Source organism: Dysidea avara, chromosome 9 (genome assembly GCF_963678975.1).
Source record: "Dysidea avara chromosome 9, odDysAvar1.4, whole genome shotgun sequence".
Taxonomy (NCBI): Eukaryota; Metazoa; Porifera; class Demospongiae; order Dictyoceratida; family Dysideidae; genus Dysidea; species Dysidea avara.
Window position 1 is genome coordinate 32,219,711 of NC_089280.1, and position 144,179 is coordinate 32,363,889.

The 144,179-nt window shown below is 37.8% G+C and overlaps 6 protein-coding genes across 8 annotated transcripts in view; all 6 read left to right on the forward strand.

The window, feature by feature from the left end:
- Positions 1-15,925: 15,925 nt before the first annotated feature.
- Positions 15,926-73,336, forward strand: LOC136267072 (contactin-3-like). 3 transcript variants are annotated; one of them, XM_066062121.1, is made up of 16 exons: positions 15,926-16,060; positions 35,966-36,316; positions 48,967-49,218; positions 49,267-49,533; positions 49,581-49,835; positions 51,362-51,640; positions 64,983-65,264; positions 65,315-65,566; positions 65,611-65,910; positions 65,957-66,066; positions 66,177-66,372; positions 66,421-66,547; positions 72,127-72,406; positions 72,464-72,500; positions 72,821-72,995; positions 73,049-73,336. In XM_066062121.1, exons 1-16 carry the CDS (start codon positions 16,018-16,020, stop codon positions 73,224-73,226), a joined length of 3,384 nt encoding a protein of 1,127 aa, XP_065918193.1. In that variant the 5' UTR covers positions 15,926-16,017; the 3' UTR covers positions 73,227-73,336. The 3 variants fall into 3 exon arrangements, 2 of the variants coding, with proteins under 2 accessions (XP_065918193.1, XP_065918194.1); XM_066062122.1 differs by lacking the exon at positions 15,926-16,060 and adding an exon at positions 26,344-26,797; XR_010706495.1 differs by lacking the exons at positions 72,464-72,500; positions 72,821-72,995; positions 73,049-73,336 and adding an exon at positions 71,930-72,028 and having other exon boundaries at positions 72,127-72,264.
- Positions 73,337-84,504: 11,168 nt separating this feature from the next.
- Positions 84,505-85,929, forward strand: LOC136267674 (uncharacterized). The gene has a single exon (XM_066062821.1). It carries the CDS (start codon positions 84,505-84,507, stop codon positions 85,927-85,929), a length of 1,425 nt encoding a protein of 474 aa, XP_065918893.1.
- A 14,841-nt stretch (positions 85,930-100,770) lies between these two features.
- LOC136267675 (roundabout homolog 2-like) lies at positions 100,771-107,042 on the forward strand. The gene is made up of 5 exons (XM_066062823.1): positions 100,771-100,774; positions 100,825-100,836; positions 101,198-101,476; positions 106,430-106,678; positions 106,768-107,042. Exons 1-5 carry the CDS (start codon positions 100,771-100,773, stop codon positions 107,040-107,042), a joined length of 819 nt encoding a protein of 272 aa, XP_065918895.1.
- Positions 107,043-111,709: 4,667 nt separating this feature from the next.
- Positions 111,710-112,432, forward strand: LOC136267676 (protogenin B-like). Its single transcript, XM_066062824.1, has 3 exons — positions 111,710-112,001; positions 112,063-112,172; positions 112,217-112,432. The coding sequence occupies exons 1-3, from the start codon at positions 111,788-111,790 to the stop codon at positions 112,430-112,432; spliced, it is 540 nt and encodes a 179-aa protein (XP_065918896.1). The 5' UTR covers positions 111,710-111,787.
- A 33-nt stretch (positions 112,433-112,465) lies between these two features.
- Positions 112,466-116,969, forward strand: LOC136267677 (uncharacterized). The gene is made up of 4 exons (XM_066062825.1): positions 112,466-112,588; positions 114,227-114,506; positions 115,182-115,218; positions 116,791-116,969. Exons 2-4 carry the CDS (start codon positions 114,381-114,383, stop codon positions 116,967-116,969), a joined length of 342 nt encoding a protein of 113 aa, XP_065918897.1. The 5' UTR covers positions 112,466-112,588; positions 114,227-114,380.
- Positions 116,970-136,222: 19,253 nt separating this feature from the next.
- The window catches only part of LOC136267074 (receptor-type tyrosine-protein phosphatase S-like), a 336,067-nt gene continuing 328,110 nt past the window's right edge, over positions 136,223-144,179 (forward strand). The window contains exons 1-2 of the mRNA XM_066062127.1: positions 136,223-136,265; positions 138,755-139,003. Coding sequence (XP_065918199.1) covers positions 136,238-136,265; positions 138,755-139,003 — 277 coding nt within the window. The 5' untranslated portion in view covers positions 136,223-136,237. The remainder of the gene's footprint in view (positions 136,266-138,754; positions 139,004-144,179) is intronic.

Here is a 144,179-nt window from a genome sequence, read left to right on the forward strand (position 1 = left end):
AAAACCTTGGTTTAAAATGCTATCTAAAATGGTGGAAACTTATCTGCTGGCTACTTTAACGGTGGATGCTCTGGAAAGTAAGGAATTGGTATAAAACATGGTACACGCAGCTTCAAACATTGGCAAGCTACAACACACTAAATACCTTAAATTAGCATTTCTCGATACTTTTAAATAGGCAATGAGACCTCTTTTCCCAGACTGGGTCACATATGATGAACAAGTTTTTTAATGACTATATATTATGATATATTTGTGGGTGTACTTTTCTATTGATCCCATGGTGGAATTTCCATGGTCATGGTTCAGTCATGATCAATTGATTAAAACTACTCGTAAAGTGATTTGTGATTAATTGTTCATTAGTAAACTCATTGCTAATTTTGTAACATTTATTTGTTTGCAGGACCTCCTACCATCAATTTTATTAGTAATCCTCAACTAACAGTTGAGGGAAACAAGACAAGTCTAACTTGTAATGCTACTAATGATGAGGATGCTGTAGATTCTCTACAAATACTCTGGTACAAAACTAAGGATAATGTCACAATAACTGGACAACAAAATGAGGCAGAGAAGAGTAAAATTACCAACATTATAACTGTACTACAGTCAACAATATCATTTGATCCCATAAGCCACAATGATGATGGAGAGTACACATGCAGATCATTTAATCATCCTCAGTCCTACGATGAGTCAAAGACTAAACTTTCTGTTGAATGTAAGGAAAGACCTATCAGCACTATATGTGTACAGTTTTGTGGCTGTATATCTATGTGGTTAAGCATAGGTGGGCTAGAGCCCCTGTACTTTAATTTTAAAAGGAGCTTTAGAAATTAATTTTTTAAATTTTCCTGTGGTTGAGGGGAGGGGTGGGGCATACTCCCAGACACCCCTAGATGGAACATGATGTTACTATCAGTCTTAACCATGCCCCTGTGTTTAGGAATTTCCAGCACTATATGAAAGACATGATAGCATGAAAGAGTAAATTATACAGAGGCAAGTTCAATCCTTAGCACAAAGTATGTGGTGCTTTCTAAACACAGTACAAGCAAACTGTGTATAGGTAGTGGAAATAGGCACAGGGGGTTGAAAGGTTCCAGGTTTGATGCCAAGCTGATGTCATTGTTATTGTTTCTTGAGTAAGAAACTTGCTTCAGTCTATGATGGGAACCTGGTAGCACTGGTGCCAGCTGGGAATGCAGCCACCCAGCTCAATCGGTACCTGGTGATTACGAGGGAAGCAAATTCCCAACTGTCCTTGTCTCATGTAGTAGTGTTGGGATCATTGTGGATCTACAGCCTTTAGGGTTCCACGACCTCTCTCCATGGTATAGTGATGTGTTCTGATTGTTTAAGGAGGCATGGACCATTGCTATAAGCCCAGCTTAGCTGCTGCTACCTGATACTATGATATACTGTCCAAATAGTTTGTGTGGCCAAATATGCTCCTTCAAGGAAAGTGTTGATACAGAAAATTAATGCTTTAGTATGGTTTCCTGGCATGAAGAAGAAAACAACCATTTAACTGAGGAATGCCAAAATGTAGAAGACAGACATTCGTTGAAACTACAAAAGGAACATCCTACCCATGAGTTGTTGTTGTGGCATAAAATGGTGGCAGTGGACTGTTTCTTTTGCCTCTGGCAAACCAAAATAATTTTGATGATAAAAATTCTGATTTTAGCACTGTAGTTGATGTTGAGTGGATAAGATATTTCATAAAGGTGATTGTGTCACATCTGACATTTCTATGATGGCTTTAGATGCAGCATTTAGCCATGCCTGTCACTTTAGAGGGATACTCTACTAAGTAGTACTATCATACTGTTTGATAAGTGCCATCATACCTGTACCAAAACAATTAAAGAAAGTGTTGTTGTGACAAATCTTAAGTAACCACTCCATTAATATTAGTGTTGTTAAATATTCTTCCTTTGCATACACAGTTGCTCCGATAGTGACCATTGATCCTCCACAGTCATCACTCACTGTGTTTGTTAATGACAGTTTGAGATTGTTTTGTACAGCTAAAGGTGTACCTGTTCCTGATGTACACTGGTATGAGGGCAATACTCCCATCATTCAGCCATTACCACAACTCTACCTGGTTCCTACCAAATCTCCACACACTACCAACTATACTTGTGTGTCAACAAACAATGCTGGGGGGGAAAGACATCAAACAAGTGCCAGCATCATTGTGACAGTTAAAGGTTTTATACAAACCATTCACATTAATAGATTCAAATAATGTTTTAACTGTATCTGTATCTGTGATGTTATTTGTCTCTCTAAGAATTCCAATTTAATGTGAATGATATGTCACTAGGTATATGTTGTGTGGAGGGTGTTTTTTGAATTTGACACAGCTATAGGTGATGATAGAAATGTAGTTTATCATCTTACCAAATTCATATTGTAATCATATGTTTTTGCACATTCTACGTAGGATGTGACCTTTTTATACATGTATTTGCAGCCATAGGTGTTTGAATGTGTATTTGTGCATAGATTGTAATTTAAAATATATAACAGATAGACATGAATTATATGAGTCACTCCATGTTTTAGAGAAAGAAAAAACATGTCCATCTCTTAGCAGTCCAGAGAATGGAAGAGTATTCCAACTGCCTGATGGAAAGACTGCCATCTTTACATGTACATCTGGTTATACTATTGTTGGAAAAGAAGTCCTTTACTGTGCTGATGGAAAATGGAGTCCACATGTACCAAAATGCATTTCTACTGAAGCATTTATAGACAAGAAATAATTACTTTTCAACTGTTATAAAAGATTAACTGTACTCGTGAGGCATTTTTCTTACATAGTTTATAGTTTGGTTATTTTTTATGAACTTGGCTAATTTCAATTGATGCTGTGTAAGAAAGTGTAGATTGTACATACACAACTATGCATTCAAGAATATGGTCTCTTGCACATCTCTGTAGTCAGTTTGGTTTTTAAAAAGGCTTCAATGATAGCAAAGTAACTGGTGACTGATGTTACTGATATCTGCATGGTGTTGTCAAGAATGACTTTTTATGCAAATGACTTCAAGTATGTAGCAAAGAATTTTAAATTGCATCTTTATCAAATTAGCTACCACTGACTTGTATTTTACATTTTGTTAGCTGCATTCCAAATTATTAATAAGGCAAAAGATGTAGCTATAAAGATGAGATGTAGCTATACTGCATGTAGCAATTATGTTGATTATTCCATATTACACATTTGACAAATTCCCAAACAGCTATACAAATATCTCCTGTATGATGGCTGTATATGGTGCACGTGTGTGTGTGTGTGTTGGTACTAATTAAATTGATTTACAGTTTTACTTGTAGCAGATTGCAACAGCACTAGCACAAAACAAATCACCTAAAACCTGTGTTTAGCCTATCACATACACATTACATCCAAGAATAGTAGGTGAACAGATTGAGCTGGTTGTTTGCAACAGTCAAGTATCTTAGAATTTTGCAGATAACCGTGTATAGCTACCTCAAATTTCAGTAGTGTTGTGATTTGTGAATGTGAATAGTAATTTACACAGTATATAGTTACTTTATGCACCTATCCATGTTAAGCCCCACTACCCCCCCTCCGGGATTACTAGGGGATTAGTAGAGGGTTTTGACCTGATTTGATTTGAAACTCTACTGGGGCATTTGACTGCTCGAAGTTTTAGTTGTTTGTTTTAACTTGCTAGCTAAAAGAATTGACCTGTTTCCTAAACTGCCTTACAGCCATACTACATGGAGATTTGACCACTAGTCATTCCCCCATGGGTGGAGAATTTGATTTTTCAAAAAAATCAAATCCCCACCATTTCCCCCACTATTCCCGGGAGGGGGTAGTGGGGGATAATATTGATAGGTGCATTAATTAAAACATAGAACTATATAATAGACATAATTGGGGAATTTTCCTATGTAATTAGAAGCTATATATGAGGTTATGATTTTCACCACTCACAAATACAAATGTGACTGTTCTATTAGAGTTGATGACTGAATCAGACTGTAGTCAGAGTACACTGCATCTTGATTATTTGCTACAAGGATTTACCAATAAAAATGGGGTGATAAGCATGGCCCCTCCTACCTCTCCTGAATTTTCACCACCTATATGAATAAAAGTTTTATTTTTAACCTGAATGTGAAATTTGTAGTTGAAACTGAGAGTAATCACGCTCTTCAGCCGTCATAAGTGTGGTTAAAATAGTTTTCAAAAGTTCAATGTAAGTTACAAATTAGATCATCACTAAATGAATATACATGTATACAAAAGGTATAGAATTTCACATGGCATACAATGGTAGGGTAATTATTGACTTTTGTCAAATAAGATAGAGTTACACAAAGGCAAAGCCTGCAAATGTGCCTAGATCTAGGTACAGAGTTTACATACATGGATTTTTGATGGGCACATTTGACTCAGTATCACACGATGGCCTGCTCAAGACAACTCCATTTACATAACAGGTAAAATTTTGGAAGTGGTTAGTGGTTCTGAGAATAATTTGCAACACTTTCAGTGTGTTCGATTCAGTGAACACTTTGCTCTGGGGAATGCATATATAGAGTATAGGACTCATGCAAGCTGTTTGTCATCTTTACAAACAATCTCCTGCAATGTACATATCCAATCTGCTACACTTGTCATCATTGATCTTTGCAAATGACACTTAATGTAATTGGATTTAAAGAAGACACTGAAAAACTTCAAGGCAATGTCAACAACACCTCTAGATGGAGCCAGTGTTAAGATTCACTATTCAACGAAGGCATTCAATTCTGGACTAAACCAACTTCTACTTTAGTACCTCAACATACATTGTCAATGGAAAACCTATCAAGCAGCTCTTACAGCACAATAACTTTGGCAGTATTATCTCATGAACTAGTACAAAGCAATATTCTAAAACACATCAAACTCTAGGGCTGATTAGATGGACACCAAATTCCTCAATTATGGAGACCTCAACAAATCAAGACATAATTATATAGGGATGTGTTCAGCACAGAGCCACAACAATTACACCTCCCCATAACTCAAGGGATTTTGATTGATTGATTTATATATGTGACCGAATTTTGGAAAATCACCCATATGGGCGAAAATGACACAGTAAATATTTAGTTCCTAAAAGCAGCATTGAATATTGAATTTCTACCCATTTATGGGTGCAATAAATCACCACTACTTTAAATTACAAGAAAATGTTAGAAATATTTTGGAAAGTGTTTTCTGTTATTAACAGCACCATGTTAGGTTCAAAAATTCTAATTGTTTCAGGTGCGACCATAAGGGTGATTTTCCAAAATTTGGTCACATATTATTATATTAATTGATTGATCATTTACTACCCCTGTATATTTACAAAATTAATAATAACCTACAGTTTCTTGTTAAATCCTTAAACTTCCCAATAGACGTTAAGAATATAATGCTAGATCAAGAGTTTGTCTACAACTATTTCATGCACCCTAGATCAACAATTGTTACCCAATACCAGTTTTTGAATAGAATTGTAAGACTTTGGAAGCATCTATTAAATAGGAACTTGTTGTAGTGCACAACTCCTGGTTCATCAATAACTGAACACTAATAGTCATTTATTTAAGCCATCTGAATGCAAGTGGCAAGGTTAAAAAACTATGCATGTTTTGTTTTGTATAGCTATATGCCGTCAACCAGAGGATTTAAATTTATGATTTGTTATGATCGGTGCGACAAGTGGAATCTTAGTGACTGAGTGTGTGAATGTAACTTTGGTTACTGCACAATGGATACACTGTGAAAAACGTGGGATATAAGATGGTATTTCCAGAGGCTTACTGAATACAAATAAGCCTTACACGAGATTGTTACTATACTACAGGTTATACCAAGCTTTTTGTATTCAATAAGCCACTGGAAATACCATCTTATATCCCTCATTTTTCACAGTGATAAATGCGTTTGCATGTCTAGTATGTCCAGCTTGTACATCTTCAGACTGCTGTGCTATCCTCATGAGCTACTACAACCAATTCCTTGATGTATGCTTCATTCTCTCCTACAGACCCATGTGTTGAATTTCCATGGGGAGAGAATGATGCAATTGTTTTCAAGTCTACAGCTATTAGTGATGCTTATGAGAAGGTCACTCATTGGAAACCTAATAGTTAGTTTTAACTGGTACTCTCCTGGATGGGTTGTACCATCTAACTTCATTTTGCTATACTGTTCATTGATGGAAACATAAAGCTACAGTCAATAGAACATTCTTCTCCATTAGTTACACCTCTTCACTAAGCCATGCAGCTTAGTGCATGGAGAGCTGACTGAATTGATTAATATGATGACATTTTACTCAATATTCTGTAATTACCCAAGTATGTATACAGCAACGCATTACATGCAGAGCATCTATCTTTATTCCTGTTAACTCATTAACTCATTCACTGTGCCAGAAGTCACAATCAAAGATTCTGTCACATAATAAAATGCTCAAACAACTGTGCCAACACTTTTTAAGAACAATTCAAGAACTTATCCAACAACCATCACTATCCATCTTTAAACAGCAGTTAAATCATTAGTTTTCTCAGCAAATTAACATCATAGCCTAAGTGCTAATGTTAGCTATAACTCTATTAATCATGTAATATATATAGCTTAGTTAAGAATGTGCATTTATCTTCTAACTATGGCTGCACAATTTTTAGAAAAATAAAAGGGAGAGAGAGACGTCTTATTTTGTTAAGACAATTATAACATAGGTACAGGGGTCTAGACTCAGGGGTACCATGCACTGGGTGGAGAGTACAGAAGCTCTGGCAAGACTTACACTATTAAATTACAATACAAAAATAATAATTATAGCATTCAGAAAAGTTCAGTTTAGGCAAACCGATAGATCCCAGTTTGGGGAGGCTCTAGAATTAAAAATCCTGTATGAGCAGGAGACAGCAATGTGAGCAGTCTGCTCAACAGGGATCGTATAGTCTTCTTTGTCACTTCACAAGCATTAGCCACTTGGGAAATTGTGTCTGTCCTAAACAACCAATCTTGATGGAAATGAGATTAACAGATAAGCCAGAGAGCTGAAGGCCATATTGTAAATAGCCAAACTGATTTTCCATCCGAGCTTTAGCAGCCAAAACATGTTGCTGGGTACTGGTGGGGAAACAAACAGATGGAATTATTGGAAACTAACACCAAGTCAGGTCTACTAAGGGGTGGAGGAAATATTGCTTGGAATGGTGCTAGGAGGGCAGACACTAGAAAGATATCCTGGAAGGTCAGCATAGAGTTTTAAAATGTCAGGTAAGTGCTGTTGGAGTCTGTGAATGAGAAACAGGACATCATGTCAAGTTACGGTTTGTTGTGGGCTGGGGAGCTTGACAAAGGGCACATTTAGGGCTAGTAATGATTTTCCACCTAGCCAGGTTCATAGGAGTTGGTAGAGTATCACAACCAGCATGTAGCAAGAAGGACAGCTGCTTCTCAGTGAGGCCATAGCTATACATCTATTTCTTCCATAAGGACAAACTTACTGCTACCATCTCTGATTAAATTATTTATAACACGATCAATCCATTATCCATGATGTCACCAATGCTCTAGGCAACCAGCATTTACAAAATTAATTTGAATTTCATTGTATGGGCGCATAACTACTTACTGGATGTTAGAATAGCTAGTCTATATAAGGAAGTGAATCATACAGTATGATAGTACTGTAAAGTAGGGACCACAAAGGTTTGGGTGTAGCACATGAAAAAGTTAAACATCATGCCCCAAGTATTATGAACTCTTGGTTGAACATAGGTGACAACAACACTTAATGGATATATAGCCATAGCATATCAATAAAACGTACTGAAACAAATGCACGATATTATTTTGTGTACTTCCTTGTTAACATTTTTGTAGCTATAATAAAATCATTATGGCTGGTGAACCCACATAAAAAGAAAGAAATGGTGCTGTGTGCCCAACAATCTGTTATCATCTAAAAAGTGAAGTATCCATTACGCTTCATTGTCAGGTATGTTCAACCAAGAGTTCATAATATTTTGGTGATGTTTAACTTTTTTCATATGCAATATAGAGTAGGGGCCTGTGGTCCCTATTCTAGTTGAAATTTCCAATTTTTTGTGTACTTGTTCACAAAAAAGCAATTATGAAATGAATAAATACCCATCTTAGCCATACCATCTAGCTATATGCTACACTATACCTAGTTGGGTGTTGTACGCCTGGATTTTATGACCATGAGTGCATCCTGTTATGTTGTTCGCTGCATCCTGTTATGTTGTTCGCTGCATCCTTATATGCCATAGTCTAAGTTTTATTATTGTGATTAGTCCAAATAAGGGAGTCGATAACAATGTTCACGTGTACATGTGGGAGTAATAATTTTAATAATAATAATTATAAGGTAACCACATTGCAGGGGCATTTATACAAATATAAGTAAAATTAGGAATTTTAAACTAGAGTAGGGACAACATAGTATCATGATAAAAAGTACTGAAACAAGCTGGACTGGAGTAGTATGTAATGTCCAATTGCTGTAAAACAATAAGAAGTGAATATCCCTACTGTGCTGTGAAGATTGAAATGCACAGTAGAGATTTACAGCAATTGGACATTACTCCAGTCCAGCTTGTTTCAGTACTTTTTATCATGGTACTACGTTGTTCCTACTCTAGTTTAAAATTCCTAATTTTTCTTATACTTGTTTGTGAACTTTTTCTGCAAGTTCATGACCAGTAAACACACTGTATAATAGTGAAAATTATTTTAATTGGATTTTGTAAGCAGGTGCACTCATCCATAATATAGAACTAAATTTTTATCCATTATATTTTTGGGCTGAGCAATGTTGATGCTAATTATTGACCAGATTTGATGTCATTAATTTCCTTCAATTCGTTTGAAGCTATGAATCATTAAAGTTGGTAAATTGGATGTGTACATGGGAAGACCCCTTTTCACAAAACCGGTCACTATTATAGTTAATGACAGCACTATATATGGGTATATGCAAGTAGACAGCAAATCTTTGCCAATTAGCTAAACGTATAACACACCACATAATTATTATTGCTAAACTGTATTCACTTAGAAGTTCATCAAGTTATCTTAATAACTTTGTTTACATGGCAATAGTAGCACTTAGCTATAGCTATATGTGATGGTTTGCTTGACACATCTTGTGAAGAAACTCAAAGAAAGTCATGAAGGAAAGCATGCTACCAGTCTGCAGCTGAATAATGATGAAGTGAACAAGAGAAGCAGCTAGTGCAGGGGTGGATCTGCTGGGCTCAAAGAGTTAGAACCCTCATTTGGCAGATGCTTGACTGAGTCTAACTGCTGACAAATTTTTCTTCTCAATATAACTAAAATCATTTTATAATTATCAGTCCAAGAAACACTTATTACATTTACCTCTACTTTGTTTACAGCAATAATACTTCAAAATTCACTTGAAATTGCTATCTTTCTGTGATAAGCGCCTCTAAAAATAATTAGTATTAGTATTAGTGTTACAGGTGAAGAAGGCTCAATGAGCCTGAGAAGCCTGATCTGTACAAAAATGAATAAACAAATTTTCAATTACATGGCAAAAAAACTTATATGTATACAACTTTATCGTCTTTATCTTCTAATGCAACTGTTAAAGGCTTCAGTTGCATTTCTAAAGGCCCAAACGATAAGATTTAACAGTGAAACATTGCCGGGAGTCTACCATTATGAGTAGAGCTTCCCCTTTAGAAGTCTGGACCCTGGCACACCTGCCGCATCTAGTGAACAGTGCCTTGGTATGGTCACAACGTCACAACAAATGTTCAGAAACACAAGTAGTTCAGTTAACTTTGCTAAAAACAAGACACTTGTCTCTGATGATATTGGACAGCTCACTCAGCACTGCAATGTCTATAACACATGTCCACGGGTGTACACATTACTATGTTGCCACTCCCATGGATGGAAGCCCTACTATCAATGAAGAACCTTCACTGGTACAGAAGGATAAAAGGCAACACAATAGCGTACACATTGTATACTTAACAATATGTTAAAGGTTTCTTCTTAAGTGAATTTGTCGTGAAAAAAGTAGAACCGTCAAATATATATATATTTTTTAATCTGTAGCAACTTAACAAAAACATTTTCAGGTTGATCTGAAGGTATTTTTGGGCTTGGCTTTACTCAACCAATACTGTCATGTTGTTGTGAGGAAAAATTGAGGCAGGTTTTTGGGCGATATTATATCACGGACCACGCCCACACCTTCATTGTCCCTACTATACAGTACTATCATAAAGCAATTAATATATATATATATATCTAATCAAAAACAGCCAAGCTGTAAAAAAAGGTGCGGCCCCCAAAAAGGCCATGGTGAAAAAAGATGTGAAATCCAAGGTGGCGGCCAAGAAATGGCTGTGATGGTAGGTTAATGGTTACATTTTAATAACAACAATTCAGGTGAATTTTGTGCCGCTTGGTCTTGGCACCAAATTCACCTGAATTGTTGTTATTAAAATGTAACCATTAACCTACCATCACAGCCATTTCTTGGCCGCCACCTTGGATTTCACATCTTTTTCCACCATGGCCTTTTTGGGGGCCGCACCTTTTTTTACAGCTTGGCTGTTTTTGATTAGATATCACTTCTTTTTGTATTTGTATACTGCAAAGCCGGCCTATGGCTGGCTTTGGGGCTTTTTAACTCATGTGTTTTTTTCTTTACTACAGGAAGAAGAAAAGAACTTAAAGAAGAATTTTGTACTTCAATTATTTTTGATTTTATTAGTAATTATACAAATTATATACATATATTTATTACATGCCCATTATGCCCCACAGGATATTTTTTTGCAGCTGATCTCTCTACTGGGTGACTTGAAATGTAGCTGAACTATATACAGGAAGATTTCTTTGTAGCTGAACTCTCTACAAGGTAACCTCTTCTAGCTGGTCTCTCTACAGGGTATTTTGTTTCTAGCTGAACTCTCTACAGGTGATTTGTTTGCAGCTAAACTCTCTACATGGTGGTGTCTTTGTAGCCGAACTCTCTACATGATGGTTTCTTTGTAGCTGAACTCTCTATAAGGTGACTTCGTCTAGCTGAACTCTCTACAGGGTTATTTTTTTGTAGCTGAACTCTCTGCAGGGTGATTTGTTTGCAGCTGAACTGTCTACATGATGGTTTCTTTGTAGCTGAACTCTCTACAAGGTGACTTTGTCCAGCTGATCTCTCTACGAGGTGATTTGTTTCTAGCTGAACTCTCTACAGGTGATTTGTTTGCAGCTAAACTCTCTACATGGTGGTTTCTTTGTAGCTGAACTCCCTACATGATGGTTTCTTTGTAGCTGAACTCTCTACAAGGTAACTTCTTCTCTACAGGGTGATTTGTTGTAGTTGAATTCTCTACAAGGTGGTTTGTATGAGGCTGAACTCTCTACATGGCGGTTTCATTGTAGCTGAATTCTCTACAGAGTGATTTGTTTGCAGCTGAACTCTCTACATGATGGTTTCTTTGTAACTGAACACTCTACAAGGTGACTTCTTCTAGCTGATCTTTCTACAGGGTGAATTGTTGTAGCTGAACTATCTACAAGGTAACTTCTTCTCTATACAGGGTGATTTGTTTGTAGTTGAATTCTGTACAGGTGGTTTCTTTGTAGCTGAACTCTGTACATGATGGTTTCTTTGTAGCTGAACTCTTTACAAGGCGACTTCTTCTAGCTGAACTCTCTACGGGGTAATTTCTTTGTAGCTGAACTCTCTATATGATGGTTTCTTTGTAACTGATCTCTCTACAAGGTAACTTCTTCTAGCTGATCTTTCTACTGGGTGATTTGTTTGCAGCTGAACTCTCTACATGATGGTTTCTTTGTTGCTGATAGGGACCCGCCGATTATGCTGGCATAATTATGAGCATAATAGGTGTCTGAAAGCATTGAGCATAATGCTAGCATAATAGGTAGAATATTTGTGTAATAGTATGAATTCTTGCTTATCAAAATAGCTATCACAGAAAGATCGATATACTCTAATAGAACAGTCAGTAACTCTAATAGAACAATCACATAGCTGACTGTTCTATTAGAGTATATCGATCTTTTCTGTGATATGCATTTTGACAAGTAAGTTTGTGCTTCAGCCACTTATTATTTATCCATAGATTGGAAATTATTAGCAGAGCATGAGAAATGAGACATAAATAATTGGGCATAATTTGAGCATAATGGGTAAGTATTGAGCATAAATTTAAGCATAATAGGTAAATTTTTGAGCAGTGCAGCATAGCATAATAGGTAAAATTATGAGCATAATCGGCGGGTCCCTAGTTGCTGAACTCTCTACAAGGTGAATTCTTCTACCTGATCTCTCTACAGGGTAATTTGTTTGTAACTGAACTCTGTACAAGTGCGTTTTTGTGGGTGATCTCACTGCAGGTTGATTTGTTTGTAGCTGAACTCACTAAAGGGTGATTTTGCTTGTAGCTGAACTCCTTGCATTGTATCTAATTTCTAGCTGATCTCTCTACAGAGTGATTTATTTGTAGCTGATCTCTCTACAAGTTGATTTGTGTGTAGCTGATCTCTCTGCAGGTTGATTAATTTGCAGCCGATCTCTCTACAAGGTAATTTGTTTGTAGCTGAACTGTCTATAAAGTGATTTATTTGTAGCTGATCTCTCTGCAGGTTGATTTGTTTTAGCTGAACTCTCTACAGGGTGATTTACTTGTAGCTGAACTCCTTACATTGTGTGTAGTTTCTAGCTGATCTCTCTAGAGGGTGATTTGTTTGTAGCTGATCTCTCTACAAGTTGATTTGTGTGTAACTGATCTTTCTACAGGTTGATTTGTTTGTAGCCGATCTCTCTACAGGGTAATTTGTTTGTAGCTGAACTCTGTACAAGGTGCTTTTTGTAGGTGATCTCACTGCAGGTTGATTTGTTTGTAGCTGAACTCACTAAAGGGTGTTTTGCTTGTAGCTGAACTCCTTACATTGTGTCTAGTTTCTAGCTGATCTCTCTACAGGGTGATTTTGTTTGTAGCTGAACTCTCTATAAGGTGATTTGTTTGCAGTTGAACTCTCTACATGGTGGTTTCTTTGTTGCTGAACTCTCTACAGGGTGTTTTGCTTGTAGCTGAACTCTCTACAGGGTGTTTTGCTTGTAGCTGAACTCTCTACAGGGTGATTTGTTTCTATCTTATCTCTCGACAGGTTGATTTGTGTGTAACTGATCTCTCTACAAGCTGATTTGTTTGTAGCTGAATTCTCTGCAAAGTGTTTTGTTTGTAGCTGACCTCTCTTCAGGGTGATTTGTTTCTAGCTGATCTCTCTACAGGGTGATTGTTTTGTAGCTGACCTCTCTTCAGGGTGATTTGTTTCTAGCTGATCTCTCTACAGGGTGATTTTTTGTAGCTGACCTCTCTTCAGGGTGATTTGTTTCTAGCTGATTGCTCTGTAGGTTGATTTGCTTGTAGATGAACTCTCTACAGGGTAACTTGCTTGTAGCTGAACTCCTTACTTTGTGTCTAGTTTGTAGCTGATCTCTCTACAGGGTGATTTGTTTGTAGCTGAACTCCTTACATTGTGTGTAGTTTCTAGCTGATCTCTCTACAGGGTGATTTGTTTGTAGCTGATCTCTATACAAGTTGATTTGTGTGTAGCTGATCTCTCTGCAGGGTGATTTGTTTGTAGCTGATCTCTCTACAAGGTTGATTTGTTTGTAGCTGAACTCTCTGCAAAGTGTTTTGTTTGTAGTTGATTTCTCTACAAGGTGATTTTTTGTAGCTGACCTCTCTTCAGGGTGATTTGTTTCTAGCTGATATCTCTACAGGGTGATTTTTTGTAGCTGACCTCTCTTCAGGGTAATTTGTTTCTAGCTGATCGCTCTACAGGTTGGTTTGTTTGTAGCTGAACTCTCTACAGGGTGATTTGCTTGTAGCTGAACTCCTTAAATTGTGTGTAGTTTCTAGCTGATCTCTCTACAGGGTGATTTGTTTGTAGCTGATCTCTCTACAAGTTGAATTGTGTGTAGCTGATCACTCTGCAGGTTGATTTGTTTGTAGCGGATCTCTTTACAAGGTAATTTGTTTGTAGCTGAACTATCTATAAGGTGATTTGTTTGTAGCTGATCTCTCTGCAGGTTGATTTGTTTTAGCTGATCTCTCTACAAGTTGATTTGTGTGTAGCTGATCTCTCTGCATGTTGATTTGTTTGTAGCCGATCTCTCTACATGTAATCTGTTTGTAGCTAAACTCTCTATAAGGTGATTTGTCTGTAGCTGATCTCTCTGCAGGTTGATTTGTTTTAGCTGAACTCTCTACAGGGTGATTGCTTGTAGCTGAACTCCTTACATTGTGTCTAGTTTCTAGCTGATGTCTCTACAGGGTGATTTTTTGTAGCTGAACTCTCTACAGGGTGATTTGTTTCTAGCTTATCTCTCTACAGGTAGATTTGTGTTGATTTGTTCATTGCTGATCGCTCTAAAGGTTGATTTGTTGCAGCTGAACACCCTGCAAAGTGTTTTGTTTGTAGCTGATCACTCTAAAAGGTACTTTGTTTGTAGCTGTACTCTCTCCACAGTGACTTGTGTGTAGCTGAATTCTGTGTAACTGAATTCTCTAGAGAGTGACTTAATTGTAGCTGAATTCTCTACACTGTGCATGACTTGTTTATAGCTGAACTTTCTTCAGTGTGACTTGTAATGTTCTGAATCTCTATAGTGATATATTTGCTTAACTCTCCACATCGTGACTGTCTTCTTGCTGAACTGTCTATAAGATTAACTGTTTGCAGCTGAACTCCCTACAGAATAACTTGTGATGTAATAAAATTCTATAATGGAATAAATAAATTATCAGAATGCTCTATTAGGGTGACTGTTCTATTAGAGTATCTCGATCTCGCATTTGCTACACGGAGTTGGCTTTCGAATCACAACTCAGTGGTTTGTAATCCGATTCTTCTGTACTACTGCAAGGACTTTCAATGAAGATTATTCCAGCTATACACCGATTTTCAGCTCATTGCTCTAAGCGGTTTGCCTAGTAGGCGTGAAAACTAATACTTTTATATTTATAAAAAATCGATCGCGTAATTGTGACACAGATTGGGGTATGTGTCATATCTCCATGGTCTTTATCTCGATTCCTTTCAAACCACCAAAAGGCACTCCTACGATGGTTACTCCATCTACATAGCAATTTTCAACTCATTCCATGAAGCGGTTTACCCTGTAGGCGTGACAACAAATCGATCTTGTTTTACGCGAATAATCGGTCATAACTCCTGAACCATTCATCGGATTTGTACCAAATTTGATGCTAGAATTCGCCTTTGGACTCCCTTTCTGTGTGCCAAATTTCAAGGCGATCAGAGTACGCGTTTGCGAGTTACAGCAATTTTTGCAAGTGTGCGAAAAGACGAAGAAGAAGAAGAAAAAAAAAAACGAAGAAAAAAAAAACTAAACTTTGGCAGCTCGTATCTCGGAAATGGCTGGAGCGATTTCCTTCAAATTTGGAATGTAGACTCCCTTGGCTGGCGGAAAACTGTGTAGCAAATTTGGTTCCAATCAGATAAGTGATCACCGAGATACAAAGGTGTGAAAATGACATTTTCGTTCTTCCTGTCAATATACTCACGGTGTGGCGCGCCGGCTTCTTGGGCCGCACGACACACTACCGTGTGTCTTGATTATAGCTATGTTGTAAGTTTGTTGTGTATATGGTCTAAGCCAAGTAGGTACTTATTTTGTACTGTTTATTGTGCTCTCAGGCCATATAGCTGAAAAGCAGCTGATGCTATTTTCCCTGATTAAATAACATTGCTTTATATAAACACCCTTGCAACGTGGTTACCTTATATAGTAAACTTGTTGCTCCCAGCATATAAGTTGCACGTGAGCATTGTTATTGACTCCCTTATTTGGGCTAATCGCTGTGTAGCTAGTTTAATCTCGCTTCTAGCCGCGAACGAGAAGAGATATGGCAGGGACTTGCTTGCAGTGCTGCATACTTGTGTTAGCTGGTGAGTGACGTGTTGTGTGTTGATTAGGCACATATGTTGTTGATGAAGTATGCCAGTTGCGGGTGAACCGGTTTTGGCTCGGGTTTTGGTGAACCGCTACTGGCTAGGTAGGAGTTACGTAGAGTCCTGTGCTTAGTTGTAAGTGGTGCATTCATGAGTAACTGATTTTTGTACTGGATTGCCGTCGTATTTTGACATTTTCTAATGCCTTTGATGCCGGCCTCCAACGGCTTCATGCATTCATCCGCAAGGCTGCAACTGGCTGTAGCTACGTCTGGGACTTTTATGAGGTTCAGCTATTCACTGTACTGGACTCGGCGACTCGGATTGTTTATCGTTTGAATAGTACTGTGCCGACAAGTTGGTTATGAACATAATACCACTTTATTGATATAAATTCTCTGCTTCCCTTTCACCGCCCGCATCTGGGTAGCGACTGTCTGCTCTATTATTTTCCGGTTATTCTTGCATACTGTACAGGAATCTTTTAGTAGTGTCAGCTCACGTGTCACTGTGCTATCAAGTCAGTATAAAATTCATTTTTTTATTTTGTTGATTAGCAAAACCCATCAAGGGTACAACACTAATGTACAAAAATCATGTATAGTGGTTAACTAACAATGAGATAAATAACCTTTAAAGGAATCTAAATCACAATTAAGAAGTCCTCAATGTTTAAGTTGTTCCGGTCGGCAAAAATGAATAAAGATATCAGTTTGTTCTGGCAAACAGTTGCATGAGCTGATTATGGTAGCTGTTAAGGGAGATGGCACTGGCAAATACTGGGTAGGAATGTATCTTGTTTACAAACTTAAATAACAGAACTAAACGTGAGTGTCTTCTATGATTCCCAAGGGATTGCCATTTCAATCTTATTAGCATGTCAGTTATATTGTCTCTATGGTTCCTCCTCCAAGGTTTGTTTAATACAAGCCGTGCAGCACGATGTTGTATCGTTTCTACCTTGTGGATTGATGTTTGCTGGTAAGGGTCCCATATAGCAGAACAATACTCAATGGATGGTAAAACAATTTATTTGTAAGCACGCACTTTTAGGTGAGGTGGACAATGATGGAGGTTTCTACGTAGGAATCCTAGTAGATGATTTGCTTTGTTGCAAATTGAGTTAATGTGGGGGATCCATGATAACTTACTATCTAAGAGCACTCCCAGGTAGTGATGCTTCTCGACAACTTGTAAAAGTGGTTTTGTACATTGTATGTAAAATTACTAGTAGTGTGTAGAGTAAATACCCGTAGTATGCAGCACTTATTGATATCAAACCTCATCTGCCAGATATCAGCCCATATTGATAACTTTTCAAGGTCATCTTGAAATATCTTGTGATCTTCTGGTGGGCTGTAAACTAGACAATCATCAGCAAAGAGTCTAAGTTGGCTGTGGATATTAGTTGTTATGTCATTTGTGTAGATGAGAAATAAAACTAGACCGAGCACTGATCCTTGTGGTACTCCTGATGTTACATTACAAGGAGAAGAGCATATACCATCAACAACAACTTTCTGTGTACAGTTAGTTAGAAAAGATTGGAGCCACTGCAGCAAGTTTCCTCTTATACCATAGTAATCTAATTTATGGGTTTACCTGGTATGAGCAACTTTATCAAATGCCTTTTCAAAGTCTAAAATGGCTACATCAACTTGAAGTTTATTATCCACTGCTCTTGCTAAATCATCTACAATGAGGAAGAGTTGTGCTTCACATGATTGATTGGATCTGAATCCATACTGTACATCAGCTAGTATCTAATTTGACTCAAGGTGTTTCATTATCTGACTGACTAGGACATGCTCTAGAGTTTTACATACAAGTGATGTGAGAGATGCTGGGTGGTAGTTTCCGGGATCTGTCTTGTCCCCCTTTTTATACACTGGAGTGACATTTGCTTGTTTCCAAGAGATTGGTACTATACCGCTTCTTAATGTAGGGAAGGGGAGTCTGACGCTTCACGTTGATGTGATGTACAGGAGCAGGAGGAGTTGACGGACTACTAACACTACACCAGCACGTGTTGACTCTTCTATTATTCACGTGACCCAAAACTCAACCCCACAAGCGAAAAACACAAACAATTATACAATACATGCCTAGGCCTAATACAATGCTAATAATAATAGTATTATATGGGTTGTAGTTAGTCAATCATCGACATCCTCCGGGGCCACGGTTAACTGATTAGTCCAACTCTTAATTCGTACGCGAGCCCTTGCAACAGCATCTCTGGTTGGTCTCTGGTGAACAGGCTCAGAACTAACATCGTGATCATTGTCCTTATCAGTCTCTCTGTTGTCATCACATGTTGTAGGCTCACATGGGGAACTCAACTCAAGAGGGTACAACTTGGCAATTGGTCGGCTTGTTCTCCCTGTGCTTGTCCTTATTTTGGCTGCTCGAGCATATCCATCAAGGCCTTCCATCAATTCTTCGATCACAGCCAAACGCCATTGTAGTCTGGGTATATCATCATGCACCAGAACGACGTCCCCCACTTTCACTGATTGTTTAGAAGTACCTGTAGCCTTGTATGCCTCTCGGAGGGAAGTTAAATATTCTCTCTGCCATCTCCTCTGAAAATGATTCAACAATAGTGTTTGTCTGTTGACCTTGTCACGCAGTGATGTACTGGATAAAAAGGTAGGGTCATGTTGTTCCTCTTCTACGGCTGGGTAAGGTAACATAGTCATGCGTCGTCCATAGAGCAGGTGCGATGGTGTCAATGGCTCAGGGTCAGTCACATCTGCTGATAGATAGGTCAGGGGGCGATCATTTAGTACTGCTTCAACTTCAACTATTAAGGTTTGTAGTACCTCCAATGTAATAAATGACTTTCCCAAGACTTTCCTCAATACCGTCTTCGTAATACCAATCAACCTTTCCCAAAACCCCCCGTACCAAGGGGCACGTTTGGGGATAAACTTCCATCTCACGCCCTTGGCATTCAGGGATTCTCCTAGCTTATCTGAGGTAAAAATCTGTTCCAACTCCTTACTCGCAGACACATATGTAGACGCATTATCGGATATCATCACTTGGGGCAGTGACTTACGTGACACAAATCGGCGGAATGCTCTCAGAAAGGTTTCAACACTCAGATCACAAACTACTTCTAAATGGACTGCCCTAGACAGACCGCACATAAATAAACAGATATATACCTTCTCTTCAGTTCCATTGTTCTTCACGTGCAGGGCTCCGGTGAAATCTACACCCGTAACATCAAACGGCTTACCCTCCTTAACTCTATCAAGTGGCAATGGCGGTGGTTCTGGTACCATGTAGGGTTTTCCTGATACCTTACGGCAGGAGACACACTTTCTGATTAGTTGCCTTACTAACTGTCGAGCCGAGGGGATCCAGTATCCTTGTCTTATAGACGTAACTGTTCCAGTTACACCTGCATGAAGTTGCTCCTTATGAACAGCCAACACTATCAGCTTTGTCAAGGGATGATGTTTAGGTAGTAGGATAGGAAACTTGGTGTCAGAATCTACATGCGCGTTATGGATCCTCCCGCCACAACGTAAATAATCAGAGCTGTCCATGAACAAACGTAGTTGTCTCACGAGAGGTAATCTCTTTCCACGTTTAGCCCTAATGTTCAAAATTTCCTTGTGGAAGGTGGTGTGCTGACAACTGTGGATCCAGAGAGTAAGTGCCTTGTTAGTTTCATCCACGGACAGTGGACCAATATGTCGCTTGGTGGGATTCCTAGCATTATGGACAAATCTGTAAACATGAGCTGACACTCTTAATACTTTCATCAGTGAACTATACTTTGTAAGTTCAATAAGGTTGTGAATACCTGAGGTTACTGTGTTAGGTAGGTCAGTAGCACTGGTATTTGTCTCCATGACATCGTCATCCACTTGTAGGTGTAGGATCTCACTATGATTCCAAGCAGGCCAACGAGTTTCATCTGTGAGCCACGGTGGGCCTTGTTGCCACAAACACGATGAGTTTAGCTGAGCAGCACTCAATCCCCTTGTTAGTAAATCTGCCGGGTTGTCATTGGTTGGGCAGTAGAGCCAAGGAATATCTGGGAATGTCTTATTAATCTCTTGAACTCGGTTTGAAATGAACTGTTTTAAGCGTTTCTTACTGTACAACCAATGAAGCACAATTTGGCTGTCACTCCACAGCTTAACTGCGTATTTCTGAAGTAGGTGAGGAAGAGATGAAACAACGAATTGAGCCAGTCTTGATGCGACAACAGCAGCCATCAATTCAAGTCGCGGAAGTGTGTGTGGCTTGAGCGGTACCACACGTGATCTGGCCAATACAAAGCAGGTGTGCTCACCAGTTCTAAGAAATGCAATGGCACCATAGGCCTTCATACTGGCATCTGCAAACACATGTAATTCTACTGGCTGGGAGTATGTTGGTCCAAAGTAAAATCTAGGTATTGTAATCTTACTGGTATCTTGTAGATCCTCAGCTATCTTCCACCATCTGTTTGTGTGTTCTGGGAACAATGGGTCATCCCAAGCGATACCTGATCTCCATAGATCCTGCATTAAAATCTTTGCTTGAATTGTGACCGGTGACAAAATTCCTAAAGGATCATATACCTTTGATGAAAGTTGGAGTACTAAACGTTTAGTGACAGGTAGTGGTACTTCTGTGTTGGATAGAAACTGTTTAGGGGTGAAGCTAATGGTGTCAGGAGCTGTGTTCCACAACAATCCTAATAGGTTTACAGTAACATCACAATCAGCTGTTCCCTCAGCCACTGTAACAGCTTGCAGTTGTGAGCTGTTAGATGCCCATGATCTCAAATTGAATTGGGCTTGTGTCATTATGAATCGGGCTTCTCTGTAATACTTAATAGCTTCTGCTTCGGTACTACATCCACTAATGACGTTATCCACGTAGAGATTCTGCTTCATGTCCTGAGCTACTGGGCTATCCCAAGAATTCAGATGATGATGTAGTGTGGCCATAAGCATAAATGGGGAGCTGGTAGAGCCAAACAAGACAGTTTTAAATCGATAAATTTCAAGGTCACTTTCTGGATCAGATGGTGATGATAACCAGAAGAATCTGGTGTTGTCACGGTCGGACTCATCCAGCCTAACATGTAAAAAGGCCTTCTCTAAATCTGTAGAAATTCCAATGGCATGGGAACGGAAGCGTAGGAGGATAGAGCACATGTCTGTTGTGAAGGATGGACCAGTTAGCAAGCAATCATTAAGACTGGGGTGTCTAGCCTGACGGTAGCTACAATTGTACACGATTCTGATCGGTGTTGTCGAGGAAGCTTTACTAACCGGGTGATGTGGTATATAGTGGACATCCTTGGTAAGGTCTGGTGCAGTTACCTTCTCGATGAAACCTCTTTGTTCTTGTTCCATAATAATTTTCCCATATAGGTGCAGCAGTTCAGGAGTGTGGCTGAGTTTGCGAGCTAAAGAGCGGGTCTTGTTTTTGCAAACTGCATAGTTTGAAGGGAGGGGTGGATATTCTTGTTTCCAAGGAAACTTCACACGGTATGCACCATCCTCTTCTCGCCTGATGCAAGATTGTTGGTATCTCTCCAGAAATTCGTTCTCTACTTCTGCTGTCTCAGGCTGTGTGACATTAGCAGATTCCATCATCCAAAAGGTCGGAGCATTGTTACAGTCAGTAGCTGGTGTGGAAACATGAAACATACTGGCGTTAGTAGTAGGAGCTGGTGGAACAACAAGTGGTCCAGACAGAAGGTAACCTAGTTTGGACTGCATTGCAGTAGGTCCATTACCTCGCACAATGTGGTCACCCACGAACTGCCAGTAATAATCAGCACCAATCAATAATGAGATGTAAAAGTTACTGGATGTTGACACTGGGTTGGCTAGCTGAAGTCCCTGTAAGTGTTCTATGTTTATCAAGTGAGTATGATACCTGTTCTGTAGGGGTGCCGCAATGACTGGGACCAGTAGAACTGATATTGGAATAGATTCACCTGTCAGTGTCTCAACGTTGACTGTAGCATTGTCCAACTGTTTGGTCAGGGTTGGTTCTCCTCCAAAGGTAGAGATATTGATGTGTTCAGTTTGTTGAGGAGATATCATTAGCTTCTTGGCTAGTTGGTTAGACATGAAGGATCTCTGGGCCCCTTCATCGAACAGAATGTGTGCTTCCACTCGGATGCCATTCACACTAACTTGAGCAACTGCAGTTTTCAATAAGCACATAGAATTTGTACGTGTGGCGGGCTCTGGGGGAATAATGGCAGCATTCATTGCAGTGGATGATGGTGTAGTGGTTTCTGTTGTCTGAGATTGTACTGTTGACTGAGGTTGTACTGTTGTTTGGGGTTGAACAGAAGTGTGAGGTTGCACTCTCTCTGTTGTGATAGATGCCTGTGTAGTGACTGGAGTGGTATTAGACTCAGATGGCTTGGTAAATGCACCGCATAAGCTAGTATGGTGCTTCTGTCTGCACAATTTGCATCTCCACTTTGAAGGACACTGTGAAGCCCTATGGTGCCCCAAACAATTAAAGCAGTGTTTCCCCTTCTTAACTAATTCAAAGCGTTTTTGGGGATCCTTAACAACATCACAGCGACCACAAAAATGTGGACCCTTACAAAATACACAGGTGTTCTTACTAGTACCTGAATTAGCAGGTTGGGATTGACGTCCACTTGCACCGGTATGTAGAGTGGTAGTCATTGTAGACTGGTAGGGTTCCATTGTCTTGCACTTGTTGGACAATGATCCACATTCTAAAATAGTGATTTCCTTCCAAATGGCATCTCTTAACTCTGCGATGGTCCATGTCCCAACGCCGTGTTCTCGAACAAGGTTCTTATGTACATCACTTGGTAGCTTTCCCAGAATGATAGGCACTAGCATTGATTCATACGAGTCTTCTGTTTTGCCAAGTGCAGTCAATCCTCTTATGTGGGCTTCTATTGTGTCGTAGAACAACTGCAGACTGGACAAGGACGAGGTGGGACAGTTGGTTTGTGACAGAGCTTGCATGTGTGCCTGTTCGATCTTATGAGACTGACCATATCTCTGTGTAAGAAGGGCTATGGCATGGTCATAGTTAGCATCAGTGAGTTGTAGTCCAGCTATGGCCCTCAGTGCATCACCCTGCAACTGCGCTCTCAAGTAGTTGAACTTCTGCACTTTGCTTAGGGAAGGAGAGTTGTGTACGGCTGCATCAAACGAGTCTTTGAAGACTTGCCACATCAAGGTATCCCCCGAAAAGTGGGGTAAGCTTAACTTAGGTAACCGGCTTACCGGTTCTCTGGTTACTGGTGGTGGCAACGTGGGTACAAACTCTGGAGCTGTTACACTGAGAGTGCGTGCAGGTTCTCTAGTTTTCTCAAGGCGGTGTTTAATCAGACTCATATACTCAATGATGGTGTCCTGTATTTCTTCTGCTTCAAGAATCTCAGTTTCTAATTCCTCTGATGTCTGTATTGATGAGGCGATCTGCCCGTTCAGCTGTTGTAATGTATCCTTCTTCTGGGTTAACTGTTCTAAATTGCTGGTGAGTTTGGCGACTTGAGTGTCCGTCAATGGGGTTTCCGTCTCTAGATTCTCGTCTACTTTCTTAAATATACGAGTAACATGTGCGCGATACGCCGCACGTGATCCCTTTGCACGTTGAGTCTCCTCCATCTCCGTGAATGTTTTCTACAAGGAAAACGACACAAAACAAATGAACACTGTAGGTGAAGCGCTTGCCTTCCGGGGTACCGTTTAAGAAATGCTACGGTACCAAGCGTTTTCGCGAGGGGTTACAAGGTCCGGAAGTAGCTCGTTTGACGAAACGACTCCAGCGTCACAGCACCATGTAGGGAAGGGGAGTCTGACGCTTCACGTTGATGTGATGTACAGGAGCAGGAGGAGTTGACGGACTACTAACACTACACCAGCACGTGTTGACTCTTCTATTATTCACGTGACCCAAAACTCAACCCCACAAGCGAAAAACACAAACAATTATACAATACATGCCTAGGCCTAATACAATGCTAATAATAATAGTATTATATGGGTTGTAGTTAGTCAATCATCGACACTTAATGATTGTTGGAATAGATGAGTTAATTAATTGGCCCCTATGTTAATAAAGAAAAGTGTTCCGTTAAACGCGAAAGCCAATATATTGGCTTTTGTTACACGCATGCGTTCAAACGCACGTATCTTGTAAAACAAAATATCCTATGAATATACGGTTTGGACCACACTACTCTGTGGTTAATGGGTAATACCCTAAGCTTTATCCGAACATTGTAGCACGATCGAGCATGAAGTAAGGCCAATATGCGTTTGAAAGAATTTTCAGCCATTTTTAAGATGATAATTATTACGATACTACCTGTCATAAAGGAGAGACGAAATAAAGAAGGTTAGTAAAAGTTATATGATGTCGTAGATCTATCCTTCATGAGTAGTTTAACACAAACCGCGAAGGAATAGGTTGTTCCTACTTGGGTTACAGGAGCCCAAATTTATATGGTAAAATAGAGCTGAGCGATAGTTGCGATCTATCGATTATCGTGATAGTGAGTAACAATCGTGATAATGATAGTATGCAATCATACTATCGCGATATATCAAAACATTTCTCACAAACATGAATAACAGCAGCAAACATGATAGTGTTGAAGTTGAGGAAACTATGAAAGTCCAGTTGAGCATACACAACAAAGATTACAACTGTAATACATAACAAATTACCAATATAGCGTTAGAAAACCAGATACGTGGTGTGTAATTGGATTATTTGTGTGTCATTTATGTGAAGTTGAGTGTCTTTGGTAACTAGTAGTACTATCGTGATACTATCGCTATCGTGATATAAAAGTTACTATCAAATCGTGATAGTGATAGTTGCACTATCGCTCAGCTCTATGGTAAAATGCGTATTTTTTGTAAAATAACTTTCGTTTTTAAGAAACAAAGCCAAAATATTGGCTTTAGGGGCCAAAGGGTTAATAAAGGGGCTGTTTCAAAGGCAGAAAGCAACATGTATGTTATCAGGACTGGGAGATTTATTCACGTTGGATTTTAAAAGAAGATTCCTCACTCCACTGAGTGTAATATCAATATCTGGGATGGATGGGTATGGTGAGGTACCAGTATCTGGAATACTACTTGTGTCCTCAGTGGTAAAAACTGATTCAAACTGTTTGCTTAAAATCTCAGCCTTTTCTGTGGAATCAGTGACCATATCATTTGCCTGATTCTTTAATGTCCCAATTCCCACATTGTCCTGGCATTTACCTTTAACTTAGACAATGGTATGCAGCGTTTCGTTTGATGTGTGGAGGTCTCTTATTTGCGAAGAAACCTGGTATCAGGTGTCTCACTGGTAAGACACCCGACAGTTGTTTACAACCACAATGTGGCCCACAGTAATGCAATTAGCCTTTTGTGGACAATTAGTATTTCGCACATCAGTAAACACCAAGCGATTGCGAGCAGATTATTACAAAGAAATTACACTCAGGCACGCTGTTATCGTGGGTAGCTCAGTGGATTTATAGACCATCGTGGTACAAGCCATTAATTCAGTTTGTGGCCTTCGCCATATTAAAGCACGCTCTGTAGACCAAGACAGCCATGTTGGCACTGGCTATTCTCATTTGCTGCCATTCACACGCATCTATAATGCCTCAAACATACTTTTTATCGACTTTACAAACCTTCAGTTATTCGCGCTTCATGGCTTGCGCGACCTCACATCTTTTGCTCGCTGAAATACCCTAGGTGTTTACAATGGGAACTCTCTATACTAACTCACTGCTTCTATGCCATTGTCTAAAACACTTAGACACTCACAATAGGCGTCTTCGAGTATTTAAAAACCTGAGGTGACGTCAATAATTACCGAGGCGCAGCCGAGGTAATTATTGACGTCACCGATGGTTTTTAAATCCTCGAAGACACCTATTGCGAGTGTCTAACTATTACATAATGCCAAAATTGCTAAGATTGTTACTGTTATTTTGTGGGTTTATTAAGTTAGATAAATACCTTTTATGTTGTTGGTGCATGATACTTTTAGACTGGTGTTGTAGTCTTTTATATTCATCCCAATCTTGTATACGCTGGTATTTCTTAGCACGATTGTATGTTTGCTGCTTTTCCTGAGCAATTGTTTTTAAGTAGTGTTCATCCAAGGTAAATGAGATTTAGTACTGAGAAATTTTTTAGGGATGTGTTCTTCTATAAGTCGTATATATATACTGTTCGTGAAAGAATGTCCAGTTATCCTCCACACTTCTTTCATTGGTAGAGTTTAAATCAAACTATCTTTCACTAATACTGCACATTCTGTCTCGTATGATGTCCCAGTTTGCTTTATGGTATAAGAAGATTTCTCTAGGAGATTTCTTTGCTAGTGTGATTTGAGTAGTCTAGTTTCTAATAGAATCATGGTCACTAATACCAGGAGCAGTTTGACACAAGGTAAAAAGATATGGATGATAGTAGGATGGGAGTTTTTGATATCACTGATAGTAACTTTCGATTGATCTAAGATTGTACCAAGAGAGTTTGGTGGACAGTAGACTGATCCCAGTATGACACTTTGTTTGTGATCCTTGTGGATGTGAACCCAAGTTTGCTCAATCATTTCAGATACATGAATTAAAGAGTATGGAATGTCATTTCTAACCAGTATGAAAACACCGCCACCATGCCTGTTTCTATCATGATGGTAGGTAGTATATTGTGATGGAAAATTTTCTGAGGATATTACTGTTTCATCAAGGTGAGATTCAGTGCAAATAAGTAAGTCTAAGTTATGTACATGAAGTAATGCTTCGAGCTCAGTATGCTTATTGACAATGCTATGACAATTAACAATTGCCAGTTTCATTGATTTCTTAGTTTGAGGCACCCTGGGTGGATGAGGTATGTGGTTTTTGTGTGCTCTATTGTGTGGAGAAATCTTGTTAATGCAAGGGGGATGACAATTTTCAAAATTATAGTCAGTACATTGTAATGTTGCAGCTATACGTGGATCGTCAGGAGTGCTGAGAGGTGGCTTTAGGGGAATTGGAACAAGGTACCGTATAGTAAAAAACTTTGACGGTAAAAAAGTTTGGCGAATGCCCGCAGTTTGAAAATTGACGGAAAAAACATTGACGATTGGGTGGCTTTTGTGAAATTACGTAATGGCGTACGACAAGGCACGTGGACTCTCGTAAACTGGTTTGGTCAAACCGGAACCACATGCTAGTGAAAGCGTGTAGTTTGCTGTAGTCTCCTGCGATGCCAAGATCGTCGTTTCGTTTTTCAGTGGACTCTAGCAGCAGAGGTTATCATGAGTACCAAAGTATATGGCCGAATCCAACCGCATACGATGAACTTTTATGCGAACGAGAACCTGGAAATAGTCACGATGCACATGCCGTTGCCATCAAGAAATATATTTCTGGAGTACTTTCGACTGTGGGACATGTTCCTAGGAAGATTTCTAAAGTGAGCTCAATCTTTATAAGGCGTGGTGGCACGATTCAGTGTAGGGTAAATGGGCACCGACGTTATTCAGCTGACCTTGAGCAAGGAGGATTAGAAATTCCTTGTATTTTAACCTACATTATAGATGACCAAAAGGAATGGGCAAAGACACAGGAAACCATCAATGTAAAGTTGGGCATAAAAACTGCAGATTGTGTGGATGATTTAGTTAATTTGGACTTTCTTGCTAATGCCAGTGCTGAGTCAACTGCACTGCCAGTTGCTATGGAATCTATAGATGGGTCTGTATCAATGGTGGATTTAACTGCTCAATGCAGCACTCAAGATCAGGTTGATCAGTCACCACCAAAAAAGAAGCCAAAAAACTTTTGTGAAGAAGACATAATAATGGGCCAAGAACTCTCTGATCTTGAGATCAATCTTTCACAGGAGTTGCTAAAAGCTCAATATCCAAAAGTGAGTGGACTTCAGTCTACACTTTTTCAAGAAAGAAATCAGCTTTTTCCAAATGGTTTTCTCACTAACTGCATCCAAATTGTTCACTGTCAAGCAAGGCATCACTGGGTTACAGCTTCGACTATAAACTGCAAGTTAGGTGAAGTGAAGGTTTTTGATACGTTGTTCAATCACTGTGATCAAGAAACAACTGGAATAATTCACAAACTCTTTGCTACAGCAAATTTTCCAAAGCTCACCATAACAATGTGACGTTGTCAAAAGCAGAAAGGAGGGATGGATTGTGGGCTGTTCTCTATTGCTAATGCTACAGCCTTGGCTTTTGGATTACACCCAAGCAAGCAAAAGTATAAACAGTCGGCAATGAGAATGCACCTAGCCCGCTGTTTTGCTGCAAAACAAATGACTCCATTTTCAGGGCATGCAATTAAATAATGTGGATATATACCCCACTACTTCTCATGCTTTGCTATAAGTGTATGTTATGATTCATTAAATAATTTATTGCATTAATAAAATTATCATTAAAATCAAATACTGGTTGAGTTAAAGTAGAATTCCAGCTTCCCTGAAGCCATTTATAATGATGTCAGGTTTGCTTTTAATGTAGTCATAGCAAGATTTCATCCACCCAGCTCCCAATGGCTTGACTGTGCTAAGTTTTAAATCAACAGGTTCGTGTTTCGACTCTCCTTGCAACTGTGTACATACTTTCTTGGCATACCAGGTCTGAAACTCGTTTCGTAAGTGAGATTTCACTGATTTGTTCACACTCAAATCTAGTGGTTGCAACCTATCGGTGCAGTTTGCTGGAACCAATACAACATTAATGTTATTTTGATCGAGGAGAATGAGGATTGCATGAGTACACTGGGCTTTGAAATTATCAAAGGTAAGCAATGCTGGATAATCACTAGCAAGCTTTAATTCTTCCCTCTTCTTATGGATGTATGGTAGAATAATGTAGGTAATGTACTCTTTCATCGTGTCCTCATTTGACCAATGATTAGCAGAAAATGTTATGTGCCAATCCGACGGAAAGTCATAATGTGGAAGGCAACGTGTTGTTTTCCCTTGATAAACTAATTGAGGTAGCAAAAACTCTCCACTCATGGAACCTGCAAAAACAGCAGTTAGCTGTCTTTTGTCGTCTTTGCCTACCAATTCAACCCGTTTTGCCCCTTCTTCAGCCATCGTCCAATCTGAAACTGGAACATAATGTATTCCAGTTTGATCAAAATTAATTATAAGCTCCTTAGGAATTTTATCCATTGATACCACTACCTCCATGTCTAAAACGTAGTCTCTCTTGATTTCTTCAAAGTCCTCAACAGAGATTTTAGCTTTTGTTGTAGCCTTCCTCCTCACAAACCCCATTCGCCGTAACAGATACTTTGCCCATCCTTCTGTCAAAGCGATTTGTTGTAATAAGTTGGCATCTTTGTGCATGAGTATACCCTCAGCATTAGCTATAACAACAGCAGTGTTGATAACAAGGCCCTTAGCTCTTAGAACCCCAACATACTCCCTGACCTGTTTATCGAGTTCTTCACCCAGCTTGAGTGGTCGTCCAGTCTTTTTCAGACAGAGTTCTCGTGATTCTTCCTGTTCAGAATCGTCATTCACAGTGCCAACAGATTTATTATTTGCCAAGTCTGCCTTATATTTATTCTTCCACCTCCTAACAGTAGGTTCTTTCAAAGACGCAAATTGATCAGGGTATTTGCTGGCAAAATATCTCATCGAAGCGGTTGTTCCAAACTGTGCCGCTCGCTTTGCGATAGCAAATCTTTGGGCATCACTCACTTTTATGTAGTTACCCCTGCTGGAATCAGCATCACTGGAGGATTTCGTTGACGGCGGAGGTTGTAGCTTAGACGATACCCTTTCATTGGCCGCTTCGATTGTTCCCGGTGGAACTTTGCTGCTTAACGGTCCATGTGGAGCAGGTAGAGCAATATCTTCTGTCTTCTCTTTTGGTAGCGGTTTGAAATATTGAAGGATAGACTTCATCACAATCCGTCAACGTGGCCACTCGATTGTGATCATGTGATAACTGAAAAGAAAAAAAAATGGCGGTAAAAAACTTTGGCGAATCGAACCTTATTCGCCAAATTCGCCAAAGTTTTTTACCGTCAAAGTTTTTTACTATACGGTAATAAGGTAACAATGCTGCCATTTCAGATTACCAAATTCGTTTCACCACTCTGTCTTCTGCATTTCATTTCCTCCACTAATTTATGGTGTTTCTGGCATTCAAACTTTGTTCTATCAGTATACCTTACTGTATTGTTCCTGTTTGTGAAGCATTCCAGTCCTTGATAGAATTTCAATTTGTCAGATTCATCACTAAGGCAAACAAGTAAGGGTCTCGGCTTGTCTTCTACTCTTTTGCTAAGGCAAGCTGTTTTTTGTCAAAGTAATATTCAATTTAAACACAGTTGAACATGACTCTTGAAATCTCAAATTATCTGTTTGATGATCGGATGGTTCTTTAAAGTTATACGCAATCAGATTTTTGCACCTTCGCTCCCTGTCAGCAAGATCATCCAGAATATTCAACGTAGCATTACTTGAGATAGGTGGTGAAGAAGATGGACGTATGCCATTTTGGGTAGGTGTGTCATTCATTGACTGTGAAGTGTTATTTATTTCCATCTGGAGGTTGCTATTTGATGAGAGAAGATAGTCAACTTTGGAGACTAATTCATTGATAGCAACTTGAAGAGATTCTTTCATAGCATGAATTGTGTCCTTGATAGGTGTGGTTTCAATTTGTTTGGGCTCTGCTTCAGTTGCTTCGATGAAATAAGCATTTATTAACTGCTTTATCCTGCTGTTACAATGATTTAGTTCACAGTAATAAGAGATATTGCTCAAACTAGAATATACAAGGTTTAAGTTATCGTACATATCTTTACTCACCCCTTCACATTTGGCATGTACCCAGATATTACACAAATCGCATTGTATTGCCTCACTTTCTGGACTCAGATCTTGCTTACATTTCACACAAGTTCCACCAGGAAACTTCTGTAGTTGTTCAGTTCTCTTATCAGGCGAAACGCTGTAAACTCTTGGACGTTTTATCCCACCTGGTCCGTTACTCATGCTAGTTTCAGACATTTCGAAGTTCGAAATAATGCCTGATGGAAGCAGTGACTCACTCTTCTAGAACAAAAATGAACACCAAGAACAACAGAGACACACAATAATAATGTAAGACCTTTTCTGGTACCGTTAGAAGAGATTTTACCGTGGTACAACAGTCGTTTAATTTGAGATAGTGGAGCAGTCCGTTGACAAGTGTTGATAGAGTATGCTAGGTGATGAACCAGTTTTGGCAAACTTAAGTTATCTAGTTAACTAACTAAATCCTGTGTAGCTAATAGTGGTGGTTCATGAGTAGCTGATTTTGACCAGATCACTGTCTTGTTTTGGCATTTTAAGTGCACTTGATGCCTTTCGACAGTGACAGTGTAGTGTATTCTGCTTCATGCATCAGCAAGGCTGTAACGACCTATATACATGTTGTTTAAATTTAGTTGTGACTGGCCATTCCAATACGGTGTTGCTATTCACCACCAAACATGAGTCATTGAGGATTGAGCTCATCATAATTATTTTCAAGCAATTGTTAAAGTTGTAAGGAGGGGCTTGAAGCTTCTATTTAGCTGGATGTTATCTAGTACTCAAACAAATATTTTACACAGTAATAATAAATGTATGCAGTAATTATTGGTAACATTGCATATATCTAGCTGCAAAGTTTACATGGGCCCGCTTCTTCGGATTGAGATCATGAAGAATACTTTTGAGCTGCTTTAGCACCTATGACAAGTGGCACTAGATCTTCCTCATTGCTTAGTAGTACATTAGAATGTTCACTTAGTTTATCCTGCAAGTTTGAAAATAATTCATCGTAGATGTTTGCATGAAAACAATGAATTTTAGTGCACATTGAACATTTTTTGTTGGCAATGTGTCAACATTAACATCTTTGGCTTTTTAAAGCTTGGAATAATTATGTTTGTAGTGATGCTTGGTAGTTGAATGATTTATTAGCCAATTGGGATGGGAATCTAGCCTCCTTCTCTTCCTCATCCCTGAAAATATCTATATCTCTGCCAGATGACCAATAGTCTTGGATTATTTTCGAACTTGCAGATTGAACAATTGACTGTATTGCCATGCTGCGAGGGAGATGTAGCTCTCCTTGTCATGTGTGCCAGAGCTGACTAAATAAATAGTGCAGCTAATTTGGTGAGTACAACTATTCTCAGTAACATCCTACTAGACTAGTGAGAATCCTTTGCAAGTAGCCACATGTTGAGGTTGAATGGATACTTAGTCTATCATGCAGATTCAAAGCTGTTTGCTATCTGGTTGGTGCATGATAATGAAGTATTTTCATTGCCATTTCGGGATGCTGACAATTGCTGCCACCAAAACTGCTGCAGCTTTGTGCCATCCAGTTGGGTATAATTATTTACAGTATTAGTGGTTATTAATTTTATACCAGCAAAGTAGCTTCAATTGCACAGGTAGTGGGCTACATACACTGTTTCATGTGAGAAGTTGATTCATCGTCACCAGCCAGAAAACATATATACAGTCTTGTAAAGTAGACTGAGTGAACATCCAGTTGCATACTGTGAGGAAGATTTATCATGGGTGCCAGAGCAAATGAAAAGTATTTTCGAATTCTGCACCAACAAAAGTTATCCAGTGCCAGCTATCCAGTTGGATATTTGCTCATTTCTATGCTTGCATACAGAGCACAATCACCCTAGATAGAAAGTTTGCAAGAGAATGTCCAACTAATGTGAGAAAGTTTGCAAGAATCTGCACTTACAAATCCAACTTTTGTTGCAAAATCATGCAATATCCAAAAAATGATGTGTTGATACTCAATCTAAAACTTTGTGGGTCCTACTTTGCAGTTCAAATATTACCACACAAGTTGACTATCTTGCATTGGTAAGGAATTTATTTAGTGAGAGTTGATCTTTAACTGAGAACTGTACTACTGGACTGGATTACTTGACTGGACTCAGAGTACCAAGATTATTTTTCATTTGAAATGTAGTATGGGCCACAAGCCATTGTATTCCCTGTGCACCAGATTGCTAGTTGCTGGTATGTGTCAAAAAGGCTTGGGTCCAACATGCTGGTTGTGTATATATGCAGCTATGTTTTCTCTTTTCCCAGTTCCTTCTTCTATACAAGATACAAATTGACTCACATTTATAAGGCTTTCTTATAAACCATTTTTATTGTAGTTACTTGAAGGGTGTGGCTCATCACTGAAACTGTTTAACAGGGGGGTTGCCTACATGCTGTAACAGGTATTTAATGACTGAGAAACATTGTAGCATGACTTGTAAGCTAGGGTGTCCATTTAAGTTGATAGAGCGTGTGTCTTCTAATATTAAAAAACTTCCTTGAGGTATAAGAAAACATGACAGGCACTCTGTAAAACAGTTGACAAAATACTTCTGTATTTAATTTGTAGTTTTGAGTAGTTTGCTCTGGTTGTGTTTCTTTGCAATACATAGCAATGTAACCAATGAATTATGAAATAATTAGTGAATTACGAACTGAATACATTCAATTTTCCAATCCTGGCTTTATCTGTTATGAATCACAAGAAGTAGTTCATTCCATATTGCGTCCTTGTAACTGCTTATAGTGCAAGTGTGTCCAGCACATCAATTATTCCATAATATAGACCAGGTTATGGTCTTCTATGACGTAACACTTTAATCATCTGTGTACAGCAGGCACAATTCTAGGTAGTTATTTTTTAAGGACATGTCAATTTCACTGGAAAATTTTTGGCATAATGGGTGGGTAAAAGCAATGAGCAAAATGCTGGCACAATGGATGCAATTTTTGTGAAGTGGACATAAAAATTGCACAAAAGATTGAGATACTCTAATAGAACAGTCAGACGTGATAAAATATCAACAATGCATAGCTAATTGTTACTGGAAGAACAAGTGATAATCGAGATACCCTAATAAAACAGTCACACATGTTAAGCAATATTAGCTAGCTTCTTGCTATACATGTTAAGAACAAGTGCAGATTGAGATACTCCAATAGAACAGTCACCGTAAGGTGAATCTGTAGCTTTGCACTTGGAAATGTTTAATTAACAAAGATTAATGCTGAGCAAAATTTATAATTCTTGAGCAAAATATGGAACATAATAGGTGAAAAATAAAAGAACTAGTGGAAAGAAAAATAGGTAGAAAAAAAGCAAAATAGACCCGTCCCTACTATTTTTCTTAGCTCAACGATTTTCTCTTTTGCTAGTGGTATTCACCTTGTACAGGCTCTGTATTCTGTGAGCTCAGTGGAAGCTCCTTTTGAAAATTCCTGCATGTGCCTCTTATAGTGCACCAGGAAAATGCAGACCGAAACTCTAAGGATGAATGTTTGCAATGTCCATCATAAGTAAATAGAACTTAGAGATCTGTATATGTGGCCCGATTTTGGAAAATCAGTTCTAATGTCACATTTGACAACTCAAATATTTATGACCGAAATTAATTATTCCAAGCTATTAATCAGCTTTACAATGTTTACAATTGTTAATCAGTAACTTGAATTACTAAAAATTCTGAGAAATAATTTAACAGGTGCCAAACTGTCTTAATAGTAACGGTGAATTGTAAACTTCTAATTATTTATGCGTGACATTAAGACTGATTTTCCAAAATCAGGTCACATATTACATATCCTTTAATAAGATTTTGTGTTAGTTAAGATGTTGGCAGATCAGAATTTTCTTGATGTATTTCCAATATTTAATCAGATACTGAACATACATGGCTTTTAAATATTGCAATTTTTTTTGCTCAAAATTCTTACTAGAAGTAAGATCTCCTTCATAATTTTGCTGAGTTGTGGATCCTAAAATACAGTGTTTACAGTCGTATACAGAAAGCTAAAAGAAAATAATCCCCACCAGACTGCATGGCTTCATTGGTAATGTTTGTCATGCTCTTCAAATAATCTAATGCGATGTGCATATTGTGCTTGGAGTAAGCACATGTAATGTATAATTTTAATCATTTGGTATGCAGTACAATATCAATACAATGAGAAAATAATAATTATCTTTTAGATTGGATAATAAAAAATAGCATCTGTATTTGTTTACTGAGTGTCCACCTATAGCCAAATGCCCTTTCCAGTAGTAAAACTCAAATGAGATGGTTTATCAAGGTATTTAAAATCAAGCAGAAAAGTCAATTTTATATTCACAGGTTTTTGCAATTGAATTCGGCGACTTTGCAATTGTTGTTTACAATTGAGTTTGTCGCTTTTGCAAATTGAATTAGTCCATTTGCAATTGAATTCGTCACTTTTGCAAAAGAATTCATCGCTTTTGCAGTTAAATTCGTCTGAAACAAGAATGGCAGCTGGGGAAAACACAAAAACATGGTGTAGCACCTGCTACAAGAACTTATTCAAGTACAACAGTAGTAAACAACTCTTTATATAAGGCAATAATTCTTCCTCTACAGCCTATCCAACAACATTCCAAACTCTTCTACAACATTTGCTATGGGTGTGGTTACTCGCGAGCAAGCTAATTAACTTGTCAGACAACTATCAACTTCGCGTACTACCAGCTCCAATTACCTTCTAGTGTCTCAAGTGTAACTCTCCATAGCATAAATAATTCATCTCTTAATGAATGGTTGGTTTCTTGGAACCGTTTTGTTTATGATGAATTGTAATGCAAATGTGATGAATTCTATTGCAAAACCAATAAATTCAACTGCAAAACCGACTAATTCAATTGCAAAACCAACGAATTCAATTGCAAATGAGATGAATTCTATTGCTAAACCGACTAATTCAATTGCAAACGGGACGAATTCAATCACAAAGGCGACGAATTCAATTGCAAAAACCTGTATGTCCCCTTTTTCAAACTTGTATGGTATGTCTTTAACTTTTTACTTGTGTTTCAATGTTTTAGCTTTTAATGTGGTGGTCAATGCAGAGTGTAGTGATCTTGTCGAGTTTGTGGTGAACAACAAGACATTTAATAATGCTACTACACTGTATAAACCAAACAATACTGGTGGTGTTGTACACTGTTTAAGATGTGATAGAGACTTCGAATTTGAAGTACTATGGTTTACCTCTGATGGACCTTCTGAGCCTCGCATATCATCCTGTGATGATGATGACATGCCTGTACCTTGTACTAAGACTGTTGGTGCTCCTCACGATATAGATCGAGACCTTGTGTTTTCAACATTTGTAACTGGAACATACAAATGTGGTGGTACTCAAAATCAGGAGACCATAATTATCATAGCAATTGGTTAGTTACATATTCATGTGTGCATTATGTATGTATGCTTGCAAATAGTTAATGCAACTGCATTCATTTTTTTGTTGTTGTGATGTTGTGATGTTACATTACATTTTGATGCTGCAGTCCATGAAAGGTTTGACTTTGAATTTTTCAAGATGCTTTTTATCCTGTGTATCCCAAGAATAAAAATCAGTGAGTTTAATTACCATACTGTATATTAGGGATGACGAAGAATCAGTGAATTTAAATATCACCCTAATACCAACCTTAATTTCCCTTCATGACAGCTTGGCAGCATCAGTTGACCAAAAATGTCTTCAGACTAACCTCAAATCCTTCCAAAAGGCTTTATGGAATTTTTTATAAAATTCTATATAATGGATTTTTATGCTGACTGAGTAACTAACTAACTAGCTGATGCTTTCAGCCAAGCATAACTCGACATTGGATTAGGCTACGTGCTTGATGTCTTCACTGTTCAACATCATTTCATCCAAAGATGTGTCTTTTTGCAAACTGCAGTATGTACAATACATGCATTATGGACTTGCTGTTGTCCTCCTTTGCGTTCCAGTTATTTTTGCTGACAACACAAGGTGTTGATTTGTAATTGTAATAGCACTATGTGGCTTCCCTATGGCTGTGTTGGCTTTTATGCTTATAACCAAGAGTTCATAATATTTGTACTCTTGTTATAACTGACCTGTATTTTCTGTAGCTACAGAATTGATTTCAGTGATGCTTATCGTACTACTCTTCATTTGTAATGCTGTGTAATGGGTGGAGCACAACTGAAAACAAAGCGTAATGGCCACCTCCCTTTCCATAACGTAATTGATTGTTGGAGCAAGTATTCCGACCTAAAATTGCTGAAGTTCACTGAGTATACACTGAAGTTTAGGGATTTAATGTCCACTAGTATATCTGCAGGTATAGGCGATCTTCCTTGTTTCACTACTTTTTAGCTATTCCCTTGTTTCATTTCTTTTTCTTTCTTTGAACCCTAATCCAACTTAAAATTCCTAATTGTTTCCTTCTACTTGTAATGATTTTATACATATCATAATTGTTTCAGAGACACTATAGTCCATATATTTTAGATGTACGATAGTATGCGCAAGCTTGTAAAATATGCTCAAGTTCTCCCTGTCTTACTGAAAAACAATTAAGTCAACTGCTGTACAGGGGAAGATTCTGTGCTTGGGTGCTGAAGCAAAATACTTTGTGCAAACTAACAAGCTAGTAGAATCCAATCCAGAACAGCCAAGCTGTAAAATGTGAAATCCAAGGTGGCAGCCAAGAAATGGTTGTGATAGTAGGTTAATGGTAAAAATTTTAATAACAACAATTCAGGTGAATTTGGTGTTGGTACAGCTTGGCTGTTTTGGATTAAATATCACTTCTTTTTGTATTTGTACTCCCCAAAGCCAGCCAATGGCTGGCTTTGGGACTTTTTAAACCTATCTTTTTTCTTTACCACAGGAAGAAGAAAGAGACAAGCAGATTTGATTTTATCAGTAAATATACAAATTATATAATACATATCAAGACACACGGTAGTGTGTCGTGCGGCCCAAGAAGCCGGCACGCCACACCGTGAGTATATTGACAGGAAGAATGAAAACGTCATTTTCACACCTTTGTATCTCGGTGATCACTTATCTGATTGGAACCAAATTTGCTACACAGTTGCCCGCCAGCCAAGGGAGTCTACATTCCAAATTTGAAGGAAATCGCTCCAGCCATTTCCGAGATACGAGCTGCCAAAGTTTCGTTTTTTTTTCTTCGTTTTTTTTTCTTCTTCTTCGTCTTTTCGCACACTTGCAAAAATTGCTATAACACGCAAACGCGTACTCCGATCGCCTTGAAAATTGGCACACAGAAAGGGAGTCCAAAGGCGAATCCTAGCATCACATTTGGTACAAATCCGATAAATGGTTCAGGAGTTATGACCGATTATTCGCGTAAAACAAGATCGATTTGTTGTCACGCCTACAGGGTAAACCGCTTCATGGAATGAGTTGAAAATTGCTATGTAGATGGAGTAACCATCGTAGGAGTGCCTTTTGGTGGTTTGAAAGGAATCGAGATAAAGACCACGGAGATATGACACAAAACCCAACCTGTGTCACAATTACGCGATCGATTTTTATGAATAAAAAAGGATTAGTTTTCACGCCTACTAGGCAAACCGCTTAGAGCAATGAGCTGAAAATCGGTGTATAGCTGGAATAATCTTCATAGAAAGTCCTTGCAGTAGTACAGAAGAATTGGAGTACAAACCACTGAGTTATGATTCGAAAGCCAACTTCGTGTAGCAAATGCGAGATCGAGATACTCTAATAGAACAGTCACCCTAATAGAGCATTCGGCTAATTTATTTACTCCATTATAGAATTTTATTACATCACAAGTTATTCTGTAGGGAGTTCAGCTGCAAACAGTTAATCTTATAGACAGTTCAGCAAGAAGACAGTCACCATATGGAGAGTTAAGCAAATATACCACTATAGAGATTCAGAACATTACAAGTCACACTGAAGAAAGTTCAGCTATAAACAAGTCATGCACAGTGTAGAGAATTCAGCTACAATTAAGTCACTCTCTAGAGAATTCAGTTACACAGAATTCAGCTACACACAAGTCACTGTGGAGAGAGTTCAGCTACAAACAAATTACCCTTTAGAGTGATCAGCTACAAACAAAACACTTTGCAGGGTGTTCAACTGCAACAAATCAATTACTTTTAGAGCGATCAGCAATGAACAAATCAACACAAATCTACCTGTAGAGAGATCAGCTAGAAACAAACCAGCCTGAAGAGAGTTCAGCTACAAAAAAATCACCCTGTAGAGACATCAGCTAGAAACTAGACACAATGTAAGGAGTTCAGCTACAAGCAATCACCCTGTAGAGAGTTCAGCTAAAACAAATCAACCTGCAGAGAGATCAGTTACAAACAAATCACCTTATAGAGAGTTTAGCTACAAACAGATTACCTGTAGAGAGATCGGCTACAAACAAATCAACCTGCAGAGAGATCAGCTATATACACACAAATCAACTTGTAGAGAGATCAGCTACAAACAAATCACCCTGTAGAGAGATCAGCTAGAAACTACACACAATGTAAGGAGTTCAGCTACAAACAAATCACCCTGTAGAGAGATCAGCTACAAACTAGACACAAAGTAAGGAGTTCAGCTACAAGCAAATTACCCTGTAGAGAGTTCATCTACAAAAAAATCAACCTGTAGAGCAATCAGCTAGAAACAAATCACCCTGAAGAGAGGTCAGCTACAAAAAATCACCCTGTAGAGAGATCAGCTAGAAACAAATCACCCTGAAGAGAGGTCAGCTACACAAAAATCACCCTGTAGAGAGATCAGCTACAAACAAATTGCCCTGTAGAGAGATCGACTACAAACAAATCAACCTGCAGAGAGATCAGCTACACACAAATCAACTTGTAGAGAGTTCAGCTACAAACAAATTACCCTGTAGAGAGATCGGCTACAAACAAATCAGCCTGTAGAGAGTTCAGCTAAAACAAATCAACCTGCAGAGAGATCAACTACAAACAAATCACCTTATAGAGAGTTCAGCTACAAACAAATTACCCTGTAGAGAGATCGGCTACAAACAAATCAACCTGCAGAGAGATCAGCTACACACAAATCAACTTGTGGAGAGATCAATTACAAACAAATCACCCTGTAGAGAGATCAGCTAGAAACTACACACAATGTAAGGAGTTCAGCTACAAATAAATCACTCTGTAGAGAGATCAGCTAGAAACTGGACACAATGTAAGGAGTTCAGCTACAAGCAAATCACCCTTTAGTGAGTTCAGCTACAAACAAATCAACCTGCAGTGAGATCACCTACAAAAAAGCACCTTGTACAGAGTTCAGCTACAAACAAATTACCCTGTAGAGAGATCGGCTGCAAACAAATCAACCAGTAGAAAGATCAGCTACACACAAATCAACTTGTAGAGAGATCAGCTACAAACAAATCACCCTGTAGAGAGATCAGTTAGAAACTAGTCACAATGTAAGGAGTTCAGCTACAAGTAAATCACCCTGTAGAGAGTTCAGCTAAAACAAATCAACCTGCAGAGAGATCAGCTACAAATAAATCACTTTATAGACAGTTCAGCTACAAACAAATTACCTTGTAGAGAGATCAGCTGCAAATTAATCAACCTGCAGAGAGATCAGCTACACACAAATCAACTTGTAGAGAGATCAACTACAAACAAATCACCCTGTAGAGAGATCAGCTAGAAACTAGATACAATGCAAGGAGTTCAGCTACAAGCAAAATCACCCTTTAGTGAGTTCAGCTACAAGCAAATTAACCTGCAGTGAGATCACCCACAAAAACGCACTTGTACAGAGTTCAGTTACAAACAAATCACCCTGTAGAGAGATCAGGTAGAAGAATTCACCTTGTAGAGAGTTCATGTACAAAGAAACCATCATATAGAGAGTTCAGCTACAAAGAAATTACCCCGTAGAGAGTTCAGCTAGAAGAAGTCACCTTGTAAAGAGTTTAGCTACAAAGAAACCACCTGTACAGAATTCAACTACAAACAAATCACCCTGTATAGAGAAGAAGTTACCTTGTAGTTCAGCTACAACAATTCACCCTGTAGAAAGATCATGCTAGAAGAAGTCACCTTGTAGAGTGTTCAGTTACAAAGAAACCACCATGTAGAGAGTTCAGCTGCTAACAAATCACTCTGTAGAGAGTTCAGCTACAAAGAAATCGCTATGTAGAGAGTTCAGCCTCATACAAACCACCTAGTATAGAATTCAACTACAACAAATCATCCTGTAGAGAAGAAGTTACCTTGTAGAGAGTTCAGCTACAAAGAAACCACCATGTAGAGAGTTTAGCTGCAAACAATTCACCTGTAGAGAGTTCAGCTAGAAACAAATCACCCCGTAGAGAGATCAACTGGATGAAGTCACCTTGTAGAGAGTTCAGCTACAAAAAAAGCATCCTGTAGAGAGTTCAGCTAGACGAAGTCACCTTATAGAGAGTTCAGCTACAAAGAAACCATCATGTAGAGAGTTTGGCTATAAAGACACCACCATGTAGAGAGTTTAGCTGCAAACACATCACCTGTTACAGAGAGTTCAGCTACAAAGAAACCATCCTGTATATAGTTCAGCTACATTTCAAGTCACCCAGTAGAGAGATCAGCTGCCAAAATAATCCTGTGGGGAATAATGAGCATGTAATAAATATATGTATATAATTTGTATAATTACTAATAAAATCAAAAATAATTGAAGTACTAAAATTCTTCTTTAAGTTCTTTTCTTCTTCCTGTGGTAAAGAAAAAAACACATGGGTTAAAAAAGCCCCAAAGCCAGCCATAGGCCGGCTTTGCAGTATACAAATACAAAAAGAAGTGATATCTAATCAAAAACAGCCAAGCTGTAAAAAAAAAGGTGCGGCCCCCATAAAGGCCATGGTGAAAAAAGATGTGAAATCCAAGGTGGCGGCCAAGAAATGGCTGTGATGGTAGGTTAATGGTTACATTTTAATAACGGCAATTCAGGTGAATTTTGTGCCGCTTGGTCTTGGCACCAAATTCACGTGAATTGTTGTTATTAAAATGTAACCATTAACCTACCATCACAGCCATTTCTTGGCCGCCACCTTGGATTTCACATCTTTTTTCACCATGGCCTTTATGGGGGCCGCACCTTTTTTTTACAGCTTGGCTGTTTTTGATTAGATATTTATTACATGCCAATTATTCCCTAGAGGATAACTTGTTTGCAGCTGATCTCTTTACTGGGTGACTTGAAATGTAGCCAAGCTGTCGACAGGATGATTTGCTTGTAGTTGAACTGTCTACGTTCTTTCTACAAGGTGTCTTGTTTCTAGCAAAACTCTCTACAGTTTATAGTTGAACTGTCTACAGGGTGATTTTTTTGTAGATGATCTCTCTATAGGGTAACTTGTCTGTAGCTGAACTCTCTATAGGGTGGATCTCAATAGTGGAAGTGCTAGGCACATTGGCATTGATAGCTTACAAATTCAATGGCGGATCCAGGATGGGGCATTTGGGGCAAATCCCCCCCCTTCCCCACCTTGTGGAGGAGCCAGCCATACTTCTGATTAAAATAGCTAGTAAATTTTATCAGGCCAAGATCAGTTTAAACCTCATGAAAATATGCACATTTTACTAGCATTTATTACAAATTCACCTGAAACTAAAGTGAACTGAAGTCAAACTAGCTGTAAAATAGTCACCCAGCACCTTCGTGCGTACTAAGCGCCTCTAAAAATAATTATCGTGTTGTTGTTATTTAAGACATCCAGAGCATTTTAAACAGCTTTTAAGACTTCACAACCATCTGAAAAGGCCAAAATGGCAAAAATCAACGGTGAGACACCACTAAGAGGTGATTATTTACTGCTTCAAAAAAGCAGCACTGAACTAGAGAATCTTGCTCTCCCCATGCATGCAACTACCTACAACTTACCCTGCTTGTGCCCCTCCCCTTGCCAGCTCCTGGATCCGCCCCTGAAATTGATTCACTTGCCAGTGCTACACTTTTACTTATTGCTTAGGTGTCATTCTGCTCACTTGATGGGGTAATTGCAAGGCTAGGAAACTTCGCAGCAGCATAAATGCATGACAATTAGTAAGGCCAATACATAGAGCGGTTGCACAAATAATTACTTTAGACACGCTTAGAAAAACATGTGGCAAGAATCCATTGCCACAATGCATGAAAATTGTGTATTCGATTCTACTGCCACAACGCAAGTATGGATAGCTTAGATACTACAGTGTTACATTCACCTATTATAAGGTATTAATATACTAGAAGGACGAGAGCATAGCTGGTCTGGTTTCTGAAATTACAATAAAATTCCACTTTTTACTAGCACGCTCACGAAGCCAGATGCCTATTCACGTTTACCAATGTGTTAAAAGAGTTTTTCTGACACAATTATGAAGAAAGAAAGCAGTTTAGCCTTGCCATTTCAACTTACGGGTGAACCTGTTTCGAAAATGAATGAGCAAATAAACACTATTTTCGCCATGTAGCCACAAAGCAGACCGCTATGCTCTCACTACTCTAGTATGTTAGTATCTGATAACAGACGATTATCAACACCGACTGGCGTAGTTTGGCTGTTAGTCACTCTACAATAACAGGAAAATGAAACATGCAATTTTCCCAGCAGCTGGCTGTACAAATGCCACACGTTTTGCCACACGTTTCAGTTAAATGTCGCACCTGTGACGTCACATGCAACTGCTCTATATAGGAAGGGAAAGCTACAAATGTGCTGAACAGCTGACTTACATATGCAGTTACCCAACATACAACTTAGTGAATCATGTGATGCATCCAATGGGAGTCCACGGTCAATTCCTACACTTCTGCGTGCACAGTTGAAGCTCATACGTATATGTGAGGAATTGGTTTAAATATTTTGAGAGCAGTTAGTTGGGGTGTTGTTTCCAAAGATAATTGATTGTTGTGATGATGTATGAGACTAGAGCAACATGTTTCATGTATAAATAGGATAGTAACAGCGACTTTATATGAGTATTCTAATTGGAGAGCAGCAACTAGCTGGTACTTTGGTCAATTGATCACTACTTAATATGCAATACATTGAAGGGTGTCTGTCAACATTTCATTTATCAGATGATCTCCAAGTACCAGTATACTGTAATTGATTCCATGGATAAATCATGTGACCTATTGATACTATGATTTGCTGATCACTTGACTACAATGGATTCAGGAGTCATGGATGAAGTAAACGGTGATGCACTATGTAGAGTATGTAACCATAGTAAATAGCTAGTGTAATTTAGCTTGCACTCAATAGCTAACTAACACATTTCTATACATCTCTATATATAGTAGGAGCATATGAAAATGGACTCCAAATTGCATATGGAATTAAGCTGTTAGTAGGCTCTGCTGTTGCTGCTGGGAGTTTAAAAGTACTTGACCCTGAAAAGTGATAAGCATTCGAATACCAGGCTGTTGTTGATTGTGCAAGTGCCCCCTGAAATTATGAACAGCTTCCTCCACCACTGGTTTACTGTCTGTACACATGATGCTTGTATTATACTGCATACCGCCTAGTGTGACTCACTCGGGTTCACCCCAATAGTCCATACATGGGAAAAGAGTAGTACATAATTATGTGTGACATGGCATAAAAATTGTTTGCACTAACTCTGAACATACAGTTTATTTTCATCCTACAGTGATATTTGTTCACAGTTTGGCTGTTTTGGATAGGTATCACTTCTTTGGTAGGTACAAGCTATAAAGCAACTTTAATTTGGTGTTTGCTTTTTCCTGCCTACATTTTCTGTTAAATACAACATCTTTTACTTAACGTCTTATTATATTACAGACGAATTTACCCTGTAGGTGTAAAGCAATTTGCTTTCTCTGTGAATATTTATCCAATTTTTGCACTAACATTACCGTTAATATTAAAATTTCAATGAAAGATTGTATATTTGCAATTTATAACAGCTTTGGTAAAGTGCACAATATGTGCAGTAAAACTCATTTTTTCATGTAGGGTTCATATCTGCAGTCTCATCCCTGGTGGGTTTCTTATAACCAGTTGCTTTTACTTAGTAATGCCTTATTGTTGAAGTTAAGTGTTTATCCACACAAAGAAAAAATACAAAAAAATCAAAGTAAAATTTGAATGCCCATATCTCACAAATGGCTGTTGTGAATTTAATCAAATTTGCTGTGTGGCCTACCCTACCTGGCAGGCAGCTATAATGCAAAAATGGTGTGCTTTGAAGAAGTTGCCATGGAGCTATGCAAGTGTGAAAAAGCTGTTTTCTTTCTTCCTGTCAATATACTCAGATTTTATTGGCCGCACGACACACTACCATGTGTCTTGATTTGTATATCCACAAGCTACGAGCTGCAACCCTGCAGCTCATAGCTTGTGTCAAGTGGTAACAAAGTGTGTATAGTGTGTGATTTTACTTTTATGAATAGACAATAGTGAGCCACAAATACCATCCAGACTGTTTCAAGGTAATATTATACCATGTGCACAAAATTAGTAATCTACAGTCTGAAAGCTGTTTACTGGCAATAGTGTGAAGAGTGGTCCATACCTATAGCTACATGAAATATTATTTTAAATTAATAAATTTTATCAAGGTAGTCGATTAGACTCCACTCTTAGTCCCACTACTGGGTAAATAACTATTACAGGTTTTTGCAATTGAATTCGGCGACTTTGCAATTGAATTCGGCGACTTTGCAATTGAATTCGTCCCGTTTGCAATTGAGTTCGTCGCTTTTGCAATTGAATTCGTCCCATTTGCAATTGAATTCGTCGCTTTTGCAATTGAATTCGTCCCGTTTGCAATTGAGTTCGTCGCTTTTGCAATTGAATTCATCGCTTTTGCAATTAAATTCGTCCATAACAAGAATGGCAGCTGGAGGAAACACGAAAACATGATGTAGCAGCTGCTACAAGAACTTGTTCAAGTACAACAGTAGTAAACAACTCTTTATAAGGCAATAATTCTTCCTCTACAGCCTATCCAGCAACATTCCAAACTCTACTATGCCATTCGCGATGGGTGTGGTCACTCGCGAGCAAGTTAATTAACTTGTCAGACAGCTATCAACTTCGCGTACTACCAGCTCCAATTACTTTCTAGTGTCTCAAGTGTAATTCTCCAAGGCATAAATAGTTCATCTCTTAATGAACGGGTTGGTTTCTTGGAGCCGTTTTGTTTATGACAAATTGTAATGCAAACGCGACAAATTCTATTGCAAAACCAACTAATTCAACTGCAAAACCAACTAATTCAATTGCAAACGGGACGAATTCAATTGCAAACGTGACGAATTCAATTGCAAAACCGACGAATTCAATTGCAAACGGGACGAATTCAATTGCAAACGTGACGAATTCAATTGCAATACCGACGAATTCAATTGCAAACGGGACGAATTCAATCGCAAAGGCGACGAATTCAATTGCAAAAACCTGTAAAGCACTCATAATCTGAAAATTTTACAAGGAAAATAGGCATGCTAAAGGATAGTAATATTGAATTTGTTAAGACAAGTGTACATTTCTTGTGACTGTCCATGCATAAATTCTTGTATTATGTGTATCTATACCAAAACAACCAAGCAAGAAAATAGGGTGAAGGCCCTCACAAAAAAGCCAAGATGAAATTTAGGTGGCAGCCAGAAAATGGTTGCTAATTCCAATCATATACAAATGATTGGCATTAATTCGTTGCAGCCTCTTGGTTGCCACCATTAAATTCACAACTCTGGACATTTTTGGTGGAGAGGGCTCCCCCTTTCATCACATGACTGCAAATGTGACCAGGCCTTCAAAATTAGGGCATATACGAACATAAAATTTGCCTACATTTTCAAACTTTTATAACTCATAATGTTTTATTCAATCAAGACACACAGTAGTATGTCATGTGGCCAAGAAGCCAGCACACAACACACGTGAGTATATTGACAGGAAGAAAGAAAACGCAGTTTTCGCACCTCCGTAGCTCTGTACTGCCTTTATGAAACAAAAGATTTTTGCTGTGGACACGCCCACCAAATTTAGTACTCCACATACCAAATTTGAGCGAAATCGCTTCAAGCATTCCTGGGATATGTGACTTCAAAAATTGGCTTAGTTTCTTCATTGTTTTTTTCTTCGTAATTTTCCTCCTCTTTTCGCATACTTACAAAACTGCCATAAAATGCGAACACCATATCCGATTGCCTTGAAATTTGGTATACAGAAGGGGGTATAAAGGTGCATCTTGGTACCAAGTTTGGTTGAAATACGATAAACAGTGAAGGAGTTATTAGTGATTATTCATGAAAAATAATAGCAATATGTTGTCACGCCTACAGGGTAAACCGCTTATGGGAAAAAGCTGAAAATCGGTGGATGAATAGGTTAACTATTGAACCTCAAACCTTTTGTAGTTTGAAAGAAATCAAGTTAAAAACCACAAAGATACAATGAAAAATCCAACAGTGTGTAACAATTATGCAATCGAGATTAGGTAATAAAAAACGACTACTTTCCATGCCTACCGGAAAACCGCTTGGAGTAATGCTTTGAAAATCGCTGTACAGATGGAGTAATCATCTTAGAAATTAAGGCTCTTCAATGGTGGTGAAGAATCAGGCTTAAAGCAACAGAATTATAACACGAAATCCAACTTGGCGTAGCAAATGTGAGATCGAGATACTCTAATAGAGTAGTCATCCTAATAGTGCAGTCACCGTGAAGAGAATTCAAGAGATCAACTAAAAACAAATTACCCTGTAGAGAGATCAGCTAAATACAAGTTACCCTATAGAGATCAGCTACAAACAATCACCCAGTAGAAATATGTGCTGGAAACAAATCACCATGTATGTAAGAAGTCACCTTATTACTTATGTGAGTCATTCAATTTATTCAGTGTTGAACATACAAATATTTAATCAGACAAAAAGCTATACACACTATTACTTCTTTTGTTCCACAATTCCTGTAGTAAAGAAAAAAAAACAATCTAAAAGGAAGCACCAAAGCCAGTTTATGGCCAGCTTTGTAGCTTGCAATACATAAAGTGATATCTAAACCAAAACAGCCAAGTTGTAAAAAAAAGAGTGCGGCCCCCCAAAAGGCCAGGGTGAAAAAGGATGTGAAATCAAAGGTGGCGGCTAAAAAATAGCTGTGATGGTGAGGTTAATGGCAAAATTTTTAATGACAACAGTTCAGGTGAATTTAGTGCCGAATCCTAGTGAACTTGGAGGAGGCAACACAGAATTGTCATTATCAAAATTTTTGTTATTAACCTCACCATCACAGCCATTTCTTGGCTGCCACCTTGTTGATTTCACATTTTTTTTCACCCTGGCCTTTTTGACAGCCGCACTCTTTTTTTACAACTTGACTGTTTTGGTTTAGATTATTATATAGGCATGAAGTTTTTGTCACATACTAAAACTTTAGTTCACTTTATAGTGCAAGTTAAAAATGGAAATATCCTCTCCTAGTACTGAAATATGACATATAATTTGATAGAGTGTAATTTGTGCACACATGCCAGAACTGGTCACAAATTGTTTAAGTCATGGAATGCTATTGTGCGTCTGTTACACATGGTAGGAGTTTTGTTATAATTTCATACACTATTATATGCTGATGTCTTTTAAACCACAAAAGGTTTGTGCAACAATGGTTACTCCATGTACAGTATATTCCTTCAAGTGGTAGCATTGACCACAAAAAATACTTGTTCTTGTATGAAAATTGGAGTGCAAATACACTGTATTATGGTCTTACTTCCCTCCAAGAGTGAAGTATACAAATTAACTAAAGCACTTGTGAGTTATCATTCCAAAGTGTGCAAAAAAAGAAGCTGAAAATAAGATGAACTTTGAGAGAGAATCTATCTTAGTGATGGTTGGCTTAAATTTTGAATAGTAGGTTCTGTATTTTACGGCAAGTATGTAATTTCCAATTTTCCATTCAGGTACTGGATGCATGAAATTAACTTTTCTGGTTCCTGTATAATACACACTAAATGACATTGAATATTAGTGATGTGTTACTCATCACTGATTATTTTATATTAAATATAGGTCCTCCAGAGATCACAGATCACCCAACAGGTGGTGATGTACCAATGGGAAGAAGCATCACTCTCATGTGTAGAGCTAGTGGTCTAGGAACACTAGTATATTCCTGGGAGAGAAGAGCTAGCCGTAGGTGGACTACTATTAGTAGTGATAACACAACAGAATTTTCTGTAACACAAAATGGAAGATACAGATGTAACGTGAGCAATGAGGCTGGATCAGTTGTGTCTAATAGTACTACTGTGAATGTGTATGGTGAGTATTGTCCTAACAGGTAAGACATGATGACACAAGTGTCCACAGGTCCTCCCACCATCATAACTCACCCCACCAGTCAGTTGACAACTGTTAGTATGAGTGTTACTCTGAACTGTGAGGGAACTGGTAGAGGATCAATTACATATCAATGGCAGACTAGGAATATTAATGGAGGACAATGGAGTGATATTAGTAATAGTAGTAACAGGAGAGTTGTTGTGAGGAACTTACAAGAGTCACAACAGTACAGGTGTGTAGTATCCAATGAAGCTGGTGGGACAAGATCAGATGTTGCTACTGTTACTGTATTGAGTAAGCAAGTGGCTCTTTCCATTGTACTGATACATTAATCCTTACAGAAATCACCACTCACCCATCAAGTACTAATGTTATAGCATTACAAGATGCCATGTTAACTTGTTCAGCATCTGTTGATGATGTGACATACTCATGGCATCGTGATGGTGGTAGTGTTCCCTCCAGATCAACAGGACAGAACCGTAACACACTCACTATTACTAGAGCTACTCCATCTGATGAGGGAATGTACTATTGTATGTCTAACAAGGAGGGAATTAGTGTGGAGTCTAATAGAGCTAGAGTGATAGTAGATGGTAAGATTGATAAATGTACAGCTATGTCGTAAAATAGTTTTACTTTTGAAATAACACAGTTGTGATAATAAGCGCAAGTTGATGTTGTGCTATTTCTTAATAACCACATCCCAATCTTAAGTATACTGTATAGCAATAATTGAAGAGGTCAATGGAAAAAGGGGACAAGTGTCATTTTAGATTTTCCATTTTCTAAAATTGCTTATTTTAGCCACATGGATACTGCTGTCACTAAGTAAACAACAGAATTTAAAAGTTCATGGCTGCCGCAGTCTCAAATTAATTTTTAGAAAATACTGTATCACAATAATTCAATTATGCCTCAAAATTCTGTATAATGCCCACTATGTGGCCACCTGAATTTTTAAATGGCTCTTTTGTCGCTGGCCCCTTCCATTAATTTTATTTATTTAGTATTTGTCAATTAAGTTATTTACTAGTTGTGCATATAATTGTGTATTATTGTGTATGAATATGTCTACTGAGTTCACATTAAATAATAATTGTAGAGTACAAATATTCAAACGAAATCACTCTGCTTCTCGGCTGTTTCATTTCAACTTTCTCTATCATGTTTTTCTTATATGAATTCTTCAGCCAATAGTTTTGGCCACAGTGTTATTGTAATTCCCACTGTTTAAAGTCTTCCTGCTACAATACAATTAATGTGATTTGCAAGTACTTTTCCACTTAAAACACTCATAAGCCTATAGAAAGCTTATGCAACTTGTCAGAAATGGATCATATCCATTTACCATAGAGTCTGGTTGTTATAGGCACATACATATGCCTAATAAAGTTTGCAAAAAATATTATGATTAACATATACAGTAGTTGTTAAGCTCATTCACCTAATAAATCAACCTTGTCATGATTATTATGGATTCACTCTCTTGAATTACAGTCAATGCATGTGCCATATTTTGAGTCCAGTTTTTGTGCACTAAATCCTTTGTGTGGAGCATGCTATAGAAGACCGCTTCACATGATAAGTATAGACTATAGTACAAACATGTAGCTCTTTTGGCTTTGAACTTCATGAAATTTTCCCTAAACACTATTAGCAGCATTTCTTCTCTTTGTATAGCTTTATCTCATGTTGGAGTTTCGTGTTCATCCACATATACTTATCAACCATAATTAAGTATGATCTTAATACATGCATGCGATTTACAATCAGACTCTATGGTAAGTAAACGCAACTTTTGGGATGTTTTAACACATTGTGTCTGCAACTTAAATTCTCATGTCTCATTTAGACTCTAAATTTGTTGGTGCAAACAGACATGCAGACAGATAAACAGAAGGCTTTCCCAAACTGCTTTTAAGAAACTAGGTACACACTTACACCCAGCTGTTGTAAAAAGGTATTGCGTTTTACAACTTAAATTGTATTCTCTTTTAAAATAATTATACTGTAACTACTGTATGTTTCTAGCACTCAATTAAACATTTTTTTTAAATTTACTGATTAAGTATATACAACCTACGTGTGCATATTATCTTTGGTTCTGCTATGTATACAGACCAGCTGTCCATCAGTGTTACACCAACTAATCCAGTGATTGGTGAGAGGGGAACTGCTCAGTTCACTGCTACAGCAAGTGGTGTAAATATGAGAAATTTTATGTATCAATGGAGGAAGAGAGGTAGTAGCAGTCTTCCTAATAAGGTGTCTGGTGTTAATGGAACAGTGTTAACAATTCCTAATCTTGTTGTATCTGATGAAGGAGTGTATTATTGTACTGTGACTGATGAGTGGGGTAGGAGTATGGAGTCCAACAGTATCACTCTGACTGTTTCAGGTATATGAATTTCGTTAAATCTCACTTGTACTATTTCATAAAGAAATAAAAATAAACAAAAGTTTGAGTAATATAAATCTAATCCAAAACAGCCAAGCTGTAAAAATTTTAATAATGACAATTCAGGTAAATTTTGTGAAGCAGCACAAAAATTCACCTGAATTGTCGTTATTAAATTTTTTACCATTAACCTACCATCACAGCCATTTCTTGGCCGCCACCTTGGATTTCACATCTTTTTTCACCATAGCCTTTCTGAGGGCCGCACACTTTTTTTACAGCTTGGCTGTTTTGGAATAGATTTCATTTCTTTTTGTATTTGTATACCCCAAAGCCGGCCCATAGGCCAGCTTTGGGACTTTTTTAACCTATGTTTTTTTTCTTTACTACATGAAGAAGAAAAGATGAAGTAGATGTACTTTAAATATTTTATCAGTAAATGTACAAATTATATATATAATACATATGTGACCGGATTTGCGAAAAGGGGCCTTCCACACACATCCAATTTGCCAACTTTGACAATTGATAACTTCAGATTGGAAAGAGCTATTACCTTGAAATTTGGGCAGTGGTGATTTCTTTGCAGCTGAACTCTCTACAAGGTAATTTCTTCTAGTTGATCTCTCTACAGGGTGATTTGTTCGTAGCTGAATTCTGTACAGGTGATTTGCTTGCAGCTGAGCTCTTTACAAAATGGTTTCTTTGTAGCTGAACTCTCTACAAAGTAACTTCTTCTAACTGATCTTTCTACAGGGTGATTTGTTTGTAGCTGAACTACCTACAAGGTAATTTCTTCTAGCTGATCTCTCTACAGGGTGATTTGTTTGTAGCTGAATTCTGTACAGATGATTTGTTTGCAGCTGAGCTCTAAACAGATTGGTTTCTTTGTAGCTGAACTCTCTACAAGGTAACTTTTCTAGCTGATGTCTCTACAAAGTGACTAGTTTGTAGCTGAACTCTCTACACGGTGGTTTCTTTGTAACTGAACTTTCTACAAGGTGACTTCTTCTAGCTGATCTTTCTACAGGGTGATTTGTTTGTAGCTGAACTCTCTACAAGGTAACTTCTTCTAGCTGATCTCTACAGGGAGATTTGTTTGTAGCTGAACTCTCTACAGGTGATTTGTTTGCAGCTGAACTCTTTAAATAATGGTTTCTTTGTAGCTGAACTCTCTCAAGGTAACTTCTTCTAGCTGATGTCTCTACAGGGTCACTAGTTTGTAGCTGAATTCTCTACATGGTGGTTTCTTTGTAACTGAACTGTCTACAAGGTGACCTCTTCTAGCTGATCTTTCTACAGGGTGATTTGTTTGAAGCTGGACTCTCTACAAGGCAACTTCTTCTAGCTGATCTCTCTACAGGGAGATTTGTTTGTAGCTGAACTTTCTACATGATGGTTTCTTTGTAGCTGAACTCTCTGCAAGGTAACCTCTTCTATTGATCTCTCCACAGGGCGATTTGTTTGTAGCTGAACTCTCTACCTGGTGGTTTCTTTGTAGCTGAACTCTACAAGGTGATTTTTTCTAGCTGAACTATCTCTTTCCATAGTTGCATGAACTCCCTACAAGGTAACTTCTTCTAGCTGATCTCTCTACAGGGTGGCTTGTGTGTAGCTGATCTCTATACAGGTTTCTTATTTCTAGCTGATCTCTTGAATTCTCTTCAGGGTGACTGCTCTATTAGGATGACTGCTCTATTAGAGTATCTTGATCTCGCACTTGCTGCACCAAGTTGGATTTCGTGGCTTTAAGTCTGATTCTTCTACACCATTGATGAGCCTTTCTAAGATGATTACTCCATCTGTATAACGATTTTCAAAGCATTACCCCAAGCGGTTTATCTGGTAGGCGTGGCAAGCAGTTACTTTTTTATTAGCTAATCTCGATTGCGTAATTGTTACACACTGTTGGTTTTTTCATTGTATCTTCCTGTTTTTTAACTCTATTTCTTTCAAACCACAAAAGGTTTGAGGTTCAATAGTCAACCTATTCACCCACCGATTTTCAGCTTCTTCCCATATGCGGTTTACCCTGTAGGCGTGACAACATATTGGTGTTATTTGTCGTGAATAATCGCTGATAACTCTTTGCCTTTTTATCATATTCCAGCCAAAGTTGGTACCGAGATGCGCCTTTATATCCCCCTTCTGTGTGCCAAATTTCAAGGCAATCGGATATGGCGTTCGAGTTTTATAGCAGTTTTTGTAAGTGTGCGACAAGAAAAAGAAAAATAAGAAGAAAAAAAAACGAAGAAACTGAGCCAATTTTTGAAGTCGCATATCTCGGGAACGCGAGAAGCGATTTTGCTCAAATTTTGAATGTGGAGTACTGAAGTTGGAGGGAGTGTCCACAGCACAAATCATCTTTTTTCATCAAGGAAGCACAGAGCTATGGAGGTGTGAAAATTGCGTTTTCTTTCTTCCTGTCAATATACTCACGGATGTTACGCGCCGGCTTCTTGGGCCGCACAACAGACTACCGTGTGTGTTGATAATTTTATGCAATATAGTTTAGGCTCCTGCAAAAGTTTTAGTTCTTAAATATTTAATGCATAATTAGAGATGTACTGATAATCAGATTGGTGATCGGATCGGTTGCTGATATGGCAATTTCTACTATATCGGTAATCGGCACAAATGCTCTGAGAATCGATATAGCTGCCGATAGTTTGCATGGCAAATATGAGTACTATTATTAGCAGCAATGAAAAGCCTTTTCGCTCTAGAAATGGGTTTACATTTTTGCAAGACCTGTGTTGATATACTCTAATAGAACAGTCACCAACTCTAATACAATCCTAGAGCTGTTCAACAGGTCCAAGTGTAACAAACATTTACAACAAGCAGCTGCAGCAAAAGTAGTGAACAAAATCGAAGTGATAAACATTCATACAACTGATAGCGAGCTCGAGTGTGGAAGTAATCCAAGAATTGATAATAGAGGTGGGCTTGATGATGGAGGTGGGGTTGTGTGTAGTTACAGCTATGGCCAAGAAAGTGGTGATTGTGATGTAGGGATAGTGAGTAAGGGAGCAAAATTTTTATTATGTAATTAAGGCAGTCTTGGTATTGTTGCGTTGTGTATCAGCTGGTAACAGGCTTAAATTGTTGGAAGAATAATAGCATGCTGACTGGACAGGTACAAGGTACAAGAAAACACACATAACAGTACAAGATAACATAGAAACAGCACACTTAGCAACTGGCACACCTGTAGGCTCATGTATAGCTTTGCTTACTAATGGCAATACTTTGAATTCCTGAACCAAAAATCAGCACTGTCAAACAAGTTGTTAACATTTTGTATAAACAAACTACTAGTTTGGCTTCTTGTCTAGGTCCTGACGGAGCCATTTGTAAGAAATAATATTTATAGTGCTTGTGATATGAATTTAAAATTTAATTAAATTTTTGTGACCACAGTGTCTTGTATTAGGCCATTTTGTTGCCATATTTCAGCAGCTACTGTACAGCTCACAGGTAACGTCGCGAGTATAGACATGCGAGTAATGCTCGTTTCTTCTCGCGAGATCATTCTTTTGCAATGTGCTGTACAATACCTGTGGAACATCGCATGAATATACACTATCCGTGCGAGAAACTCGCCACACATGAGAATACTCGCCACTGAGTTTAGTAACTTCATACAACACTTAAATCACGTAAACATTTGTGATCGGTCCCATATGTTCGTTCAAGCCTAGCTAGCTAATTTTACAGTAGAATGCAATGAACGCACGCTGGGCCCGTAGAACGCAATGGGTGGAATATTTACGAAATTGAATTTAAAAATTCTGTAAATTCTAAAGCGCTTTTTTCTCAATGAAGGAAAGTGATAACACCACAAACCTTGGTAGCATCGTGATCCCAAACGCAAGAGGAGTTCCAAACTCTTTGTTTTGTGTCAGTACTCCCAAGGAGATGGAAGATATCAGCATTATTCTACCTTGCGTTGGAGAAGTGGTTCACTATCGCTTTTTCTTACACTCATTCGCTTTCGCCGGTCCCCCTGGTCGTAGGAAAGGCCTGGAAGACAAAACTTACCCAGCAATGGATTTGCTTGTTCATGGAGAATTTGATGGTGCAAGTTGCATCTTGGTAGAGGACTGCATCCGTATGTTATGATCATTTTATTAAGCGCTTGTAGTTTATCATCACTGTACAAATCGATTTTTGCTGTTGCCACTTTGTAGCGCTGTAACTTAGAAATTTCTTTGCTTCTAGAGTTGAAACTTCGGTTGACCATTCCTTTGGCTATCTAGATAAAGAATATGTGAATTTGAAAAATGCACTTACTGGGGTTTTGTGGCATTACTTGGCGACCAATCCATCTAGGTCTACGGTAGCTACTGCTAGCTACAGTACTGACTGTACATAGTCCGTGACAGGTCAAGTCAGTAGCTAAGTGACCAAGTATTCGGTAGCTACAACACAGGCATTGCAATAGGAGACCTCACAGCTGGCGGAACTGAGCCAGGGCCGCCTCCCAACACCATAGACGAGACCTGTAGTATCTCGTCTTGCGTGACACTCTCGAGTAAAGTTTGCTATCATGGAGCATTACTGTAGCATTGCTGCATCCACACGGGTCACTCAAGCGCACCTCACGCGTGTCGTGCATGTACATGCGATGTTACCCGTGAGCTGTACTGTATACACTTTATTCACAAATCCTCTTGTCAGTCTCTCACAAGTGATGTTCTTCAAACCTTAGAATTGTTAGTAAGTTCTCATGGTTCTTCATTGGTCTGAATTTTTGGTTCATAGGTTTCACTAATTAGCTTGGGGATAACTCACATTTCCATGACAACATTTGTGTTCCATGTCAATTAATGATAAGTTAAGAATGCATAAATATTCGGTAACATTGGATTAAGAAAAATCAATACCCCAAATCATGAAAAATGATTTATAGTGTACATGTGGGTTTGTGTATCCTGTAACCTTAAGTAAAGGAGAAAGCTTCTGTGATGAAAGAGGTAGGCCTAGCTATTACTAGTATAGCTAACTAGATGTATAACTGCTACACTGTGACAGCCTCATCTTCAGTTCTAAATATGCTAGGTTACAGTATGTATTTGTATATAATGTGCACTGTTTTTTTAGTTACCATGGTAAACTACATTTATTAGAACAGCAGCTATAAATACATCAGTCATTGGCACTTACACACTAGACAAACACACTCACACACATTTCATTAAAGTCCATTCACATTATAGTCATTCACGTATTGTAATTCTAGAAGTATAGAAGCCGTGAGAGTGATTCAAATAACAGTTGTTGTCCTGATGAAGCTTGTAGCTCTAAGTCTCATGATAACTCTGCTACAACCGCTAATCTTCAACGTGCATTTCAGTGTTGCAAAGATCATGAATTCCCTTTTCAGCCTCGAGCTACGCATACACGTATTAAGAAGAGACAAGGCAAACAGAACAGGCTATTTAATACTATAGATTGTACAGTGATCATAAATGGCTCTCTTTTAGTACTTCCCTAGAAAAGGTTTTATGTTTCATTGTCGCAAAACTGCTTGTGATGGTTTTTTGCCCTCAGGTTTTAGAACTGATAGTATGCTATGATGATAGACTTCGACAACTGGAAGAAAACAAAAGATAAATTCTAAACTCACAAAAAATTCCAAACTCACCATGATGCCTTGTTTACACACCAAGTACATAAACAGCCTCCTGTCACTGCACAGTTGTCCGCTGACAACAAAAGTGCCACAGATACTGAGCTTTCATCATTAAAGTATCTTATGCGACAAGGCCTTGTAGTCAGGGAACACAAGGAAGAGGGAGGAAATCTTCGCCAGCTCCTGAAGTGGTGAAGTGAGATGTTCCAAGATTGTCTAATTGGTTAAGAGATGGCCAATATACCTCACATAAAATAACTGATGAGTTGATAGGTGGTATTGAACAATTTGCATTGTCATTACGCTGGGTTGATTCAGAATACACAGTGTATGAGGACATTATTGAGTTAATTGATGTGGACCAAACTGATGCAGCAGCCATGTTGGATGCACCATCATATGCTTGGCCATGGCAATTAACCAGGGAAAAAACCAATCTCCCATAGGACTCTCTCAATGCTGAAACCAAAGTGGCTGGTCACTTAAATGGAGTAGCAGCACTTCAGCACCAAAGGCACACTATATGCACTGCTTAACACATTCCTTGAATCTTTGCTTACAAGATGCCACATCTTCATGCCAAATAATTAAGGAGTCTTTGCTTTTAGTAACTGAACTTTCTACACTAGTACATGCATCATCAAAATGTTTAGCTCTTTATAAGAACATACAACACCAGTCAGCTTCTCAGGCATCAAATAAAAAAACCGTTGTGTCCTACCAGGTGGGCTATTCATACTGGAGTCATAAATTCAGTTTTACAAATTATGGCACCCTTTGTGAAACTCTGGATGAAGTAGGTGCAGATACACATGGTGAGCCAGCAGCAAAAGCACTAGAATTACAAGCATTGATTACTAAGTTTAGGGTTTTTTCGGATTGAAGTTTCTGAGATAGTGTTTAGTGCCACAGAGCAACTTTCAGTTACTTTACAAAGCCATGTTATCAATGCAGAACAGGCTATTTCAGCTGTCAATGCTGCAACTCAGTATTTTCATAGGTTAAGATCTGATTCATCTTATGAAGTCTGTTGTTGAAGCTTCTATAGTATAGAGGCACAATGCAAACACTGTGCACATTTTCATAAAAACATGAAACTTTCCACATAAGTAGTACTCCCCATGACATAATTTTTTTGATATAGTGCCATCGCAGATTTGACCTTTGGTGACTTTTATGGCCATTTTTTCCCAGAAAGTTTATCATTTCTGTTTTTATCTCCCTGAGGCATAAATTAACTTGCTAAAACATGATACTAATATAAAGATCTTTTTGAATGAAACAACTTAGTTTTTATTTGAAGTTAATACATGTAGATGATTTTATTCCAAAGTCATGATCATTTATATTATCCTTGAATTTTGAGATATTTTACCTCCCCATGGGTAATTTACACCCCAAGGGCCGGTAAACTCAGATAATTTCGGAGATAATAAAAGCAATCATATCTTCAAAACAGAATTACCTGTTAACTTCAAATAATAACCAAGTTGTTTTGTTCAACAAGACCTTTACTTTGGTGCCATGTTTTAGCATGCAAATTAATGCCTCAGGTAGATGAAGACAGAATGATCAAATTTCTGGGCAAAAATAGCACTATACTACACCAGATGAATACTTCAGGCAACAGTACTTTGAGGTTTTAGATACAATGGTTGGTGAACTTGTTTTCTCAAGCATGGTTCTCTTTTCTCCAAGAAGCTAAAAAGGCAATAATTGATTCTTGTAATGAGGTGTATGTTGATTGTCAGAAGCCTTTCAGAAAGGATGTGAAAGTGATGTGGATTTATACTTGCTACACAATTGCTACTGTTGCCAGGTGTAGTAAAGACAGCCAATCAGTGTACAGTAAAGAAGGTTACTTCAATAGCCACTGTCTGTGATGTTTCAACTCATGTACGTTAAACTAAAGTACTGCTATCAAATGTCCATCAACTGCTGCAGATTTACTTGACTGTGCCTATGACATCTGCTACCATTTTCTACACTTCGAAGAGTGAATCATGAACTTTGCAAAATGACACAATATCTACAGGATTCTGCCTGAATTGCAAAGCTGTCAACTGATGATCTAATAGCAATTGAAGCCAAGTATCACGTCAACCTGTAAGTGTGTATGTACTTCTGGACAACTCTGTGAAAATGAGCATGCCTTTCAACATATAAAAGTCGTCACCAGGGCCACCCATGGGGGGGGAGCTGGGGCATTTTGTCCCAGGCCCCAGCCTGAAAGGGGCCCCATCAAGGGCCCCTTGAATACCTGTTTAAAAATTCGATATACTCTAATAGAGCAGTCAGATCTTGATACTCTAATAGAGCAGTCACAGTATTCTTCAGAGGAGCAGTGTAACAAGCTTATAAATAAGGAGATATAGTTGGTGAGGGGCAGTTATTGTCAATGTTAGCATGTAATGACATTTTTTCTTCTTTTTTTGTCTTTGATTTACAACTAGGCTGAAGTTGTGATTCAGAATGGAACCCTCCTTGTCCTTGGGGCCCCACTTTAACTCTTTGCCCTGGGTCTCTTAATTTCTCTTGACGGCCCTGGTCGTCACAGAACACTACTAAGTTTTCAGCATAAGGGAAGAGGAGGAGGAGAGCCATGATCCTCCTTCCATGCTGAAAAATAGGTTTTGAAAAATCTTGGGGAAAAGTTGCAGTATGGATTGGCATTGTTAATATTTTTCATTTTCATGTTTTTAGCATAAATTTTAGTCTATTTTTCAAACTTTCAAATTGAAAAAAAATTCTGTAGCTTCTGGAGGTTGCACACACAGACCCCCCTAAAATTCTACTTTATATTACAGCCATACAACAATAGTCATAACTTAGCCCCCCTGTAGGTCATATATAAAGGCAGGTTTGCAGCAGTCTAATGACCGCGAAGAAGAAAACCAGCTATATATTGGCTAGATCATTTTAGGGCTCAAACGAATAGTGGTTTTTACTATTCGAATATTCTTTATTCACTACTACCGAATTTTCGAATATTCTTTTTCAGCATTGATATGGATAAGATATCAATAATCCTGTGGTTGTACAAGATGTCTCTTTAATACAATTCAGAATCAACATGATTCAATCACTTATGTCATAATTATGTAGGATCAAGAATTTCCATGTACTCTACCACTGATGTTATATATTTCCTTTGAGATGAATATTTGAATACCAGAAATGGTATTCGAATATTCAAATATTCTCCGAATATTCGAATAATAGAATATTTGTTTGAGCCCTAGATCATTTGCTGAGCTTGTGCGTTAATAACGTAGAGAATGATGAATACATTTTAAAACTATTGCCTATATCAAACATGGTTGCAAATGTTTGGTATTGGTAAAAGCATCAAAAGAACTCGATTTAAGAAGCAGCTACTTAATCATTTCTCTGGCATGTGTCAAGAGCAGTCTGATGGAAAAAAATTGTTTGATTGTTTTTAATGAAGGGTTGAAGAATGTTCTAAAAGAATTGATGGATTTTGAAGCTGGAAATGCAGCTACTAAGTTAATACAGCCTTTCTTTATGCTGTAGAGCATCCATTCCAGGTGCTAAAACTCGGTTCCTTTGCAAAGGAAATGCTGGAAATATACATGTGTATACTACATATATGATAATATTACACCATTAAGCTCTGTGAATGAACTAAGAAAAGAGCTGTTTTGCAAAAGAGCCAAGACAATGGAGGCCATTCCTCCAATTCAGGTAAAAATATTGTTTACCTCTCTTTCTTTTGTATCTTTCAAAATTGTGTTCTTCTACAACACACAAACAGAGCATTATACCAGGCAAGCATATGGACCACATGTATGCAATTCAGCGGAACAGTACAATCCCCAGAATGATTGGGTGGAAAATAGATGACATTTCCTGGGTACCAGTATGGACACTACTTCCAGAAATAGCAAACGCTAGCCGAGATTTGTATAGATGCAAGGTAGAGCCTTTGTACTCTAGGAAGTACAAATGCAGGCCTGCTTTGCACAGCTCTTTGCCAATGTAGTAGGAAGTGCATGAACTCATGCACTATCCAGCGCTCACAAGAGCTCATGCACATCAAGTAACTAGCAAGTTATCATTGTGTATTATTGTTTTCAATTTAGTGGCTTTGATTTTTGCTATGTTTTGTCCTTTGTGTTCCTACATACATCTTTCAGGAAGAATTACAAGTGTGTTACTAAAACTATTTACCAGAGAGCATGGATACTTTTACTACAAACAATAAATAATGACACTGCTTTTATGCTAGGGAAAATATTATTGAACAATGCTTGTATGATAAATATAGTGGGATTTATCTTTTTGGTTGAAATGTTTTAGGCTGAAGAACCAAGGGGTGCCAAGTGATTCTAGAGTGACACCCCTTCTGAAATCAATTATTACATTAAAGTGAATCAGTGTGCCAAATTTGGTGCTTTGGACCAGCATGTCACAATCAAAACTGTTGCAGACCAGACTAACTCTACTATAACATCCTTGCATGATTGTACAAGAATGAATAACACAACTCACAACAGTGACAAACAATAGGTGTGTCATTTTCGCCAATCTTTACTTTGAGGACAGAGTCTGGAATAGATATTCCAAGGAGTTTTCCCTATGAGTGTAAATCGATTGTGGTACAAATAATAGCAGATAATAAATAGAAATGAGATCATGTGATGCCAAAAACCACGTAGTGAGCGTTGGACAAAGGATTGGCATTAATTCTTCTAGTAGTGGGGTGGACAGTTCCGAGGACAGTTTGCATTTGGATTTAAGCTATGTATTTTATGTGTGGTCAAAACTCATATCAGAGAATAGAGACGAGGCAGCCTATGGAAGTATTTGAGACATTAGCATTGATCTAGTCACACAGATACTGCTTAGTGATAGTTCAAAAAGTATGGAGTATTTAATCAGTCAGCAATTTTTTGTTTTTGTTTTTTGTTTGCAGGGTAGCAACTTTAGTCAGTGTAGTCATCACATGATAGAAAACTATAAGTGCCTCCTGGTTTAATCCAAGTTTTTTCCTCATCAGGTATAAAGATGTATGTAGATGTATTCATGTATGGAATAAGATTGGAAGATCAATAGCAATAGCATTCTCATCGAGTGTTATAATTTATCTTGTATACAGCAGTGTAGGTAAAGTCTGTAGTTTTACATAGTGATGCATAACACACTTTAAAATGCTATACCGTTGTCAATAATGTTATGAAGATGGGCATGTGTATGTGTGTTGCATAGTTGTATGGTTTGCCAGCCCAGTACCCAGGTATGGCAAAAAAAGTCTGGCTACATCCCCAAACCCCTGCTCTGAGAGATGTGCTTTGTCAGTTAGCTTCCCCTTACTGGAACATCTTACTCCGCCACTGATAGTATTACCAAAACGTTTGTGACTAGGTAAGAAGAAATGTGGGTCATAATAAATCCCATAGCCAGCCTAAAGCTGGCTATGGAGCCATATATATATATATATATATTACAAAAAGAAATGAAATCCACACAAAACAGCCAAGTTGTAAAATAAGGGTGTGGCCTTTATTAGCCCGGGTAAAAAAGTTGTGAATTCAAAGGTGACAAGCTACTGCAATGATGTTATTGCTAATAAATGTTAATAATTCATGCAGACTGTGATATTCATGCTTACTCATTGTAACAATAAAACATGTGTAAATTATGTAATGTACAATAAACTACAGTAGAAGGAGTGGGCTGAACAGTAACTTAGCATCATAATTAAACTATGATTTATTTTTTAATATATACTATCATTTAGATATCAGTAAAGCAATATTATCAGCTGTAACTGACTGTTGCATTACAGTGTATTTACTGTATGTAAGTTTAGACCTTTAAGTTGATGTTGGTAGGGCTGCAGCAATTCATTGTTTGAGTGTTATAAATTGCAATTTGGTCACGTGCATGCACATGTGTGCATTTATTGGAATTACATGTGTGATAAGTGGCACAGAGTAAATGGTTATTCAGGTGGGTGTGTGACAGATTCCCTACTGAGAGGGTTGGCTTGGGGGGAAAGGCTCACTAATGACTCGCCTTTATTTGGCACTAGAAAATAGGGACAGCTCATCCCTGAGCCATTAGGTTGGATGCGGTAGTGTGGTGCTTAGGTTAGCAGTGTTATACCAATAGGAAGATAGAAAGGACTTTGAGAATATCACAAGTGCTGTGACTCTGGGAGCTGGTGCACTTCAACCATCATCCTAGGACAGAAGCTGTATCCAAGGACCATTAGTCCTAAAGTCTGTAAGTATTATATACAAGGTGGACTCTAAAACTAAAACTCTGTGGAATGCAGAGACCCAATATATTGGTACTATGTATTGTGCTAATGATCAACACAACAGTTGCTTTTCTGTCCTAGGTTACAGATAAAGTACATATTAATGATGGTGGTAGCCTTCTCCCCCCAAGTCCCTAGTGGGATATTAATTTTAGAATTTATTAAGTAATTGCCAACCACATGATAATTGATATACTATGATACTGAATTTGCAACACCACCCAGACCTAGGAATGAGTCTTAGTTATTCGAGGCCCAGGTGTCTGTGATCCTGATTGTTCTATTGAATCAAATGATTCAAGAGAGATCCCTAGATTTGTATCATTGTTATATTTTCTGCATCAATTCTGGGGGCGTAGGAAGCGCGGGTGCTTGGGCACCCATAAATATTTCTAACCAGAAGTAAAATCACTCATCCATTATGTTAGTGATTCCATCTGCCTTGATCTGGCTTCAAACATAGTCCATAGGCTTAAACAAAGGTGTGGTACAAGTGGATTAAAATTATAGATTACAAGTCCGATCGAGATACTCTAATAGAGCAGTCAGTCAAGAGTAGCATTACTATAAGCAGAAATTTAACTGTTTATCAGTTAACATCTATATTCGAAACAGAGTTGCTGATTCCATCCTTCAGTACCATATTTAATATGACTAGAAATTCTTTGAGATAAAAACAAGTTGATCTTTAACAATATTAGTAGTAGGGCACCCATAAGTTAAATATCTTCCAACACCCCTGAATTCTACCTCTCCTTCAGAGGTATGCAGTTCTGTTATCTGAACACCACAAATGGTCCTAGGGACTCACTGTAATAATATTCCAACTGAAGTATATGCTTAAAGAAAAAGTCTGTATTTGATTACCAATGTTGGGAGTAATGCGTTACTTATGTAACGCGTTACGTAATATTATTACTTTTGTGGTAACAAAGTAATATAACGAAATACACTATGAAAGCAGGTAATATAACGCAAGATACTTTACTTACAAACATAACGCGTTACCTAAGTAATATAATTACTGTAACGAGTCTAATATGATGTAATATTATTACTAAAAGTAACAAAGTTACTAATCTCGTTAGTAATCCTCTGAGTAACGCCTAACCACGACGAAGTAACGAGGCCTACTGAATGAAGCTTATTCACTAGCTTCTTACTTATAACCAAGATTTGCACATTGTCCAACAACGCAATCATGTCACATGATAAGGTGGTAGTTTCACATGTGACAGCTTAAGGCTGTGGACACAAAGTAATATAATATTAAATATTATTACAGTTACTTTATTTTATGGGTAATATGTAACTGTAACTAGATAGTTCTGTTGCAAGTAATATGTAACTAGTTACTTTTACAAAGTAACTTGCCCAACACTGTTGATTACCTTAAATTGTAATTCACTATACTACAGCTGGTTTACCATTGTTTTGGAGGTATCCACAAAATCAGTTTGTTAACAACAATGACAAAGTGACATTTGATTGTTTTGTTAATGGAAGTGATTCACTAACTATCACATGGGAAAAGGACAGAAGATCATACACTTCAGGTGTTACACAAGTTACACACAGTAATGGAGTGAGTAGTAGTTTAACACTGAACAGAGCTAGAGTAGCTGATAGTGGCAAGTATCGGTGTAGAGCTACTAATGCTGATGGGAATAGTGTTACATCTAATGAAGCAGAATTATTAAGTAAACTGCATTACTCTTAGGCATAGAATATTATTGCTCTTTGCTTACAGTTCTCCCACAAATCCTCACCAACCCTGATGATGATACTGTCTTCATTGGCCAGTCAACACAGCTCACTTGTAATGCACTAGGTACTGACATAGTCTACCAGTGGATGAAGGATGGTGTAGTAGTGTCTGGTACTAATTCAAACATGTTGAGGATTACTAACATAGAGGAATCAGATGAGGGAGTGTACAAGTGTATGGCTAGTAATAAAGGTGGTCTGGTTGAGTCTAATCCAGCAACTATCACAGTATATGGTATGCTAGTAGTAATAAATCATGTTTTAATGTACATCATACAGGTCCACCATTGATACAGGAACTACCACAACAAGTTCATGTAGTGTTGGGTGAAGAGTTTCAGATCACATGTACTGCTACTAATGATCAGGATGCTCCAAGGAACTTGATGTTCTCCTGGAGGATACCAGAAGAAGTTGAATTTAACGAAACAACAACTGATGAAGATGATAGTCGTACAGCATACTCCACTCTTCATATCAGTAGTGTCACTAATAATGATAATGGCAGCTATACTTGTAATGTAAGAAATATTAAGCGTGGAAGTGGTGTTGGCACATCATTAACTCTAATAGTTGAAGGTATGTTCTCATAAGATGTATAATGACCACATTGTGTATGTTGTAGAAAAATCATCTCAACCTACAAATTTTACCATTATTGAAGTACACACTAATTCACTGAAGCTGACATGGACTGTTCCTACTAATCCCCATGGTAGCATTAACTATTACAATGTATGTTGTCAATTTTGTCATTGTCATTGCCATTGTCAATTGTTCTTGATATCATACTACACGTAATGGCTGAATATGTGATAATGTTTTAATATATTTCTATTAATTAGGTATACTACAACAACAGTGACCAACCAGTACAAATGGTCTATGTTACCAACTTCACTGGTAACTACACTCTTGACAACCTCAGACCATACACAGAGTACAGTGTGTATGTGACAGCAGTCAGGTTGATAGGAACTACTAGTAGACCACTTGAGGGGGAGAAGAGTAGAACAGTTACAGCGAGAACATTAGCTGGAGGTTTGTTAGACTTTACCTGAAGATTTGTACATTTTTGTGATAATGTAGAACCAATCATCTCTACATCTGGTCAAAGTAAAAGACCTCGATTGATTGTAAATATTGATAGCTTTGACATTAGTGATACATTTGTTATTGACTTACCAGTTATAAGCATTGAAAATGGACCTTTCAGGTGAGTATGTTTTAAAAATTATTTTCAGGGCAATTTTTTTCCCTGATCTCACAAAAATTCAAAGGTAAAAATTCTGTACCCCAACAGCTTATAACATATAGCCAGTTTGCATTCACCTGAGCCCCACCAAATACAGCAATATCAAGGAGGTGAACATACTGTATGCTCCCAATGGTTTTGTACTGGAACAAGTCATGTTTTCATGTTGTAATATGTTTGCATGCCTGAACTGTCTATACTAAATGTATGGGATATTTTAATGCATAATAACTCACTTGTTCTTGCTCATTTTGATAAATTATTGTGGCATGTGCAGTTAAAGGGCTTCACTGTACTACTAAATGTTTTTGCAGCTGGCCCATGTGACCAACATTATTATTGAATGCAAATTGACTATAGTGTTGAGTAAGTACCTGACTAGAAATTTACAAGGTGAAAAAATTTTCCAAGTTGATGTTGTGTTACTTCTAATCTAATCAAAAACAGCCAAGCTTTAAAAAAAGGTGCGGCCCTCAAAAAGGCCATGGTGAAAAAAGATGTGAAATCCAAGGTGGCGGCCAAGAAATGGCTGTGATGGTAGGTTAATGGTTACATTTTAATAACGACAATTCAGGTGAATTTGGTGCCAAGACCAAGTGGCACAAAATTCACCTGAATTGTCATTATTAAAATGTAACCATTAACCTACCATCACAGCCATTTCTTGGCCGCCACCTTGGATTTCACATCTTTTTTCACCATGGCCTTTTTGGGGGCCGCACCTTTTTTTACAGCTAGGCTGTTTTTGATTAGATATCACTTCTTTTTGTATTTGTATACTGCAAAGCCGGCCTATGGCTGGCTTTGGAGCTTTTTTAACCTATGTGTTTTTTTCTTTACCACAGGAAGAAGAAAAGAACTTAAAGAAGATTTGTAATACTTCAATTATTTTTGATTTTATTAGTAATTATACAAATTATATACATATATTTATTACATGCCAATTATTCCCCACAGAATATTTTTTGCCGCTGATCTCTCTACTGGGTGACTTGTTTGTAGCTGAATTCTCTTCATGATGGTTTCTTTGTAGCTGAACTCTCTACAAGGTGACCTCTTCTAGCTGATCTCTCTACAGGGTGATTTGTTTCTAGATGAACTCTCTACAGGTGATTTTTTGCAGCTAAACACTCTACATGGTGGTTTCTTTGTAGCTGAACTCTGTACATGATGGTTTCTTTGTAGCTGAACTCTTTACAAGGTGACTTCTTCTAGCTGATCTTTCTACCAGGTGATTTGTTTGCAGCTGAACTCTCTACATGGTGGTTTATTTGTTGCTGAACTCTCTACAAGGTGAATTCTTTTACCTGATCTCTCTACAGGGTAATTTGTTTGTAACTGAACTCTGTACAAGGTGCGTTTTTGTGGGTGATCTCACTGCAGGTTGATTTGTTTGTAGCTGAACTCACTAAAGGGTGATTTGCTTGTAGCTGAACTCCTTGCATTGTGTCTAGTTTCTAGCTGATCTCTCTACAGGGTGATTTGTTTGTAGCTGATCTCTCTGCTGGTTGATTAATTTGTAGCCGATCTCTCTACAGTGTAATTTGTTTGTAGTTGAACTGTCTATAAGGTGATTTGTTTGTAGCTGATCTCTCTGCAGGTTGATTTGTTTTAGCTGAACTCTCTACAGGGTGATTTACTTGTAGCTGAACTCCTTACATTTTGTCTAGTTCCTAGCGGATCTCTCTACAGGGTGATTTGTTTGTAGCTGATCTCTCTACAAGTTGATTTGTGTGTAGCTGATCTTTCTACAGGTTGATTTGTTTGTAGGTGATCTCACTGCAGGTTGATTTGTTTGTAGCTGAACTCACTAAAGGGTGATTTGCTTGTAGCTGAACTGCTTACATTGTGTCTAGTTTCTAGCTGATCTCTCTACAGGGTGATTTGTTTGTAGTTAATCTCTCTACAAGTTGATTTGAGTGTAGCTGATCTCTCTGCAGGTTGATTAATTTGTAGCCGATCTCTCTACAGGGTGATTTGCTTGTAGCTGAACTGTCTATAAGGTGATTTATTTGTAGCTGATCTCTCTGCAGGTTGATTTGTTTTAGCTGAACTCTCTACAGGGTGATTTACTTGTAGCTGAACTCCTTACATTGTGTCTAGTTTCTAGCTGATCTCTCTACAGGTTGATTTGTTTGTAGCCGATCTCTCTACATGGTAATTTGTTTGTAGCTGAACTCTCTATAAGGTGATTTGTTTGCAGCGGAACTCTCTACATGGTGGTTTCTTTGTTGCTGAACTCTCTACAGGGTGTTTTGCTTGTAACTGAACTCTCTGCAGGGTGATTTGTTTCTAGCTTATCTCTTTACAGGTTGATTTGTGTGTAACTGGTCTCTCTACAAGCTGATTTGTTTGTAGCTGATCTCTCTGCAGGTTGATTTGTTTGTAGCTGATCTCTCTACAAGTTGATTTGTTTGTTGCTGATCACTCTAAAATTTGATTTGTTTGTAGCTGAACTCTCTGCAAAGTGTTTTGTTTGTAGCTGATCTCTCTTCAGGATGATTTGTTTCTCTCTACAGGGTGATTTTTTGTAGCTGACCTCTCTTCAGGGTGATTTGTTTCTAGCTGATTGCTCTACAGGTTGATTTGTTTGTAGATGAACTCTCTACAGGGTAATTTGCTTGTAGCTGAACTCCTTACATTGTGTCTAGTTTGTAGCTGATCTCTCTACAGGGTGATTTGTTTCTAGCTGATTGCTCTACAGGTTGATTTGTTTGTAGATGAACTCTCTACAGGGTAATTTGCTTGTAGCTGAACTCCTTACATTGTGTCTAGTTTCTAGCTGATCTCTCTACAGGGTGATTTGTTTGTAACTGATCTCTATACAAGTTGATTTGTTTGTAGCCGATCTCTCTACAAGGTAATTTGTTTGTAGCTGAACTATCTATAAGGTGATTTGTTTGTAGCTGATCTCTCTGCAGATTGATTTGTTTTAGCTGAACTCTCTACAGGGTGATTTGTTTCTAGCTTATCTCTCTACAGGTTGATTTGTGTGTAACTGATCTCTCTACAATCTGATTTGTTTGTAGCTGATCTTTCTGCAGGTTGATTTGTTTCTAGATGATCTCTCTACAGGTTGATTTGTTTGTTGCTGATCGCTCTAAAGGTTGATTTGTTTGTAGCTGAACACTCTGCAAAGTGTTTTGTTTGTAGTTGACCTCTCTACAAGATGATTTTTTGTAGCTGACCTCTCTTCAGGGTGATTTGTTTCTAGCTGATATCTCTACAGGGTGATTTTTTGTAGTTGACCTCTCTTCAGGGTGATTTGTTTGTAGCTGATCTCTCTACAAGTTGATTTGTGTGTAGCTGATCTCTCTGCAGGTTGATTTGTTTTAGCTGAACTCTCTACAGGGTGATTGCTTGTAGCTGAACGCCTTACATTGTGTCTAGTTTCTAGCTAATGTCTCTACAGGGTGATTTTTTTATAGCTGATCTCTCTACAAGTTGATTTGTGTGTAGCTGATCTCTCTGCAGGTTGATTTGTTTGTAGAAGATCTCTCTACAGGGTAATTTGTTTGTAGCTGAACTCTCTATAAGGTGATTTGTTTGTAGCTGATCTCTCTGCAGGTTGATTTGTTTTAGCTGAACTCTCTACAGGGTGATTGCTTGTAGCTGAACTCCTTACATTGTGTCTAGTTTCTAGTTGATGTCTCTACAGGGTGATTTTTTGTAGCTGAACTCTCTACAGGTAGATTTGTGTTGATTTGTTCATTGCTGATCTCTCTAAAGGTTGATTTGTTGTAGCTGAACACTCTGCAAAGTGTTTTATTTGTAGCTGATCTCTCTACAGGGTAATTTGTTTGTAGCTGAACTCTCTCCACAGTGACTTGTGTGTAGCTGAATTCTCTAGAGAGTGACTTAATTGTAGCTGAATTCTCTACAGGGTGCATGGCTTGTTTATAGCTGAACTTTCTTCAGTGTGACTTGTAATGTTCTGAATCTCTATAGTGATATATTTGCTTAACTCTCCACATGGTGACTTGCTTCTTGCTGAACTGTCTATAAGATTAACTGTTTGCAGCTGAACTCCCTACGGAATAACTTGTGATGTAATAAAATTCTATAATGGAGTAAATAAATTAGCCGAATGCTCTATTAGGGTGACTGTTCTATTAGAGTATCTCGATCTCGCATTTGCTACACGGAGTTGGCTTTAGAATCATAACTCAGTGGTTTGTAATCCGATTCTTCTGTACTACTGCAAGGACTTTCTATGAAGATTATTCCAATTCCAGCTATACACCGATTTTCAGCTCATTGCTCTAAGCGGTTTGCCTAGTAGGCGTGAAAACTAATACTTTTTTATTCGTAAAAATCGATCGCGTAATTGTGACACAGGTTGGGGTTTGTGTCATATCTCCATGGTCTTTATCTCGATTCCTTTCAAACCACCAAAAGGCACTCCTACGATGGTTACTCCATCTATATAGCAATTTTCAACTCATTCCATGAAGCGGTTTACCCTGTAGGCGTGACAACAAATCAATCTTGTTTTACACGAATAATCGGTCATAACTCCTGAACCATTCATCGGATTTGTACCAAATTTGATGCTAGGATTTGCCGTTGGACTCCCTTTCTGTGTGCCAAATTTCATGCCGATCGGAGTACGCGTTTGCTTGTTATAGCAATTTTTGCAAGTGTGCGAAAAGACGAAGAAGAAGAAAAAAAAACGAAGAAAAAAAATGAAACTTTGGCAGCTCGTATCTCGGAAATGGCTGGAGCGATTTCCTTCAAATTTGGAATGTAGACTTCCCTGGCTGGCGGGCAACTGTGTAGCAAGTTTGGTTCGAATCGGATAAGTGATCATTGAGATACAAAGGTGTGAAAATGACGTTTTCGTTCTTCCTGTCAATATACTCACGGGTGTGGCGCGCCGGCTTCTTGGGCCGCACGACACACTTGATAACCAGAGCCAGGCACCCAGGTATAGTCAATACTAAATAGATGATTGATCAACCATATACAGTAAACCCTCGGTTATCCAAACCCCTTTGTTTTCAGGAAACAATAAAAATGTGAATTGTTTGGATAACTGAAGCCATACAGAGCTCTGTTGAAATACTCTAATAGAACATACACCTGTACTCAAAATACTCTAATAGAGCAGTCATTTCCAATTTTGGATGAACAAGGGTAAAGATAAATGTAGGTCACATAACCGAGGGTCTACTGTATTAGATAGCTAAATAAATTATGGCTTGTTATACTGCCATGCAATGCTTAGGAAGTATAATTCGAACACACCACATTAAACTACAAATCCTGCATATAGGTATATATCTTCTCAATTGTTGTATGTTTGGAAGGTTAATATAGGCTCTATACCTTTCCCAAATACAGGCTGCTTATACTGTGAAACATTTTGCTCATGCCAGTCATGGGGTGTGGAAACGCAAACAAGCACACACATTTCTTTGGAAAACAATTTTAAGAAACCAGGTACATCCCTATAGCCAACTGTGGTGTCATGCATGGTTTAATTTTTCTCTTGAAAATATCCCAGTCTGAAGTGTAATGCATTTTTATTCCTTTTACAGTTATTTCTACATCATTGTGATCACTGATGATATTGTGGTTGACAATGTTCAAGAGATAGCAACTGTAGATCTACTTAAAGAGTCCACCAAGGCTACTCCATTATTCTATGTAGCTGCTGTGGTTGATGTCAGTCAGTATGTACCTGGTTATAGGATGAGCTACATCCTGGGAGCTGGTGATAACACTACTGATCCTGATGGTCATGTGTTTTATAACAGAGAAGTAAAAAGAACAGATTTGTATTTTTTCCGTGTGTATTCATCTGATAGCACACAAGAGGTATGACTGTGTTGATGATGATGATGTATATATTACCATATATGGCTTATTGTATAGAATGAAATTTTTACTACAACTGATCTACAACTAATATGTAAGTATTGAGCTGCTTGTCATTCACACGTACTTAAATGTGTCTCAACACAGCTTGTTCCTGAATGCTGTAGACTAGTTGTGGAACATGCATACGGTTAACTGTTACTTTAGAGAATGTTGTTTGTGAGCAGCTAAGGTTATTATACTAATTCACCACTAGTTTGGATATTTTCTGCATTCTATTAGTTTCAGTGTTAAGACTCTGCTCCCTGTTGTTTTACAGGTTTTAGCTAGATGCAAAACTTTAGTACTTATTTTGCTGGGTTATCAGTGTAAATATATTCTATGTGAAGTAAAATAGATTAATTGCTGTTATAGCTCAGCGACAGAAGAGTGATGAGAACATCTGTAGCAGTGACAGTTCTGATTCCAATGTGGTGGTCATTGCTGTTTTGGCAGTTGTAATGGTGGTCTCAATAGTCTGCAACATTGCTCTTACAGTTTGGGTGTTTATGCTACAAAAGCAAAAACTAAGTGTTAAAGTGAACCACAAGTAAGTGCAATCATATGAGTACAGACATTGATAGTATTCGTTATTCCTATCAGTGATACTAAACAAGCCAGTGCTGCACCAGAGCCAGCATATACATATGAGTTGGTGGATAAATCAAGTGATGTGAAGCTAGAGAATAATCCGGCATACTCAGTCAGTGCTTCTCAAGGCAGTTCAGGAGATCACCACTATGATGTTATCCCTGCTAGCCATCATGCCAAAGCTAAATAAACATTTTTATACATAGGTGCTTACCCCCAGTAGCATTTATGTTTAGTTTTTTTGGTACTGTGAACATTGGAATATTCTCTTATAGAATCTGAATTTTTGATTTCACATAACATGCATATATAGTGTGTGTACACATTCTCAAGTGTTAATAACAGTAACCAAACAGCTCGGCCAATAATGCAAGAATAATGTGATATGACTCTTACATTGTAGTTACAAGGTGAAATTTATAGTAATGAGTTATTCATGCATGTCTTTTCATAGAAATGGACCCACAGTTATCAACACGAGATTCAATATTATCATTTTTATCAATGTGAAAGGATTATAGTACTAAGTATACTCTTAATTTTCTCAACGTTAACCCTTGCAATCAAAAACCCAATAGCAGTAAATTTAGATTAGAACTATAGCAATAATTTTGTGGACATGTGATAATTATGTGTATTAGCTTAATACAGTATATTGAAGTGACTCAATCTGCGTGTTCTTTTAGAGTATTTTCGGTTTCAGCACGTTATGCCACAAATGCTCTACTGTTTCTTTACTTTTGGAGGCAGTTAATGATTGGGAAACTTCTCTGGAACAGCGTAGTAGTACTCACTGCATTTTCTTAGACCTAGCAAAAGCTTTTGATTCTGTTTCCCATCCTTGTTTACTGTTGAAGTTGGAATCTCTTGGAATCTCTGGTGATATTTTGATTTGGTTAAAGGGATTTTTAACAAGTCGACGCCAGCGTGTTGTAGTTAATGGGAGGTTTTCCTCATGGCTTCGGGTTACCTCAGGGGTGCCCCAGGGTTCAGTCTTAGGCCCTCTTCTTTTTTTACTTTTCATTAATGACATTTCCTCTGTTATATCTCACAGCAAAGTCAAACTATTTGCTGATGATGTCACGATCTACAAGGAAATCTCATCACCTGATGATGTTAAATTGTTGCAGTTTGATCTCTCAAGTATAGCTCAGTGGGCGAAAAAGTGGCTCTTGCGTCTCAATCCAATTAAATGTGATAGCATAGTGATTTCCAAGAAGCGTTCCCCAATTTTACCTTCATACCATCTAGATTCTTCTGTTATTCTACACCATCCTGTAATTCGATACCTAGGCATTATAGTTGACACAAAGCTGAACTGGAATGAACACTGTAAATATGTTTCAGCTAAAGCTACTAAAGCACTCAATTTTCTTCGCCACTGCCTGTTCAATGCTCCTTCATCCATTAAATCTACTGCTTACAAATGCATTGTCCGCCCCGTTATGGAATATTCCAGTCCAGTTTGGCATCCTCATACTGCTAAAAACATCAATGCTCTGGAATCTGTTCAGCGTAGAGCTGCCCGTTGGGCTTCCAATAGTAGGTGGATTCCTTCATCTCACTGTTGGAGTAAGTCTTCTGACGAATGCATCCAAGCATTAAAGTGGCCTACCATCAACAGCGTCACAACTACTTTACTATTTGTTGCATTCATGATAGTCTCTACCACAGGAATTCCTTACCATTTAGTGAACATTTTCAGTTGTCCCAAGCTCCCACAAGGTGTCACCCTCTATCTCTCCGGCCTGTGACATCGTCTATCAATTCGTTTCGCTACTCTTTCTTTTTGAACAGCCCATTTCTGTGGAATACCATACCCCATACCATCCTGCGAATTAAACAGCCACCCTTGTTCCGTTTAGCCCTCCGTTGTTTTCTTTTTTGAATCTTCTGTATACTTAAGGCCACACCAAGTCAAACCTTAGTTTCTGGTCACCCGCCCGCATGGTAAACCTGGAACCCTAGTTTATGAGGACTATTATTAATATTACAGGTGCTTAAGTGCACGTGACCCAGCAAGACACTTATTTTTTACTGCAAAAAATCGATATACTCTAATAGAGCAGTCAGGGATTCCAATAGAGCAGTCACACTACTCTTAACTCTAATATTAGGTATATATGCCACACTAATAAAATGTTTCTAACTATAGCTAGTTTTGTCCTTGATTATATAGCTGTTCAGATTATAACTGTTACTAATGCTTTTGTAACCAAAGTAATTTCAGTAGCATTAACTACTAGTCCATGTAGATGGGCCATAGCTTTAACTTTATAATTCAAATGTAGTCCTCTAATGATTAGTCTAGTAACTTCAAATTCCTTATCACTGAACACTACAGGGGTATGGAAAGCCGGCAACATTCGGTGAGCTTAAACTTAAACTTTTCCATAACTAAAATTAGATTGGCAAGTAGAAACCCTTATAGTTTAAACATTCCCAGATGATCACTAAAAAACACTAGTTTGGAGCACTCAATGACTCAAAACTTTGACAGTTACTTTTCTCAAGGTTACTGAATAGAAGGCTGGAAACACATAGCTAGTGGGCTAAGACTTCACATTTGAATGAAGAATTTCTGATGTGAAAATAGAAGTTAAATTTCATTTTGGATCATGATCATTTGAACAACTTAGCTATAAGTCATAGTAATACTTTCCTGATATAGCTAACGAGACATTTATTTCACTTGGAAAGCATAAGTAGCTACATGAGCAAAACATTTCCTATAGTATATTCTAAATAAATAAATAAATATACTTAAATGCTATACATCAGTGTATATAGCTAGCCATGATCCATCAACAACTTTCCTAGTGCATTTTTTGCCGAAGCACAACTACTTATGTTGTTGGTTAAGTTTGACTAAAAACAAAATCAACATGAATTTGCTAAATTGAGCAAATAATAATACCATACAGTATATTGTCACAGTAGAGTCTATAGTCCTGAAGTCCTGATCATCCGCCCGCCCGCATCCATTTGTAGGCTTGGGAGTGACCAGAAACTAAGGTATGACTTGGAGTGGCCTAATGTAGGCATTCCAGCCCAATTTTTAATTTTGGAAAAATGGGCTTTTTATATGCTCAATAGATAGCGAGGGGTCCGCAACGCAACCTGAATCTCGTACACCTTGAGCCTGAATCTTTGTGAATCTTTGTGAATCTTTGAATCTTATCACGAGATTTTCCGGAGATTTTCGGGAATTTCCCGGATATTGATCACGTGATCTACGAAAAATTCGCGATCAGCTGGAGGTGTTACCTCGTGTCGTTCGAGGTGTCGTTGCACTGACTTGGCTCGCGCAAGAGCTCACCTTTGTCTGTTGCTAACACTGGTACGTTGTGATAGCTGGCAATAGCTCAGGTGTTGACTGTGTTGTACAATAGTTGGTTATTCGATCAGTGCTAGCTCGATGTCTGAAGCTGCAGTGGATTTGGCTCAGGACTTGGACAGATGCGAGGGCAGCTCGGGGCGAGGTGTGGAAGGCAGTCTAAATGATGACAGGTACATAGAAAACAAACCACTTCGCGTATGGACGCGTATGGAGGACAAAACTTTGCTGTTAAATCGTGTTAACTCCACGTTTCATCAAGAGGTTTTGTCAAGCTAGGTGAAAAGCCTAATCCTTGAATAAAATCAACAGGCTTAATAGTGTTGAGAACTGAATTGCATGCCATGTTGTGCTTTTTCAATAATACCTAGCTAACAGTCAAGGTTGAAGTGCCAATTTCCTCATATTCATTCTTTGCAAGATACCCTGAAACAAGATTTACAGAAAATGACACCATGCAATGCCTACAGGATTGACATCGTTGCAGATACTTTTGGTAAACCGTAATCATTGGGTAGTAGCATCGGCTAGTGGAAATGCTGATAGTGCTGATGTTATTCTATATGATTCTAAGTACTCTTTGCTCCATGAGCACACAAGATTACTGCTGTCGCAACTTGTGTTTACCAAGAACAAGTATTTTACCGTTGGAATTGCTAATGTTAACAAACAATCTGGAGACAATGATTGTGGACTGTTTGCAGCCGCTTATATTACCAGTATTTCCCATGGACAAGATCCATCATTAATTGTGTACAATCAAGGCTTGATGAGAGAACACTTACTTACTTGCCTTGAGACTAAAAGAATGGCCCTATTTCCGACTATCAGGGAGAGAAGAGTGCTTCAATCAAAGATTGTGAAAACAGAAGTGTATTGTTACTGTAGGTCACCAAATGACAAGAAAAAGGAAATGGTGCGATGTGGCCAAATGATGTGTAAAGAATGGTTTCACTTTGAGTGCATAGGCACTGATAACAATATTGTACCAGGACAAAAATGGTTTTGTAAAAACTGTAAATGAAAAGTGAAATCCTTACAGTTAATATGTTATGTTAGTGTACACATGGCATGATTACTTGTCATGCATGATCTTGATGTTGGTGTATAGATGCATATAGTACATAGTTTTATTCCGAGTCTCAGTCCAACTTAGCCATCTCCATGGCATGTACTAAAACTGGTGAGGTATATTTATATACATGATACATCTACTACAATAAATATTACACTTGTACATATATTATGTATAATACGAGCAGCTACAACTGCAAATTGCCTAATGGCACTAGTGGCAGCCTATATATATATATATATATAAGCAGGACATTCGGTAGTTAAATTTTGGTACAAGGAATCATCACACTGAGCCAGTATGAAGAGCTAGCTAGCTACTGAGTCCATGCTGCTTGATCAGTGTTGTCCAAGTTACGTAGCTACAATGCCAAACTTATGATATTCACTAGCTGAAGAGAGAGAAAACCATCATTATTATATGAGACACAAACATTTACACTAACATTAAGGAATCCTCGGTCACATGCGACCACCAGACAGGGTTGGTTAAAAACACCTGGGTGGGCATGGCAAGGGAGTACAAAACATAAAGTAAGTACACATGCATGTACATTTAACTAACTAAAGAGTCACTCTGGGGAGGCAGGAAACCACTCACGACAATCCCTAGCCATAAATATTCTTTGAGATGCTGTAATACACTTCTGCAAAGCAGAATCCAAAACTTCCCTTAGAGCTGCTTTTGCCTAATGTATCCTGGTGAACATATTTAGTCGCTAGAAAGCCGACCTCTGAGATTTGGCCGGGCTAAATTTGATTGAATCCTCGAATCTCGGGTGAACCTCACTGAATCTATAGGGTGAATCTCACTGAATATAAACTGAATCTCGGGTGAATCCCGAGTAAATCCCACTGAATCTCTAGTGAATCCCACTGAATTTCGAGTGAATCCCACTGAATCTTGGGTGAATCCCACCGAATCTGCATGAATCCCGGTGAATCTCGACTGAATCCCTCGGAATCCCTGAATCTCCGGTGAATCCGTAAAGATTCTGAATCTCGTACGTGATTTTGCTGCGTTGCGGACCCCTCGATAGATAGAGTATTGATTGCTGATCTCAGAAATATATAGTTTGTTGGGTTGGAATTAGCTACTTTGGCATGCACAGTGCTTAAAAACTGAAAAAAGGTACATTTTTTCTCCAGGGCTCCCCATACATTTTAAATGGAAAAATGGCACAATTGAATCAGGAAGCCATCTAGCAACCTGGACTATCTTGAAACTACAATTGCTTCTAGCTGCAAGTTTGTACATGTAATGAGAGTAACTTCAGATCGTATCGGATCTCAGTGATCTTTGTATGCTTTGTGGTGAGCAAATATGTTTCACCCACTGCACACTTCTCAATACAATGGTGCATACCAATAGTATCTCAAGTAAGTAAAAACATCAAGTTAACAACTTATAAAGGTAAACAACTAAAGTGGAGGTACCACAATGATGCAACAATACTTAAGGTGGAGTTGTGGTTTCAATTATGGCATAGTTATGCTGACTTTGAAGTGGTTTATACTTTTGAGTTGATGACACAGCCATCAGAAAATTGCTCTGGAGCTGAAAATCGCTAAACCGAGCGAAGTAACTACGCACTTTAAAGTAAGCACCAGTGACTACCTTCCACCCAACAGTACGTTTTTAAAAGTTTTAAAGTATTCTACATACATTACAAGGCTTGAAAAGATTACAAAACTACACAAAACTTACTTATATGTAACGCGCACGATAAAACTAAGATTTTCATGATGATCAGCGTGTGGACAAACCCCACAACGATTTTCATCCTGATTGGAGCTCGGACGACGGAGCAATCCCAAGTTAAACATGAGTCGTTATTTTGTGCCAGGGTTCTATTGGGGAATATACGGAGAATTTTTTTATTAAAAAATCTCGGATACTGGAATGCCTACTTAATGTTCTTGTTTTGTTAGTATTTATTTTTGTTCTTGTAGTAGTTTTGTTTTACAGGTGTATTTGCTTATGTCATTGTTTTTGTAATTTCTGGTGTGTATGTGCTTTTTGTGGGAAGTACGCCTACAGGCTTGTCCTTTTGTACAACCCGGTCTTTTGACAAAATTGATAATAACATAACATAACACGTTATTATTAGCTATTAACACTTTACAGTGACCAGCACTGAAGGTCTACAGCAGCATGTGCTGCAGCCTTAGGATTACCTAACCTAATTTCAAGGACTTAGATTTAATGACTTAACTTATAGCTGGAAAGGTGTAACAGAAAAGGGGCCAAAGTAAGGAAAAAAATCCCTCCAACCCCAGGATTCGAACTGCAGGTCACCCAATGTCTAGTCGGGTTATGGTCTAGTTTCAGCTCACATGCAAGGCTAGTCATGATTATCCAGTCAATTCATCAGTAATTTTCATCACAAAGTTGTTTAAAGACACCTACTGACTAATTTATAAGTCTGAGTGCGTGTATTATTGTAAACATGAACGTACTGTGTGGATATACAAGCGCATTAGCTGCATTGCATTATGCAATGCAGCTTGTATATCCACACAGTGCATTCGTGTTTTATTTGCATAACTATTATAGTTTTGTGTAGCTGTGCTGAAGGTTTGTCAGTGAGTTATCGTATGTATATTAACCAGGGGCGGTGGAGAAGGCTAAAGAGTGAGGGGGCCAGGCCAGCTATATATAAGTTGAAGACCAAAAAAAACAAACAAAAAAAAAAAAAAAAAAAAAAAAGGTCACAACTTACTGACAATAGCTGCTCTCCACCAATTACATCTGATGTTATCTACCTTGACATCAGCAAGGCCTTTGACACAGTATCACACGTGATTTTACTTCAAAAGCTATGGTCAATTGGAATAACAGGCCCATTATGGTCCTGGTTCAAGATCTACCTGACTAACCGTTATCAAAGAGTCTCTATTAATAATGTCTACTCTGACTTGTTACCAGTAGTTTCAGGTGTTCCACAGGGGAGCATCCTCGGTCCGTTATTGTTTCTAGTATATATCAATGATATGTCTGCATATATCCATCAATGCCAGCTTCTAAAGTTTGCAGACGATGCCAAATGTTTTAATCACATTAAATCGGTTTCTGACAAGGAAGACCTTCAAGATAACATTACTGCTCTTTTCGCCTGGTCACAGGACAATGACTTAAATTTCAATATAAAGAAATTTATTCACTTATCATTCAAACGCAAATTCCACACAACATACTCAATGTCTGATTCCATTATACCTCATGTAGATTCTCACAAGGATCTTGGCGTGATACTATCTGAAGATCTGAGCTGGGAGAAACATCATAAAACCATCATTTCCCGTGCTTACAGAACACTTGGTCTAATTCGACGGACGTTTGTCTGCAATCATTCACCTACTACCTTGGTTAGATTGTACGTATCCTTGGTAAGATCGCAATTACTTTACTGTACTCAGATCTGGCGACCACATTTGATGAAAGACATTGTTAACCTTGAGAGAATCCAACGCCGAGCCACTAAACACATCCTTAATGACTACACCAGCTGCTACAAAGATCGTCTAATTAACCTGAAGCTCCTTCCCCTCATATACATACTTGAACTGCAGGACATACTGTTTGCTATCAAGTCACTAAAGTCACCAACCTACCAGTTCAACATCAACAACTTTATCAGTTTCAACTCTTCTACTACTAGGGCTGGAGCAAGCAATAAACTCTTGATACCTCAACACCTTAACAACACAGCTCGACATTCTTATTTCCACCGGTTACCATCTTTGTGGAATGCCATGCCGATAATGGATATAAACACATCATATTCTACTCTCAAATCTAAGCTTAAATCATTCTTATGGAATCACTTTCTAACGAATTTTGACGAGAGCAACAACTGTACCTTTCACTTCCTTTGTCCTTGCAGAACCTGTCATCAATCCAGACCTCCAGTCACAAACTTCAAACATTTATAATTAATCAACATAACATTGTATAATTGTAGATAATTTTGTATTTAGGCAGGCTGATGGTGCAAGTTACCATCAGACCTTTGGTGTCACTTTTCACCATAAAGCATTAAATAAATAAATAAAATAAATAAATAAAATAAATAAATCTCCTTATTTATAACTACACATACGTAGCTAAGTAATTTGCTACACTGCTTCTCTGAATACTGTGACTGCTCTATTAGAGTATCCAGATCCTGACTATTCTATTAGAGTATCTCGATCTTTTCTTGCAAACAGTGTCCCCAAAAAGTAGGGGGCTATGGCCCCCCAGTCTCCACCGCCTATGATATTAACCATAGATAATATACCTACTGACACTGTCAGTAGGTATATTATCTATGTATTAACCTTGTTGAAAGTGATGCATGGCTGCTGTGAGCTTATTGGTATTAGAGTTTTACAGTGACCAGTACTGAAGTCTGAAGTATTGATTGATTAATTGATAGACCATTGTTTTGTATCTTTAATACAACATTAAGCCATTAAGAAAAATAGTGCCACATCAATTAAGAGCTTGCCTATAACTATTCCATGCACTCTCCATGCAGAGCACCAATTGTTATGTACCCAATATCATTATTTTGTGTTTGAATTGAATAATAAGACTATTTTAAAATGTAAACTTGCAGCATGTGACTCCTAGCCTGGCTCATCAATAGGACCCGCCTATTAGGCCAATGAAACTTGATTACCAGTTTCTCGCTCAGATTTTTGAAAATTTGATGCAGACGGGTGATTATTATTCATTATTTTCCAAAAAGCACAACACACATCCCAAACATTAAGATTTCTGCCAAAAAAAGTGAGTCTACATTGATTACTCCTGCATTAAATAGCTAAAATACGTTACTAATCCGTATAACAAGTGATTTTTCCATTAGAGTATAGCTCATTGCTCCATTAGAGTAAAAGTGACTGCTCTATTAGAATATTTCAATCTGAAATACCAATAATGAAATTCCGTGCGGGTGTATCAAAAGCATGCGGGCGATGACGCAAAACTGCTAATCAAATTTCATTGGCCTTATGCTCAAAATTTTACCTATTATACTATGCTGCACTGCTCAAAAATTTTACCTATTATGCTCAAATTTTCAGTGAAAATTTGATGTTATACACTGGTTAGGCACCGGCCTATTATGCCCGAAATTTTACCTATTATGCTTTTGAGCATTGCTCAAAAATTAAGCCTATTATGCTCAAAACTATGCTTTCAAAATCAAGATTATGCTCTAGAAGTGACTGTTTTATTAGAGTATATCAGCCTTTCCTGACTGCTCTATTAGAGTATCTCGATCTTATTTCTGCAAAGTGTGAATAACCAACAAAGAAACGGTTTAATAAGATATATTACGTGTTTTCGATTATAAAATGCACTAATAATACCATTGGCAGTGAATATTTGCTTTCTTTCAGGCGCGCGTATTGCGCATTTAATTAATTTTTCAAACATTGTCCCTATTATGCTGGCATTATGCTTGATGCTTTTGGTCACCTATTATGCTTTAAATTATGCCGGCATAATCGGCCGGTGCCTAACACTGGTACACACGGGTGTGTATTACACTGTTATTCTTATGTTATACGCACCCTTGTATAACACAGTTATACAAGTACTGTATTTCACTGTTATACACAGGCCATGTTACACGGAGTGTAGTAAACAGTGTTATACACAGGCTGTGTTATACATAGCATATAACAGTGCTTTTAATGCATTAGTACATTCCAGCTTAAGCTGTATACAGTGGACCCTCAGTTATCTGAACCGTAATGTGCATGTCTAAGGAAATTATTAAATTGTTCAGATAAGTGAATTGTTCAGGTAACTGAAGCCCATACATTTATAATAGCTACATAAATTGAATACTCTAATAGAGCATACATTTGTACTCAAAGTACTCCAATAGAACAGTTATTACCAATCTTACGGTACGGATACAGGATCAGATAACTAAGGGTACAGTATATATATATATATATATATAGCTACTGTACTATGTAATTTTTGTTAACCATTATAACTAGCACATAGATGCATAGTCTCTGTATTAAATCACAATGCACGCATGGAGATACACAGAAACCTTCAAGTAGATAATTTCTAGTCATATCCATGCACTTCTAAATAATCTATGGTTGCATTGATTGAGGCAATATTATTGCTAGGAATGATCATTATCCAACTAACTGCATGGTTAAAGTGTCATTAGCTTCATAATAATGTCATCGCTCAGTCAGAGTAATACTCATAGACTGACTTAGGATGTGAAACCAGAAAATTTTGAGTACAGTCTCCCCTCGATAGGGACCCGCCGATTATGCTCATTATTTTACCTATTATGCTATGCTGCACTGCTCAAAATTTTGCCTATTATGCTTAAATTAATGCTCCATATTTACCTATTATGCTCAAATTATGCTCAATATTATATCTCAGTTCCCATGTTTTTCTAATAAATTTGCAATTTATGGGAAAACAGCAAGTTACTGAAGCACAGACTTATCCTTGTTTGTCAAAATGCATGTCACAGAAAAGATCGATATACTCTAATAGAACAGTCAGCTATCTGATTATTCTCTGACTGTTCTATTAGAGTATATCGATTTTTCGGTGATATGTATTTAGATAAACAAATGATCTACCTATTATGCTAGCATTATGCTCAATGCTTTCAAGTACCTATTATGCTCATTATTATGCCAGCATAATCTGCGGGTCCCTATCTCTCGAGCCATTGTATGGTACTGTGACAGACATTGTGTGTACACTACTATCACCTTGAAGGTCTTATTGATTCACACATCTCACAAATTCTAGCATGTATGTATTACACAAATTTTAATACCCAGCATTCTGTCATTAACTTTATGCTATGTAGGACTAGGATATTGATGGCATGGTGGCAACTGTCATGGAAAAAAGAAATAACTGTTTCCACCTTCCCTACATGTGCAGCATCTTCCAATCAATACAAGGAGTCAGAACCTTCACATGTAACATTTAAGAAAAATTCCCTTGGCCTCCTCCAGGATTCTATATTAGGAAAGTTATGAGATTGTGGTTGTTACATGTACAACTATGAATGACCAAATGATACATATGAATATTTTATCTAAAGGCGGCACAATTACTGAAGGCGGCACAAAGTTTTTAGGAAAGCTTATTGGTGTATCATTAAGTGCTACAAAGAGATCTGCTAATAAACGTATGGTAGGCCGGATAACAGAATTACTATCAGCTACTGACACCCTGCACATACGTGGAGAATACAAACTTTGGATTTATCGAAACTACATTTTATCACTGTTGCGTTTCCACCTTAGTGTGGATGCAGTTACACCTACTGCCATATCGAAGATGGAGTCTATGGCTACTCGCTACTTGAAAAGATGGCTACATCTACCAAGAAGTGCAACACGTGTAGTCCTTTATTACCCGGGGATATGCTGCCCAAGTGTATCTAATGTTACAAGAGAGGCCAAGATTAGCTTGTTGTCATGTATCAGTGCTTCCTCAGACCCTAAGCTCCAAGAGCTGGGCGTGCATCTACATTTAGGGCAAGAATTTCTGCAATTTCAGGATTGTGATTATTCCATCCTATCTACAGCCAGGAAGCAATTCTCTTCATTACCTACTGCGAGATCATTGTATGTGACAGCTAAGACTCAACTACTTAGTGAGGTTAAATCTACCTCTGAGGATCATCTTCAAACACTTTCTGTTCAGTGCAAGTTTGCAGACTCTGCCGAGCTTGAGACCTCTTGTCGAACTTGGAACCGATTACTATCCAGTATGCATCCTGGTCAGCTGTCATTTCTTTTGCGGGCGGCTTCGGACACTCTGCCAACTGCCATGAACTTGCGAAGGTGGAATATACAATGTCATGCAAAATGTGTACTTTGTGATTCCTCACGTCCAACTACTGCTCATGTCTTGGGGGGCTGTCCGGTTGCGTTATCTCAGGAAAGGTACACTTATCGACATGATTTAGTCATTCAGTCTTTGGTCGACAGTTTCATCAGGGTTTACATTGACTTGCCCTATATCCGGGTTTATGCTGACCTTCCTAACTTGCGAGCCAGTGAGTCACCCCCATCTACACTTCCACCTAATGTGATTGTGACCCCCTTTAGACCAGACATTGTTATCCATAATACCGTCACTTCTAGTATACTATTATTTGAACTGACATGTCCATTGGACAGTGCCCACCATCTTGAGCAGGCTAGATCTCGCAAACAAAATAAGGCTGAATACCACCAAATTCTATCAGAGCTAGATCGGTTAAATGTTACCAACTTTTATGAGACTCTTGAGATCAGCGTTTTAGGTCACTTCCAGCAATTTTCAGTCACTAACACTTACAATGTACTACATTTTATTGATAAGGACATCAATATCACAAGGTCACTGGTTCGACGGATACTGGATGATGCCTCGAAGGTTTGTATGACTGCATCCCAGAGGATTTTTATGGCAAGGGATTGCCGAGAGTGGTTGTGATAATGTACTTGTAATTTAATATTTTTGTTTTGTTTTGTAATCATTGTTTTTGTTTGTAATTGTAATTACTTTTCTCCCTTGCCATGCCCACGTTGGTATCAGTTGATCACCAGCCTTGTGGTCGCATGTGACCGAGGGTTACTGAATTTGTAAATGTATATACATGTCTCATTTATTATGATGGTTTCAACACATTATTATAAAAAGTAAGCACTTTGCTCACATTCAATTCATGAATTGTTGCTTTTAGGATGATATATAACCAGCATGAATTCTTTCTAACTAAGCCATGGCGGCAACCGTTTACATCAAGACACACGATAGTGTGTCGTGCGGCCCAAGAAGCCGGCGCGCCACACGGTGAGTATATTAACAGGAAGAAAGAAAACGCAATTTTCACACCTATGTAGCTCTGTGATTCCTTATCCGATTGGAACCAAATTTGCTAGAGACGTGCCGCCCAGTTAGGGGAATCTACATACCAAATTTGAAGAAAATCGCTCCAGCCATTTCCGAGATACGAGCGAACAAAATTTCGTTTTAATTTCTTCGTTTTTTTCTTCTTCATTTCGCACACTTCGCAAAATTCGCCATAAAACACGAATGCGTGCTCGGATTGGGCTGAAATTTGGCACACTTAAAGGGCTCATTAAGGAGGATCTCCGTACCAACTTTGGTAGGAATCCGATGAACATTCACGGAGTTATGACCGATTATTTGCGTACAATAAGGTCGAAGGTCTGTCACGCCTACAGGGTAAACCCCTAGGAGGAATCAGTTGAAAATTGATATGTAGATGGAGCAACCATCGTAGGAGTGCCTTTTTGTGGTTTGAAAGAAATCGGGATAAAGACCATGGAGATATGACACAAAACCCAACCTGTGTCAAAATTACGCGATCGATTTTTATGAATAAAAAACTATTAGTTTTCGTGTCTACCAGGCAAACCGCTTAGAGCAACGAGCTGAAAATCAGTATGTAGCTGGAATAATCATCATAGAAAGTTCTTGCAGTAGTACAGAAGAATCGCATTACAAATCACTGAGTTATGATTCGAAAGGCAACTACGTGCAGCAAATGCGAGATCGAGATACTCTAATAGAACAGTTACCCTAATAAAGCATTCAGCTGCATGTATAATTTACTCAGTTATATTACATTGCAAGTTATTCTGTAGGGAATTCAGCTACAAACAAGTCACCCTGTAGTCAGATCAGCTAGAAGAAGATATCTAATAAAGAGTTCAGCTACAAAGAAGCCATCATGTAGAGAGTTCAGCTCAAATAAATCACCCTGTAGAGAATTCAACTACAAACAAATTGCCCTGTAGAGAGATCAGCTAGAAGAAGTTACCTTGTAGAGAGTTCAATTACAAAGAAACAATCATGCAAAGAGTTTAGCTGCAAACAAATCACCCAGTAGAAAGTTCCGCTATGAACAGATCACACTGTAGAGAGTTCAGTTAGAAACAAGTCATCCTGTAGAGAGATCAACTACAAGAAGTTACCTTGTAGAGAGTTCAGTTACGAAGAAACAATCATACAAAGAGTTTAGCTGCAAACAAATCACCCAGCAGAAAGTTCCGCTATGAACAGATCACACTGTAGAGAGTTCAGTTAGAAACAAGTCATCCTGTAGATAGATCAGCTAGAAGAAGTCACTTTGTAGAGAGTTCAGCTACAAAGAAACCACCATGTAAGAGAGTTCAGCTGCAAACAAATCACCTGTAGAGAGTTCAGCTAGGAACAAGTCACCCTGTACAGAGATCAGCTAGAAACAAGTCATCCTGTAGAGAGTTCAGCTAGAAGAAGTTACATTGTAGAGAGTTCAGTTACAAAGAAACTACCATGTAGAGAATTCAGCTGCAAACAAATCGCCCTGTAGAGAATTCAGCTACAAACAAATCACCCTGTAGAAAGATCAACTAGAAACAAGTCACCCCGTAGAGAGATCAGCTAGAAACAAGTCACCCGTAGAGAGTTCAGCTAGAAGAAGTTACATTGTAGAGAGTTCAGCTACAAAGAAATTACCATGTACAGAGTTCAACTGCAAACAAATTGCCCTGTAGAGAATTCAGCTACAAACAAATCACCCTGTAGAAAGATCAGATAGAAGAAGTTACCTTGTAGAGAGTTCAGCTACAAACAAATCACCCTGTAGAGAGTTCAGCTAGAAACAAGTCACCCTGTAGAGAGATCAGCTACAAACAAGTCACCCGTAGAGAGTTCGGCTAGAAGAAGTTACATTGTAGAGAGTTCAGCTACAAAGAAACTACCATGTAGAGAGTTCAGCAGCAAACAAATTGCCCTGTAGAGAATTCAGCTACAGACAAATCACTTTGTAGAAAGATCAGCTAGAAGAAGTTACCTTGTAGAGAGTGCAGCTACAAACAAATCACCCTGTAGAGGGTTCAGCTACAAACAAGTCACCCTGTAGAGAGTTCAGCTAGAAGAAGTTACATTGTAGAGAGTTCAGCTACAAACAAATCACCCTGTAGAGAGTTCAGCTAGAAGAAGTTACCTTGTAGAGAGTTCAGCTACAAACAAATCACCCTGTAGAGAGTTCAGCTAGAAACAAGTCACCCTGTAGAGAGATCAGCTACAAACAAGTCACCCGTAGAGAGTTCAGCTAGAAGAAGTTACATTGTAGAGAGTTCAGCTGCAAAGAAACTACCATGTAGAGAGTTCAGCTGCAAATAAATTGCCCTGTAGAGAATTCAGCTACAGACAAATCACCTTGTAGAAAGATCAGCTAGAAGAAGTTACCTTGTAGAGAATTCAGCTGCAAACAAATTGCCCTGTAGAGAATTCAGCTACAGACAAATCACCTTGTAGAAAGATCAGCTAGAAGAAATTACCTTGTAGAGAGTTCAGCTACAAACAAATCACCCTGTAGAGAGTTCAGCTAGAAGAAGTTACATTGTAGAGAGTTCAGTTACAAAGAAACTACCATGTAGAGAGTTCAGCTACAAACAAATCGCCCTATAGAGAATTCAGCTACAAACAAATCACCCTGTAGAAAGATCAGCTAGAAGAAGTTACCTTGTAGAGAGTTCAGCTACAAACAAATCACCCTGTAGAGAGTTCAGCTAGAAACAAGTCACCCTGTAGAGAGATCAGCTAGAAACAAGTCACCCTGTAGAGAGTTCAGCTAGAAGAAGTTACATTGTAGAGAGTTCAGCTACAAAGAAACTACCATGTAGAGAGTTCAGCAGCAAACAAATTGCCCTGTAGAGAATTCAGCTACAAACAAATCACCCTGTAGAAAGATCAGCTAGAAACAAGTCACCCTGTAGAGAGATCAGCTAGAAAAAAGTCACCCGTAGAGAGTTCAGCTAGAAGAAGTTACATTGTAGAGAGATCAGCTAGAAACAAGTCACCCTGTAGAGAGTTTAGCTAGAAGAAGTTACGTTGTAGAGAGCTCAGCTACAAAGAAATACCATGTACAGAGTTCAACTGCAAACAAATTTCCCTGTAGAGAATTCAGCTACAAACATATCACCCTGTAGAAAGATCAGATAGAAGAAGTTACCTTGTAGAGAGTTCAGCTACAAACAAATCACCCAGTAGAGAGTTCAGCTAGAAACAAGTCACCCTGTAGAGAGTTCAGCTAGAAGAAGTTACATTGTAGAGAGTTCAGCTACAAAGAAACTACCATGTAGAGAGTTCAGCTGCAAACAAACAAATTGCCCTGTAGAGACAAACAAATTGCCCTGTAGAGACAAACAAATCACCCTGTAGAGGGTTCAACTACAAACAAGTCACCCTGTAGAGAGTTCAGCTAGAAACAAGTTACACTGTAAAGAGATCAGCTAGAAACAAGTCACCCTGTAGAGAGTTCAGCTAGAAGAAGTCACATTGTAGAGAGTTCAGCTACAAAGAAACTACCATGTAGAGAGTTCAGCTGCAAACAAATTTCCCTGTAGAGAATTCAGCTACAAACAAATCACCCTGTAGAAAGATCAGCTAGAAGAAGCACCTTGTAGAGAGTTCAGCTACAAACAAATCACCCTGTAGAGAGTTCAGCTACAAACAAGTCATCCGGTAGAGAGATCAGCCAGAAGGACCATTTTGCAGAGAATTTAGCTACAAAGAAATCACCCTGCTTCATATTTTCTTCTTCCTGTAGTAAAGAAAAAATGACAGGTTAAAAAGCCCTAAAGCCGGCCATAGGCCGGCTTTGGGGTATACAAATACAAAAAGAAGTGAAATCTAATCCAAAACAGCCAAGCTGTAAAAAAAGAGTGTGGCCCTGAGAAAGGCAATGGTGAAAAAAGATGTGAAATCCAAGGTGGCGGCCAAGAAATGGCTGTGATGGTAGGTTAATGGTAAAAATTTTAATAACAACAATTCAGGTGAATTTGGTGCCGCTCGGTCTTGGCACAAAATTTACCTGACTTGTCGTTATTAAAATTTTTACCATTAACCTACCATCACAGCCATTTCTTGGCCGCCACCTTGGATTTCACATCTTTTTTCACCATAGCCTTTCTCAGGGCCGCACTCTTTTTTTACAGCTTGGCTGTTTTGGATTAGATATATTATTACAGTACAAATTTAACATGAAATACTTGCTACACAGTAGAGTAGGTTCTTGCTACAATGATGCTTTGTCCCCAACATTATACAGATAGTTACCATAGTAATAAACTCTTAAATTTTTACAAACCTATCCATAATTTTTTTATTGCAGCAGCAAGTACATACAATAGGTGAATGGACACTAAGTGTAAGCCTGTGAGTTTCATAACAGTCTGTCTAAAAATTCACTTCAACAGAGAGTCACATGGATGACCCACTGTACTACGCCTTCTAAAAGTCACTATACATGTATATATAATACTGTACATGTTTAGCAATTGAGCGTAGACTATACACATGTATATTATAATCTAATCCAAAACAGCCAAGCTGTAAAAAAGTGTGCGGCCCTCAGAAAGGCTATGGTGAAAAAAGATGTGAAATCCAAGGTGGCGGCCAAGAAATGGCTGTGATGGTAGGTTAATGGTAAAAATTTTAATAACGACAATTCAGGTGAATTTTTGTGCCGCTTCACAAAATTTACCTAAATTGTCATTATTAAAATTTTTACCATTAACCTACCATCACAGCCATTTCTTGGCCGCCACCTTGGATTTCACATCTTTTTTCACCATAGCCTTTCTGAGGGCCGCACACTTTTTTACAGCTTGGCTGTTTTGGATTAGATTTCATTTCTTTTTGTATTTGTATACCCCAAAGCCGGCCTATGGCCAGCTTTGGGACTTTTTTAACCTATGTTTTTTTCTTTACTACAGGAAGAAGAAAAGATGAAGTAGATGTACTTTAAATATTTTATCAGTAAATGTACAAATTATATATGCTGTATAATACATATGTAACCGGATTTGCGAAAAGGGGTCTTCCACACACATCCAATTTGCCAACTTTGACAATTGATAACTTCATATTGGAAAGAGCTATTGCCTTGATATTTGGGCAGTGGTGAGCACCACTATATATAGCTGAATACATGGTGAAATTTTCAGGTTAATATGTTACTTGAACACTGAGTTATGGTCTCCAACGTTTATGGAATTGGATGTTTGTGGAAGACCCCTTTTCGCAAATCCGGTCACATATATTGATTACAGAAATCTCCATGGTGGTTTCTTTGTAACTGAACACTCTACAAGGTGACTTCTTCTAATTGTTCTCTCTACAGGGTGAATTGTTTGTAGCTGAACGATCTACAAGGTAACTTCTTCTAGCTGATCTCTCTACAGGGTGATGTGTTTGTAGCTGAATTCTGTATAGGTGATTTGTTTGCAGCTGAGCTCTTTACAGAATGGTTTCTTTGTAGCTGAACTCTCTAAAAGGTAACTTCTTCTAACTGATCTTTCTACAGGGCAATTTGTTTCTGGCAGAATTTTCTACAGGGTGATTTCTTTGCAGCTGAACTCTCTACATGGTGGTTTCTTTGTAGCTGAACTCTCTACTAGGTAACTTCTTCTAACTGATCTTTCTACAGGGTGATTTGTTTGTAGCTGAACTATCTACAAGGTAATTTCTTCTAGCTGATCTCTCTACAGGGTGATTTGTTTGTAGCTGAAATCCCTACAAGGTAACTTCTTCTAGCTGATCTTTCTACAGGGCGATTTGTTTGTAGCTGAGTTCTCTACAGGGTGTTTGTTTGCAGCTGAATTGTCTACATGGTGGTTTCTTTATAGCTGAACTCTCTACAAGGTGACTTCTTCTAGCTGATCTCTCTACAGGGTGATTTGTTTGTAGCTGAACTCTCTACAGGTGATTTGTTTGTAGCTGAACTCTCTACAAGGCGATACTTCTAGGTGATCTCTCTACAGGATTCCTTGTTTCTAACTGAACTCTCAACAGGGTGATCTGTTCATAGCTGAACTTTCTACTGGGTGATATGTTTGCAGCTGAACTCTCTAAATGGTGGTTTCTTTGTAGCTGAACTCTCTACAATGTGACTTGTTTCTAGCTGATCTCTCTACAGGGTGACTTGTTTGTAGCTGAACTCTCTACAGGTGATTTGTTTGTAGCTGAACTCTCTACATGGTGGTTTCGTTGTAGCTGAACTCTCTACAAGGTAACTTCTTCTAGCTGATCTTTTTACACTGCATATTTGTTTGTAGCTGAGTTCTCTACAGGGTGATTTGTTTGCAGCTGAACTCTCTACATGGGAGTTTCATTGTAGCTGAACTCTCTACAATGTGACTTCTTCTAGCTGAACTCTCTACAGGGTGACTTGTTTCTAGCTGAACTCTCTACAGGTGATTTGTTTGCAGCTGAACTCTCTACATGGTGGTTTCTTTGTAGCTGAACTCTCTACAAGGTAACTTCTTCTAGCCGATCTTTCTACAAGGTGATTGAGTTTTTTGCAGCTGAACTCTTTACATGGTGGTTGCTTTGTAGCTGAACTCTCTAAAAGGTGACTTCTTCTAGCTGAACTCTCTACAGGATGATTTGTTTGCAGCTGAACTCTCTACGTGGTAGTTTCTTTGTAGCTGAACTCTGTACAATGTGACATCTTCTAGCTGAACTCTCTACAGGGTGACTTGTTTTTAGCTGATCTCTCTACAGGGTGACTTGTTTCTAGCTGAACTCTCTACAGGTGATTTGTTTGCAGCTGAACTCTCTACATGGTGGTTTCTTTGTAGCTGAACTCTCTACAAGGTAACTTCTTCTAGCTGATCTTTCTACAGGGTGATTTGTTTGTAGCTGAATTCTCTACAGGGTGATTTATTTGCACCTTAACTCTCTACAAGGTGACTTCTTCTAGCTGAACTCTCAACAGAGTGATTGATTTTTTTTGCAGCTGAACTCTCTACATGGTGGTTTCTTTGTAACTGAACTCTCTACAGGGTGATTTGTTTGTAGCTGAACTCTCTACAGGGTGATCTGTTCATAGCTGAACTCCCTATAAGGTAACTTCTTCTAGCTAATCTTTCTACAGGGCGATTTGTTTGTAGCTGAGTTCTCTACAGGGTGATTTGTTTACAGCTGAACTCTACAAGGTAGTTTCTTTGTAGCTCTACAATATGACTTCTTCTAGCTGAACTCTCTACAAGGTGACTTGTTTCTAGCTGATCTCTCTACAGCGTGACTTGTTTCTAGCTGAACTCTCTACAGGTGATTTGTTTGCAGCTGAACTCTCTACATGGTTTATTTCTTTGTAACTGAACTCCCTGCAAGGTGACTTCTTCTAGCTGATCTCTCTACAGGGAGATTTGCTTGTAGCTTAACTCTCTACAGGTGATTTGTTTGCAGCTGAACTCTCCACATGATGGTTTCTTTGTAGCTGAACTCTCTACAGGCCGATTTGTTTGTAGCTGAACTCTCTACATGATGGTTTCTTTGTAGCTGAACTCTCTACAAGGTGATTTCTTCTATAGCTGATCTTTCTACAGGGTGATTTGTTTGTAGTTGAACTCTCTACATGATAGTTTCTTTGTAGCTGAACTCTCTACAAGGTGATTTCTTCTATAGCTGATCTTTCTACAGGGTGATTTGTTTGTAGTTGAACTCTCTACATGATAGTTTCTTTGTAGCTGAACTCTCTACAAGGTGATTTCTTCTATAGCTGATCTTTCTACAGGGTGATTTGTTTGTACCTGAACTATCTACATGATGGTTTCTTTGTAGCTGAACTCTCTACAAGGTAACTTCTTCTAGCTGATCTCTCTACAGGACAATTTGTTTGTATCTGAACTCTCACATGATTGTTTCTTTGAAGCTGAACTCTCTACAAGGTGATTTCTTCTAGCTGATCTTTCTACAGGGTGATTTGTTTGTAGCAGAACTCTCTACAAGGAAACTTCTTCTAGCTGATCTCTCTACAGGGAGATTTGTTTGTAGCTGAACTTTCTATACATGATTTGTTTGCGGCTGAATTCTCTACATGATGGTTTCTTTGTAGCTGAACTCTCTACAAGGTAACTTCTTCTAGCTGATCTCTTTACAGGGTGAATTGTTTGCAGCTGAACGATCTACAAGGTAACTTCTTCTAATTGATCTCTCTACAGGGTGATTTGTCTGTAGCTGAACTCTCTACAAGGAAACCTCTTTTAACTGAGCTCTGTACAGGGTGAATTGTTTGTAGCTGAACTATCTACAAGGTAACTTCTTCTAGCTGATCTCTCTACAGAATGATTTGTTTGTAGCTGAACTATCTACAAGGTAACTTCTTCTAGCTGATCTCTCTACAGGGTGATTTGTTTGTAGCTGAATTCTGTATAGGTGATTTGTTTGCAGCTGAGCTCTTTACAGAATGGTTTCTTTGTAGCTGAACTCTCTACAAGGTAACTTCTTCTAGCTGATGTATCTACAGGGTCACTAGTTTGTAGCTGAATTCTCTACATGGTGGTTTCTTTGTAACTGAACTATCTACAAGGTGACATTTTCTAGCTGATCTTTCAACAGGGTGATTTGTTTGTAACTGAACTCTCTACAAGAAAACTTCTTCTAACTGATGTCTGAACAGGGTGAATTGTTTGTAGCTGAACTCTCTACAGGGTGATTTGTTTGTAGCTGATCTCTATACAGGTTACTTATTTCTAACTGATCTTTTGAATTCTGTTCAGGGTGACTGCTCTATTAGGATGACTGCTCTATTAGAGTATCTCGATCTCGTACTTGCTACACCAAGTTGGATTTCGTGTTATAACTCCGTGGCTTTAAGTCTGATTCTTCTACACCATTGAAGAGCCTTTCTAAGATGATAACTCCATCTGTACAGCGATTTTCAAAGCATTACCCCAAGTGGTTTATCTGGTAGGCGTGGCAAGCATAATAATAATAATAATAATAAAATATAATAATAAAAAATTAGCTAATCTCGATTGCGTAATTGTTACACACTGTTGCTTTTTTCGCTGTATCTTCCTGGTTTTTAGCTCGATTTCTTTCAAACCACAAAAGGTTTGAGGTTCAATAGATAACCTATTCACCCACCGATTTTCAGCTTCTTCCCATACGCGGTTTACCCTGTAGGCGTGACAACATATTGGTGTTATTTTTCGTGCATAATCGCTCATAACTCTTTGCCTGTTTATGGTATTCCAGCCAAAGTTGGTACCGAGATGCGCCTTTATACCCCCCTTCTGTGTGCCAAATTTCAAGGCAATCGGATAACGCGTTCGCGTTTTATAGCAGTTTTTGTAAGTGTGCGAAAAGAGGAAGAAAAATAAGAAGAAAAAAAACGAAGAAACTAAGCCAATTTTTGAAGTCGCATATCTCAGGAATGTCTGAAGCGATTTCGCTCAAATTTGGAATGTGGAGTACTGAAGTTGGAGGGAATCTACACAGCAAAACTTGTCTTGTTTCATCAAGGCAGCACAGAGCTACGGAGGTGCGAAAATTGCGTTTTGTTTCTTCCTGTCAATATACTCACGGGGTTGCGCGCCGGCTTCTTGGGCCGCACGACACACTACCGTGTGTCTTGATACTCTACATGTTTAGTTACAGGTTTTAGCAATTGAGTTCGTCAATTTTGCAATTTAATTCATCCCATTTGCAATTGAATTCGCTGGTTTTGCAACTGAATTCGTCCCATTTGCAAGTGAATTCAATGGTTTTGCAATAGAATCCATCGCTTTTGCAATTAAACTCGTCCGTAACAAGAATGGCAGCTGGAGCAAACACGAAAACATGATGTAGCAGCTGCTACAAGAACTTGTTCAAGTACAACAAAAGTAAACAACTCTTTATAAGGCAATAATTCTTCCTCTACAGCCTCTCCAGCAACACTCTACTACGCCATTCGTGATGGGTGTGGTCACACGCGTGCAAGCTAATTAACTTGTCAGACAGCTATCAGCTTCGCGTACTACCAGCTTCAATTACCTTCTAGTATCTCAAGTGTAACTCTCCATGGCATAAATAATTCATCTCTTAATGAACGATTGGTTTCTTGGAGCTGTTTTGTTTATGGCAAATTGTAATGCAAACGCGATGAATTCTATTGCAAAACTGACTAATTCAACGGTGGGGTCTATTCTACGGAACGGAACGGAACGGAATGATGGACTAAACTGCGGAACGGAATGCTTTCTCAGATTGAAGCTTGAAGCTTACCATTGCTGTACAAGTTATCAGTGGCACTTCCAGCAGGTAATCAAACGTACCCCAAGAAAGATAAAACGAATTTAAGGATCGATTGTGGGTTCTTGTTGGTTGTCATTAGTAACGAAGTACTAATTGTGGGAATAGCTGACTCAGTGATTTCATCTTCGGATATATCAAGTAGGGAACTTAATGCATGACTTGTTTTTACTAGTATGTGAGTTATTTTTACTTACTTGACGAGTCACTTGACTTTAGAATGTACAGTCTGAGGCCCAGCCTTTCTAATAGGCATAAATCAGTATGTGTATAGCTACACTACAAAGGAAACAAGTATGGTGACAAGCTGAATCAACTCAGTCTAAGTAGAATCTAAAGGAATTTTGTGCAGTGTGTGAGGAGCAAACATTCAGATACCTCAAGGAGGCTATATTGTGTGAACATCAACGATTCATTAACAGAGTAGTGGACTATTGTCAGATATCTCAGCCTGAGTACTGAGTTGAATTCTGGATGGGGTCTATTTTACAGAATGGAATGCTTTCTGAATCAACTTGCAGCTTGGCTAGCTGCTATCATTGCTGAAATTGCAGTTTATCAGTGGAACCTCCAGGAAAATGGAATAGGATAATTATAAAACATTAATTAAGTGATTGTTTAGGTAATCATGACTTTATTCAGTCTAATAAACAGAATATATGGTTGATTGAGTGAGGTATCACTTTCAGAATGTTCAGACGACCAGTAATGAGATGCATGGATTCATCGAATTTTTGTTGTGGTTGGAGACATTAAATATCCAAAAGCAAACTGACTATAATATTAATTCACTTTCTTTATATTTTCTCAATTTTGAGCCTGTATACAAATAATTGAATTTTCCTTGTCAATAGAAATCCTAGAATAAGATGGGAGAGAAACTTATCTTTGTTTACCTATACTGTACAACCAAGAGTTCGTAATACTGATTTGTATGGGGGAGAGTGTCTAACTCTCAGTATGGCCTGTACAAACACCCTGTGTAAAGTTCACCTTTCATCAAATCAACACCTTTACTGGGGGATAGAAAACTGTTGATTAGAGTTGCTGAAGAAGGTAAAACCTTTGTTCTGAAATAAGGCCGAGGTGTTACTTTAAGCAGGGGTGTTTGGTGAATGCATTCAAGTTAGACACTCTCCACCTTATTATGAACTCTTGGTACAACTTCAAAGTAAAATGAAGAAAACATACAGATGAATCAATAAAATCACTACAGTAAGGTGAATTACAGACTAGTGAGATCTTGGTTAATTAATGACAGTGGTTGGAGATTAAGTGTGGTAGCTTCTTGCTCTTGAATATGTTGCAAAGTGGAAGTACAAATCAAAATGGGATATCAATTTCATTATGAAAAATTTGTATACATAAATAAGGCCACTTCAACTAAATCTTTTGTTTCTCGGGCCCGACCGACCCTGTATTTTTCAGCATAAAATAATTATGTTAATCACGTGATCACCTTGCAAAGAGTGATAACACCACGAAGGAGTTGCAAATTTATCTTTAAGCTCTCAAAAAGTAAATATCTCAACATATAGCTGCCTACTCGCAAGTGATACAGCAACCGTAATGTAGCTTAGCCACCGTTTGACTCGCAATATCACTCTTCAGCTAGCAAAATAGCCTATTTTTATTTTTATTTTACCGACCTACCGACTTTTATTTGGCTGAATTTCGCCCGAGAAACAAAAGATTTAGTTGAAGTGGCGTAATCTAGCATTACTATTTCATTTGTCCTCCACTTAAACATGCTACAACAGTACTAGTGTCAGTACATTGGCAGTGAGTCTACCTTGAAATCTCAACTCTAGAGTAGATCCAACACAGGACAGCCCGCACTGTAACAAATACTTGTGATCCCATTGTAATTTCATGGACCAGCTGGACTGAGAATCACTTGAAAATAGACGAACAAATTTAACCTGTTTTGTTTGAAGTGAAGCATGTGAAATGTTACACTTAAGAAATCCTAGGATTCTTAGGTGGTATGTAATTAATGTAAGTGTTCCATTTCAGGTCTGACTAGATACATTGAAATTACACACACATCTATTTGTCCCGTTTCACTTTAGGATATTTAGCTCAAAGATTTTCGCTTAGGCTCCTAGGCTATGGGTAAACACCTCGAACAGGCTCTGCCTTCTGTGTACACGCTCCAGTGCCTAACTGGTAAAGTAGATAATAACAATAACAATAACATCCTGGTCCAAATCACGCTTGCCTGGTGGCTACGGGCATGGTTTCACATGCGGCTTATAATAGAGATTTGGCTGATCTTGGAGTTTTGACATTTAGCCTGATTCAAGGCTAGCAGTCAGACACATCCTTGAATTGTGCAACAGATAAAATCAGCTCACTATTGAATACGGCATTAGTCCACTGCACCAGCTGTTAATATATAAATAACTCCATGTATACACTTCAGTGATGTTTGCAGAATATACCCTCCTTGTGGTCTGCCAAAATATTTGCTCCTCACACACTGCACAAAATTCTTTAAGTTTTAATTCAGCTGGCTCTTTCCTGTTACCAGTATCTTCCTGCTTGCTTTATTTATACACTGACTTATGACTTGAAATACCGGCCCAGACTGTTTTCTAAAGTCTAAATAAGAAAAACAGCTCAAATAAAGTTCCCTTCCGTATGGATGAACATCACTGATACAGCTCATCCCACAATAATACTTCGTTACTAATGACAACCAACAAAAACCCACAATCATGTTTAACCACCCACTGGAGATGCCACTGCTAACTTATAAGGGAAGTTTCAGCAATGGTAAGTTGCAAGCTTCAGTTTGAGAAAGCGTTCCGTTCCGTGGTTTAGTCCATCATTCCGTTCCGTTCCGTTCCGTAGAATAGTCCCCACCTAATTCAACTGTAAAACCGACGAATTCAATTGCAAAACCGACAAATTCAATTGCAAAACCGACAAATTCAATCGCAAAGGCGACAAATTCAATTGCAAAAACCTGAAATCTGATAGACAATTCAACTAAAAGCAAGTCACCCTGTAGAGAGTTCACCTAGAAACAAGTCACCCTGTAGAGAGATCAGCTACCTTGTAGAGAGTTCAGCTACAAAGAATCACCCTGTAGAGAATTCAGCTACATTTCAAGTCACCCAGCAGAGGGATCAGCTGCAAGCAAGTTATTCTGTAGGAAAAAATTAACATGTGATAAATATATGTAATTTGTCTAATAAAATCAAAAATAGTTAAAATATTAAAAATCTGCTTTAAATCTTGATTACAATTATGATTAAATCTTTTTCTTCTTCCTGTGGTAAAGAAAAAAAGATAGATTAAAAAGGCCCCAAAGCCGGCCATAAGCTGGCTTTGTGGTTTACAAATACAAAAAGAAGTGATATCTAATCCAAAATAGCCAAGCTGTAAAAAAAATGCAGCCCCCAAAAGGGCTATGGTGAAAAAAGATGTGAAATCTAAGGTGGCAGCCAAGAAATGGCTGTGATGGTAGGTTAATGGTAAAAATTTTAATAACAATTCAGGTGAATTTGTGCCAAGACCAAACGGCACCAAATTCACCTGAATTGTTGTTACTAAAATTTTTTATCCTTAACCTACCATCACAGCCACTTCTTGGCCACTGATCACTCTGTTTCATTTATACTTTCTCTATTATGTTTTTCTTATGTGAACTCTTCAGCCAGTAGTTATGGCTATACTTCAACAGTGCTATTGTAATTCCCACTGTTTAAAGTCTTCCTGCCACAATACAATGCAATTTGCAAGTGCTTTCCACTTAAAACACTCATAGCCTATAGAAAGCTTATGCAACTTTGTCAGAAATGGGCCATATCCATTTACCATAGAATCAGTCTGGTTGTTAGGTGCATGTATATGCCTAATAAAAGTTTGCAAAAGAATATTGTGATTAACATACAGTTGTTAAGTGCATGTGCCTAATAAATAAACCTTTTTGTGGATTCACTCTCTTGGGATGCTGTGAACTGCAGTCAATACATGTTCCAATATATTGAGTCCAGTTTTTGTGCACTGAATTCTTCATGTGGAGCATACTACAGAAGGCCACTTCATTTGGTAGCTAAGTATAGACTAGCTATAGTACAGGCACTTAGCTATTTTGACTTTGAACTTCGTGAAATTTAGTGCTAAGGAGAATCTCTAGCATATCTTCTCTTGTATAGTTTTGTTTCATATTGCATGGAGCTTCGTGTTCATCCACATATGCTTATCAACCATAATTAAGTACAAGAAATGGGTATGAGTTTAACAAGTAATATGATTTTAATACATACGTGTGATTTACAGTCAGACTCTATGGTAGGTACATGCAACAGATGCTTAGGAAAAAACTTTTGGGGTGTTTTAACACATTGTGTACGCAACTTAAATTCTCATGTTTTATTTAGACTCTAAATTTGTAGATCTGCACACAGACATGCAGACAGATAAACAGAGGGCTTTCCCAAACTGCTTTTAAGAAACTAGGTAAACACTCACAGCCAGCTGTTTAAAAAGGTATTGCATGACAGCTTAAATTATAGTCTCTTAAAATATTTATACTGTAGCAACTATATGTTTCTAGTACTCAAGTTTATAAACTTTTTTTTAAAATTTACTGATTAAGTAGCTATATACAGCCTATGTGTGTATGTTATCTTTGGTTCTGCTATGTATACAGACCAGTTGTCCATCAGTGTTACACCAACTAATCCAGTGGTTGGTGAGAGTGGAACTGTTCAGTTCACTACTACAGCAAGTGGTATAAATAAGAAAAATTTTGTGTACCAGTGGAGGAAGAGAGGTTGTAGCAGTCTTCCTAATAAGGTGTCTGGTGTTAATGGAGCAGTGTTAACAATTCCTAGTCTTGTTAAATCTGATGAAGGAGTGTATTATTGTAATGTGACTAATGAGTGGCATAACAGTAAAAGGAGTGATGACGTCACTTTGACTGTTCAAGGTATGCATGCTCTCAAAATAGAACCTATTGTATAACAGACATCTTGTAATACTGTAATCCACACACACGCACGCACGCACGCATATGCACACACACACACATACACACACACACACACACACACACACACACACAAGCAACAACAGCTAGGCTGTATGAAAAGAATGTGACCTTTTATAGTCTGGGTGAAAAAGTTGTGAGATCAAAGGTGGCAACACATTATTAAAATTTATTTGACAACATAGCAGGGCTGCCACTATTAATTTCACAACATTTTCACCCAGGCTATTAAATACCACACCCTTTTTCACAGCTTGGCATTTGTGTGTGGACATTGTACTCTATGTGGCTGACTTTGGGGTTTAATTTTACCCACATTTTCTTTTCATTCACAGGTACATTGATGATTATTGAAAACTGAATTTATATAATATAATGTATTTAGGTTAGAGATCTAGTACAGGCATCTTTATAAGCTAAGGCAAAACACGAAGAACCGAGGGTTGGTAATGGGAGCATTTTGTATGGGCATATCGGAGAAGTCATTATGGGATTAATATAGACATTTTTCTAAAATCGTTATGCAATCTTAACATAAGTGCAGAAGACTGCACATGTTTTGTCAAAAAGCCAAGAAATCAAAGCTCACACCTTATTGCTGCTTCCTGAAGTGTAATACTAGTGAAGGTAATCATTTTGATAAGGAAACTGATCAGTTGCTGCTATTGCATGTGCCACGGCATTATGACAGTGTTAATAACAGAAAGTGTAGTGGTGAAACAGTTTGAAGAAACAGCTTGAGTGATCTCAATGGCAACAAGTTGTCACAAGTTGTTTGCTTATTTCATAGGTATTTATGACACTACAGCAGTATAAAGACCAGCCATGGTTTCACATATCGACCACACCAACAATACAGATAATAAATGAATAACCATTCTACAAGGTAACTTACCCATATAGGTATTTATCTACAGTTTAGTTGAAGGTGAAAGATATTTAAAACAATCTAGAAAACAGATTGGAATTAAACAAATTTTCCGTGATGTTACTGGACTTCTCCATTCATCCTGACAAATGTAGCCACAAAATTGAACCGTACCTCTCATAATTGAACTTTAAACATTTTTTTTTATAGAATGAATGGAATGGTGAAACTCGTGTTGGTTTGGGTGACTTTGCCCACTGCAGACTATCAGCCTACAAATATGCTTGGGAGAGCATATAGCAATCATTGATTGGAAATGAGATTTGCAATATCTGAGGTCTTTCTGCCAGTAGGTTTTAAACCATTTTATGAACCTGTTAGTAGGTCTTTTAGTGGATTTTGAAGACCTCATCATCTCTCAAATACTTCAGGATTATCTTGGCATTACATTAGCATGGCGTTACTGTATAACCATATCAATTTCATTGTTGTTTGAAATTAGCTTAGTTTTATACAGTATACAGTACTGATTATAGATAATATTATGTGTTTCTGTATAATATATGCGCATTAACACAAAATTAATTTTATGATTGCAAGTTAGTGTGCCATCCACATTAATATTGTGGAGACTCATTACGATTACCATGCATTACAAAGATGACTGGTTCATTAGTCATCATCGTGAACTTTCTAAAATCATCTTCCAAACATTACTCATGTGTCTTTATCATAGTCAGCTAGTATCTTGCAATAACAAAATCATCATCTCATACCCCTAACATCCACACCTTATAATAACTATAACTCTACTGTTTTCCTGTGGAAACAAAGGAGAGTGTTGAAACCGATGGATTGCTACAGTCAACAGACAGAACTGGACACCTACAGAGTACACATGGATCTGCAGCGAACATTTTGTATCTGGCGAGAAGAGTAACAACCCACTTGCACCACATTACGTGCCTAGTTTGTTCAAGCACTTTAAGAGCCCAGTGAAGCATCATTTGGCAGCATGGTTTGCTCATCGATCAGAGAGAGATGACGGATCCTAGAGAGATGACAGACTGGAAAACAGATGTACAAGGGAGTAGTGCTAATTATTCAGGTTACAGGTGGTTTGTCACAGCTGGTTGTTTACAGACAACTTATTAAATACCACTAATGTTGGGTTTTGCCAGCACAAAAGCTTGTTGGAGAGAGGGCGCTTGCAAGATAATGTAAGAAGGCTGGAAGTAAGTCTCATATGAAATACTGTACAATCGACATACTCTAATAGAGCAGTCACTTTGCTGTAGTAGAGCACACACTTTAATTAACCACACTGCCATCTTTTTTTGGTTAGCTATCCTATAGTTCATGAAGTTAATTCTTTACAAGAAATTAAAATCATAAAGTAGCTAAGTTCATCTTGCAGACATGCTCAGGTTGATATATATCCTAATAGAGCAATCACTTACCTAATATAGCAGTCTGTATTAAGTTCTTAATTCTGTTGTAGCAGTCACATCAACAGTTACCTGCAGCTTAGAAAATCATGCTAATCTATGTAGGTGTAGCTAATGCAATTGCATAATCCTGTTATTATATGACTGGTGTTTATATTGCACCACTGGTAGTAGCTGTTGTTTGTAGTATCCTCCTGACCACATGTACAATGTGTTAGCTACACACTGTATATGCTTTGCCCCCATTGTTAGGTTGTCCTGTTTATACATGTACTTGATTGTATGTGACCCGGTCCTAGTGAAAATTATAGCAATAACAATCAGTTGCATTTGGAACTGAAATTTTATTATTGGAGTGTCATTTGTTTTCTCTCCCTGACAAATACGGTGGCTTTGGTATTCCTGTAGCATGTGTTTCAGCTCCACCTTTATATAATGCATCAAGAAATTCCACCAAGTGCATTGTTGAGGCCATTCTTCATTGGAGATTGGTGCTCATGAAACTATGGTATTCTCTGCTAGACCTCACTATATCAAGATATGTGACATTAAATATATCAGCTGTGATTGCAGTAAACTCAGAAACAGATGAAGTACATCACATGATCCACATAGTCTACACAGATTTCTATTGCATCATAGTTTTTCAATAGTTGTGATAAGGATGCTATGGTAGTTTATCATACCCTGTGAGCAACAGCATGGAGTCTTTTATAAATAGTTGAATGACTGAAATGAGAGAAAATTAAGTTGCACTTTTTATACAGTTGTTAAAACAAATGTATGTAGAGTTCACTAAAGGTATTTTGTGCTAATAGTCTGCATGGGCTGCACCTGTAAATAGGTGTACCTGTCTATGAAGATCTATGTTGGTACACCACTAATGTAAATATCCACATTGTATTTTTTGTGCCTCTAGGTACTTTTTTCAATGGATTTGCAAAGTCTCCAATTTGTCACTACATGCCAGAGGGTCACACAAATAATTAATGGTGTTAGAAAAGCAGTTAGAAAATAGTATGAATAATATGCTTTGATCTTTGGAGGATAATTAGGTCTTTAAAATTCACTAAGAGACCTGCTAGCAGGTTCTCAAAATGGTTAGAATTAACCTGCTGGCAGAAAAGACCTCAAGAATCACAAATCTCACTTTCGATTATTGATTTGCAATGCTCCCTCCAAGCATAATCAGGCTAATAGTCTGCAGTGGGTATCCAGTTACCTGGGCCAACATGTGGTTAATCACTCTATTCATTTTATAGGTATACCTAAAAGAATTCGATTATGGGAAGTGCAATCTAACGTTGTACGTATGTTTGTCAAGATGAACGGAGAAGTCCCAAAATATTATGAAAAAATTCTGTTTAGCGCTCGTCTGTTTCTAGAGTGTTTTATGGCTGTTCAGAGGAGGGTGGAAGCGCTTCAGGCGCTACTTGGAAAATATTACCTTAATTGCATAGTTTAATCACGTGAACCTCAATAGTCCCGATACAAAACTAGTGAATGAGCAGTGATAGCTGATGATCGCTAGATATTTTGTTTGTGCTTCGTGTAAGGATTAAAACGATGTATTTTGTTTTGTAAAAGTGCTTAGTTTTGAAGGAAAAACTGATGGAACAATATTTCGCGCATAGTAATACTATCGCTAGCAAGGTATTTATGTTCAAAACCAAACAATGATACCACACTTTGTTGCATCGTCCACACATTTTAGTTCACCCAGAAATCGATGGTTTTGCATAATTCATTTTAGCGGCTGTTTTCATCGTCTATTAAACTATGGATGGACTTTACCAAGACCTAACTAGGTAAGGTTCCTTGCAGAACATTATTTTTGCTACGTGTAATGTGGGTGTGGTCCACATTAGAAACCATGCCTATTTTTCGTGCTACTGTGGCACCACTGAAGGCACAACTTGCAACAACTTGTTTCCATCATATAAATCCACACAAGCTGCTTCTTCAACACACATCTTCTTTACACTGCTGTGATGCCATAGGCACTGGCTACTGCTAACTCGGCTCGACATTATCGATCACTGCTGTTTTCCAGCTGTGCCAGATCCAATTAGTCTTTACTTGCGAAAGGAGGCAGTGGAAGCTTCGAATTTTTTCGACACTTCAACAAAAACATGTTCAGTCTTCTGTGATTATTTTAACATTGCACAATGATTTCAGTATGACATATAACCCAATCCCACAATGACTCCACCTATATGTCCTTATATAATGCATACCTTTTCTAGGTTGGTTAGAGACCACGCCCTTGGATCTTCGTGTATTTTGAAAACCTCGCTATGCTCAGTTGTAAAATTCAAAAAGTTTCTTGTGCTAGGTCTCTAACCTACACTTAGAGCAGTGGTGAAAAATGATCTTTCAGAATAAGCCGTGAATGGATGTATTGTGCCATTGTCTCGGTTTGAGTTATGATGCAAACAAGTTGGATTTTTTAATTTTACCCTGCCAATTACAATTGCTTTCTATTATATCTAACTATTGACACTTATGCCTTTAAAACTACTTATAGGCTTTAACAGTGTATGCATATTGTATTAAAACTGCTATTTATTACTACAGCTGGTTTACCATTGTTTTGGAGACACCCACAAGATCAGTTTGTTGATAACAATGACAAAGTGACATTTGACTGTTTTGCTAATGGAAGTGATTCCACAATAAATTTTACATGGGAAAAGGACAGAAGATCATACACTTCAGGTGTTACACAAGTTACAACACACAGTAATGGAGTGAGTAGTAGTTTAACACTGAACAGAGCTAGAGTAGCTGATAGTGGCAAGTATCGATGTAGAGCTACTGATGTTGGTTGGGAAAAGTGTTACCTCTAATGAAGGAGAATTATTAAGTAAATTGTATCATTGTTTTGATCAGAAATTATTGCTCTTCACTTGCAGTTCTCCCACTCATCCTCACCAACCCTGATGATGTTACTGTATTTATTGGCCGGTCAACACAGCTCACTTGTAATGCACTAGGTACTGACATAGTCTACCAGTGGATGAAGGATGGTGTAGTAGTGTCTGGTGCTAACTCAAACATGTTGAGGATTACTAACATAGAGGAACCAGATGAGGGAGTGTACAAGTGTGTGGCTAGTAATAAAGGTGGTCAGGTTGAGTCTAATCCAGGAACTGTCACAGTATATGGTATGTTAGTAATAATGAAATAACATTTTTAAACCAGGCGCAAGCCCACAGCCAGCGTGGGTGTGCGCCTGGTTTATTTATTTATTTGTACTGAGCAGTCAGCCCTGCTGGTATGCTCAGAAAAAAACAAAAAACAAAAAAAACAACAACAACAACAACAACAACCACAACAAAAAACAATTCTAACTTAACATACAGTAAACCAATTGTTCGACTAATTACAAGTTAGTACTAGTGTGGTAATATGATTGTAAAAGTGATGTGAACGAATCTGGATCAGACGTTTCAATGATGTTAACAGGCAAGGTGTTCCATTCTTTAACAGTTCTTGAGAAGTAGCTGCTCTGGTATGATCTGGTGGATGATGATGGAATTATGAGATGCAATGGATGGTATGATCTAGTTTCTCTCGTTGGTGGTAGGTAATATGATGGTATGCAGATGGCAAGCTGGTGATGGAGTGCCTTGTGCAGGACTTGTAATCTAGATATCTTGCGACGAGTCTCAAGAGATGGCAGGGATAATTCATTTAACATTGCTGAAACTGAGCTAAATCTACTATAGTCATTATAAATCCATCTGGCTGCACGACGTTGTACCTTCTCTAATTGCTGAATTTGTGAATTGTAGTATGGATCCCACACAGCTGATGCATATTCCATTTGTGGCCTCACCATTGTGATGTATGCAGATTTCTTAACTCTTTGTGAGCAACTACTAAGGTTACGTTTCAAAATGTTAAGGGTTTTTGTCGCCTTTGCTGCTATGGTAGATATGTGTGAAGACCAGGATAATGACTTGTTAATTAAGATGCCCAGATAAGAGTGTTGCTCAGATGTTTCTAATATGTGACCGGATCTTGGAAAACCTACCTTTTGGGCACAAGCTAACTTTTTGGGAAAACTCAAATGAAAATTTCAACACTCTTTTTTAAATTAATTTTTTTGCACATTTGGATAAAGCAACTATTAAACCTTCTTGATGTGAAGTTTCACACCCATAGCTTCTTTTTCCTAGGAGATATGGATGATTATATCAGACCATGTAGTAATTTCACATGCGTGGGACAACAAGTAACTTACAAATTGGGTAATTTGTTCAGGTGCTGGAATGGCTAAAACTTAGTCTTGGACAATGATACATGGCATTTAATTGCAGAAAAGTACCAAGAATACTTCATTATACTATCAGAAATGTCTTTTAAAGTATTTTAGATGGTAAGAATGGAATTATTAGTAAACAAAGTGATTTGTCACCATTTGTCACCCTTAATCACCCACAGAACTCAATACATTGCCATAAAAGTTAGTTTGTAATGTACAGGACAGAAAATTGGCCATATCTCAGGAATGCTTAAAGATATTAAGCTGAAATTTTAACACAAGATAGATGAGCACCTAGTACCTCATCTAAGCTATGAAACAGAAAATTGACCCATGTACTAAAAAGGTAGGTTTTCCAACATCAGGTCACATATATGGCCGTTCAGTATGTAATTATGTGTGATGGGTGAAGTATTCCTTGTGCATTACACTACAGCACATTTGATGACATTAAAGTTCAGTTGCCAGGTGTTAGCCCATTCAGATAACTTGTTCAGATCTTGTTGGAGCTGGATGGTGTCTTCTCTGCTATTGATTATTCTGTAAAGTAGACAATCATCTGCGAACATCCGAAGAGGAGAATCTATATCATTTGCTATGTCGTTTATATACAGTAAAAACATCAGGGGACCCAGGACAGTTCCTTGAGGGACTCCTGACAAAACAGGTACAGGGTTTGAGGTTTCACCATCCAAAACTACACATTGTGAACGTCTAGTGAGCCAGGATTCAATCCATGCAAGAGTACTGTCGCCAATTCCATAATGCTTTAATTTAGTCAGAAGTCGTTGATGTGGAACTGTATCAAATGCTTTAGAAAAGTCTAGAAGGATTATATCAATTTGCTTTTGATGGTCAAGAGCGTAGGATATGTCTTCAGTCAAAGTGATAAGTTGAGTGACACAGGAGTGCTGTGATCGAAAGCCATGTTGATTTTCAATTAAAACGTTATGTTGGTTAAGATGGTTCATAATGGAGTGGTAAATAATGTGTTCCATAGTCTTAGCACAAATGGATGTTAACGATATAGGTCGATAGTTGATGGCACTACTGCGGTTACCCTTTTTATACACAGGACAAATGTTAGCTGATAGCCAATCACTCGGTAATGAGCTGGTAGACAAAGACTGGGTAAAGATCACTTGTAAAATTGGAGCAATTTCATTAGCACAATGTTTTAGTATGTATTGTGAAATAAGGTCAGGTCCACTAGACTTTTGTTCGTCAAGTGTTGAAAGTAGTTGTTGTATCCCAGACTATGAGATGGAGAGAGTAGGCATGTCAGGTATAGCATTAATAGTATTACTTATTGTAGGTATTGTTGATAGGTTTTCTTTTGTGAATACAAACTGGAAATGATTGTTCAGAGCTTTTGCTTTGTCTTTTGAATTATTAACAGGTTTTCCATTAACAAGTAGGGTGGGAATATCATGTTTATCCTGTCGTTTGGCCCTTACGTACTTCCAAAATTGGCGGCAATTCCCACTGAATGAACTATCAAATAGTCTGGCTTAATAATTGTTGTGTGCCTCTTTCAATCTGCAGTTGATTAGGTTCCTGGCATCGCGATAAGCTTTCCAATCAGACTCTAATTTGCTTCTCTTAGCCTTGTTGTATAGTTTTTTGCGTGCTTTCATATCTTTCTTTATTTGCCTATTAATCCAGGGTAAATTGTTGCGTGAACGTTTCACTTTGTGAGGAACATGGTTAGAGACAGCTTCATGGATTGCTTGCTTGAATTCTTGCCAAAGTTGTTCAACTGGTCTGGAATGTGGGTCACTTGATAAGAATGTATTTGCAAAAGTTATTAGATCTCTTTTAATTAGGTCGATGTTACCTTTGTGATACAAAGCAATTTGTGACCGGATCTTGGAAAACCTACCTTTTGGGCACAAGCTAACTTTTTGGGAAAATTCAATTGAAAATTTGAGCAATATTATTTTAATTGATTTTTTTGCACATTTGGATAAAGCAACTATTAAACCTTCTTGCTGTGAAGTTTCACACCCAAAGTTTCTTTTTCCTAGGAGATATGGATGATTAAATCAGACCATGTCATAATTTCACATGCGTGGGACAACAAGTAACTTACAAATTGGGTGATTTGTTCAGGTGCTGCAATGGCTAAAACTTAGTCTTAGACAATGATACATGGCATGTAATTGCAGAAAAGTACCAAGAATACTTCATTAATCTATCAGAAATGTCTTTTAAAGTATTTTAGATGATAAGAATGGAATTATTAGTAAACAAAGTGATTTGTCACCATTTGTCAAACTTAATCACCCACAGAACTCAATACATTACCATAAAAGTTAGTTTGTAATGTACAGGACAGAAAATCGGCCATATCTCAGGAATGCTTAAAGATATTAAGCTGAAATTTTAATATAAGATAGATGAGCACCTAGTACCTCATTTAAACTATAAAACAGAGAATTGACCCATGTGCCAAAAAGGTAGGTTTTCCAAGATCAGGTCACATTTTGTGTTGCTTTGTACTTGGAGTTGTATGCTTGTTTATATCAAGATGGAATGTTAACGCATCATGATCTGAGATACCAGGAACAGTAGAAATGTTAACAATTTTTGGATAAGTACAGAAAACAAGATCTAATGTATTCTCTAAACGGGTTGGCAAGTGCACAAATTGTTCGAGACTGTTATCGTTTATTACATCCAAAAACATGTTATTTAGAGCATTTCCATAAGTGGGGGTGGTAGCAATGTTACCATAACCATTGTGCCATGTGATACTTGGAAAATTGAAATCCCCCATTAACACAATATTTGGTGGAGTATTTGAATTGTTTAACCTGGCTAGTGAAACACTGAGTTGTTCTATGGGTTTACTGAAATTGTTTTCGTAAAAGTGTGTGTGTGTGTACCTATCTACCTATCTACCTATCTATGTTTGTCCGTACGCACCCACGTGAGCAAAATCGTTTTATAACGGTAAAAGCAGCTTTTACGTAAGAAGTAAAAGTGAAATGAAGTCTGTATTAAACTTCTGCACAGGTGAACTTTGCTCTGAGGTGGTTTCTTTTCGGCGGACTGAAATACGGGTGTGGTGACTTTCCTCAGACTACCTTCCCCTTGAGGTTTTCAGGCATTTAGCAACTGAAAAACAACGGTGCAGGCCTCGTACACTACCAGGAATAGCCTATCGCTTCGAGTTGAAAGGGGGCGTATCCTTACGTACGCAAACAAAAATGAAGAGCACCTTTGAGGCTTTGTCGAGAGAATTTGTGGGAAAAAACACATTAGTCACACTATAAAACAGTTTAGAAGATGGTTTTGTGCGTAATATGTTGGTAAAAGCGGTTTGTTTAACAAACGCTTCCTTAGCAGTGCATAGCAACATAATTGAACGAATTACGAATATTTCATGAATTACGAAATACGAGAATTAGCTAATAATATTATTGCACAATCCAAAACTACCCTATTGTAAAGTAGTAATACATAGTTGGTTAATTCATAGTAGTATATACTGTCTATAGTTAATTCCAGATGAGTTAGCTAGCTGCATGGCAGCTGGTTTTTAGAAGTAGCACATCAACTTGTTAATGTACATCATACAGGTCCACCCATAGTACAGGAACTAACACAACAAGTTCATGTAGTGTTGGGTGAAGAGTTTCAGATCACATGTACTGCTACTAATGATCAGGATGCTCCAACAAACTTGGATGTTCTCCTGGAAGACACCAAAAAGAGTTGAGTTTAATGAAACAACAACTGATGAGGATGATAGTCATACAGCCTCCTCCACTATTCATATCAGTAGTGTCACTTATAATGATAGTGGACGATATAGGTGTAGTGTAAGAAATGATGGTGGAAGTGACGTTACTACATTGAGACTAATAGTTGAAGGTTTGTAGTAAACTAATCAAAATTATACTATTATACTATCTATGGTAATAACTTATTACAGTACCATCATCACCTCCTGTATCATTTAATGTCACTCCAGTAAATATTAGTTCACTTGAACTGGCATGGAACAAACCTCATAATCCTCGTGGTGAAATTGACTATTATATGGTAAATTTTCTTGCAAATATTTTCACTGACCCTTGTTACTGCAGGTACACTATAAAAGCAGTGACCACCCAGTACAAGTGGTCAATGTTACCACCTTCACTGGTAACTACGCTCTTGACAACCTCAGACCATACACAGAGTACAGTGTATATGTGACAGCAGTCAGGTTGATAGGAGCTACTGGTAGACCACTGGAGGGGGAGAAGAGTGATATAGTTACTGCAAGAACATTAGCTGGAGGTTTGTTAGACTTTACCTAAAAATGTGTTCATTTTTTGTAATAATATAGAACCGATCATCTCTACATCTGGTCAAAGTAAAAGACCTCGATTGATTGTAAATATTGATAGCTTTGACATTAGTGATACATTTGTTATTGACTTGCCAGTTATAAGCATTGAAAATGGACCATTCAGGTGAGCATGTACAGTACATACATTGGTTATTCCGTGTCAAATCAACAAGGAATTTAGGGCCACCTCTCAGAATTTGACAAAACTTGATGTGTTTGTAGTACATGTGGTGCTTATCACTCATGAGAATTTTTAGCCCCACACACCCCATAGCTTCTGATAATGACCACAAATATTTTGAATATTTCATGAAAAATTGGTCCATCTGTAGATACAAAACCACTGTAACTTCACACTATGTAAATATTTTTTAAATACAATTTTTACTAATGTAAGACTGTTGATTGACTTTCCAGTGATCCCTAAACTATAGGATATCTACTTAATTATGGTTTGAAAGTACTTTATTGAAAACTTTAATCCTTTATATTTTAAAAAATGCTGCTTGAAATTCTTCAAAATTCTTTTGTGAATAATGAGCGAGTCATTCATCTCTTCTCTTTATTACTGTAAGTTGAATCCAACTGTAGTGGACTTAGCCCTATTTACGTAAGTTGCATATGTGGCTGCATAGGTACGGTCAACAGAACTCCTCAAGAGGAATACCTGGACACCTGTTTATAATCCCCACGTATATTTAGACTAAGATACTTCTGTGGCTTCCGTAATATAAGCACTTTACTTATGGTCCTAGCAATGGCTTTTACTGTATACATGCATTATTTGTACCTCAATGTGTGAAATTAATTGCTAAATTACTCATCCTTTTTGAGGAGGTCTGTTGTACCTTTTCAGCCATGTACATAACTTGAATAGTGTGGAGTGGGGCTATGTATGTAAGTGCACTTTGGCTGATTTGACTTAATAAAGTATTTTCAAAGAGACAGTACAACATTTATGTGTTTATGGATGCATGGTGATCTCATTTAAAGTCCACCTGTCTAATAAGGACCATTTTTAGACTTGCTAGAAAGGGTTAATGCTTTGGTGCTATACATTAGTATCCAATAAGAGAAGCATAAATAAACTGCAGCACACAGGTGGTCTTTCAATACAGGTGGTCACTAATACAAGTTCCACTGTACCTAGACACCTTCACTCTGTACTTGGCATGGCCTTGTTGTGAGTGGTTATTGGAGGTGTACACTCCCATACAGCAATAATAGACTACAAATTTCCACTACATACCACAACATAATTCATTATATCTCTTGAGCCCATTGTGGTCCCACCACAAAAATATTATGAAACATAGACCATGACTCGCTCATTATTCACAAAATAAATTGAAGAATTTCAAGCAACATTTTTTAAAATATAAAGGATTAAAGTTTTCAATAAAGTACTTTTGAACCATAATTAAGTAGATATCCCATAGTTTAGGGATCACTGGAAAGGTCAATCAATAGTCTTCCATCAGTGAAATTGTGTTTAAAACATATACATGGTGCAAAGTTACGGTCGATTTTGTGTCTACAGATGAAACAATTTTTCATGAAATATTCAAAATATTTGTGGTCATTAATCAGAAACTATGGGATGTGTGGGGCTAAAAAGTCTCATGAGTGATAAGCACCACAGGTACTACAAACACACCAAGTTTCGTCACTACAGCCAGCTGTGATTTCACACATGGTTTAAATTTTTTCTCTTAAAAATAACCCAGTATGCAATCTAATGCATTCTTTATTCCTTATACAGTTACTTCTACATCATTGTGACCACTGATGATATTGTGGTTGACAATGTTCAAGAGATAGCAACTGTAGACATACTTAAGGAATCCACCAAGACTACTCCATTATTCTATGTGGCTGCTGTGGTTAATGCCAGTCAGTATGTACCTGGTTATAGGATGAGCTACATCCTGGGAGCTGGTGATAACACTACTGATCCTGATGGTCATGTGTTTTATAACAGAGAAGTGAAAAGAACAGATTTGTATTTTTTCCGTGTGTATTCAACTAATAGCATACAAGAGGTATGATTGCAGTAATGATAATGCAGATTTTACAAAACTGTTCCAAATCGCACATCGGGCAAAATCAAAACTAACACTGCCAGTGGATAGCTACACTATCGTACTACTTCTTTTGACACTCAGTACTACTCAAACTGGTTTTAATGGATGTCTTTTCTGAGTGGTGTGGAGAGCTCAATTGGCAGTTTCAGGCCTTGTGAATGGCTTGGCTTGGCAAGAATATTGGTAGATGGCCTGATAATGTTGGCCAAATGATTTTCTGTTGATTTTGCTGCATAATAGCCACTAAGAAGCCAGCACAGCCCTATAATATTGTGTCTGGACTTTAATCATGGTCTGCCTCCATTTTGAAGTCTATCTCTTGCCCACCTTACCACCCCCACCCCCTCCCTTTGTGAGCACTCATGATACTACTTTGCTCATCCAACTGCTCAGATTTTATATCTTATTTGGCAAGAAACTCTACAAACAGCTACAAGTACTGTAAGTGGTCTAAAAGGTAGCGAATTTTGATGCATCTCTTGTGTAAATTTCATACGTGTACTTTCTATCCTTGGCAAATTATGCTGACTTGAATTCTTTAAAACCATTTATCTCGAAACTTCTAATGTGTGATTTGGAACGTTTCCCAAAATTCAGTCACATACATTAACATATGTCTTATTATGTATATAGAATGAAATTTTTACTACAACTGATCTACAACGAATCTGTAAGTTTTAAGCTACTTGTCATTCGTACATACTTAAATGTGTCTTGACACAACAAATCAGAGCTTGTTCCTGAAGTTAATCTGCTGTAGACTAGCTGTGGAACATGCATATGGTTAACTGTTACTAGTTAGAGAATGTTGTTTGTGAGCAGAAAAGATTATATAAAGTATAAAGAAAAATGAATTTTAAATTCAATTAGAGATCATTGAAAGAGAAGTTGAGAAAAAAGGAAGGTTGCCTACACCTGCAGATATACTATTGAACATTTAATCCCTAATTGGTATAGACTGAATTAAGGGATTAAATGTTCAATAGTATATCTGCAAGCAGTGGCGTAACTAAACCCGGGCCTACCCGGGCCTGGGCCCAGGTGTCAGCAATCTAGTCACGCCCACGGAATTAGCAATAGAGTAGTAGAAAAAGACTATTTCACCGAATAATCGATCGAGACCTTGACAACAACACGCATTTTTGGCTGCAAAACAGCTATATTACCTTTCATTATAGTAAAATCATTTCAAACTACCAGGTTATCGGTATAAACACCTCTAGAAATAATTATCATTTCGATAATTCCACTACTGTAATAGCTTTACTAGTGAATATGACTTCACCTTATTGCACTGGGCCATGGTGTCGGTACAAGTCTAGTTAAGCCACTGTCTGCAAGTGTAGGCGACCTCCCTTGTTTCACAACTTTTTTCTGTGATCCCTAATCGAACTTAAAATTCCTAGTTTGTGTTTACTTTTTTCTAACATTAATTATTATGACTGGTGAACCCACACACACCGCATCAAAAGAAAGGATGGCACCAAAGTTAATATTTTGTCTGAACATGTACCCCAGCTATAAATTACTGACTCGAAATTCATCACACAACGTAACAGTGAGTGCCTCTGTAATCAATCCAGTCACCACAGAAAATACGGACAACTCCCACTTGCAAATGTATGGAAGCCATGTATCGTGCTAGTGTGAATCAACATCTGGGTTGTCAAAATAAATAAATGGGACACAAAGGAGGACAAAGGTAAGTGTATGATTAGTGCATTGTTTGTACTGCAGCATGCATATTTTGGGATGAAGCAACATCAAATAGTGAAAAATCAAGCTCATAGCTTTAACCGTTATAAAGTTACACTTTCCTGAAGGCAACAGGTAGACAGTTAGTCAGTAAAGAATTCCATTGAATAAAATAATAATTTTGTAACAATCTATGGGAGGCATTTAGGGTCATACTGCACTTTTGGGCTTGGTTATACTTAACCAATACTGCCAAGGTGCCAGAATGGTGTTGTGAAGCTGTTTTTTTTTTTAAGTTTTTTTTTTTTTTGCGAGAAAAACCCCAACCCCGTGATCCCTAATATACAGTACTACCATATTGTATGATTCATCGCTGGTTTGGCTGCATTCTGTTTTCTATTAGTTTCAATTTTAAGACTTCATTCCCTGTTGTTTTAAAGGTAGCTATATAAATGCAAAAATTTTTGTACTTATGTAAGTGTTATCAGTGTTATATATTTTATGCAAAGTAAACTAGATTAATTGCTGTTATCTGTATACTGTATAGTGCAGCCACAGAGGAGTGACGAGAATGTTTGTAGCAGTGACAGTTCTGATTCCAATGTGGTGGTCATTGCTGTTATGGCAGTTATAATGGTGGTCTCAATATTCTGCAATATTGTTCTTGCAGTTCGAGTGTTTATGCTACAAAAGCAAAAACTAAGTGTTAAAGTTAACTACAAATAGGTATAATCATATGAATGTAGGCATTTGTATGTTCTTATTCCTATCAGTGATACTAAACCAGCCATTGTTGCACCAGAGCCAGCATATACATATGAGTTGGTGGATAAGTCAAGTGATGTGAAGCTAGAGAATAATCCAGCATACTCAGTCAGTGCTACTCAAGGCAGTTCAGAAGATCACCACTATGATGCTATTCCTGCCAGCCATCATGCCAAAGCTAAATAAACATTTTATACATGTATTCATATCCCCAGTAGTATTATGTTTAGTTGTTTAACATTGGAATGTACTCAGTTTAGAATCTGTACACTGCATGTACATGCACAGTGTGTACACATATTATCAAGATATAATGATAGTCTAGTAGTCAAACAGCTGGACCAGTAAAGCAGGCGTAACCTGATGTGACTTTTAAATTAAAGATGAAAGTTATATCTAGAGTTGTTCCTGGTATTTTCAAAAAACAGGCCAAGCAATGTTGCCACACAATTATCAACACAATAATATTATCATTCTTATCAATCTGAAACATTTACAGAGTACTTCATTATAAATAATTTCTTAACCTTGTAGCTAAATTTATTGTCTCTATTTAAGTGGAGCATGATTATATAGTGTTTCATAATCTTTGTTTAGAGTTATGCTAACACACTGTAATATGGTCATGAGAGCCTTCCCATGTATTGTGTTTATGACTAGTTATGTACACAATGCCTCTATTAAGCTGGTACATTTGTTTGTTATTCTTCAGCAAAAATAAGCTACTGTGTACTAAAAAGCCCCTTTTCACCTGTTTCTTATTAGCTACTTGCTGCTATTTGCATAATATGAACAGTGGATATGTTTTTGTATGCAGTATAGACAGTAGTGTTGTCTTTTGTAATCTGAAACTACTTAATAAATTTGGTACACATTAAAGTGTACCTGTTCACATGTAATTGGCAATAAAGCGTACAACTCCTTACTGTCACAGCAAACAAGCAGTATAGTGGTATAATAATCCCAAGAGCTGGGAAGGCTTATTCCATGCAAGTATTGACTATTGTATATATATGACAGTATCACAGAAATTAAAAAGAGAACTTAGATCACACAATGCATGTTTCTTGATGTATTTAACTTGTGCATTTTATCACCAAACATGATCTGATCTATATGGATGTGAGTGTGAACATGTGATAATACTTTAGTGTACATGTACATATGTACAAATAATCATTATTATATTTATATACCATAGTCTACTAGTAGCCTGCAAGAAAGTTTAAGTGTATAAATGAAGGGAGTTAGAGTCTTTCATCAACTCCATTAAAATTATTTGTGAAGGAAAAAAGCCTGAAACAGTAGAAACTTGATCTTTAATCAATTAATTACAGTGTAAGTAAGCAACTGAGGACCAACACAGCCTGCCATAGCAATTTGAAATTCTCTCTGCGTTTGTGAGCATTTATGCATGTGTGATATGTGTATTAGCAATCTTTATTAAAGCGACTCCAACTGTATGTTCTATTTGAGCATAATTATATGTAGTTTCAGCAAGTCAGGGACTAGTGTCAACTTGCATAGTCTGGCTTTGCAAGGCTAGTCATGATTATCCAGTCAATAATCATTTTTTCATCACATAAAGTTGTTCAAACTTTATAGGCACCTACTGACTAGTTTAATAGTGTATGATTGTAAACACAACTGAATGCATATACCATATAGGTACACAAGTTACATTGTATAACTAGCTGTGCTTCAGGTGAGTTACTTGTATTGAAAGAGATAGATGGCACAGCTATAGTATTGCTGTGGGTTACATAAATTATAACATCTGCTGTTGTATACAAACTTGAAATAACTTTTTACACAGTATAAATTATTGTTTACTAGATTTTAATATACAATAGACATTGATGCTATTCTTGTATGGGGACTTCTTGTGCAGTTATATATATAATATAGAAGTTAGAGATACGACTTTAGACTATTGCCCTGGTGAACTGGTTATAGGCAAGTCTTGACTACCCACAGATATAAATGTGACTGTTCTATATATTAGAGTTGTTTACTGCACAGTCAGACTATGCTGTCTGTAGACAGTAACTCGATCTTTTGTTACCAATAAAGTTGAAGAAACTTTTATGATCAGTTTTGACAATACACCATGCATTTTATTACCCAGATCCTCTTGCAGTTCCAAAACTCCTACACCAAGCAACAATTATCTGTAGACCCTAATTGTATAATCCCCTATAAGCACCAAGTTCTCTGTATATGTGTAGTTGTACCTCAATTCTGTAAAACAATTAAATTATAGTTAGCTAAGCAATAAAAAAAGTGGGGGAATGGAGGAGCATGGCAACTCTAACCTCCCTCTAACTGAGTTTTCATCACCTATGAATAAAGTCTTTCAACCTAAAGTCAGGGCCGCCCACAGGGGGGGGGGGGGGGGGGGGGGCAACTGGGGCATTTTGCCCCGGGCCCCAGCCTGAAAGGGGCCCCAGGAGGCCCCATGAAGGGCCCCCTGAATACTTGTTTAAAAGATCGATATACTCTAATAGAGCAGTCAGATCTAAATACTCTAATAGAGCAGTCACAGTATTCTTCAGAGGAGCAGTGTAGCAAGCTTATATATAAGGAGATATGGTTGGTGATGGGTAGTTATTGTCATTGCCAGCAGGTTGTGACCTTTTTTTTTTTTTTTTGGTCTTCACCTTACAACTTGGGTGAAGGGCCCCACTTTAACTCTTTGCCCTGGGCCCCTTAATTTCTCTGGGCGGCCCTGCCTAAAGTGAAACTGAAAGTAGCCACTCTTCAGCAACTATATTACCAATTTTTATCATCATGAATTAATACATTGAAAGGTGTAGAATTTCAACTTTTATGTTGCATATGTAATCAAAATGAGCATGTTTAATGTAAAGCAGTAGAGCAGTAATTGTATAAAGGAATGCATGAATTTGGATTGCACAAGTCAAGAAGATTTATAGTGGTCTTTGCAAAGTTTTAATGAGTAATATTATTATTTGGATGTTCTATTAGAGTATGTAACTAAGTTTTTTGACTGTGAGCCTCATACTCAACAACTAATTACATATAGTGTACAGTCATTATTATTAAAAGTCTTTGTAAATCTTTTTATCATCTGACGTTAATTGATATACTCACATCCCTTGGCACAAACAAGGTATATCACTGTGAAAAAGGTGGGATATAATATGGTATTTCCAGTGGCTTATTGAATACAAATAAGCCTTAATATAAACCCTGTATTATACTCATGTTATACTTTAGTATAATGCATACTATACCATTACATATATGGTTTCAGTTTATTTACTACAATACCTGAAATAGCTTATATCGAATATAATACCCACACTATACCATCACATATATGGTTTCAGTATGTTTAACACATTAACTAAAACCTTACATGAGACTGTTAGTATAATACAGGTTATATCAAACTTTTTTGTATTCAATAAGCCACTGGAAATACCATCTTATATCCCTCTTTTTTCACAGTGTATATAAGTGAAATCAACAATGTCAGTCTCAAATGAGTACTGTGCATGTGCTACACCTCTGTTCCACATTGTTTGCCATCTGTTCACCACAAGCCTATAGCTAGGTGGATGCTTTATAATTTTTGTGATTGTAACAAGTGGTATCATGGTGAATGTGTGAGTTTGTTGTATATACATCCTGTATTATCCTCACAAGCTATATATTACAACCAGTTTGCTGGTGTATTCTTCTTTCTATCCTACAGAACCATTGTTGTCTATGTTGAATTTCAGTGAGGAGAGATTGATGGCGCAACTACAACCATTTTCAAGTTTATTAATGATGCTTGTGAGGAGGTTTCTCATTGGAAATGTGGTGGTTTTCTAGTTCCATTATCATGATGACTTCCCGACTTGTACAACACTAGACACTGTCCAGGATATGTTGCGCCATCTCATTTTCCCTACTGTGTTCTGTATAATCTATATGATCATTATTATTATTTTTGTACTGAGCAGACAACACATGTACAGCTGATATGCTCAGGAAAACATGCAATCACAAAATAAATTTAGCTACATAGTTACAAAGATTACAGTTATTTAGTTCAGTACAATATTTGCAGTTCTGCCGAAAAAGTGTCAATATTGTTGCTCTCAATTATGGAAGATGGTAAATTAAGTAAATCATCCATGGCTTTACTGGCAATTCGAGTGAGCAGAAAACTGAGTACCCTGTTGTCTCCACTGAGCTAGTATTAAGACAATGAAATAGGAGGAATGGCTAATGAAGCAACAGTTTTTTATAAGCGCCTTGCCTCCCTGCTATCTGACAAGTGGGACTCAAATTATGCAGCTGTAATGGGATGGGTGCGGTGCTGCCTGTCCTTCTCACTTCTGAGGTCTGCACTGAATCAGGTCCTCAAAGGACCGCTTTGGTCATTCGTTAGGAACAGCACCAATTGATCTTATCCAGGTTGAGACTAAATTGCTAGCTTTCTAAATGGTGACTGCCATATAGTGTTTGTTCTTGTTTTTCTCTTTGTATTTGTATTTATTCATTTATCATCAGGTTAAAAAAAACGCTTTTTAATACCGGTCGCAAGAAAACTACTACTAATACTACTACTGAGAAAAAATTTTTTTTTATTACGTAACGCAATTGAGGGATGTTGCGTAATCCAGGGCTAATATTGCGAAACCGTCCCTACACGTAAATAACACACAGTAGTGGCCGCGCGTCTTTTAACTGGGCGTGCGCTTTGTAGTTTCTTGGCCGCGCGCCTCACTACCGTGAGTCTTAATAAAAATAAAAGTTTATCATCAACAGACCCGTGTAATGTGGTTACCTTATATAGTAAAAATTTTGCTGCATGTACACGTGATTGACTCCCTTATTTGGACTGATTGCAGTCGTTCTCGCTCCAGTAGAGGACGAGAAGAGACATGGCAAAGACTTGTTTGCAATGTTGCGTGCTTGTGTTAGCTGGTGAGTGATGTGCTGTATGTTGAATAGATAAAGTAAGTAAGGTGGTTTCCGGACAGCTGGGTAGCTATTCCGGACACTCAGTTCATTTTTACTCCACTACTGAAGGATAGAATAGAGGCTATGGTTTAAGTACCCATCGAAGTACCCTACTTGTGTACAAATGGCGTTACAGACAGGATGTTATCCGTAACACGGAACTAGTATACTACTAAAAGCGGGATTCTTATTAATTCGCTATAGTAACCGACACACGGGGGGGGGGGGGCTAATCGGTCAATCGTGACTAACCAGTCTATATAGTATAGGTTGACTAACCCGTCTATATAGTCTATAGTGACTAACCTGTCTATATAGTCTACAGTGACTAACCTGTCTATATAGTCTATAGTGTCTAACCTGTCTATATAGTCTATAGTGACTAACCTGTCTATACAGTCTATAGTGACTAACCTGTCTATACCGTCTATATAGTGACTAACCTGTCTATACGGTCTATAGTGACTAACCTGTCTATAACGTCTATATAGTGACTAATCTGTCTATACCGTCTATATAGTGACTAACCTGTCTATACGGTCTATAGTGACTAACCTGTCTATAACGTCTATATAGTGACTAATCTGTCTATACGGTCTATATAGTCACTAACCTGTCTATACAGTCTATAGTGACTAACCTGTCTATACAGTCTATAGTGACTAACCTGTCTATACAGTCTATAGTCACTAACCTGTCTATACAGTCTATATAGTGACTAACCTGTCTATACAGTCTATATAGTGACTAATCTGTCTATACAGTCTATAGTGACTAACCTGTCTATACAGTCTATAGTGAATAACCTGTCTATACCGTCTATATCATGACTAACCTGTCTATACAGTCTATAGTGACTAACCTGTCTATATAGTCTACAGTGACTAACCTGTCTATATAGCCTATAGTGACTAACCTGTCTATATAGTCTACGGTGACTATAACCTGTCTATACAGTCTATAGTGACTAACCTGTCTATACAGTATATAGTGACTAACCTGTCTATATAGTCTATAATGACTAACCTGTCTATATAGTCTATAGTGACTAACCTGTCTATAGACTGTATAGACAGGTTAGTCACTATATAGACTGTATAGACAGGTTAGTCACTATAGACTGTATAGACAGGTTAGTCACTATAGACTGTATAGACAGGTTAGTCACTACAGACTGTATGGACAGGTTAGTCACTATAGACTGTATGGACAGGTTAGTCACTATAGACTGTATGGACAGGTTAGTCACTATAGACTGTATGGACAGGTTAGTCACTATAGACTGTATGGACAGGTTAGTCACTATAGACTGTATGGACAGGTTAGTCACTATAGACTGTATAGACAGGTTAATCACTATATAGACAGGTTAGTCACTATAGACTGTATAGACAGGTTAGTCACTATAGACCGTATAGACAGGTTAGTCACTATAGACTGTATAGACAGGTTAGTCACTATAGACTGTATAGACAGGTTAGTCACTATATAGACTGCAGGTTAGTCACTATATAGACTGTATAGACAGGTTAGTCACTATAAAGACTGTATAGACAGGTTAGTCACTATAGACTGTATAGACAGGTTAGTCACTATATAGACTGTATAGACAGGTTAGTCACTATAGACCGTATAGACAGGTTAGACACTATAAACTGTATAGACAGGTTAGTCACTATATAGACTGTATAGACAGGTTAGTCACTATATAGACTGTATAGACAGGTTAGTCACTATAGACTGTATAGACAGGTTAGTCACTATATAGACTGTATAGACAGGTTAGTCACTATATAGACTGTATAGACAGGTTAGTCACTATAGACTGTATGGACAGGTTAGTCACTATAGACTGTATAGACAGGTTAGTCACTATATAGACAGGTTAGTCACTATAAACTGTATAGACAGGTTAGTCACTATTAGTCACTATAGACTGTATAGACAGGTTAGTAACTATTAGTCACTATAGACTGTATAGACAGGTTAGTCACTATATAGACTGTATAGACAGGTTAGTCACTATATAGACTGTATAGACAGGTTAGTCACTATATAGACTGTATAGACAGGTTAGTCACTATAGACTGTATAGACAGATTAGTCACTATATAGACTGTATAGACAGGTTAGTCACTATATAGACTGTATAGACAGGTTAGTGACTATAGACCGTATAGACAGGTTAGTCACTATAGACTGTATAGACAGGTTACTCACTATATAGACTGTATAGACAGATTAGTCGCTATATAGACGGTATAGACAGGTTAGTCAATATAGACCATATAGACAGGTTAGTCACTATAGACTGTATAGACAGGTTAGTGACTATAGACCGTATAGACAGGTTAGTCACTATATAGACTGTATAGACAGGTTAGTCACTATAGACTGTATAGACAGATTAGTCACTATATAGACTGTATAGATAGGTTAGTCACTATAGACTGTATAGACAGGTTAGTCACTATATAGACTGTATAGACAGGTTAGTCACTATATAGACTGTATAGACAGGTTAGTGACTATAGACCGTATAGACAGGTTAGTCACTATAGACTGTATAGACAGGTTAGTCACTATATAGACTGTATAGACAGGTTAGTCACTATAGACGGTATAGACAAGTTAATCACTATAGACTGTATAGACAGGTTAGTCACTATAGACTGTATAGACAGGTTAGTCACTATATAGACCGTATAGACAGGTTAGTCACTGTAGACTGTATAGACAGGTTAGTCACTATAGACTGTATAGACAGGTTAGTCACCGTAGACTGTATAGACAGTTTAGTCACTGTAGACTGTATAGACAGGTTAGTCACTATAGACTATATAGACAGGTTAGTCACTATAGACTGTATAGACAGGTTAGTCACTATAGACTATATAGACAGGTTAGTCTCTATAGACTGTATAGACAGGTTAGTCACTATAGACTATATAGACAGGTTAGTCACTGTAGACTGTATAGACAGTTTAGTCACTGTAGACTGTATAGACAGGTTAGTCACTATAGACTATATAGACAGGTTGGTCACTGTAAACTATATAGACAGGTTAGTCTCCATAAAGTGTATAGACAGGTTAGTCACTAGCGACTATATAGACAGGTTAGTCACTGTAGACTGTATACACACGTTAGTCACTATAGACTACATAGACAGGGTAGTCACTATAGACTAGTTGGTCACTATAGACTATATAGACGGGTTAGTCACTGTAGACTATATAGACAGGTTAGTCACTATAGACTGTATAGACAGGTTAGTCACTATAGACTGTATAGACAGGTTAGTCACTATATAGACTGTATAGACAGGTTAGTCACTATATAGACTGTATAGACAGGTTAGTCACTATAGACTGTATAGACAGGTTAGTCACTATAGACTGTATAGACAGGTTAGTCACTATAGACTGTATAGACAGGTTAGTCACTATAGACTGTATGGACAGGTTAGTCACTATAGACTGTATAGACAGGTTAGTCACTATATAGACAGGTTAGTCACTATATAGACTGTATAGACAGGTTAGTCACTATATAGACTGTATAGACAGGTTAGTCACTATAGACTGTATAGACAGGTTAGTCACTATAGACTGTATAGACAGGTTAGTCACTATAGACTGTATGGACAGGTTAGTCACTATAGACTGTATAGACAGGTTAATCACTATATAGACAGGTTAGTCACTATAGACTGTATAGACAGGTTAGTCACTATAGACCGTATAGACAGGTTAGTCACTATAGACTGTATAGACAGGTTAGTCACTATAGACTGTATAGACAGGTTAGTCACTATATAGACTGCAGGTTAGTCACTATATAGACTGTATAGACAGGTTAGTCACTATAAAGACTGTATAGACAGGTTAGTCACTATAGACTGTATAGACAGGTTAGTCACTATATAGACTGTATAGACAGGTTAGTCACTATAGACCGTATAGACAGGTTAGACACTATAAACTGTATAGACAGGTTAGTCACTATATAGACTGTATAGACAGGTTAGTCACTATATAGACTGTATAGACAGGTTAGTCACTATAGACTGTATAGACAGGTTAGTCACTATATAGACTGTATAGACAGGTTAGTCACTATATAGACTGTATAGACAGGTTAGTCACTATAGACTGTATGGACAGGTTAGTCACTATAGACTGTATAGACAGGTTAGTCACTATATAGACAGGTTAGTCACTATAAACTGTATAGACAGGTTAGTCACTATTAGTCACTATAGACTGTATAGACAGGTTAGTAACTATTAGTCACTATAGACTGTATAGACAGGTTAGTCACTATATAGACTGTATAGACAGGTTAGTCACTATAGACTGTATAGACAGGTTAGTCACTATTAGTCACTATAGACTGTATAGACAGGTTAGTCACTATAGACTGTATAGACAGGTTAGTCACTATAGACTGTATGGACAGGTTAGTCACTATAGACTGTATAGACAGGTTAATCACTATAGACTGTATAGACAGGTTAATCACTATATAGACAGGTTAGTCACTATAGACTGTATAGACAGGTTAGTCACTATAGACCGTATAGACAGGTTAGTCACTATAGACTGTATAGACAGGTTAGTCACTATAGACTGTATAGACAGGTTAGTCACTATAGACTGTATAGACAGGTTAGTCACTATAGACTGTATAGACAGGTTAGTCACTATAGACTGTATAGACAGGTTAGTCACTATAGACTGTATGGACAGGTTAGTCACTATAGACTGTATAGACAGGTTAGTCACTATATAGACAGGTTAGTCACTATAGACTGTATAGACAGGTTAGTCACTATTAGTCACTATAGACTGTATAGACAGGTTAGTCACTATTAGTCATTATAGACTGTATAGACAGGTTAGTCACTATAGACTGTATAGACAGGTTAGTCACTATAGACTGTATGGACAGGTTAGTCACTATAGACTGTATAGACAGGTTAATCACTATATAGACAGGTTAGTCACTATAGACTGTATAGACAGGTTAGTCACTATAGACCGTATAGACAGGTTAGTCACTATAGACTGTATAGACAGGTTAGTCACTATAGACTGTATAGACAGGTTAGTCACTATATAGACTGCAGGTTAGTCACTATATAGACTGTATAGACAGGTTAGTCACTATAAAGACTGTATAGACAGGTTAGTCACTATAGACTGTATAGACAGGTTAGTCACTATATAGACTGTATAGACAGGTTAGTCACTATAGACCGTATAGACAGGTTAGACACTATAAACTGTATAGACAGGTTAGTCACTATATAGACTGTATAGACAGGTTAGTCACTATATAGACTGTATAGACAGGTTAGTCACTATAGACTGTATAGACAGGTTAGTCACTATATAGACTGTATAGACAGGTTAGTCACTATATAGACTGTATAGACAGGTTAGTCACTATAGACTGTATGGACAGGTTAGTCACTATAGACTGTATAGACAGGTTAGTCACTATATAGACAGGTTAGTCACTATAAACTGTATAGACAGGTTAGTCACTATTAGTCACTATAGACTGTATAGACAGGTTAGTAACTATTAGTCACTATAGACTGTATAGACAGGTTAGTCACTATATAGACTGTATAGACAGGTTAGTCACTATAGACTGTATAGACAGATTAGTCACTATATAGACTGTATAGACAAGTTAGTGACTATAGACTGTATAGACAGGTTAGTCACTATAGACTGTATAGACAGGTTAGTCACTATAGACTGTATAGACAGGTTAGTCACTATAGACTGTATAGACAGGTTAGTCACTATATAGACTGTATAGACAGGTTAGTCACTATATAGACTGTATAGACAGATTAGTCACTATATAGACCGGTTAGTCACTATAGACTGTATAGACAGGTTAGTCACTATAGACTGTATAGACAGGTTAGTCACTATATAGACTGCAGGTTAGTCACTATATAGACTGTATAGACAGGTTAGTCACTATAAAGACTGTATAGACAGGTTAGTCACTATAGACTGTATAGACAGGTTAGTCACTATATAGACTGTATAGACAGGTTAGTCACTATAGACCGTATAGACAGGTTAGACACTATAAACTGTATAGACAGGTTAGTCACTATATAGACTGTATAGACAGGTTAGTCACTATATAGACTGTATAGACAGGTTAGTCACTATAGACTGTATAGACAGGTTAGTCACTATATAGACTGTATAGACAGGTTAGTCACTATATAGACTGTATAGACAGGTTAGTCACTATAGACTGTATGGACAGGTTAGTCACTATAGACTGTATAGACAGGTTAGTCACTATATAGACAGGTTAGTCACTATAAACTGTATAGACAGGTTAGTCACTATTAGTCACTATAGACTGTATAGACAGGTTAGTAACTATTAGTCACTATAGACTGTATAGACAGGTTAGTCACTATATAGACTGTATAGACAGGTTAGTCACTATAGACTGTATAGACAGGTTAGTCACTATTAGTCACTATAGACTGTATAGACAGGTTAGTCACTATTAGTCACTATAGACTGTATAGACAGGTTAGTCACTATAGACTGTATAGACAGGTTAGTCACTATAGACTGTATGGACAGGTTAGTCACTATAGACTGTATAGACAGGTTAATCACTATATAGACAGGTTAGTCACTATAGACTGTATAGACAGGTTAGTCACTATAGACCGTATAGACAGGTTAGTCACTATAGACTGTATAGACAGGTTAGTCACTATAGACTGTATAGACAGGTTAGTCACTATAGACTGTATAGACAGGTTAGTCACTATAGACTGTATAGACAGGTTAGTCACTATAGACTGTATAGACAGGTTAGTCACTATAGACTGTATGGACAGGTTAGTCACTATAGACTGTATAGACAGGTTAGTCACTATATAGACAGGTTAGTCACTATAGACTGTATAGACAGGTTAGTCACTATTAGTCACTATAGACTGTATAGACAGGTTAGTCACTATTAGTCATTATAGACTGTATAGACAGGTTAGTCACTATAGACTGTATAGACAGGTTAGTCACTATAGACTGTATGGACAGGTTAGTCACTATAGACTGTATAGACAGGTTAATCACTATATAGACAGGTTAGTCACTATAGACTGTATAGACAGGTTAGTCACTATAGACCGTATAGACAGGTTAGTCACTATAGACTGTATAGACAGGTTAGTCACTATAGACTGTATAGACAGGTTAGTCACTATATAGACTGCAGGTTAGTCACTATATAGACTGTATAGACAGGTTAGTCACTATAAAGACTGTATAGACAGGTTAGTCACTATAGACTGTATAGACAGGTTAGTCACTATATAGACTGTATAGACAGGTTAGTCACTATAGACCGTATAGACAGGTTAGACACTATAAACTGTATAGACAGGTTAGTCACTATATAGACTGTATAGACAGGTTAGTCACTATATAGACTGTATAGACAGGTTAGTCACTATAGACTGTATAGACAGGTTAGTCACTATATAGACTGTATAGACAGGTTAGTCACTATATAGACTGTATAGACAGGTTAGTCACTATAGACTGTATGGACAGGTTAGTCACTATAGACTGTATAGACAGGTTAGTCACTATATAGACAGGTTAGTCACTATAAACTGTATAGACAGGTTAGTCACTATTAGTCACTATAGACTGTATAGACAGGTTAGTAACTATTAGTCACTATAGACTGTATAGACAGGTTAGTCACTATATAGACTGTATAGACAGGTTAGTCACTATAGACTGTATAGACAGATTAGTCACTATATAGACTGTATAGACAAGTTAGTGACTATAGACTGTATAGACAGGTTAGTCACTATAGACTGTATAGACAGGTTAGTCACTATAGACTGTATAGACAGGTTAGTCACTATAGACTGTATAGACAGGTTAGTCACTATAGACTATATAGACAGGTTAGTCACTGTAGACTATATAGACATGTTAGTCACTATAGACTATATAGACAGGTTAGTCACTGTAGACTATATAGACAGGTTAGTCACTATAGACTGTATAGACAGGTTAGTCACTATAGACTGTATAGACAGGTTAGTCACTATAGACTGTATAGACAGGTTAGTCACTATAAACTGTATAGACAGGTTAGTCACTATAGACTGTATAGACAGGTTAGTCACTATAGACTGTATAGACAGGTTAGTCACTATAGACTGTGTAGACAGGTAGGCTATAGTCTCTATACACAAGGTGGTTAGAATTATTAGTATCCTAGTAAAATCCCATTATCCGTGTTACGGATAACATCCTGTCTCTAATGGCTACTCTTGTGTACTATAAAATACTGAAGCTTTGTTTCGATAACTTAAGGATTGCCGCACAATTTGCTTGCGCGTGTAGAATCAGTATTTTTGTGTAAAAAGCGTTCACTACGCATGTTAACAGGAGATTGAGGGCACCGTTCGTAATTCTAAGCGACCATAGAAAATGATCGGTCACACTATTCAGTGAACAGATATATGATTTAGAGACAGTACAAATGGAATCCAGGCCCATTACCTGCGACGTGTTAACTGGCACGAGTAATCAACACAACCAGCAGCCCGAAGAAGCCCCAAGCCGGCAAGGATCCGCAGGGCCACACTACTTAATTATGCTGTTTAAGTGTTAAGGCAAGGACTGATACAGATTTCCAGGTAGTAGATCAAATGTCGCATCTTTGAAAGCGCTGCGAGACACTCGCATGGTCCGAGCAAGGCTGGCAGCAGTTTTGCTTCTTAAAAATCGCTGTCACCAACAAAATAACCAGAAAAACAGAATGATATCAGTCTCTGCTATACCACGACACTCAAAGAGCACAGCATTCAGGGGCGAATCCAGGAGCTGGCAAGGGGAGGGACACAGACAGGCCAAGTTGTAGGTGGTTGGGGAGAGCCGAGGGGTCCAAAACTGGAAAAATCCTGTACGATATTTCAGATTTCTGAGCAAGATTTCAGATTTCAAAACAAATCGTAAAATCCAGAATAGACTGATCACGTTGATCATTAGTATCTGGAGAAGCACAGAAAAATAGCACACGGAATGTCGGCTCTAGAAGCCATACAAATGTTGCTGATATTTTATGGTGTGGTGCTTATGATCGTACATATATGGCAGTATACAGGGAATATACGGAATTTTACAGCAAGATTTGAGATTTCAAAATGAGTTGAGATTTGAGATTTCAAGAAGATTTCAAAGAGGCTGTACGAGATTTCAAGGGAGTTTTGGACCCCTCAGGGAGAGCCAGATTCTCTTGATAATTGCTGCATTTTTGAAGCAGCAAATAATATATGATTTAGTAGTATCTCATTGTTGATTTTTACTAGTTTGGCCTTTGCAAATAGTTGTGAAGTCTTAAAAGCTGTTTAAAAGGCTCTGAATGTCTTGAACAACAGCAACATGATTAAGTCATGTATAATGTTACATCATTCTTACATCATCCCCTCTTCTGTAAAGACATGTCCACATATCAATCATTAGAATATCTTGCAGGTTTTCTTCTATTTGTATGCTGAGGATATTGTCATTGTGCTTCTCCTTGACTCACTGTTGGTTGTGGTGATGTGATCTCTGGATCGTCAAAGTCTTCCACTATTTCAAGGTGTATCCCTGGTGGTTCTTGTGTACGTGCACTTGTAGGATGTGTACTAGTAGTTGTAGTTCAGGTGATCACAACTTCTGGTTGGCTTCGTGTTCTTGAGTGATAAGGCTTAAGACAGTCAAAGTTTACTACCAGTTTCTTCCTTTTTCTGTTTATATCTTGTATCCTGTATGCTAGATCTGACAAGCATTTGTGACTGGATCTGCAAAAACCCGACACAATCGCACATTTTTCGAATTCCTGTTTATTAAATATTTATAATGTACTTAACCAAGTGTATCATCTGGTAAATTTTCAACTCAATATGTCAATAACAGTTACAGCCCTACAAAATAGCAACAGAAAATGGATTTGTACAGCAAGTATAGGTACAGGCGCTTGCAAAAATGGTTGTAACTTACCAACAGATTGAAGTACAGAGCTGAAATTTTCAGCATCATGTTTGTCAAGAATAGAGGAATCAATTACTGGGTACGTTTATCCTTTACTAACCTTTCTTCACTGCATGAAAAGGCAAATTTGTCAAGAAAAATCGATCACATATGATTGCCTCGACATGACGTAAACAAACACTCATAACTTGCGTATCGTTGGGTGTACTTCACTGAAATAAACATTGTCCAACTCCTCTTGGGTAGACGAATAAGATGATATCCAGGTTTTTATTATTAGTCCCTCCCTTCACCAAGAAAAAGCTGTTCAAAAAGTTGCGGAATTTTTCAATAATACACAAGTATTTCACCCATTGTACTCAATGCTTTATACTGTTAATTTAGGCTTGTGCGATTATGTCGGGTTTTTGCATATCCGGTCACATTTGACAATTTTATATGGGCCAGTCCATGGGGTATATAGCTTGCGTGATGTGCCCTTTGGTACAGCTGGGTTGCACAACCATACCAAGTCACCTGTACCTTCGAATCTTAATACTCCTGTCTACGGGCACAAACCAGTGGATTCTGTCTGGCAATTATTGCAGTGTGCATTTCCAAAGAGTGACGTAAATTGGATACATATTGACAGTATGTCTCTGATTTACCAGGTGGTAGTCCATACATCCAGTGGTATCCTGGATTGCCTCCCGAACATTAAATAGAATGGTGTAAACCCTGTAGAGACATGCTCACTAGTATTATATGTGACCGTCTCAGCAAAAACCTGACTGGTTTGCACAATTACAAAAATTGTTCACTTAGCAGTATCTGCAGTGGTCAAGTAATGGACCACCAAAGTTTCAGCCTTCTGTGGTATGTAGTTTTGGAATTATAGCACTAGACAGTAGGAAGAGCAAGATAATCAATTTGTACAGCGACTATACTGAAAATAAACTACAGGCACTTACATTCGCAGCCATAACTTTCATTTGGATTAGTCAACAACATTGCAATGTGGCTTAACACGTTCACCATGGATCAGTACATCAGCCAAGGTATAGTATTAACCCTGTAGATACTTGCGCATATGGATATGAATGAAGGCAGTTTGGTAGAAGAAACGATGACAATCTTGTTTACGTTTACCACATGGTAAACAAACACACGTGACACACATACCGTTGAAGCTAGAGAAACAAAACAAAGATTTGCACACTCTCCATGAACAGACGAATACGATGGTATATACGTTTAATTGATTTGAATCTTCCTTCTTCTAGTACTGGCCCAATAAAAACTTGCGTATTTTTTCTTCCAGTATGCGTAATTTTATGAATTATTTTGAATTTCAATTTTCTCTTTACGCATGCTTGTGCAAACTAGACAGGTTTTCACTGAGACGGTCACATATGCGAAACACACCTTAGGTAAGCATTCTTCCCACTCCACCACACTGGTTTGCTCTCTGACTGTACAGTAGTTGCCAGCATACTCTGGATTGTCCTGTTCTGCTTTTCCACTAGTCCATCACATTGTGTGCGGTATGGTGTTGCGTGAGTTTTATTAACATGAAGGATTCTACAAAATTCCTTAATCAAGTGTCCTTTAAGTTAAGCCCCCATGTCCGAATGGAGTTAATCTGGGACAGAAAGCCTGCAAAACATGTTATCCACTAACTTTGTAGCTACTGTCACTGCTTCTTGATTTGGAATTGCATACGCTTCTGCCCAGCGTGTGAGGCCACTAAAGTGTATAAGTTACCATTCTTGGTTTTTGGATGGGTCCCATTATATCAACTGCTATATACCAGCTGTAGGGGCAGGGGCAGATCCAGCAGTTGGCAAGGGGAAGGGCACAAATAGGGTGGTTGCGGAGAGCAGATTCTCTTGTTGCTGTATTTCTTTAAGCAGCAATGATCACTTCTTAGTAGGTTGATTTGTAGCGTTTACAGATAGTTAAGTATCAAAAAGCTGTTTAAAAGGCTATGAAAGTCTTAAACATCAGCAACACAATAATTATTTTAGAGGCGCTTAGTATGCACGAAGGTGCTGGGTGACAGTTTGAAAGCTATTTTAACTTTGGTTTCAGGTGAGTTTGTAATAAATGGTGGTAATATGCAGTTTTCATGAGTTATATAAATAGATTTGGTCTGACAAGGCATACAGTATTTCTATCAAAAGAATTATGACTCTTCCACAGGGGGTGGGGCCACTCCTTGATTGTCTGTGAATATCCAGGCCAGAAGAATCTCTCCCTTACTTTGTGAAAGGTTTTGTCATGTCCCAAATGTCCACCTGCTATCCTGCATGGGATTCACTGAGTATATGTTCTTGCATGCATTTAGGCACTACTAGTTGCCAGTGTTCTGTTTTACTTTGGTGATCATCATACCTGCAATAAAGTACTCCATCCTTTACCTCTAGCTGGTCCCATGATTACCAACAATTGGTAAGTCTGTTTGGGTGTTCCTCTCAAAGCATTGTCATCAGGCTTTTGACCATCTTCCTTAGATTGTAGTATTGGTTTGCTGATTTCATCAGTCAGTTGGGCCCTTTGGAGTATTATAACAGTCGACAGGTCCTCATGAGGGCTGGTAGCACCACCTACAGTGCAACAAATGGCAGAGGCACAGGTTCTTCCTTAATGGTTTCATTTGGAGGTGAGGTCACTAGTTTCAACCGTTGACACTGAGAGCATGGTCTCCTTGACAATACATCGGTATTTCCATGCTGGCTGTATATTTATATGGCTTCACATAGTGCTAGTTGCAGAGTGAACAATAAGCCACTGGTACTAAAGAGCCACATGAATTATTTAGAAAATCAATATAATAATCTATTTATGTACAAACTATTGCTACTATATAAATATCGGTAGCAATGTCGGTCCTCCTACTGTTCTGTATCAATATTGATACTGGTAAAAACTATCATATCAGTAGCCAATAGTTTAGCCGATCCGATAATCAGTACACCTCAAGATATGACCATATATATATATCATGTCATGATATAGAACTAACTGTAACATTTGCGAGTTATAAACATATACTAAGTCATCATTGTAAGTTAAGGATGTATACAACAAGTAAGTTACCTGGTTTTTAAGTACATGTTACTGCGGCTATACAGTTACAGTGGAAAATTAATTTGGGGGAAAGGATGTTCATATAATGGAATAGTATATAAAATTGAGCTTTCATACATTTATATACAATACTTTGCTCAGCAACTATATACTTTTTGACAAAATACTCTAATTGAGCAGTCAGCATTACTATACAAAGTATACTAGCTAGCCATCTGCAACTTTGCAATTGGGATCCCATTCATGATAGGTTTGCGACCAATTTGGTGTTTGGATAATCGAGCATTCAGTTAATCAGTGTTCAGATGATCAAGGTTCCACTCTAAATTGTGTGGCTGTTATATTACATTTTTCAATAATGAGTCTGCACATGTCATTATATTTCTGTTGCCAATACTAAAATTTGCTTACTAGTTAACATCTTTTATCTACCTTTAGTTACATACAAAGCTATATGTAAAATATGAACAATGCAAAATACCAATCTGTAATGTGACAGGATGTTTTCTATTAAAACAGTTAGCCTATACACTAATTAAATGCTCGGGAAGGTAAGCTTTAGTTTGTTGAGAAGCAAAAGTGATTACAGAAATTTTGGTGACAGGTTTCTAAATTTCTGTTGCATACATACTTTACCCTTAAACCCGCATAATCCAGAAAACTGGATTTGATAAAAAACGAATTGAAAACGCACAATACTTTTGCCAATCTACGTAGGTGGTTACAAACAAGCATATGTCATGAAGTGTTTATCTGATCGCTTCGAAAAACAGATTTTATTAAGTGGCAAAGAGTAAGCTATCTGCCAGTATATAAACTTTCAACAAACAAACAAGGAACTCACCCACTACGATGCGCCGAATCATTTTCAGTCCTTCCACGTTTGTATCGCCACTGTTCTCGTCTGACAGTGACGTTATCACGTGATACCTATATATCAACTGAATCGCCATCACGTGAGGAGTAAAATGAGACCAAGCAAAAGTCGATGTAACAAAGTACGGCCAAGTTATGGCCTCTTGTACATCATTATGTGAAGAAGGAAGACGGAGAGATAGTTTTTGTACTCTTTTAAAGTGAAGCGAGTATCTCTGGGTTGGATGAACGTGACGAAGTATGGGACCATTTAAACCAATATTTAATGGTGAGTAAGATGGTGTATGTCATTTTTAGATAGCTTTAACAGTTTTTGTGTTATAGAGTTTAGTTTTACAAGGCATGCATGCGATCCATTTTACTGGATTATGCGTTTTCAGTGCTTGCGTTTTATAAAACAGCTGCAGGTTTAAGGGTTAAATCTAGGAAGTTTGGGAGCATGTTTCCCCGGAACATTTTTGAAAAGTATGTATTCTGAGATAGAATCTGGTAAGAATTTTTCCCAAACAATCTTTAAAGCTGACATTTAAAATATGTTAAGAGTTGATTGGTATCGGCTGCTTATGCTGACACAGTATCAGGAGCAGGCCAAAGAGGTGATGTGGAACTACTGTATGTGAAGTTTGAAGCATACAACAGACATGATGCTATTCTGGGAGTCTGGGGGCATGCTCCTAGGAAAATGTTCAGGTTTTAAACATCCTGAGATACAATTTTAGACTATATTTACTATGGTGCATAGTATAAATAAGTAGTTTTAAAGAAAATTTTAAAAGTGTGACTTTTATTAGGATAGTTAACTGTTTTATTAGAGTGATCTGAACTTTTGATAACGTCTGCAAATCAATGCAAAATTGTAAAATTGTCTGAATATACTTGACTAGTTTCTGGAACCTCAGAAACCCCCAGGATTTGCCCCTGATAAGTATCGGTGCAACATCTATCATACAGTACGATAGTAACTGTATTGTAGTGACCACAAAGGAGTAGACGTGGCTCACGATATAACATCACCCAAAAACCAGCTTCAATTATCCCAGACGACGATGAGGCAGTATTGGTTAGGTAAAACTAAGTCCAAACAAGCTTTCAGATCTATCCGAAATGCTTTCAACAAGTTGCTAAAGAATTTTATTCAATGGAATTTTCTACTGACTGACTGAGTAAGTAACTGTCTGATTCCTTCAGACAAGCGTAACTCGATAACAACTAAAGCTACGGGCTTGATTGTTTCACTGTTCAAAGTAGCTTCGGCTCGATAGGTGCCTTTTGGCATACCGCAGCGCATACAATGCATTCTTCAAGTACTTACCAGTATCTTCCTTTGTGTCCCATTCATCTTTGCTGACAGCGAAAGGTGTCGATTTGGCAGTAGCACATGATGGCTTCCCTTCGTAATGGTAATCATCCATATTTTTCATAGTGGCTATTTTGATTGCAGATGTGCTTTTCGAACAGTTCTTGAATTGTACCGCTGTGTAATGGTTTGAACACAGCCGACAGCAAAGCGCAATGGATACTTCATTTTTCAGATGATAATTAATATAATTGGGGCATGCGGCACCATTTCTTTCGGTATTCATGGATTGCAGAGGCGTTTTTTCGAGTAGTTCTTGATTCAAAATGCTGTGTAACGGGTTGAACATAGCTGACAATGAAGCGTAATGGATACTTCACTATTCAGTCTTAATAAAATTATTTACAAAAAAAAGTTAACAAACAAGTACACGAAAAAATTTGGAAATTTCAACTAGAGTAGGGACCATAGCACATCAATAAAAAGTACTGAAACAAGTTGGAGTAGTCCATGATATTAAATCACAGTAAAACAATAACAAGTGTTATATCCCTACTGTGCATTTCCATATCTTGAGCACAGTAGGGATATAACACTTCTTATTGTTTTACTGTGATTTAATATCGTGCACTACTTCAGCTTGTTTCAGTAGTCTTTATTGATGTGCTATGGTCCCTACTCTAATTGAAAATTCCAAATTTTTTCGTGTACTTGTGTAAGAATAATATTATTGTGAATGTCGATGCCTGTATATATAGGAGTTTTAATATTGCTACTATGACTACACAGTGATTTGATTTGGGGAATGTTGACCTCAGTCATGTCTAAAAATAGTGTATAGCATTTTAATATTTGGGGAAAAATAGCATACTCACTTTGAAACATGTTAGGATATTAGCTACAAGATTTAAAGAATTAATAGGTCCATTAGCCTTAATAGACATTCATAGATATAGATATTACTATGTAGTTTATAGCACACTGAAGTAGAGAACACACCAACACATTCAGTGTGTATTATTTGACCAATGGCATAGTGTTTTGATAGACATTTACTCACTTTTATTTGTGTTAGTTTTTAGTGTTCTGATTGATGCACAGTGTAATAAAGTTAATCTGTTGGTGGATGGTCAACCATTTCCTGGTAATACATTGTATAAACCAGTTGGGAGTAGTGGTTCGTTTGTCAGCTGTGAGTGTAATAGAAATAGAAGAGTAGACTGGTGGGACCCAGAGGGGATGACGGTACCTACATGTGGAAATATCAGCTTGACTACTGAATATTGTGTTGATGAAGCTCCTAAAAGCATAAGAACTCTTAACTTCACTTCATTTATGTTATCTTCAGCAGGAGCGTATACATGCAGGGCAAAAAATATACTTGCAACTTTGAATATCAGTGTTTTAGGTTAGTTATTGTTGATGATTTTGTGAGCTCTATAATTTTGTGTTATGTGTAGATCCTCCAACAATTACTAATTATTCAAGGAATATTAATGTAGCAATGGGAAGTAATGCAATTTTGTTTTGTGAAGCTACAGATATGGGAAAATTAGTATATACCTGGGAGGAAAAATCTGGAAGCAGTTGGACTACTATTATGGGTGCTACCATGTCATCATACACTACAACAATTAGTGGAGAGTACAGATGCATTGTGAGCAATGAGGCTGGATCAGTTAATCGCACTATTACAGTGAATATATATGGTGAGTATACTGTTTCATATATGTAGTAACTTGCTAATTATCACCATATGTATGTACAGTTACTTTTTAATTCTATGTTGAACTTTAAATTCTTATTTCCCTTGCACAAGTGCTTATCATACAGTACAGTAGTACTGTATATTAGTGAACATGAAAAACTAGGCTTTTTTAGCCAAACGTTCCACCCTAAAACCAGCTTCAACTTCCTTCATGACAGATTGGCAGCGTTGGTTAGGCACAGCCAAGCCCAAAAATGTTTCAGATTATAACCCCAAACCCTTCCAAAAACTTTCTGCAGAATTATAAAATTTTTCATAATTTTATGCTGACTGACTGCCAGACTGATGCCTCCAGGCAAGCCTAACTCGACCATGGATAAGGCTACAGGCTTGATTTCTTTGCTATTCGATGCAATTTTGCCCCAACTGCAGCACGACAATGCACACATCATGGACTTGCCTATGTCTCCAGTTCTTTTCGCTGGCAACGGCAGGTGTCGATTCGCAATAACTTGATGTGGCATCCCTGTGGCTGTGCTGTGCTGTCCATAGTTTCTGTAGTGACTGGATTGACTGTAGAGATGCTTTTTGTACTGTTCTTCATTTCTAATGTTGTGTGACAGGCGGATGATAGTTGCAAACAATGTGTATTGTCTTCCTCCCTTTCTGTTACGTAATTGATTGTTGGAGCACACGTTCTGATGCAAAATTCCTTTTATGGAATTCCTGGCACTATTCTTAATGCAGTAAGCACTGGTTTATATGTCCTAAAAGTACACGAGAAAATTTGGAATTTTCAACTAGAGTAGGGACCATAGAACATCAATAAAAAGTACTGAAACAAGTTGGAGTAGTCCAAGATATTAAATCACAGTAAAATAATAAGAAGTGTTATATCCCTACCGTGCTCAAGATACCATAATGGAAATGTACAGTAGGGATATAACACTTGTTATTATTTTACTGTGATTTAATATCATGGACTACTCCAACTTGCTTCCGTACTTTTTATCGATGTGCTATGGTCCCTACTGTAGTTGGAAATTCCAAATTTTTTTGTGTACTTGTTTGTTAACTTTTTTTGAAAATAACTTTATTATGACTGGTGAACCCCATGCATACTGCATCTGAATGGCGCCATGCGCCCCCCGTTCCCTGTCAGCAAAGATGAATGGGACACAAAGGAGGACACTGGTAAGTCCATGAAGGATGCATTGTACGTACTGCGGTATGCCAAAAGGCACCTGTCGGGCCAATGCGACGTCGAACAGCGAAAAAATCAAGCCCGTAGCCTTAGCCATTATCGAGTTACGCTTGTTTGAAAGCATCAGTCAGTTACTTACTCAGTTAGTCAGTAGAAAATTCCGTCGAATAAAAAAAAAATTAAATTCTGTAGCAACTTGTTGAAAGCATTTCGGGTCCATCTGAAAACTTGTGTGGTACCTCACCAATACTGCCTCATCGTTGTCAGGGAAAATTGAGGCTGGTCTTTGGGTGATGTTATTTCATGAGCCACGCCTACTCCTTTGATCCCTGCTGTACAGTTACTATCATTCTGTATGATTATGTTATAAAAAAGGAATTTTAGGTTGGATTAGGGGTCAAGAAAAAAGTAGTGAAACAAGAGAATAGTTAAAAGGTGAAACAAGGAAGGTTGCCTATACCTGCAGATATACTAGTGGACATTAAATCCTTCACTACGTTTTTCTTTGATCCTTAATCCAACTTAAAATTCCTAATTTTTACTTCTACTTGTATAAATAAGCGTGAGCCATTACTATGAGTTACAGTAGAAACAGTTTTGCAATCCTCATGCTACATCAACACCCCAAGTCATGGCCACACAGCAACCTTTCAATTAGACACAATCCTTGTAGAGAATCAGCACCAAGGATTCTTTTCTGCGATGCATGCCCTAAGTAATTATAGCTGGTTAGCTAAGAAAAAATAAGGAATTTTAAACTAGAGTAGGGATCAACTAGAAGATAGTGCACCAATAAAAAGTAAGCTTGAGTTGGTATTATGACAGCAAATTACTGTAATGCAAAGAAGTGAATATCCCTACTGTGATGTGGAGTTTCCGTAATTGAAATACACAGTAGGGATATTCACTTCTTTTGTTACAGTAGTTTGCTGTCATAATATACCAACTCAAGCTTGTTTCAGTACTTTTTATTGGTGCACTATATTCTAGTTGATCTCTACTCTAGTTTTAAATTCCTAATGTTTCTTATACTTGTTTCTAATCTTTTTATAGAACTGGTAATCAATCTACGTAACTAGTTTGTTTCATAAAGATGAATTGATGTAGCTATGGGAAGTCAGAAGACACCATCAATCTTTTCGTTGAATATACATGTACACTGTGATTTTGCACATAAATTAGTGTAGCTACTGATATTCTACAACAATTGATTTAGTTGAATGATTTATATGTCTTATGGTTTAAGACAAATGTACAGGAAATAAATAAGGGGCCTAAACACAAGGGTACCAAGAAGTTTGAAAGCAGCTGGAACCCTGGAAAGGCAAACACACACTCAAAAAAGAAACAAAACACACACACATTAGTTGTTAGTTAAATTAGTTTGTTTAACATATCTGATAGATCCCTTAGTTCTGAGGAGCGACCATTGAAAATTCTGTATGAGCAGGATATTGCAATTCTGGCAGCTTGCAGCTTGATCAAACAATGGCTTACAAGCTGGGCATACAGGCCAGTACATCGGTGTTTAATGAAATACCTTAGTACTTAGAACTTACACAGCAAAGCAGTGCATTAAGAAACAAAAGCTATTAAACCATGCCAACTATATTATAAATCAGTACATCCCTCTACTATGCTAAGACACTAATTCTCTGTGAGTGCTATCCCACTAGGGACTTGTGAGAAGACTAAGAACAAGTTGCTATCCACCTGTCATCTGGAACAGTCAGTTGAACTCAAACACACTATTCTAATTAGCATGTGCTTGTTCTACTTTGCTAAGAATGAGTTCTTAGCCACCTGTCATCTGGAACAGTCAGTTGAATTCAAACACATGACAAACAATTAGCCGGTATTTATACAAGGGGGTGACACACAGGCACTCACTGTAGGTCAACCTGCAACTGCAGTCAAAGTCAAAGGTCAAGGCCACCAAATTCATGCCAAGTCGACGTTTAAGGCTAAGAATGTCTGACCCACAATCGAAAAGTACTAAAGTATCGTCGACAAGTCACTGGTCAAAGATTGAAAAAAGACTCTTAGTCACAGGTCAAAGCAAATTTTCGGCGGGTCAAAACTTTAACCATGGTTGCAGATTTACCTACAGCGTGTACCTACATGACAACCCCTTGTCATAGAATGAAATACCTGTTAAGAAATGTAAACAATTAAACCATGCCAATTAATCAGAATGAACCTGTTCTACTTTGCTAAAAATTAGTTCTTATCCTACACCTGTCATCTGGAGCAATCAGTTGAGCTTAAACATACAAGAAACAAATGTACTGGCCAGCACAGAAAGTCAAGCAGCACGTACTAAATAAATTATTAGCAGGTTTTATAACATACATAGTCGTGAATAATGAACCCATACATACCGCATTAAAAGTAAATCTAAATGCACGCTCCAACAATCAATTACATAATGAAAGTGAGTTGGCCAATATGCTTCATTTTCAGCTATTTCCACCTGTTACACAGCATTATAAACAAAGAGTATTACAAGAAGCATCTCTGCAATCGATTCATTTGCCACAGAAAATATGGGCAAGTAGAAGGATAACCAGTCAACACAGCCAGAGGAAAGCCATATCGTGTTATCACTAATCGACATCTTGCATTGTCAGTGAAAAGAACTGAATACAAAGGACAAAGGTAATGCATGGACCGTAGCTCCTGCGGTTGGAGACAACTCACATCTCGAGATGAGGTAATGTTGAATAGTGAAGAAATCAGGCCCAAATCCCATAGAAACTTGTTGGCAGAGTATGGGGTTGCTCTGAAGGTATTTTTGGGCTTGGCTAATCCAAACCAATATCGTTAAGCTGTTATGAAGGTATTGTGAGTCTGGTTTTAGGGTGATATATGTATTTTTGGCCATAAAACCCAATTCTTCATGATCCCTATAATACAGTTATCGTACTGTAGGATACTCAAATGTAAGCTTTTAATTTTTTACTTACACTTGTTCCTGAAGAGATCATCACATTGTCACCTCATGTTAAACCTGTCTCCTTACATGCTATTAGTGAACATTAGGGTGGTAGAGAAACTCACCTAAAATTTGACTGGTTCCAAAATTGGATGAGATTATTCGAGCTACAACAGGAATTTTCAAACAACTTGTATGTCTAGATATTTCAAGGCTGTGGGACTTTGCATACCAAGTATCAGCTTCCTCGGCTTCTTTGTCTAGTGGCAGCAGACCTACAAAGTCATTTCCAATTAATACGTATGATCAGGAAAAAAGGTCGATTCATGGACACCCACAGTTTACAAATCACACTTACATTTAATCAACGCTTTAATTTATAGAATAACTCATCTACTTTCTAAATATCCCCAGTTTATTTAATCTAATCCTTTAAATCACACATTACAAATGAAATGAAATGAGACGTCACTGGAGTAATATGTAAACATATGGAAATTTGATTAAGTATACATTGTTATACTTTTTACAAACACCGTATACTTCCGTACACTTAAATTTATGGTGCAATTTTTACTCTAGTGACGTCTCATTTTATTTGATTTGTAATTCGTGATTTAAGGGATTTGATTAGATAAACTGGGGATATTCAGACAGTAGATGAGTTGCTCTTCAAGTCAAAGATATAACACCATTGATTAAATATAAGTGTGATTTGTAAACTGTGGGTGTACCTTTTTTTCCGGATTATACATATTAATCGTAAATGACTTTGCAGGTCTGCTGCCACCAGACAAAGAAGCTGAGGAAGGTGATACTTGGTGTGCAAAGTCCCACAGCCTTGAACTATCTAACGACATACAAGTTGTTTGAAAATTCTTGTTGTAGCTTGAGTAATCCTGTCCGATTTTGGAGCCTGTCTGATAATGGGTTAGTTACTCTACAGTACAGCTCAATTACAACTTTGCACACGTGTGGATTAAAATTGCGTGGTACTGAACACAAGAACGCGTGTATATAGCTTAACATTGCATGCAT

Coding starts and splice junctions, on each gene's coding strand:
- LOC136267072 (XM_066062121.1), top strand. CDS start 16,018: ATGGCAGGGACTTGCTTGCAGTGCTGCATACTTGTGTTAGCTG. Junction 49,836..51,361: donor AGCTAGAGTGATAGTAGATG/GTAAGATTGATA, acceptor CTATGTATACAG/ACCAGCTGTCCATCAGTGTT. Junction 65,567..65,610: donor AGCAACTATCACAGTATATG/GTATGCTAGTAG, acceptor TACATCATACAG/GTCCACCATTGATACAGGAA.
- LOC136267674 (XM_066062821.1), top strand. CDS start 84,505: ATGAATGACCAAATGATACATATGAATATTTTATCTAAAGGCGGCACA.
- LOC136267675 (XM_066062823.1), top strand. Junction 101,477..106,429: donor CGTCACTTTGACTGTTCAAG/GTATGCATGCTC, acceptor TTATTACTACAG/CTGGTTTACCATTGTTTTGG. Junction 106,679..106,767: donor ATGTAGAGCTACTGATGTTG/GTTGGGAAAAGT, acceptor CTTCACTTGCAG/TTCTCCCACTCATCCTCACC.
- LOC136267676 (XM_066062824.1), top strand. CDS start 111,788: ATGATCAGGATGCTCCAACAAACTTGGATGTTCTCCTGGAAGACACCA. Junction 112,002..112,062: donor ATTGAGACTAATAGTTGAAG/GTTTGTAGTAAA, acceptor AACTTATTACAG/TACCATCATCACCTCCTGTA. Junction 112,173..112,216: donor GTGAAATTGACTATTATATG/GTAAATTTTCTT, acceptor TTGTTACTGCAG/GTACACTATAAAAGCAGTGA.
- LOC136267677 (XM_066062825.1), top strand. CDS start 114,381: ATGAGCTACATCCTGGGAGCTGGTGATAACACTACTGATCCTGATGGT. Junction 114,507..115,181: donor CAACTAATAGCATACAAGAG/GTATGATTGCAG, acceptor TTATGTATATAG/AATGAAATTTTTACTACAAC. Junction 115,219..116,790: donor AACTGATCTACAACGAATCT/GTAAGTTTTAAG, acceptor TATACTGTATAG/TGCAGCCACAGAGGAGTGAC.